Consider the following 144,179-nt stretch of genomic DNA (forward strand, 5'->3'; position numbering starts at 1 on the left):
CGGGGAAAAAACAATTTTATTGAATAGCTTAACCCCGCGCCGTGGGACATTCGAGCCTCAATTACTCGCGGGAGAAGTCCCACGGGTAATTGAATATGCCCCTTGGAGTCGCATCTAGTCAGCATGAATATCAGGGAGAAAGACGCATGGAGACGTCACACATACGCAGTAGCGCATATCAGATGTTAGACCTCTGACTGAGCTCCGGCAGGTCTTAAAGACCGCCTGCTCAGTTTATCTGTCTGCACTGGGGATGGAGTCAGCACCAGAGTGCTCCTTATCCAACAGAAATAAGGTCCTATCTCCTGAAGTAGAATGCTTGCAGCAACTACAGGTCACTCTTCTTCTTTCTCCGACCAGCTTGTCTCGTCCTCTAATTTCCCTTCTCGTTTTCTATAAAAAACCGCTGTCCAGCTCTGTCCCTCTCTCCCCCTGATTACCTGTCCAGGCACTGCATTATAATGCTAGCCGGTCATACATGCAGTGAGATCTGCAGGTCGGATGATCTTAGGGCATGTTGTTAAATGCAGCCAGGAGACAACCACATACTGTACAACCGCTGTTGGCCTGTGTGTACAGGCATCTTAGCAAAATAGCACTAACTGGTTCCAGTGACGTGAGAGGAGATCCAGCTGCTCGGCCCAAGCAGCGAATGGTCAGATCTCATCTGTAGGGACATGTATCAAACCTGTTGGCCTAGAGCAACCAATCAGCCTCTATCTGACCAATTACGTGTGATGCCTCTGAGGAAGGTTCCAAGAGAACCGAAATGCATTAGGCGAGTGACAAAGGATCCCTGGGGACGCTGCTAGGAGGACTACCTAAACTCTCTGTCTATGTGGATTCTGTTTGCCTCTATTCAGAACACGTAACCCTTTACCATCGGTGAAGTGAGATAGCCCAGCAGAGATCCTTGATGGGAGAACAACCACAAAAGTGGTGATGTGCCTGTTTTTTATGTATAAAATGTGAGTGTAATGTGGAAATAAATTGTTACTTTTTCCTTGTGAGATTACACTATTGTGGTGATTTATATCTGCCTGTTTTTTTCAAGTGAGAAATACTACATCAAATGGTTAAAAATAGATCCTAAGACCCCTTGGATATTCAAGCAGGAGTGTATGTGCTGGATTGAATATACATTATAAGACTAAAAACAGACTTCATTGATTAGAAGTGTAATGGTGCATACACACTGGGCGATCAGGAAAGACAGTACGATTACAATATCGTAATCGTACAGTCGTTCCTGATCACCTGTAGTGTCTGCACTGAACGATCAGTCGTTCAGTGCAGGCACACTTCCATCATTCCTCAACATGGCCAATCTGTCGTTATCGGCAGATTGGCCTACATGTTCAGGCGATGGACAATGTCGGAATCGACCAGCGGGAGCGCGCATCGTTGTTCGTTTCCGTCATTATCGTGCATGATTTGTGTACGATTACTGAGCGATTGCAGTGTGTACGCACCATAAGACTTTATTTTATCTATGGTGACTGGCTCACTTTGGACTGGTATATGCAAGTCATATTAGCGCTATTGTGATAGTTTCTTTATATGCAATTACGCATGTATGATGTAGCCAAATTGGATTCTGATCCAGGATTGTATTTGGGCAGCTGGAGCATACAGTCTGTAGCTGCCCTAACAATCCCTGGACCTCATTCAGAGGCGGTCGTTAGTTGCAAGTGGTCGCACTGAATTAGGGCGGCCGCTTGCATCCTGAACGACCGCCTCCTTGTCGATCGCTAAGTTGCGGGTTAACACCCACAGCTCTAGTGACCGACATGGGTGATGGTCGCGATGGTCAAGACCATCGTGACCATCGGGGCTTACGAACAGACCCTAAGGTTGGGTCTGGGCACTCGTAAGCCCCAGGGAGCTTCCTGCTCTGATCGAGCAGGAAGCTCCCCACTGACATCAGCAATGAAGTCAGTGGGGCCGACCCCAAACGGCAAGCGTTCCGGCGGGAAGGACTCAGTTTGGGCAAGCACGCGCCCTGCCCGCCTCCCAAACGGGGCGAGCTGTCACTCACCATCGACAGCTCGCCCCGTTTGCTGTGAGACCCCTAGCGACGGAGTCACCGTCGCTAGCAGGGTCTCGCGCATGCGCACGATGGAGCCGGCTCCGTCGGGCGCATGCCCAGTGGGGCAACGTTGAGTCGGTTGCGAGCGCTCAGCGCTTGCAATCGACTCTGAATGACCCCCACTGTCTCTACCAAAGACCACTTTCGTATCTGCCCCTTCTCCGTGTCTGTTATTTGTCTATAATTCTCCTTCTCAGTCATTCATACAGTAGTGTCTCTCTCTTCTCTCTCCGCGTCCTCTGCAGAGCACATATTCCTCCTTACTTCTCCTCTCCCCAATCTCAGGATTACCTTATTATGTTTCAGCTGCCTCCTCCTTTCTTACAAATAGCCACAAATTGAAGGTTTCGTGGAGCCCTTTGTAAATGTCCTTGAACTTTGGCTGCCATGACAACGCACTGAAGCCACCATCACCTTCCCTCTTATGTGTCGCCTATGTCCCTGCTACCCTTAATGTCAGTTATTTATGGAACAGAGCAGTCCCAATGTGACCCTGCAGATCTCATCTCATACAAATGAGAAAGAGACAGGGTACGGGGCTGGGGGCGGGGTACAGGTAGGCAGAAGGAGAGGTGGAGAGCTCAGATTAGGAAGACAGATGGGGCTATTAGAAAAAGACACCCACAGAGTCAATTTGAAGTGAGGAAACAGACTCATCCTCGGAACAGAGGGGAGAAGGCTGCTGGGGAATGAGGCGAGAGAGCCGTTCTAGACTGAGGGAAATTCAAGATAGACGCATCTATATTATTCATAGGCTTGATGAAGCATAATTACACGTACATTGTATACCAGCTTCTAACTCCCCGTGTTCCCACTCTCTCCCCACGTGGAACCTGCAGCACACTCAACCTACAAGACAATGGGTTTAATTGGGAGGGGTGTAATTAACAAGGTAACCTTTGCAGATGAAAACAAGTTCCTATGCGCCATTACATCTTAATTACAGTTTACAGCAAAACATTATCACACTGTGATAGAACAGGCTGAATGCTTCACCGCGTAACTCCTGGGTGCCTTATTGCTTATTGCCCAAAAGACTCATCACAGAGGAAGACGACTGCTGAGTGCAGATGGCTGGAGGAAGAAAACATAACCAGATGCTCCATGCTGCTTTTACACCCCTCTGTGTATTATTTGCAGCATCCTCCGCACTGGGTGGAAAGTGAACAGAACACACACACACAGACAGCAGAGTGCAGAGAATAGTAACATCTCTAAGGGGAGCCAGCTGTGCATTGTGTGTGTGTTATCTGTAGTGTTCACAAGCCTCCAAGCTTTGTATGGTTTCGGAAGATAAGGCACCTGGGGTCTCTGCTAGCTGCAGGGGGAAGGGTGACTACCCAGGTCTCCCTGGGACATAAACTACCAGGGCATGCTGAGACTTGTAGTTCTACCACAGCTGGACAGACAGCATTTGCCGACTTCAAATGACGTGACCCTATTTATCACAATCTGATGTGGATGTGATGAGATCAGTTTGCCAGGATTCACAATGCCATATTTGAATACATCGCAAGGATCTATCAAATATCGCATGCAAGGGCAGAGGGCCTGATTCAGACCCGGTCGCAAGCGCTGAGCGGAGCCGGCTCCGTCGTACGCATGCGTGAGACCCGGATAGCGACGGGCAATCCGTCGCTCCGGGTCTCATACCAAAGGGGGCGTGCTGTCGATGTTGAGTGACAGCATGCCCCCTTTGGTGGGCGGGCTGTAGGAGTGGCTGCCCAAACGGAGGCGTTCCCATGAGAACGCCTACCGTCTGGGGGCGGCCCCACTGACATCACGAGTGATGTCAGTGGGAGAGATTTCGGCTCTGTTTGAGCCGAAAGATCTCTGGGGCTTGCGGCCACGGGACCCTACCACAAGGGTCTCGTCGCAAGCCCCATGGTCGCGATGGTCTTGACCATCGCAACCATCATCATGGCTGCTCGCTATAGCTGTGGGTGGTCACCCACAGCTATGCGAGAGGCCAGGAGGCCGTTCTGAAAACAAAATGCCCGGCCCTGATTCAGAGCAAGCGCTCTGTCAGAGCGTCCGGCTCTGAATCAGGGCCGGAGCTGGAAAAAATACCCTGACAGTGTGACCTGGCTTGCGCCGCCCCTTGTGATCACCCCCCCCCCCACAACCCCCCTCTCCTCCCCGCTAAGCTGACACTTACCTGTGACCGGCGATCCGGTGAGCTCCTCTGCTCAGCTGATCACCAGGATCCTGCACTGTGATCCAGGCATTTGACTTCTGCTGTAAACTGAGATGCTGGTTTTAACTGGCCGGAGGCACAGAGGAGCTCACTGGATCGCTGGTCCCCTGGGTACAGGTATGTGGGTTTTTTTCATACATTTTTTTTTAAGTGATCAGCTTATGGTTTATTTAGACACACAAAGCTGACCACAGGCGTCGGCTCCCAGCTCTGCCTGTCAGAGCAGAGCAGGAGTCTGTGTAATGGGTGAAAGCCATAATAACGCCATCCCCAGGATGGCGGTATTATCACAGGGCTTCCCCCTGCTATTTTTTTACAATTCAACTTTGGTAAATTTGAAGCAGATCACATTTCCCATTACAAGCATGGGAAATGCAATCTGCTTACTAGAAATAAGTGAATGAAAGGGCTTGGAATAGTTTTGTTTTACTATAACTGCTCCAAAAGCCCTTTAATGCAATCAAGTGAAAGTAAAATATTGTGAAATGGGTGTAAAAACACCCTTTTCACATTTATTTAGTAAAAAAACAGAATGATAAATGAGGCTGATAGTCAGAATATAATATGTATTAATTTAGCACCAGCATATTCTGTTGCACGTTACAATTAGGAACAATACAGTTATAAAACACAGAGGGCATGATTCAGACCCGGTCGCAAGCGCTGAGTGCTATGAGACCTCACTCTGTGTATGGCTTCGCAGTGGATAATTTATGTATGCCCCTGAAAAGGCGTGCGAACACAGTGGCAGGCCTGCATTTCCCAGACCACCCCCCGTCACCACCCACAAACGGCACTTCATGTCAATCACTCTGCGATGGGTCTGCATAGCCTCTGCGATCGCAGTGACTGGTTCGCGCACGCGCACTTAATACACAATGTGCAGGACGCAACAATCGTCCGATTGCGTGCGTATTAGCAACTGCTATCAAAGCTGAATCAGGCTCTGTATCTGCTACTGCACATCTGGCTGCAGCTTCGGTAGACTATGTTCTAGTTGTATTTTTTGTGTTGATTTGTACATTAGAAAAAAAAAAAAAAACATCAGCTGGCTCTGGAATAACCATTGCTTTGTGGTAATAGATCCTGCATTGCATCACACTGTGACTCCTGTAAGTACACGTATTGTGGAGCAATGTGCATTACCACTAAATGATGTTAAGCTAGGACACTTAGTAAATGTCGCACATCTGTCCAGAGGGGAATACGATGCATGACATGTGGATTACAAGGGATTAAACAGAGGGGATTTGTATGTGTAAAATTAACCCTCTAGTGTCTGGGAGGGGCTCTCTAAGCTGCTAAGGGGCATATTTATCAATTATCGGGATTTAGACCCAATAATTGTAATTTGTTATCACTGCTACTTGCGGCAATAAGAAATGATTTACCGCCAGAATGTATTAATATACACACGCAGGAAGTCCCTGCGACGTGTTAGGAGTGAAGTGATGGCGTCAGCAGTCACTTAATTTCTCTCTCGGGATTCCTGTGCACGCGAGGTCTACTGACCACGCGTGTGTGGCGGCCATTGCTGTGGAGAGTTCCGGAGAAACCCTCTACTGGTAAGTTTTGCAAAATGTAGCCCTCAAGCCGCGTACACACTGACCGATATTGTGAACGGCTGACAGATAACGATATCGTAATCGTCCACAATATCATCCAGTGTGTATGCAAGATATCGGTAAAGATGCGCGCTCCCGCGGATCGTTAACGATATCTTTCATCGTCTGAACATGCAGGCCAACCTGACGATATCGTCAGGTTGTGCATGGTCAAGGATGCTGCCGGTGACGTCACAGAACGATATCGTTAACGACACTGAGCCTGACAAACACTTCATATCGCTCATGGAGCAAATCATTAAGTGTGTATGCGCCTTTAGGCTACAGCGGCTAACGCCATCTGAAGATGACATTAGCCGCTGTAGCCATTGGGCTATGGGGGCTGCGGCTGCTGTTGGAAATGGAGGGATCTCCGACATCTGCCGCCGTCCCTCTTTCATATATTCGAGGAATCCCTAATATTTGCAGAAATCCACTGACAATTGGCGTTTTCTGAGATATGCTGCAAATATTTAATGATAAATAAGACGTTTAATGATGTGTCTGGGCTGCAGGCACCAAGGTGTTTACAGCAAGAGCCCCTGTGCCCCCTTCCCCCTCATAGAGCCCCGTTAGCTGTCTGTCAGCTGTAGCAGGAGCCCCTGTACCCTCACAGAGCAGTAAAGGTCACAGGGAGTCCCCTCTGCCTCCATGCAGGGCCCCGCTGAGTGTCTGTCAGGAGCCCCTGCGCCTCCTCAGAGAGCAGGAATAAGTATCATGTTACAGAAGGGCAGAGAGGGTCCCATCTGCTCCCACGCAGGGCCCGTGGGTATCTATCAGCGGTAGCCCCTATGCCCTTATAGAGCAGTAAGTACATTACAGAAGAGTACAGGGGGTCCCCTCTGATATATGCAGGGCCCCGCAGGGTGTCTGTCAGCAGCAGCGTTGTAGAGTGGTGTAGAAGGGGTTACAGCAGCACAGCATCCTCTGCTCCCTCCCTCCTCTCCTAGCAGAGACTCAGAGGCAGCGAGCAGAGGAGGACACGGAGCACAGTCGCTCCAAGCATCCAGGTATGTGATGGGGTCTATGGGTCTGTACAGCACACCAACCTCAGTACAGGGTGCTATGTGTTCTTCATTGCTATAGCCTGAAAAATCCTTTCTCTCCTACACTTTTTGACTGGACTCCTATAACTAACACTTCTCATTGCAACTCCTATATCCTACTTCTATACCTGACCCCTATATTCCATTCTTGTATTTCAACTCCTATATCCTACACTTCTATACCTGACCCCTATATTCCATGCTTGTGTCCCAACTCCTATATCCTACACTTCCTTGTGTCCCAACTCCTATATCCTACTTGTATACCTGACCCCTATATTCCATGCTTGTGTCCCAACTCCTATATCCTACACTTCTATACCTGACCCCTATATTCCATGCTTGTATCCCAACTCCTATATTATACACTTCTGTACCTGACCCCTATATTCCATGCTTGTGTCCCAACTCCTATATCCTACACTTCTATACCTGACCCCTATATTCCATGCTTGTGTCCCAACACCTATATCCTACACTTCTATACCTGACCCCTATATTCCATGCTTGTATCCCAACTCCTATATTCTATAATGTTCCCATTACTGGTACTCTTACATCCATTACTTAATACCTGACTCCTATAATATTCCCGTTACTGGTACTCTTACATCCATCACTTATATAACTGACCCCTATAATATTACCCTGTTACTGGTACTCTTACATCCATTACTTAATACCTGACCCCTATAATGTTCCCGTTACTGGTACTCTTACATTCATCATACCTGACTCCTATAATGTTCCCGTTACTGGTACTCTTACATCCATCACTTATATACCTGACCCCTATAATATTACCCTGTTACTGGTACTCTTACATCCATTACTTAATACCTGACTCCTATAATATTCCCATTACTGGTACTCTTACATTCATCATACCTGACCCCTATAATGTTCCCGTTACTGGTACTCTTACATTCATCATACCTGACTCCTATAATGTTCCCATTACTGGTACTCTTACATTCATCATACCTGACCCCTATAATGTTTCCGTTACTGGTACTCTTACAACCATTACTTTAATACCTGACCCCTATAATATTCCCCTGTTACTGGTAGTCTTACACAGGGCTGTAACTAGGGTGGTGTGACATGTGCCACTGCACTGGGCACCGCAGGGCAGGGGGCGCTGTTCGGGCCTGTCAATATAATTATTGTGCATCATCACTGCGGCCATTTGGAGTCACACTGTATTTTGCAGTAACACCTGGATAACAGTGGTACAACGGGATTGGTAAACCTTCATCTTCGTCAAATCAGATTGGTCATGCCCCTTACCCATGAGGCCACGTCCCTTTTTCAGGCACGCGTCATGTCCCTATTTGAGAAAATTTAGAAATAGGGGCACCAATACTCTTTTTGGCCCAAAGCACCAAAAAGTCTAGTTACAGCTCTGCTCTTGACCCATCACTTCATGGGTGTCTTTATAATGGGTGCAGAGTGTGCAGTGCACACGGGCCTCTGGATCCAGGGGGGTCCACACCGCACACCCTGCACCCATATTTAGTTATTCTTACCTTTCCGCAGATTCCGGTGTCCTGCTCTGCAGTGGTGGACCGGCAGCCATTTTCCCGGTGACTTGCACATGCGCAGATAAGATGTCAGCCGGGGAGAAGGTGCGGATGCCATTTTCCCGGAGACCCACGCATGCACAGTAGATTCTGGCATGATGGCAGATTCTACTCTGCTGACAGAGAGGAAGGGGCCCAAACGGGGGCTGCGCATGATTTGGCTCCTCTCTTAAAATGCCCCTGCATCACTTACATACCTGACCCCTATAATGTTCCCTCTTAATGGTACTCTTACATCCATCACTTATATAGAATACATGAAACTGCGCAAAAGAAACATTAGCTAAAAATTCACAATAAAAAAAACTAGAGGTGAGCGGGTTCGGTTTTACTCGGATTTACTCGGTTCTTATCGCCACTTTACCGCAAATTCGGATTTATTATATTGGCTATCCAAAACACATGATAGGCGATAGCCAATAAAATGCCGTTTAAAGATCCGAGTAAATCCGAGTAAAACCGAACCCGCTCACCCCTAAAAAAAACATATTTATAAAAAATGTATCATCCAAACATTGCAACTTAATGTATCTTTATGTAACCAAACAAATTACATATAACATGTAAAAAAAACACATGCAAAGCCTCAGTAATCCCTTGATGTTTTTTCCTATCGGAATGAGGGCCTGATTCAGAGCCGGACGCTCTGACCAGAGCGCTCGCTCTGAATCAGGGCCCTCCTACCTAACATTGGAGCGGCCTCTTGGACGCTCACATAGTTGTGGGTTACCACCCACAGCTTATGCAAGCGTCCATGATGATGGTCGCGATGGTCTTGACCATCGGGCTTGCGACGAGACCCTGCGGTAGGGTCTCGCTGCCGCAAGCCCTGGAGTGATTTTGTCTCTATCAGAGCCAAAATCACTCCCACTGACATCACTAGTGATGTCAGTGGGGCCGGACCCAGACGGTAGGCGTTCCCATGGGAACGCCTCCGTCTGGTAGCCATGCCCCCGGCACGCCCACCAAAGGGGGCGTGCTGTCACTCACCATCGACAGCACGCCCCCTTTGGTGCGAGACCCCGAGCGACGGCTACCCCGTCGCTCGCCGGGTCTCGCGCATACGCACGACAGAGCTCCCTCCGTCGTGTGCATGCGCATTTGGGTACCATCGACCCGCTTGCAAGCGTCCTGCGCTTGCGAGCGGGTCTGAATGAGACCCTGAGCAAATTAGAAAATGGTTATCAGAAATGTTAGAGTCCCAAATTCCAGATGATAATACGATATTGTACGTTGAGTGCAAACCTGAGAGCTAGGTACATTTACACCAAATTCCAAGGTGATTTGGCTAGAAGGCTATTCACCACCCTGCAAATGATGTGAATATTATGCAGGTTTTATAGTTCTGTTTGTCCCGATGATAATAAGTACCTTTTGAAGGGTTCTAGCTGTAGTAGAAGAGGCAGGTGATCAATGCCTAGTGATATTATTCACACATAGTCTCCGTGTATTAATGCTGCCGCTGAAAATCAGCGTATACACACTGGAATGTCCCGTCCGTCTTGATGGATACTTTTTTTAGTGGGTTATAAAAGAATCGGGGTCAGCAAGGGAAAAGAGAAACAAAGTAATTAGTCACAGTCTCTATATATTAGATAGCGCTGTAGCTGTATGTGAGCATACTGTTTCGTCCGAGCGTCCTCTGAACCTGTTACCTCTGCTGCTACCTCCGCTAAACTCCGGGCATAGACGCTGGTGGTGGTGTAAAGCCCGCTTAACATCCCAGGTGGTCAGAAATACAGCTCACACAGACATACAGCTCACACAGTGTGTGTGATCAAGAGGTGGAATCCTTAATGCATTTCGTCACGGTTCACGTGACTTTTTCCATCACTTATATACCTGACACATTTAACCATGTGTACCCAGCCGACCTGTCGTGTGACAGGACCCGGCGGGGGTCCCGGCATCGGCAAGTGCATACACCCTCGCTGACGATGTCGCCCGTCGGAGCTGCATGCAGTAGCGTACATAGTCAACGACATTGAGTGTACACACTAGACGATGTTGCGAACATGTCGTCCAATCGGCCGGATCGGATGACATATAGTCTAGTGTGTACTGGCCATTACATCCATCACTTATATACCTGACCCCTATAATATTCTCCTGTTACAAGTATTCTTACATCCATCACTTATATACCTAACTCCTAAAATATTCCCCTGTTACTGGTACTCTTACATCCATCACTTATATGCCTAACCCCTATAATATTCTCCTGTTACTGGTAATCTTACATCCATCACTTATATACCTGACCCCTATAATATTCTCCTGTTAGTGGTACTCTTACATCCATCACTTATACACCTGACTCCTATAATATTCTCCTGTTACTGGTACTCTTACATCCATCACTTATATACCTAACTCCTATAATATTCTCCTGTTACTGGTACTCTTACATCCATCACTTATACACCTGACTCCTATAATATCCTCCTGTTACTGGTACTCTTACATCCATCACTTATATACCTGACCCCTATAATATCCTCCTGTTACTGGTACTCTTACATCCATCACTTATATACCTGACCCCTATAATATTCTCCTGTTACTGGTACTCTTACAATATACCTGACCCCTATAATATTCTCCTGTTACTGGTACTCTTACATCCATCACTTATATACATAACCCCTATAATATTCCCCTGTTACTGGTACTCTTACATCCATCACTTATATACCTGACTCCTATAATATTCTCCTGTTACTGGTACTCTTACATCCATCACTTATATACCTGACCCATATAATGTTACCCTGTTACTGGTACTCTTACATCCATCACTTATATACCTAACTCCTATAATATTCCCTTGTTACTGGTACTCTTACATCCATCACTTATATACATAACCCCTATAATATTCTCCTGTTACTGGTACTCTTACATCCATCACTTATATACATAAACCCTATAACATTCTCCTGTTACTGGTACTCTTACATCCATCACTTATATACATAACCCCTATAATATTCCCGTTACTGGTACTCTTACATCCATCACTTATATACATAACCCCTATAATATTCCCGTTACTGGTACTCTTACATCCATCACTTATATACATAAACCCTATAATATTCTCCTGTTACTGGTACTCTTACATCCATCACTTATATACATAAACCCTATAATATTCTCCTGTTACTAGTACTCTTACATCCATCACTTATATACCTGACCCCTATAATATTCCCCTGTTACTGGTACTCTTACATCCATCACTTATATACCTGACCCCTATAATATTCTCCTGTTACTGGTACTCTTACATCCATCACTTATATACATAACCCCTATAATATTCCCCTGTTACTGGTACTCTTACATCCATCACTTATATACCTGACCCCTATAATGTTACCCTTTTACTGGTACTCTTACATCCATCACTTATATATCTAACCCCTATAATATTCTCCTGTTACTGGTACTCTTACATCCATCACTTATATACCTAAGCCATATAATACTCTCCTGTTACTGGTACTTTTACATCCATCACTTATATACCTGACCCTATAATATTCTCCTGTTACTGGTACTCTTACATCCATCACTTATATACCTGACTCCTATAATATTCTCCTGTTACTGGTACTCTTACATCCATCACTTCTATACCTAACTCCTATAATATTCCCCTGTTACTGGTACTCTTACATCCATCACTTATATACCTGACCCCTATAATATTCTCCTGTTACTGGTACTCTTACATCCATCACTTATATACCTGACCCATATAATGTTACCCTGTTACTGGTACTCTTACATCCATCACTTATATACCTGACTCCTATAATATTCCCCTGTTACTGGTACTCTTACATCCATCACTTATATACCTGACCCCTATAATATTCTCCTGTTACTGGTACTCTTACATCCATCACTTATATACCTGACCCCTATAATATTCTCCTGTTACTGGTACTCTTACAATATACCTGACCCCTATAATATTCTCCTGTTACTGGTACTCTTACATCCATCACTTATATACCTGACCCCTATAATATTCTCCTGTTACTGGTACTCTTACATCCATCACTTATATACCTGACCCCTATAATATTCTCCTGTTACTGGTACTCTTACATCCATCACTTATATAACTGACCCCTATAATATTCTCCTGTTACTGGTAGTCTTACATCCATCACTTATATACATGACCCCTATAATATTACCCTGTTACTGGTACTCTTACATCCATCACTTATACACCTGACTCCTATAATATTCCCCTGTTACTGGTACTCTTACATCCATCACTTATATACCTGACCCCTATAATATTACCCTGTTACTGGTACTCTTACATCCATCACTTATATACCTGACCCCTATAATGTTACCCTGTTACTAGTACTCTTACATCCATCACTTATATACCTGACCCCTATAATATTCTCCTGTTACTGGTACTCTTACATCCATCACTTATATACCTGACCCCTATAATATTCTCCTGTTACTGGTACTCTTACATCCATCACTTATATACCTGACCCCTATAATATTCTCCTGTTACTGGTACTCTTACATCCATCACTTATATACCTGACCCCTATAATATTCTCCTGTTTCTGGTAATCTTACATCCATCACTTATATACCTGACCCCTATAATATCCTCCTGTTACTGGTACTCTTACATCCATCACTTATACACCTGACTCCTATAATATTCTCCTGTTACTGGTACTCTTACATCCATCACTTCTATACCTAACTCCTATAATATTCCCCTGTTACTGGTACTCTTACATCCATCACTTATATACCTGACCCCTATAATATTCTCCTGTTACTGGTACTCTTACAATATACCTGACCCCTATAATATTCTCCTGTTACTGGTAGTCTTACATCCATCACTTATATACATGACCCCTATAATATTCCTGTTACTGGTACTCTTACATCCATCACTTATATATCTAACCCCTATAATATTCTCCTGTTACTGGTACTCTTACATCCATCACTTATATACCTGACCCCTATAATATTACCCTGTTACTGGTACTCTTACATCCATCACTTATATACCTGACCCCTATAATATTCCTGTTACTGGTACTCTTACATCCATCACTTATATACCTAACTCCTATAATATTCCCCTGTTACTGGTACTCTTACATCCATCACTTATATACCTGACCCCCTATAATATTCCCCTGTTACTGGTACTCTTACATCCATCACTTATATACCTGACCCCTATAATATTAATCTTTAACTCCCACTCCTAGATCCTACGCTTATATACCTGACCCCTTTAATATTCATCTCTTACATCCTACGCTTATATCCCTGACCCCTATAATATTAATCTCTTACATCCTACGCTTATATACCTGACCCCTATAATATTCATCTCTTACATCCTACGCTTATATACCTGACCCCTATAATATTCATCTCTTAAGGGGGGTATCCACTTAGCGATTTAACCATGCATGAATTGGGCATGTTTTGGTCGGAAGCGACCAGCAATGCGCGTAGCAGCTGGTCGTTTCCGACATCCGACATCGCCCGTACATGCTGGTCAACTTGACGATCCCATCAGGTTCAGCATGTGCGGGGATGAGGGATGTGCCTGGACTGAACGAGTGAACGTTCAGTCTAGGCACATCACTAGATATACAAACGAGAGCACGAGAGCAATGTTGTAATCGTGCTCTCGTTGGTATATCTATAAGTGGATACCCGCCTTTACTCCCACTCACACATCCTACGCTTATATACTTGACCCCTATAATATTCATCTCTTACTCCCACTCGTACATCCTACGCTTATATTCTAGATCCCTACAATAATAATAATAACTTCTTAAAGTAAAATAATAACTCTTATGTTTTAATTTTATGCTGAAATTCTGTCATTTTCATTTCTTTATCCAACTTGTACATCGTTCATTTGTAATTCATCTAATATTGATTTCTTAATCACATTGATACATCCGATATTTCATAAACACACCATTTTCCTGGGACCCCCAAAACAAGTTGTTTACAAACACTACAAAACAGATTCTGGTACTCCCCCTGGAATCCCAGCTCTGCGCCTCTGTCCTGCACGTCTATAGCTGACCCCTAAATCCAATACTTCTAAACTTTGTCCTATAACCAATTATTCAGAACCAGCTAATAAAACACGATTTTAATGTCATTACTGTTTGTTATCTCTATGTCCTACATATCTCAAAATCCTCCTTATAAACCTAACTAGTATATTGTGTACATCTATACCTGGCTCCTGTATCCAGCATTTATATACCTGAACCCTGTCTCCTACACCCCTACAACCAGGGGCGTATCTATAATGGGTGCGGGGAACACGGGCCCCTGGGTCCAGGGGGGCTCCGCACTGCACACCCTGCACCTCTCTGGAGTCCCACGTTGGCGCGGTGTCCAGCGCTGTAAAATGACTAGAAAATGGACGTGGTGGCCATTTTCCCGTCGTTTGCGCATGCGCAATACAGGGAAAATGGCCGCCGCGGCCATTTTCCCGGTGACCTGTGCATACACTATAGACTCTGGGCACACTCTAGTGCCCAGAGTCTAAAGCTCCGGCGCTGGCTGCGCACAACTCAGTGCGCTGCTGGCCGCCGGGCGGAGAGGAGGGGGCCCATGTCGGAGACTGCACACGGGCCCCCTCCTCTCTAGAAACGCCCCTGCCTACAACTGATTCCTATGTCCTACACTTGTATACAGGACGCCTATAATATTCACTTATGTGCTGGAAGCTTATTATTATTATCCTTTATTTATATGGCGCTTAGGTTGTGCAATTACGTACTGTGCCATATTATCACAGACTTTCATCCCTGACTAGAATGTATTCATCAGTTGGTGTGTCGGCTCCATAGAGCTTACACTGATTTCTGTCACCTGGGATATATAATAAGAAATAATTGTCTTGTCCGAGGTCACAAGAAACAGGCAGTAAAATATGAATTGTGGTCCTCTGTAAGGCTGTCACAGCCATTGTGTTACAGCAGCGTTCTTGACCACTGAGTCACAAATATTTTATTTACTACTATGTAATGCTATAGAGCCATATGGAAATCACTCTCATATCCGCCTGAATTATACAGATTTACAGATGTACAGTGTTATTACGGGGCCTATTTATTGAAGCTATTTCTCGCAAAATAGCTTTAATTGTAACAAGGAGAGACTGCGGCAGATCCCTCTCCATTGTCCCCGCGGTCACGTGCGCCTGGGCAATAATACCGATCCAGGAGACAAAGTGATGGCGCTAAATTCCAGCAGCATAAAAACAGCAGCCCAAATAGCGTAATGCACATGTATGTTATTAGCATAGGTGCAACATCCATTCCTAAAACTTAACCTTTATTGGGTATTATTAATATTAGAGATGTGCGCTGACCCACGTGTTTTGGATCTGGATCTGGATTGGTTTTGCCAAAACCTCACCTCCGTGTTTTGTTTTCGTGTTTTGGTTTTGGATCTGGATTTTTTCTTAAAAAAATCATAAAAACAGCTAAAATCACATAATGGGCCTGTTTTTGTTCCTACAGTATAATTAACCTCAATAACATATATTTCCAGTAATGTCCAATCAGTTTTGACCACCTCACAATATTATTTGCTTCATCTAGTTTAGGCCAAAAGGTTGCATCCAGCTAGCTAAGTGACACAGTGGGCGGCACTAACATGTGGCAGTTCAGTTTCTAATTTCCAACACGGATACAGTGGGTTATACAGTGTGGGTTGGATACACATATAGTGCACTTACTGTGACAGCAGTGTCGGCAGAGTGGAGTTGCTGACGGTGTCCACCTCAGTACATGGAATGGCAGTGCTGCGGTGCTGGTAGAGTCCTCAGTGAAGGGTACCGGTGATGTCGGCGGTGTCTTTAGTGCAGGTTTGCTGGCTGTGTCGGCAGTGTGGGGGTGCCAGCGGTGTCCTCATTGCAGGTTTGCTGACTGTCGGCAGTGCAGAGGTGTTCTCAATGCAGGGTGCCGGTGGTATCGGCAGAGCAGGGGTGCCAGCGGTGTCTTTAGTGCAGGTTTGCTGGCTGTGTCGGCAGTGCGGGGGTGCCAGCGGTGTCCTCATTGCCGGTTTGCTGACTGTCGGCAGTGCAGAGGTGTTCTCAATGTGGGTGCCGGCGGTATCGGCAGAGCGGAGATGCCAGCGGTGTCCTCAGTGAAGGTTTGCTGACTGTATCGGCAGTGCAGGGGTGCTGGTGGTGTCCTCAGTGTGGGAGTGTCGGCAGTGTGGGGGTCGCTGACGGTGTCCTCGGTACGTTGGGCAGCAGTGCAGGGGTGCCGGCAGTGGTGGTGTCGGCAGCGGGGGATGCTGCCAGTGGGAGTGCCGGCAGCGGGGGGGTGCCAGCGGCAGGGGATGATAGGCGCCATCTTCTTTTTCTTTTGTGTCGTTTTCAATGGGCTTAACGCTGATTGGCTGAGAGCCGTGACAGATGGCTCTCTCAGCCAATCAGCGTTAAGCCCGCTTGCGACTCGACAGAGGGGTCGCGAGGTTTTGCCTCAGGTCAGGGATCCGCTCGGATCGCCCCGGATCCCCCAAATTCGGGTGGGTTTGGAGCTCTTAGATCCTAATCCGCTCATCTGTAATTAATATACAGTATTATTAAAATCAGCGAAGTCAAATTATATAGAATAGTGCTGAAAATTAAAATAAAGGCTGTAAATGATCTCTGTGCACCATTTATTATTGCTTAAAGCTGTATTAATTCGGTATCCATTAACAAATGTATTGTTATTACAATTATCAGCAGATACCAGCTATGGGATATTGTACACAAATAATGTTATTCTCGCATGGTCTAATTGAGGCAGTAATGTGAATTAGATCTCAATTAGATCATGCGAGAATAAAATTTTTGTACAATATCTTCATAGCGAGCGACTTTGAATCAGACGCTATAGGGTATATTTACTAAAGTGCAGGTTTTTAGAAGTGGAGATGTTGCCCATAGCAACCAATCAGTTTCTAGCTATTATCTTCTAGAAGGTGCTAGATAAATGAGAAGTAGAATCTGATTGGTTGCTATGGGCAACACTCCACTTGTAAAAAAACAGCACTTTAGTAAATATACCCGTATGTGTCTCACCATGCCTGCACCTTACCGAGTGTCCTCATACATTACATAGCCAAAAGTATTTAGACACATCTTCTAATTAGTATGTTTGGCCATTTCGTCCACACCCATTGCTAACAGAATATCAGCAAACAGCCATGCAGTCTCCATAAAGATCCCTGATCACAGAAATCCAACAAAATATAACCCTGGAGCAGATCGGTGATACTGAGCTGCCGAGGGATGCTTGCCTAAGGAAGTACGTTACCGCTTTGCCGATCGTTGCATATGTGTGCGTGTGTAGGACGTTAAGCCGGTGAGTTGTACCATTGTAAGGCTTTCTTGTATAGGGCACTGCAAAAGAAATCCCTATAGTTTGGCAAAAACACCCGTTTTTTGTCAGCTGTTAAAAAATCAGCTCCTCAATCCAAAACGTCAAAATGTAATTTCTGATTTGACTTTACGAGCTCCAGTTATATACATACAGTATGGAGTGAAGCGTTTCTGTTATATGGTATTTACAACCTGCAGAGCCTGGGAAATACATCACATTCTTGCTATTAGACAAGACATATCCTGGTAACACAAAACTACCATCTGCCGATACATCTGTCCCCTATCCATAGCACCTGTCACCCTTCACTCAGGTGTGACATCACATTGAGGAACAGAGGCTCCAATTGTCTTGTTACAGGGTGTCAGTTGTCACATTCCCCTCTGTCTCCATAGTTCTATCTGTCTTCTACAAATATAATTTTATAAGCACGGATACCCTACCCCTTAATTTAGCCCAATTATTCTTGCATGTTCCGCATCCACCCACATGCCACTCACTCTCTCCGATCATCACTCACTAACCCCTTCTCCCACCGGTGTGCCTATCTTCTAGAAAGCTATTTATTTGGACCAGTGGTCATGTGGTCTGCTGAAGACATCAGAACCCCCCCTCACACACGCACACACACCTATATATGTCATTTTGTTTATTTGCAGCAAAGTTTTGGTTACATAAACCCTTTTGCAGACTTTGAGAAAGGAAATGTACACATTTATTAGTTCATGTCCCCAGGGGCACAATTAGGTATTTGAAGGCTCCATAGCAAAAGTTTGTAAGGGCCCCTATGTACCACCTCATGGTGAAAAATGTATATAACACATGTAACTTTGACTGGCTCCCCCAAGCTCTTCGCCCATAGCAGTTGCACCCCTTGCACTTATGGTAGTTACACCCATGCATGTCTCTATAATGTTTGGTAGGGTACTAATTTGTAATGTGTTTTTTTTTTACTTGAATGTTGTTGCTGCACATCTGCGGGAGAGTCCAGACAACCTTTATTAAATGAGATTACAAAGCAGCAGTTAGATCGTGTAACACTTTACTCTGGATGCTTAGTGCTGCAGGGACGCTGAGTTATTTACCTGCTGTATTTTATCCATTAGATAGAAGACATTTTTATTAGTTGCAATGTCTGGCAAATTATCTCTTTATTGATTTAGGAATTTGAATTAAGCAAAATACAGTTTGGATAGCTATCCACCTGTAATTGCACAACCAAATGCTGCATTAAGAATGGCTGCTGTAATTGTGATTAGAATGTATAGATGTATTGTGGTTATCTGTCATTTTGGAATAGAAATATGGAGGGGGTAAATATACTGCTTTTGTGCATGAACGACATTACAGGCACTGTGTGCTCCATTGAAGGAGTTGCACAAAACAGTACTCCAGTCACCCAGAAATACTTAGGGGTATATTTGCTTAATTGATTAAAAATCGATCAAAATCGAGTAAAATCGATATTGTGTTTCTGGGGCTAAATCACACATTTACTAACAGTCAACTTTTGAATTTGTTTTTAAGTAAATATGTGATGTAGGGGTTTATTTACTAAGCAGTGTTAGGAGACAGAGTGAAAGTGATAAGAAAGTGATAAGGTGCCAGCCAATCAGCTTTCAACTGTCATTTTTCAAACAGCCTGTGAGATGACAGTTGGGAGCTGATTGGCTGGCACCTTATCACTTTTCACTCTGTCTCCTAACACTGCTTAGTAAATAGACCCCTTAGCCCCAGAAATAAAACATCGATGTTGATCGATTTAAAATCGACATTTAGTAAATACACCATACATGCCTACCTTTTAATATCTCTTCCTGGGAGAAGCCCGGGTAAGAGAAGCAGGAGGGTGGTGGCAGGGGCGGGGCCTGACGATTTGTGGAATTAAGCCCCGCCCCCTCATGGTAAAATTGCTGTGATTGGCTATAATTTACATAGGGGCGGGCCAAATGATATGATTCATGTAGAATCACGTCTCAAGCCCTTCCCCCTACACGGAGACCCGCGATCGCAGTGCCTACCCTTCCGGGGGTTGCCGATGGTTACCCGAAAAATTGCAAGCCTCCCGCAAAAACAGGGAGGGTAGGCATGTATGAAATACACCCCTTAGTAATGTGTTGTAGCCAGGGCCAGGCATAACTAGGTATTTGAAGGCCCCATAGCAAAAGGTTAGTAAGGGCCCCTATGTACCACCCAATAGTGAAAAATGTATATAACACATGTAACTTTGACAAGTAAGATGGGGGCCCCTCAGCTCTGGGCCCCATAGCAGCTGCACCCCTTGCACCTAGCTGCTAGTGTATTCACAGATAAATGAGTACCTGAGCATTATGGGCCTCAGAGCTAAGGGGCAGGGGTGGGCTGGGCAGGGTGCCATGTGCCCCCGGGCTGCTCTATCGCCGAGCGTCGCGGGCCGCCTCCTCAGACAGCAAAGGGGCCCTGGTGGTTCAGTGTGTTATGCTGCTTCAGCCGCGTCTGCATTCCGACTTTGACTATCGGTGGCAGCCACGGTCACATGATTCCCCACCAGGCTCTTACTGTGTGTACTACAGGGCTACGGAAGCCGTGTAGGTCCACAATTAACAACAAGGCAATCTGTGATACGGCCGTCCTGCCACGCATAGGCGGCCGTAACCCACTGGGAATGGGGGCCAGACCAGGGCTCCGTAGCCTGGATGAGGTGGAGCCTATTGTGTTTAAGGGGCAGGGCTTACAGTGACAGACTTTGATTGTACTGGCCTCTCTCTCTGGGTGTGATATGTATTACCGCCGGGCACATGGCTGGCGGCTCAATTCCCGACAGCGGCTGGAGGAGGAAATCCCGATCGTCCTAAAGGTAAGTATCAACTAACCTAACCCCCCTAACCCTAACCCTCCTTAGGGGTGCCTAACCCTAACCTCCCCCCCCTGTGCCTAACCCTAACCTCCCCTCTAAGTGCCTATACCTAAACCCCCCTTCCCTGCTGCCTAAACTTAAGTCCCCCAGGGGGGTGCCTAACCCTAACCTCCCCCCGGGGGTGCCTAACCCTAACCCTCCCTCCCCCTAGCCTAACCCTAACCTCCCTGGGGGGTGCCTAACCCTAAGTCCCCCCCGTGAGCCCTAAACCTAACCCTCCCCCCCACGGCTGTCCGCTGCGCCGCCCGGCATCCGCTCGATCGGGATGCCAAGTGCCGGTCCCCCGACGTCGGGCAAATTACAAGCGTCCACATTTAGACTAGGGGTGAGCGGGTTCGGTTTTCCTCGGATCTTTTTATTGGCTATCGCCGAACACGTGTTTTGGATAGCGAATGAAATTGACCCGAAATTGCGGTAAAGTGGCGATAAGAACCGAGTAAAACCGAGTAAAACCGAACCCGCTCACCCCTAATTTAGACGCCTGTCATTCGTCCCTAGTCGGGATAAAGCAGTCTGGAAGCCGGCGGTCAGCATTTAGACCGTTGGGTTCCAGACTACATCCCCTCTCTCTGGCTAGTGATCAGGCAGCAGGACATGGGGGTGGGGGTGCATACTTGCAGCTGAGAACCCATGTTGTGGCACCAGGGGTGCAGATACTTTTTTATATTATTATTTTTGGCATGCGGGAAAGGCTTTTGCATACAGCTGATACATACTGAGCTGCATTATCTTGACGGGTTCTTTCCGACTCCTGGGAGAATAGACCGACCTCTGAGGGTGTGAAGTGGGCATTCCGGGGGATGGATGACACTGTTCCCTGTGAAATACTTCATTAAGCTCTGTCCTTGTGTGGGGACAGGAATGGCAAATATCGCATCACCTCTCCTTCCCGAACATCCTACTTGCAACTCCCCCTCCAGGAATCTCCCAGATGGGGGGCATACTGTACAATGTCAGTAAGTATGATTTTAAATTTGCCCCATTCTGTAGAACAATACGGTTTTGTCATAGTACAAAATTGCACCTTCTAATTGGAATTATTCCACATAGATATTTCATCTCCCCCACAGCTGTCCTGGGCCTCCGCCGGGCCCCTCAGACAAGCCCAGGCCAGGGAAATTAGTATTAGCAGTGTAATCTGTGACAACACTCTGGCCCCATAACCTATTGGCGGAGTATAGAATTAACGTGATCATGGAGATCTGGGCACTGAGCCTATGACCGAGTTTGAAGTGCGTGTGGGTGTGCTGGGTACAGTAGTCCTACAGACAAATTGCTATGCCAGGATACAATATACTTGGCCAAGGTACATGTGGCGTGGCATATGTAACGCAGTTTGTGCTGGTGGCGGATAGTTCACACGTGGTACAGGTTAACTATTTCTTAGATTTAGTGAATCAGGTAGAACAATAAATAGCATAAGACACAGGGATGTCACAGATATATAGAAGAGCAGCCTGTAGCTCAGGGTGTTGCTGGGCATTGTAGTGCCCCGGGAAAGTGATAGTGGTAAATACTTTGGCGGATGGTAGCACTATTGCCCCTCACTTTAGCAGTGGTGATACAGTGTACTTGTAGTGTGCAGTATGGGCTCTGTATGGCTGTGCGACTGGCGAGTCTCCTGGGTCTGTCCATTCTCTTGGAACGCCAGGAAGGAAAGACGCGCCAAGATGCCGAGCATGTCAGAGGTCATGCCTGTCTGGCTGAGCTCCGGCAGGTCCTAGTGACCGCCGAGTCAGATTATCTTGTAGGGTACTGTATAGGAGGCAGCACAGGTGCCCACTCCTCTCAGCAATTAGTACATGCCCCTCTCTTGAGGTTCCTGACTACACTGATGAAATGTTGAAATATCGCCCCTGGTGGCCCAGCGGTGACTTACATGCTTCAGACGGCTCAATCGCAGCTTCCGGTTCCCGGCGATCATGTGACTGTCAGTTCCAATGGAGTCATCAGACAGAGCAGCATTCCGCTAACTACGCTATCCCTTTTCCTAACCCAAATCCCTAATACTCTTAATATTCCACAGTCTGGGCCTTATTCAGAGTGAGTCTGAAACTTAACTGCAATTTGCGACTCTACAATTTGTTCTGAGTCAGCCGCGTCTGCAAATCCTGAGCAGCGACTCTCTCCCCTGGTCATACCTGGCTGAGATGAGACTGGGTTGTGCCTGGAGGTGTGGCTTCAATGACCGTACAGAAAATGCTAAATATCGCAGCACACAATGAAAATACTATTAATGGCCGGACTGTGCAGCTTATGGGTACAGAAGTGGTTGGGAGCATCTGAATTGCTCCGCAAAGCAGGCGCAAATATAACATGTTTGCTCTTTTCATTTCAACACTTAGAAATATATGTGCAGGCTTCACCGATTGTGCCTGAATCATTCTTTATTTATGATAAACGAGGGATCCTTGCAGTGTAAAGTAACTCATTGAACACTGCTCGCTCCTGCTGTTTTCATGTAATTGAATAATACTTGCCAACTTTTTTTTTTTTTTTACAAAAGGTTATAATTTTTATTAATAAGCTGAAGGAAAAGTACAGAAAAAAAAGGGGGATCCGGGATCAGGGCAACAAAGTATATTGATGAATACTTGCCAGATTTCAATAAACCCACTCCGGTAGAGTCCCAGAGCGGGCAACCCTATCCGATGGGTTATCACGGCCTGCCGGCTACTGTTTGAAGCCGCAGTTCATTGCAATTTAAAGGCAAAATACATGATTTGCAGTATTTTAAAGTTTAAAGGGGGTGAGGTTAGGCTGATGCAGTTCATCGTGAATCACATAATCCAACTGCTCACTGCAGTCCAGAACTGCACGGGGAGATTGGCTAGCTCTGTTGGGAGGCCTAACTAGGGAGCTTCTCCATATTCTGGACTCTCTCGATCTTTCTGGGAGAGTTGGCAAATATGATTTGAATAAACTGTATGGTTTCACATTTACAACCAGACGCAATAATCATTAGCAGTCACCACGATCAACTTTACATCTTACACCAAGGTCAGCTGACTCAATTAAACCGGCTTCAGGAAGCTGCATTTGAAACTTTTTGGCAGCCATATTTGTTTCAACTGGAGACTACACACCTAGAACACACCCTTACTGTGCTTTGGTCAGGGCCGCAACTAGGGGGGGGGGGTTAGAGGTGCACGTGCACCGGGTGCCGGATTGCGGGGGGTGAAAAAAGCTGACTCGCAGTGGCTTGTGGGCTGCAGATTCAGAAAACAGACGTCCAAAAATGGCTGCCGCCAAAGAGGAGACAAATGCTGTGTGCATTGCGCTCTGCTAACAGACACTAGAGGTCCAGTAGGACCGTGCCCATTCCATGCGGACTAGCGTACGCATGGACTCTGCTAAAAAACGGCCATCCAAAAATGGCCGCCACCAAGGAGGAGACAGATGCTAGAGGTCCTACTGGACCTCTAGTGTCTGTTAGCAGAGCACAATGCACACAGCGTTCCCGGAAGTGCCGGAAACGCTGGCGCTGCCGGGATAAGGTGCTGAAAGCTACATCTTCTCCCGTGAAATCCCCTGGCAATGAGCATAAACCCCATGGCAACGAGCATGAACCCCTCTGGAAACGAACATGAACATGGCAACGAGCATGAAACCCCATGGCAACGAGCATGTAACCTCTGGCAACGAGCATAAACCTCCTGGCAATGAGCAGGTAATTTTAAAGTAATTAGAATCCTTACTGTGGGGCATAAAAAGGTGTCAGGCAAATATGTAAGTGGCACTTTGGTTATAGGCATTACAGTGCGTGGCATAATGTGTAATGGACATTATGGTGTGTGGAATAATGTAAGTCACTATACCAGGGATGTCTGACTAGTGCACTGCCTTATGGAGGCGCAAGGACAAAATCCAGGTACGGAAAGGGAGGGGGCGCAAAATTGCTGCCTTGCACCGGGTGACAGATATCCTAGTTTCGGCCCTGCTTTGGTGGTTACTGCACGCCCAGTGTAGTTGCATTCGCGCCCACTACCCGTGATCAAACACCCTTGCCCAATAGAAGCCTTTGCGCTTCTTATCGCAGTTCTTCTTGGAGGGATCTAATCGGATCCTGGCTGGATGTTCCGCACCGCGGATGCGATGCTTAGTACATCCCACCCTTAATGTCTTCTTTTTTATGAGTGCCATGTTTTCTGGAAAAAAAATACCAGCCTTTCTATTATGTTTCTGCTCTACTTATAACAGGAGGCAGTCAAAGTGTTGACAGCGTAATGTTGACAGGGGAATGCCGACGAGCATTTTAATCTTGTCCATTCAGTGCCCCCCCCACACACTGTCTGCAGCCAGCGCCATATTTCCAGTGATATTTGGGAAGTTGGCACATGCTCAGAAGACATAGCCTTTGCTTTCACCACACGGTGCCATCTTTCCGAAGATATCAAGATGGGGCTGCCGACTCTTCATAGAAGAGGGGGCGCGCTTGCCGGCATCACCACACCAGGGAGGTGGGCTGCTCTGAGTTCAGGGTGTGTGGCGCAGGGTCCATGAGCACGGCACACTCTGTACCCATTATAAATGCGCCTATAGTCGCGTCAACATAACTTTTAACGTGCTGGTAAAGGTTCATTTTTGAATTGTAATGTCAATGGTTAAAATGTTTCAAATAACATTACTATCGCGTCGGAGGTCTCCCATTGACATTACGCTGTCAACATTTTCACTGTTAACAGCATAAGTGTCAACCAATCATACCAAACCGATTTAGAACACTGGCACTAAGGACCTCATTCAGAGTTGGTCGCGAGCGCCGATGCACTCGTAACCGACTCGATGGTTTGGCCTGCGCACGCGCAGCAGCCGCACTGCGCATGCGCAAGCCCCAGAGTGACAGAGAAACTTGTTACCAAAGGGGCGGCTGTATCGACAGCTGCCCCCGTTTGGTAGGCGGGCCGGGGGGTGGTTTTCAAAACGGAAGCGTTCCTTTGCGAACGCCTACCATTTTGTGGGCGGCCGCACTGACATCATCAGTGATGTCAGAGGGGAGCTTCCTGCTCCATCACACCAGAAAGCTCCCTAGGGCTTACAAGTGCCCAGACCCTACCCTAGGGTCTGGTCGTAAGCCCCGATGGTCGCGATAGTGATCACCATCGCGACCATCAACCTGGTCAGTCGTTAAGCTGTGGGTGGTAACCCACAGCTTAACGATCGACAAGGAGGCGGCCGTTCATGGTGCAAGCGGCCGTCCTGATTCTGTGCAACCGCTTGCATCTAACGACCGCCTCTGAATGAGGTCCTAAGTCCAAAAGCTACAGGTGGTAACCCTATCCTGTCTATCTGTTCTTCTCTTCTCTGTCTATCCACTTACACTACAAACTAGCTGGGATACCCGGCGTTGCCCGGGTTGAAAACTGGACCCTGAAGTACACCTGCAGCCTTTATTTGTTTATATTGTCCCCGCCTATAACCCCATTCCAGTGTTCCCAAAAAGGACCCCACTGTTTGCTATCATACATGCAAACAGTGGCGTAACTACCGTGGGTGCATGGGGTTCAGCTGCTATGGTGCCCGAGCTGCCTGTGTGGCCCGACACTCCCCCTGCACCCAGTCACGCACACAAGGGGGGCTGGTCCAGTCAGGGCCACCAAGGGGGGCCAGGGTATCAGCGGTGTTAATTTGGTGTTGGCCCGCCAGCTGTAAGCACTGTAATCACCGACACGGCAGACATGGAGAGACAGTGCCGCCAGTCGTGAGGCAGAGTTCGCAGACTGGCAGTGGCGACTCCATATTGGTTGCTGATCCACAAGCTCTGATTGACTCGCGACCGGTGCCAGATTCGCTGTCTGTCCATGTCTGCCGGTGCACCAGCTGTAATTAGCTGGTACCCAGCACCAAATCCATACCTGCTGGGTGCTAATGGCACACAGGGGAAGGTGAGAGACTGCAGGAGGGACACAAGGATGTGAATTGCTGGGGGGGAGTGCATAATGTGTAAGGACATTACTGTGTAGCATAATGTTATAAAGGGCATTACTGTGTGGCATAATGTGTAAGGAGCACTACTATTGTGTGGAATAATGTGTTATATGGGGCACTACTACTATGTGGCATAATCTGAAAGGGCATTACTGTGTGGTATAATGTATAAGGGGCATTACTGCATGGCATAATGTGTATAAGGGGTACTATTGTGTGGCATAACCGGAATGGGCTCTGTGTGGCATAATATGAATGGGCTCTGTGTGGTTGCAAATGTACAGTCAGGTCCATAAATATTGGGACATTGACAGAATTTTCATATTTTGGCCTCTATGCACCACCACAATGGCTTTGAAAAGAAACAAACAAGCTGTGCTTTAACTGCAGACTTTCAGATTTAATTTGCAGGTAATTACATCCAAATCAGGTGAACGGTGTAAGAATTACAACGGTTTCTATATGTGCCTCCCACTTTTTAAGGGGCCAAAAGTAGTGGGACAAACTAAACAATTCTAACTTTCACTTTTTAATACTTTGTTGCAAATCCTTTGCAGGCAATTACAGCCTGAAGTCTGGAACACATAGACATCACCAGACGCTGGGTTCAATCCCTGGTGATGCTCTGCCAGGCCTCTACTGCAAATGTCTTCAGTTCCTGCTTGTTCTTGGGGCATTTTCCCTTCAGTTTTGTCTTCATCAAGTGAAATGCATGCTCAATCGGATTCTGGTCAGGGGATTGACTTGGCCATTGCATAACATTCCACTTTTTAGCCTTAAAAAACTCTTTGGTTGGTTTTGCAGTATGCTTCGGGTCATTGTCCATCTGCACTGTGAAGCGCCGCCCAATGAGTTCTGAAGCATTTGACTGAATATGAGCATATAATATTGCCCAAAACACTTCAGAATTCATTCTGCTGCTTTTGTCAGCAGTCACATCATCAATAAATACAAGGGAACCAGTTCCATTGGCAGCCATACATGCCCACGCTATGACACTACCACCACCATGCTTCACCGATGAGGTGGTATGTTTTGGATCATGAGCAGTTCCTTTCTTTCTCCATACTCTTCTCTTCCCATCACTCTGGTACAAGTTGATCTTTGTCTCATCTGTCCATAGTATGTTCTTAAAGAACTGTAATGGCTTTTTTACATGTTGTTTGGCAATATCTAATCTGGTCTTCCTGTTTTTGTGGCTCACCAATGGTTTACATCTTGTGGTGAACCCTCTATATTCACTCTTATGAAGTCTTCTCTTGATTGTTGACTTTGACACATATACACCTACCTCCTGGAGAGTGTCCTTAATTTGGCAAACTGTTGTGAAGGGGTTTTTCTTCACCAGGGAAATAATTCTTCTGTCATCCACCACAGTGGTTTTCCGTGGTCTTCCGGGTCTTTTGGTGTTGCTGAGCTCTCCGGTGCGTTCTTTCTTTTTAAGAATGTTCCAAACAGTTGATTTGTCCACACCTAATGTTTTTGCTATCTCTCTGATGGGTTTGTTTTGATTTTTCAGCCTAATGATGGCTTGCTTCACTGATAGTGACAGCTCTTTGGATCTCATATTGGGCTCTGTTTATTAACATTATTTTTACTAAAATAAAGTGAAAAGGGGTGTTTTCACACCCTTTTCACATTATTTTAGTTTCACCTGTAGTTATTACAGGGCAATTGGAGTAGAATTAGTAAAATTCTACTCCAACCCCTAGTATCACTTATTTTTAGTAAAGCAGATAGCATTTCCCACAATTGTAATGGGAAATGTGATCCGACCATAGTTACTAAAAATAAATTGTAAAAAAATACCGGGGGAAGCCCTGTGATAATAACGCCACCTGGAGGTGGCGTTATCCAGGGTCTCCCCCGGTTACCGGGCTCCCACTCTGCTCTAACGGGGAGAGCAGAGGCGGGAGCCGGTACCAGTAATCAGCTATGTGGTCTAAACAGACCGCAAGCTGATTGCTGTAAAAAAAAAGAAAAAAAAAAATGGAAACATTTTTTTTTTTTACCTTACCTGAATCCAGGGACCGGTGATCGGGCCTCCGGTGATGGCTCCTCTCCGGTCAGCTGGTCTCCCACAGTGCACTGCTGCCCGGTCATCAGGTGATCGGGTCCCAGTGCAGTATGGGAGATCACCTGACCGGGAAGCCCGGAGAAGATCACCGGAGGCCAGGAGGATGCAGGTAATGAAGGGAGGGGGTGTCGCAGGGGGGGAAGGGGGGTCCGTAATCGCGGGGGGCGGGGCTTAGCGTCGGTGGGGGGGTAGCAGCGACGGTGGGTCGGCGCATGCGTGGGCTCTTAGTCGCGGTATTTTTTCCAAAAATACCGCGACTAGAGTGCGGATGGGATCCGCAGGGACAGAGCTTTATCGCAAGCTCTGTCCCTGCAAGGGATTTATAGTAAATCCCTGTGATATTGCCTGAATTCGCAATGCGAATTCACTCGGTAATATCACACTACAATCCGCATTCAATATGCGGATTGTAGTAAATAGAGCCCATTGAGAGTCAACAGCAACTGATTCCAAATGCAAATGTCACACCTAGAATCAACTCCAGACCTTTTACCTGCTTAATTGATAATGAAATAACGAGGGAATAGCCCACACCTGTCCATGAAATAGCTTTTGAGTTGATAGTTCCATTACTTTTGGCCCCTTAAAAAGTGGGAGGCACATATAGAAACCGCTGTAATTCCTACACCGTTCACCTGATTTGGATGTAATTATCTCAAATTAAATCTGAAAGTCTGCAGGTAAAGCACATCTTGTTTGTTTCATTTCAAAGCTATTGTGGTGGTGAATAGAGGCCAAAATATGAAATTTCTGTCAATGTCCCAATATTTATGGACCTGACTGTATATGTTTTTTTTACCTCGGCGAGGGGCATAACATTTAAGATCTTGCTGTGGCCCAAAAAGTTGTAGTTATACCTTTGCATGCAAACATAGAGGGCTGACTAATATATATGGTCACTTTAAAAAGGAGATTTAATAAAGCTTGGAGATAAAATTGGAGATAAATAGCACCAACCAATCAGCTCCTAACTGTCACTTTACAGGCTGTGGGCCGAATTCAGTTAGAAGCGAAAAGCCGAGATCCGCAAAAAGATATCGCCGGTTGCGTCTTTTCGCCTGTCGGAAACTTCTCTCCGTATTCAATTCCACCCGTTTTTCGCGTACGCGGAAAGTCAATGCAGTGCAATAGACGAAAACGATTCGCCTCTGAATATGCAGGAGAAAACAAGTGCAAAATTTTTATTTTGGGGTGCAAAGGTGGGGAAACCTCTCAGAACCTTTGGGACAGCCCCTAAGGACAACTGTGTCAAAAAGTTCCAGAAAAAAAATTAAGAACACCCCAAAAAAGTACTTTCAATTTGGGGGCGAAAAAGCACAAAGTGGGGGGACAAATTTAAAAACTAGTGAAATAAGGTTCTGGGGTTGCAGGTACTTTTATGACGGAGGAATTTCACTTTATTTAAAACTTCACTTTAGAGACATTAAAAGATGCTAGCACCCATTTTCAGGTACCCCAAATTTGCCAGGAATACTTATTTTCTCCAAAAAATACAGCTTTATACCATTCTTCACCACTTGTGCAAAGACGCTAATTAGAGACAATTGTACCAAACAGTTTTATTAGGATTAATTGGGCACTGCTACATTGATCCCCAAGGTTTCTGCATTTTTGGGGGGAGGGGGGGGTTTCAGGCTGATTTCCCGATTCTGTTACCACTTTCCGCCTGATCGCACTTCGCGTGTCGCCATTTTCGCATCTTTAGGAATTAAATACGGCAAATAGCGGGGCGCACTCGATAAGATTCCATAGCCAAAAGACGCGATGTAGGCGAAAAGTCCGGCAGGCGGAACTTTATTGCGAGTGCGAAACTAATTGAATACAGCCCTGTGTTTGAAAAATTACAGTTAGGAGCTGATTGGTTGGTGCTATTTATCTCCAATTTTATCTCCCTCCCTGCTTTATTAAATCTCCCCCTTAGGGTGGTATTCAATGAGTTTCGCACTACCCTAGTTACGGCCCTGCATAGCAGAAATGTAGATGTGAGGCACTGCAGTCCTGCTCACATCTGTATTCCCGCGCACAGAAACTCCACTAATGGATTATCTGTAATGAAGCAGAAAGCCGAGAGGTCAGCTTTCTATACATCCTTCCTCCGCGCCTCCCTGCCTGCATCGTTCACAGATCTCCCGCAGATGCACAGTTAAGAATAGTAACAATAAATTGGATTTTTCTTTCTACAAGAAGCAGCTGCAGCCAGTGCTGGGGACCCCATGGAGGTATATAAGAGCAGTGGGAGTGTATAGGGTGCAGTGGTGTAGAGGGATGCTATATAAGAGTATGGAGCTGTTGGCTGGTGCAGGAGGAGGTCATACTGAGGTGTGCATTAGAGAACAGGTGGAATATGTAGTGCGTAAAGTCCTGTGTATGAATATTTCATAGCGGGTTGCATGGTAAATGATTTCCTGTGCAGCGTGTAGACAGTGACCTATATCTCAGCATCAGGGCACACAGAAGTGTATCGACAGGTTATCTATATTAATGGGATCCCCCAGGGCTCCTGGCTGGTGCCTGCATGGATTTTTCCGCCTCACTGGAATTTATGTTTCACCCCTCATATGGGTGGCTCATCTGGAACAATATCATTTATAAAAACGTGGATATAAAATATGTGGCCATTACGGTGCCTTTAGAGTGCTAGCTCTGTGTAACACTCCTGTTTATATAAATACCGTTTTATGTTGTGTCTACCTCTCTCTTTTCCTGTCTTTTGCCTCATACTTTAACTTTCGGGCAATATGCACTGAAGCAGACTTTAGTTCCTGTATGTACCAATAAGTAGTGTATAGTGGTATATGAAATCCCAGGCAGCATATAGTATCACAGAGCAGTATACAAGGGCCTGCAGCATTACACATCTGCCCCTATAGTTTTATATTGTATATTCAGCTAGATCCCCAGGTGATGCAATTTACCTTTACTCCCATTTGTTTCTCTGAGCTAATGGAGCTATGCAGTCCAGCCTCATCTAAGAGATTTGCCTTTAATAATTACCCTCATTATCACAGACTGCCCCCCCCCCCCTCTCTCCATTAATCACATCACACTGTGCCACTTTCCCTTTAATATCACACCATCTACATGTGTCCACCACCGAGACCCCCCTCTCTCCAGCTAGTGTTAATTAACCCCAAATCTACTGAAGCCGGTGATTTGATTCATTTATAACGTCAACCCCTTATTATTGTATCAGTGACTAGAGGTTCTCGCCTCCCAGACAGGAACAGCTTAGGAGCACCCAGGTCCCCCTGAGTCACGCAGTGGGGAACCTGTGAGAATTTGAGCCCATGCAGAGAAGATAGATTTAGATGGTTTGAAATCCTGTGACGACTAAGCTGAGATGTATGAGGTGTAATAATTGTTACTGACACTACAAAAAGAATATATAGTGAGGTTGTGAAAGCGGAATTATCACATGCATTAGAGACGGAGGGCACTGCCAGCCAGCATGCCCCCCTCCCGTGTGCCTCTGTCATGTTCTTGCAGTGAGATAGATGTGATATGCCCACTTGCAGTTCCACGCACTGAGGGAGCGAAGCAGCCGGGGCTTCCATCACTCAGACAGCTGCCTTAAAAGCCTATTAATATTTTATTACATGGTTTGCTTGCTCTTTCTGCTCCTCTGCTCTGCCTGTGACTGACACATTATCATGTACGCTCATGCCCCTAACAGGGGCTGCCCCGGGGACCACCATTGTTCCTGTATAGGTTATTTTCCTGCTCTAGAACATAATTCATTCCTGGTCTTTATTTGAAACCCCTTGGGAAAGTTAATATCATGTTTTATTTTTATATTATATGTCTTCTGCACAGCGTACTTGGGGTCCGATTCAGACCCGCTCGGTAGCCTGCGTTCGCACGTAGCCTGCCGATGTTTGCAATGTGCGCAGGCGTATGCATCGCAGTGTGCATGCGTGAACTAGCCCATGCGATCGGGAAACGTTCGCTCGCTGCACATAGACAACTCGCTAGATTGAGTGACAGGACGAGCCGTTTGTGGGTGGTGACAGGGGATGGTGATGGAAACGGGGGTGTGGTGGTGCGAACGCAGGCGTGTCTGAGCATCTTAAGGCCGTTTCAGAGGCATGCACGTCACATGGCTAAATTACACACAGCAGCACTCGCAGTGCTTGCGGTAGGGTACGGTCAGCCACAAGTGCTGCGTACGCTTCCGATGGTACTCGATGTTACCGATTGTGGCATACACTTCCTGGAGATGACGTGGGAACGTGGGCGTCTTAAGACAGGCTGGTGGGTGTCTAAATACACACCGCGATCGCACGGCAAGACAGTGGGCGTGCTAATGCCTTGCCGTGCATACTTTGGCTGCGTACGAACGCATCTAGCGAGCGGGTCTGAATCGGGCCCTTGGTTTCTACAATGTGATTTAGATAAATACATACAGTGAATATTTCCTGTAACTACAAGGAAGCACCCTAGTAACAGGAATAACAATTAGGGAGAGCGCATTGCAGTTTAAATGGAAATTTTAAACTCACACATTTTGCATCCCTCCACTGTTTCTATCACCCTGTAGGGAGAAGGGACAGACGTCACATAACATATGTATATGAAGGCGATTTCCATCGCACTGTGTGCTAAATATAGCATCTCTGTTCCTGGCTATATAATAAAACAGCCAGGGGGACCGACAGAACAAAACAAGCTGTGATACTCTTTATAAGGGCAACAAAATTGATTGTTTCTGTCTGTTACCCTGAAGTGGGAGGGGCAGTCTTAGGGGCCAATTGATCAAAGCCACTAAGAAACCTATGTATCAAGCTGTTTTTTTCACATAAAATTATGTAGAAACGTCAGTTTCTGCATCATTTTCTGCATCATTTTCTGCATCATTTTCTGCATTGTAGCTATGTACTAATGGCACACTTCACAGAAATCTCCGGCATAGGGCTAATTAGCGCTGCAGATCGCAGTCCCCATTATTATCAATGAGGACTACAAGCTGACCCCTATGTACCAAACTCAGAAAAGCAAAGCTTTGTGGAATTTGGCCCCAGTAGTTTAAACCATCTTCATAAACTGCTGTAAGTCTATGGAGGCTCCAGGAGCAGGAGAGAGATCTTTTGATCTCCCTCTTGCAGCCACCGGACGCTTCCGGAAGTTGACACTGTGCGCATGAAAGACTTCTACGATTTGCTGGGGATATAGCCGGCAGGGACTGTGGTTACCGCAACCGTTGTCCCTGTGAGTTCCCCTTTGTACACAGCAGGGATATTTTCATGTAAAATCTAAATATTCCCAGCGATGTGGATATAAAATAATTGCGGCAGTTCCGTGATTATTAGTACATAGACCCCCCCAGCCCTGAGATGCTGCAAATCTAATGTTTAGTACCACAGACCTATAGCAATACTGTCTGTAATACAGGAGAATACTGAGAATACTCACTAGAGCAGCCCCAAACATAGTTCTGGGGCAATTTAACAAATGTTTCCATCTTGTCTCTGATAGCTAATGCCATCTGCAGATGGTGTTAGCAAGTCTTACCTATGGGTAAAGCACCACCGGAGAGGGATCTTCTGATCCCTCCTGAATGCTGCACATTCCTCCACTCTTTCACAGTCGTAATTGCTTTTGGCTCATGCCTGATGACGTGTACATGCTCTGCACAGTAAGTAGGATGGGGCAGAACAAGAAAGTAAAGTAATATTGAATATTATCACTTTACTATTTCTCTACTCCAGTCCACAGAGACCATTACAAGGGCATGTTTTACAGATTTCCTAGTTGGAGCCCAGGTCTATTTATTACTGGCTGACACATTTACTGAGGAGATCTGTAAAACATGCACCATCATGAGTCCCTGAGGACTGGAGTTGGGAAACACTGCTATAGACCAGAGGTTCCCTAATGCAGTGCTTAAGGCACCCCAGAAGTTCAGGTTTTAGAGATATCCATGGTTGAGCACAGGTAGTTAAATCAATTTGACTGAGGTACTAATTAAGTCACCTATAGTCAACATGGATATCCTTAAAACCTGGATTGTTAGGGTGCCTTGAGGACCGAGTTTGGGAACCTCTGCTAAAGACTCTTCCCTGGGACAGTCTCTTTTTGGAGCCACTGCCAAGTAGTGGCGTAACTAGGGGGCTATGAGGACATATCGGGTGTCGCCATACGAGAGGGTACTGGCTACTCAGTGACCGGGAGCCGCACCGTGACGGCAGTGCAGGCAGAGATTCTGGGGGCATCCCAGCATCTCTGGGAGTGCTGGGCACACCCCCAGAGTGATGACAATGGGAATGTACTACGAGGCCACAACCCCTCTCATGAAAACACGCTCCCATTTCAAACACGTGCCTCCGGCATGACCAGGAATCTATTTGGTACACTGGGTGCAGGGGCATATTTATAATGGGTGCAGGGTGTCTGGGGTACATGGGCCCCTGGGTCACACCTTGCACCCAAATTATACTTACCTTTCCTTCGTCGGCACTGGTGTCAGCGCTGTAAAAACGCCTGGAAAATGTCTGCCGCGGCCATGTTCCCGTCGTTTTGCACATGCGCAGTACAGGGAAAATGGCCGCCGCGGTGACCTGCACATGCACTATAGACTCTGGGCACACTCTAGTGCCCAGAGTGTATCAGTGCGGCGCTGCCGGACTGAGAGGAGGGGGCCCATGATGGAGACTGCACACAGGCCCCCACCTCTCTTGAAACGCCCGATTGGGTGACACGAGTGGCGTCACAAGGTGGGTGCGGGGGGTGCGGTCCGCACCCGGGTGTCACTTGTGAGGGGTGATACCAAGGTGCAGACTTCCCAAGGTGCACTGTAGCATTAAATGCAACACTCGGCTCCTGCCGCTGAGGGAACCGGCTGGCACTCCGCACAGGGATCTCCTGCACCCCCCCCTTCCACACAGGGATCTCCTGCACCCCCCCTTCCACACAGGGTTCTCCTGCACCCCCCCTTCCACACAGGGATCTCCTGCACCCCCCTTCCACACAGGGATCTCCTGCACCCCCCCTTCCACACAGAGATCTCCTGCACCCCCCCTTCCACACAGGGATCTCCTGCACCCCCCCTTCCACACAGGGATCTCCTGCACCCCCCCTTCCACACAGAGATCTCCTGCACCCCCCCCTTCCACACAGGGATCTCCTGCACGCCCCCTTCCACACAGAGATCCCCTGCACCCTCCCTTCCACACAGGGATCTCCTGCACCCCCCCTTCCACACATGGATCTCCTGCACTCCCCCTTCCACACAGGGATCTCCTGCACCCCCCCTTCCACACAGGGATCTCCTGCACCCCCCCTTCCACACAGAGATCTCCTGCACCCCCCCTTCCACACAGGGATCTCCTGCACCCCCCCTTCCACACAGGGATCTCCTGCACCCCCCCTTCCACACAGAGATCTCCTTCACCCCCTTAGGCGCTGGGGTTCGGGGCATGTGGCCACGCCCCCTACCCAAGTGACCATGCCCCCTTTTTGGCGGCGGCCAGTGCCGTGTGAACATCGTCCGTCCCCGCACCGGGTGACACCGCGGGGAGGGGCGCCACTGCTGCCCAGGCATGAGTTTATTGATAAATGTATCTATTAAATCATCTGTGAACAATGCATATAGCAGCAATTATAGATGATACTTAATGGGCAGAAACAGCAAACTGCAAACGATCATAAATAGGCCTCATAATGGGCCTGATTCGGAGTCGGATGCAGCGGTGATGTTGGACGCAGTGAAGCTATTTTTTTTTTTCCTCTGCGCATGCGTCCAGATAGCGAGCAGAGAGTCGCAGTTGTGACTGATGGGGGAAGCAGGGGCGTAACTAGAACTTTGTGGGTCCCACAGCAAAACTTTTATGGGACCCCCCAACTCAGCTCTTCACCAGAGTGGGTATGGCTAGTGCCACACAAGGGGCGTGGTTATTGTTGCCTATCATTTTAATGCATTAACATGCTCAGTCTATCGTTTCCACATCCCCTCATCATCTTCCAACAAATAAATGCTATGAGCCTACTATCTTTATTTCTATACGGTACAATGGAATTACTGTGCAATTGCAATTAACAGTTTATTCTAAGATCTTTGTATAAAACTGCCAATATCTTTATAGTGGGGCAGATAGTATTCAGCAAATTGTATTTCCTTATTGTAATATACAGTTATTAATTAAGGCCCTCATTCAGAGCCGCTCGTAAGCGGCAGTACGCTCGTTCTGAGCGATGTTCGCACATCTGCGCATGCGTACGGTTTTTAGTACGCATGCGCGAACCGGTCAGTGCGGCCGAAAATCGTTTGTTCGCTATATAGCGAGGGCCAGCAAATTTGAGTGACAGAATGAGGCGTATGTGGGTGGTAACAGGGGAAGGTGCTTGGAAACGGGTGGAGATCAGAACGCAGGCGTGCTTAAAGGTCAAAGGGGGAGTTTTATGGGTGTGCATAATTAAAACAGCAGCGTCATTGACCACGTCACTTGGTTGATTTATAGTCAGAACTGCTCGCAAAACTGAGTTAGGAAAAACCAGCCACAAGACTAGCGAGCAGTTCATACGCTGTTCGATGTACTCGATTAATCTAATAAATAGCGGACATGACGTATGATGCGAGCGGCCAGGGGGCGTTTTTATCAAAATTTCGACCGCAAGTTTTGCTCGCTCGTTCAGACTTATAGGCGTGAACAGACCGCAAAGAGCGAACGGTTCATTTGAATAGCCACCCCTTTTTTTAAACGAACGACCGCAAATAGCGAGCGGCTCTGAATGAGGGCCTAAGATTGTTATAACCAATTCTGGTCCTGGTGCACCCCAAGCTCAAGAAGGATAAACTGTTGTGTACCATTTATTGTGGGAGCTGGGACTTAGAGGACAATGGCTGAGGCTGAGCCAGAGGAATATATTTCAATTTGCAAGCCAGCGGCGTTTCCACTGGCCTGTTGTACGGCTCTGCCTCAGCTGCCTCTCCAGTTATGGCGCCTAGTCACTCCTCTATTAGTCTCTGCAAAGAAGCTGATGTCATCACGTCAGCCTCTGGATGATGTCAACGTCTCTGCAGAGAATGATAGAGGAGCTGGCGCCGGCTGATCAGCGTTGTGGAGTCTGTCTCCGCAGTGCTGCTATAGAGGGTAACGGTGGATGGACAGTATAGTTGTGTTGTGGTGCAGTGGGTTGGTTGCTGGCCCGCGGCCCCATTGCAATCGCACCCCTTGCACCCACGATAGTTACGCCAGTGCAGTGGCAAACACAGGATTTCTACAGGGGTGTTTCCAAATGCTTGATTTTAGAGTGAGGGGCCTATTCATCATCGATAAGTGGCCCGGTAACCATGTGGAAATGCCAGTTAACTATTTTAGTTACCAGGCCATTCATCATTAAGGGTTCCAAATGGACCGCCTGATATTCAGCAAACTCCGAAAACTGAAAGTTTGCGGGAACAAGCGCCATCTTCAGACGGCACTTGTTCTCGGATCCGGGGATGCGAAGAGGGATACGAGCGGATCCCTCTGCCGCCTTCTCACTACCTCCCCGGCGGCTTTGCGCATGCGTGACCCCGGAAACGCATGCATAGCCGTGCCGATGGGGAGGAGGTAAGTAACGCAGCTACCTCTGTAGCTGCGATGCTAACCGAGGTGACAGCTGCTTTTCGGAGCAGCTTTCCCCGCACCGGAGCAATGATGAATTGCTCCGGTGCAAAGTTTCCCACACTGCGAGTTGGATACTTAAGTATTCCTCGTAGCAAGATCAATACTTCATCATAGATTCTGGTTGCAGGGTGCCATTCTAGGCACTATAAAAAAATTGTTGAAAGAAAAAAAAAATATGTACAGGTGGTGCTAATTATTTCATTTGTGACACTGAGAAGAGCATGCAGCACTAATAAAAATCTATTATGTTACTATTTCTATTGTGGTTATGGTATGGGCTGGGGAAGGGAGTTTCCAGGCACCCGGAAACCCCCCCTGTGTATGGGTGCACGGGAGATTTACGTCTCATAAATGTTTTAAAAATGTATTGGGTGCTCCTGGCTGGTGACAGGGAGGTGGCTTAGCGGATGCACAGAGATGGTCCGCCTTATGGGTGTGTTATGGGAGTGCTGCAGGCGTGTGGCTCAGTGCCGTGTCTGGGCGGTAGTGCGCCCTGTGCAGCACTGCTACCCCTCTCGCTCCCCCCCGCCCCCCTCCTCCCCATGAGTGCTTACCTTACCATCCAGGATGTGGAGGGTGGGCAGGATTTTCCGCCGTTATTCTTCTGTGCCGTGCACCACTGCCCAAGGTCTCTTCCTGCAGAACTCTGGCGCCGGGAAGTGTGTGTGGCCGGTGACCCTGGAGGCTTCCGCCCTGTGCGGAGGCACCAGCCGCACCACCCTCCCTACGGCCCTGGTGTGGCTGATAGTGGTACAGAGATGCACAGCTGCTCACATAGGAGGCCATATACAGAAGGAGAATCTGCACCTGCCATACAGCAAGTGCGAGTTTCGATGGTGCGATCGATGGTGACATCTAAAGACACACCAATCGGTATTTCAGCATATACGGACGCTGACAGTGGGCGCTGCCGCCTCAGTCCTTGCACATTTGGACGCACGGCTGTACACCAGCGAAGAGGCTTTGTAGCGGCATTAGCAGAAAGTCAGAGACGTGCGACTTTGAAAAGACACAGACACGGGCGCTAAAATCAACCAAAATATCTCGTAGCTCCTTTCTGTGTCACCGTTCATTGAATCATGGAAAATATCACAATCGTAGTGGTCTATGTACTAAGCCATGGAGAGGGATAAAGTGGATGAAGATTAAGGGCGGGATGTACTACTAACACTGCGCGGTACATCCCGTCAGACATCGCATTGTTACTGATCGCATATGGACTAATATATGTGATCAGTACAGCAAAGGACAGCTCTTCCGATAAGAGTTGTCCTTTGCACCGTGGACTTCCAGGTTTATGACCCGGGAGTCCATCTGCGCATGCGCAGATTGATGCGGCGGCCGTGGGGCATGCTGGGAGGGATCCGATCGGATCCCTCATACCAGCGCGATGCGGTAGACGCCCATAGGCAAAAGCTGGCATTACCATCCACATCGGAGCCCCAGCGGCCAGCCAATGAAACATATGGAAAATGCAGTAAAGCCCCCAAAAACAGAGTTTTTACAGCATTTTCCATTTAGCACATCCCTGTCAAAGTACCAACCAATCAGCTCCTAGCTGTCATTTTTCAAACATAGGGCCTGATTCAGCTTTCGGAATAGAGGGTCTCATTCAGAGCCGCTCGTAAGCGGCCACTCGTTCGTTCCGAGCGATGTTCGCACATCTGCGCATGCCTATGGGTCTCAGTACGCATGCGCGAACCAGTCAGTGCGGTCAGAAATCGTGTGCTCACAATATAGCGAATGCCTGCTAATTTGAGTGACAGGATGAGGCGTTTGTGGGTGGTAACAGGGGAAGGTGCTTAAAAACGGGGAGTGGAGATCCGAACGCAGGCGTGCCAAACGGTCAAAATGGGCGTTTAATGGGAGTGCATAATTAACAAAGCAGCGTCATCGACCACATCAGTTGGGTGTCTTTTAGCCAGAACTGCTCGCATGATTGCGGTAGGAAAAACCAACCACAAGAATAGCGAGCAGTTCATACGCCGTTCGATGTACTCGATTAATCTAATAAATAGCGGACATGACGTATGATGCGAGCGGCCAGGGGGCGTTTTTTACAAAGAAACGTCCGCATGTTTTGTTCGCTCGTTCAGACCTAGAGGCGTCAACAGACCGCAAAGAGCGAACGGTTAATTTAAATAGCCACCCCCTTTTTCAGAACGTCCGTCCGCAAATAGCGTTCGTCTCTGAATCAGACCCAGAGTGAGAGATAGCACTTAACTGTGAACCTAGACAAACCATATTGCAATGCAAGGGGTGTAAATACATAAATATTTTTGCATGTGGTAAATACTGGCTGCTGTGGAATGTAGCCCACAAATACTGCACAGCTTTATTATTACCATACCTCCCAACTGTGCCGAATTTAGCGTGACAGTCCCGTTTTTATGGGATTGTCCCGCTGTCCCACCCGCGGGCCGCAGTGTCCCGCGGTGGGGGGGAAGTTGGGGGAAGCATACACCGCTGCTCTGCGTAGCAGAGCAGTGTGTATGCAGAGCGAGAATAGATGCTGTGCGCATTCACAGTAGGGGGGAAGCCCGGGGGCAGCCCAGCATCTCGGAGATGTTAGGCCACACCCCTTTGCCTGTAGGCCACACCCCCTTTTCGGGAGCGCTGCGGAGGCACGTGGATGTCCCGACTGGTTATAATCAAATGTTGGGAAGTATGTATTACTCTACAATTTAGATGTCAGTTTGCACACCTCCCTCCCAAATCTAAATATCTCTGCACATTTTAAATCTGCCCCACCTGCAGTGCAGCATGGTCTCACCAAGATGATCAGTTGAGAGAGATATCTTACTCTATTTCCAAAGCTGAATCAGGCCCACAGCCTGTAAAGCAGTGTTTTCCCAACCTCGGTTCTCAAGGCACACTTTCAGTCCAGGTTTTAGTGATATCCATGCTTGAGCACAGATGGTTAAATCAAAATAACTGATGTACTGATTAAGACACCTGTGATCAGGTATGGCTAGCCTTAAAACCAGGACTGTTAAGCTGGCCACACACTAGACCAACTTACATCCAACCATCTAACTAGTTGATTGGTTGGAATGAAAATCTGGTAAGGTATGACAGCAAATGACAATCAGCAATTTGCTCCCAAACGCCGGAGAATTAACAAAAACTGTTGTTTGAACAAATTGTTTAGATCAAACATTTAACAAACTTGTCTGACGACCATTTTCATCTGTTTTCTGGCATTTAGGAGCAAATTGCTGATCATCATTTACTCCCATACGTTACCAGATTTCCATTTCAACTAGCCAACTAGTGAATGGTTGGATGAAAGTTGGTCTAATGTGTGGCCAGCTTTAGTGTGCCTTGAGTACTGATGTTGGGAAACACTGCTGTAAAGTGACATGAGCTGATTGGTTGGTACTTTATCTCTCTCCACGGATTAGTACATAGATCCCATATGTACTAAGCAAGTATGCAATGGTACTGGGGATTGTTTATTTTATTTATTTGCACTTTTTACATTGGAGTATTCCGGCATTTTGCTTTTTTTATGTTTTTCCTCACAGGCAATCTTTTTGTTGGCTGACTGCATGCTGAAACTTCATTATTGTGTTCGATAATTCATGATAGTAGGGGACTTTATGGTTTCCTTTTTTTTTTATTAAGTGTTAATTTTGATGTTTTATTTGCATTGGTTTTCATGTGCCTGTTCCGGTATTTCCACTGCGGCCCATTCCCAAAGGCCTGTTCACCATCAGTGGCCTCCCATCGATGGTGGAAGCACTCACCATTGTAATCAGATCATCGATGGTTGATGGCCAATCCTATCCACCTTCTCCAGTTTGTAAACAACCGCTTTTGTTTTTTGTTATCATGATCAAGAATGAATTATTAATACTATTTTCCTTTTTCTCCCACAGTAAACAAGTCATATATTATTCATTGTACTACAAAATAATGTACTATTCCATCAGAGGCCTCCGGCCACATGTAGGGCATCTCTGCTTATCTGACCCCAAGAGCGTACAAAAAAGCCTATAATAACCAGAAGCCATGAAACCTTTATCCCCGGAATCTTGCACATTATTATAGCAAGATAGCAAGATAAAGAGAAATAAAGAGAAGTCACAGAGACGGAATATACACGCTTAGTGCACTTCAAGGACAAGGCAACGACAAATCGCTTTGCTTAGTGGATAATGGCTTTCACCAGAATCCCCTGGAGACCACAGTAATACAGATAAGTAATGGAGTGTCTTCATGAATTACAGCATCCCCTCCTGGAGAGGTCTATGGGAACGGGCATGCTTACCCCTCTCCTCTCCAAAGACAGTGGAGGAGGAGGATTTATTTGGAAATGTCTTCCGCACCGATCCCATCAGGGTGCAGAACTTACCCAGCAGTTTCTGGATCCAGGAAGCCTGCGCAGGACTGTGGATTCTGGGGTTGGAAGGGTAGCGGATGTCTCTTTCTGGAGGTCAGCAGATCCCCGTGTGTGGAAAGGAAAAGTCTATTCAGAGACCACTTTTGTGGATCCTCAGGGGAGCCCAGATATGTGCAAGAAGTTACTGTACTCTCCAGAAAAGGACATTCATACTGTCTCTTGTGACATAAAGGAAGACGACGTTCTGGATCTGGAGGTAAGTGTATCATCATAGAGAAAATTCATTGTGTGTTTTGCAAAGTAATTGGTGGATGGTAAATTCAGTGGGACCTAACATCAGCCCAAGTACTGAATCTAAACCCAGCCCAAAGCGACTAAACCTCAATCTGGAGCTCTAAAACTACAGAATCACAGAAGACTTTGCTTCACATATTCTAGTACTGTAACAATTCCTCCTATAGGTTAACTTGTACTTGTTGAAATATATTTTTCTTTTTGATGCTTGATGCATTCTATTTTTGGGGTACAACCTCCAATTTCCCCTCAAGTTTGCTGATATAAAATGTTTGCACTGGGCCATTTATGTCTTAAGGAGCGTTGCTTGAGGGCAGGATGGAGGTGTAGTGACAGAGCTGTGTGTGGTCAGTGTAGAGAAGCGAGCAGTAGGGTGAACTGTAGCTGCTGTTATATGGCTGTGCGAGGTCAGTTTAGGGAAGTGAGCAGTAGGGTGAGCTGTAGCTGTTATAGGGCTGTGTGGTCACTATAGGAAAGCGAGCAGCAGTGGCATAACTAGGGTATTTGGAGCCCAGGGCAGATTTCAAAATGGTCCCCCCACCCCCACCCCCCCAAAAAAAAATTGTATGCATGCACCGAAGGCGAAAAATGGGCGTGGTGACTTAAAAATGGGGGTGTCAACATGACACACTCCCTTTATCGTCACTCAGAACATTCCTATCCATATGCACCTTAGACCCAGTAGTGCCCCTTATACAGTACCCCCAGTATGCAATATCCCCAGTAGTGGTCCCTCTTATGCAGGCCCATAGTAGTGCCCCTTATGCAGTACCCCCAGTAGTGGTCCCCCTTATACAGCCCCCACATTAGTTCCTCTTATTCAGTGCCCCAGTAGTGGTCCCCCCAAATGCAGTGCCCCATGTAGTGGTCCCCACAATGCAGTGCCCCCAGTAGTGGTATCCCCCTTATGCAGTGCCCTTTATATAGTGCCCCCAGTAGTAGCCCTCCCCCTATGCAGTGTCCTCAGTAGTGGTCCCCCTTATGCAGGCCCCCAGTAGTGATCCCCCCTATTCAGTGGTCCCCCCAGTGCAGTGCCCCTAGCAGTAAGCCCCTTACATAGTTGTGCCCCCAGCAGTAGTCCCCCTCCCCCATGCAGTGCCCCCAGCAGTAGTCACCTCCCATGCAGTGCACCCAGCAGTAGTCCCCCCCAGACAGTGCCCCCAGCAGTAGTCCCCCCCCCAGGCAGTGCCCCCAGTAGTGATCCCCTCTATCCAGTACCCCCTGTAGTGGTCCTCCCTATTTAGTGCCCCCTGTGAAGTTCCCCCTTATATAGTCCCCCCTATGAATTGCCCCCAGCAGTAGTCCTCCCCAGGCAGTGCCCCCAGTAGTGATCCCCCCTATCCAGTGCCCCTTATACAGTGCCCCTTGTAGTGGTCCTTCCTATTATTGCCCCCAGTAGTGGTCCCCCAGTGACGTGCCCCTAGTAGGAAGCACCTTATATAGTGCCCCCAGTAGTAGTTTCCCCCCCATTAGTATCCCCCCCCAGTAGTAGACACCAGAAGTGCCCCACCCCCAGTAGAGATCACCACCCAGTAATGTTGCCGCCAGTAGTAGTAGTAGCCACCCCCTCCCCCGTTGTGCCCCCAGTAGTGCAGACACGTTTAAAAAAAAAAAAAATACACTTACCTGAATCCACGCTCCGGCTCCAGACACCGCTCCCGCCGCACGTCAGTCCTCCCGGGCTGGCGCACTCAGCATTATGGGAGAGATGTCATGACATCTCCCCATTACCCACTGCATGAGCCGGAACGCGGAGCTCATGAGTGAGCTCCAGCCCACCTCTTGCAGTGGGTGCTGCAGCCAATGAGAGTCTGTCTGACTCTCATTGGCTGCTGATTCACACACACATCGCTGCCGCTCGGCGGTGATGTGTGTGCAGCGGCAGCAGTCAATGAGAGTCGTCTGACTCTCATTGGCTGCTGATTAACACACACATCGCTGCCAGCGTTGGCGGCGATGTGTGTGTTATGCACAGCATGAGCCCACCTGCCACCCTCCTCCTGGCGCTATTGGGCAAGCGCTCAGGGGGAGGGAAGGGGCTCGGCTGTGCAGCACAGGACCGGCACTGGAAAGCCTAGCGCCGGTTCTCTGTAAATGTGTAGCGCTGGCCGCACACACTGCGGTCGGCGCTACACTGCCTAACTGTTGGCGGGCCATTACCGTGGCCGGCGGTGCACCCCCGCACCGCCAGTCTTACGGCGCCCAGGGCACACGCCCTGCTCGACCCCCCTTAGTTACGCCACTGGCGAGCAGTAGGGTGAGCTGTAGCTGTTGTTATAGGGCTGGTCAGTATAGGCAGGGTCGGTGCAAGGTTTCTTGGCACCCCAGGCATTTCTTCAGCCTTACGCCCCCCTCCCTGCCCCCACCCTTGATAGCTACACAAGCCCTTATACAGTGCCCCCAGTAGTGCCCCCCCTATGCAGTGCCCCCAGTAGTGGTAACCCCTATGCAGTTCCCCCAGTAGTGGTCCCTCCATGCAGTGCCCCCAATATAGTGCCCCTCATACAGTGCCCTCAGTAGTGCCCCTTATACAGTAGTAGTCCCCCACCTATGCAGTGCCCCTTATATAGTGACCCCAGTAGTAACCCTCCCTATGCAGTGCCCCCAGTAGTGGTCCCCCCAATGCAGTGCTCCCAGTAGTAGTCTCCCCCTCAGCAGTGCCCCAGTAGTAATCCTCCCAGTAGCAGCCCTCCCTATGCAGTGCCCCCAGTAGTGGTCCCACCAGTGCAGTGCCTACAGTAGCAGTGCCCATAGTAGTAGCCACCCCCCAGCAGTGCCCCCAGCAGGAATCCCCTCCCTATGTAGAGCCCCCAGTCAGGCCTGCTGAGAGCCGCAGCTGGCCCGGGTAATAGGAGGCGTGGCCTATTTGCAGGAGGTGTGACCACGCCCCCTTTCCGAAAAAAAAAAGTTTTGCAGCGGCACTGCGCGCTGGGGAGGGGGGCGTTCTTGGCCCCCTCAGCCCTGCTCAAAGCCAGGGGGGCGCGATCAGTGTGATCGCTCCCCCCCACAGGCATAGGAGACTGCTGTGGCTGCTGCTCAGCAGCCACGAGCAGTCTCCACTGCAGCTCAGCACACACTGTCTGCTGGGCTGCTGTGAGGGAGAGGGAGCGGCGCCGGACCCGGGCCCCCGCTGGGCCCCTCAGGAAGCCTGGGCCCCGGTAATCTGTACCCGCTCCCCCCCCTCTCGGCGCCCCTGCCCCCAGTAGTAGTCCCCCCAGCAGTACCCCTAGTAGCAGTCTGCCCCAATAGTACCCCTAGTAGTAAACCCCCTCTATGCAGTGCCACTAGTAGTCCCCCCAGCAGTGCCCCTAGTAGTACCCCCACCAGTGGACCTAGTAGTACCCCCAGCAGTGCCCCTAGTAGTACCCCCAACAGTGCCCCTAGTAGTACCCCCATCAGTGCCCCTAGTAGTACCCCCATTAGAGCCCCCAACAGTGCCCTTAGTAATACCCCCATCAGTGCCCCTAGTAGTACCCCCAGTAGTACCCTCATTAGTGCCCTTAGTAGTACCCCATCAGTGCCCCTAGTAGTACCCCCATGAGTGCCCCTAGTAGTATCCCAGCAGTGCCCCCAACAGTGCCCCTAGTTACCCCCCGCAGTACCCCCATTAGTGCCCCTAGTAGTATCCCAGCAGTGCCCCTAGTAGTATCCCAGCAGTGCCCCTAGTAGTACCCCGCAGTGCCCCTAGTATTGCCCCTAGTAGTATCCCCCACAGTGCTCCTAGTAGTGCCCCCAACAGTGCCCCTAGTAGCACCCCCGCAGTGCCCCTAGTAGTACCCCCATTAGTGCCCCCCAACAGTGCCCCTAGTAGTATCCCAGCAGTAGTCCGCCCCCCCCCCCCCGCCAGACAAACACACACACACATGAAAAAAAAAAAACTCCACTTACCTTAATCCCCGCTCCGGCATGCTCCTCCGTCCGGCGTCCTCCCGGGCCGGCCCGCTCTGCATGATGGGAGGGACGTGATGACATCTTTCCCATCTCCCACTGCAGGAGCCGGAAGCCGGCTCCGGCAGTGGGCGCAGCAGCCGATGACAGTCTGTCTGACTCTCATCGGATGCTAAAACAAACACACAGCTGCCGGCGCCGGCGGCTGTGTGTTTGTTCCTAGGGCTGCACTTTTGTGCCGTCCACACTACCGCCCTGCAGTGGCCGGCGCTCTTAGGCAAATGCCTAAGTTTGCCTAGTGGTAGCGCCGGCCCTGAGTATAGGAAAGTGAGCAGTAAGGGAAGCTGTAGCTGTTGTTATAGGGCTGTGTGTGGTCACTATAGGAAAAAGAGCAGTAGGGTGAGCTGTAGCTGTTGTTATAGGGCTGTGTGTGGTCACTATAGGAAAGCGAGCAGTAGGGTGAGCTGTAGCTGTTGTTATAGGGCTGTGTGTGGTCAGTATAGGAAAGCGAGCAGTAGGGTGAGCTGTAGCTGTTGTTATAGGGCTGTGTGTGGTCAGTATAGGAAAGTGAGCAGTAAGGGGAGCTGTAGCTGTTGTTATAGGGCTGTGTGTGGTCAGTATAGGAAAGCGAGTAGTAGGGTGAGCTGTAGCTGTTGTTATAGGGCTGTGTGTGGTCAGTATAGGAAAGTGAGCAGTAGGGTGAGCTGTAACTGTTATAGGACTGTGGACCTCATTCAGAGTCGGTCGTTACGGCCGCACGGTCGTAGGGGAAAGGGGCCGGATATGCAAATGAAGCGATCACAAGTTGCGGTCCTAAGATGAGATCGTTAGCTGAACGACCGAGGGTAAGAAGCGGTCGTAAGACTAAATCATGCCCCTTCTCGATCACAACATACGTCATCTCCTGGGATATAAGGATTAATCGCGACCATCGGGATCCATCGGAGCTGGTCGTAGAGCTTAAGGTTGACCATACCCTCTCTTAAGCACTACGATCAAGTCAGTGTACAAACCTCCCATGTCACATGTGCCATGACACTACTTTGTTAATTATGCACTCCCATTAAATGCCGTTCGCATAATTAGGCACGCCTGCGTTCGGATCTCCACTCCCCCGTTTTCAAGCACCTTCCCCTGTTACCACCCACAAACGGTTCATTCTGTCACTCAAACTAACGACCTGGCTGTGTTCAAGGAGAGAGAAATTTCTGATTGTAACAGCTAGTTTGCGCACGCGCATTGCGAACTTTACGCATGCGCAGTTCAGCGAACATCGGCTGCGTACGACCGTGCGGCCGCAACGACCGACTCTGAATGAGGTCCTGTGTGTGGTCACTATAGGAAAGCGAGTAGTAGGGTGAGCTGTAGCTGTTGTTATAGGGCTGTGTGTGGTCAGTATAGGAAAGTGAGCAGTAGGGTGAGCTGTAACTGTTATAGGGCTGTGTGTGGTCAGTATAGGAAAGCGAGCAGTAGAGTGAGCTGTAACTGTTGTTATAGGGCTGTGTGTGGTCACTATAGGAAGCGAGCAGTAGGGTGAGCTGTAGCTGTTGTTATAGGGCTGTGTGTGGTCAGTATAGGAAAGCGAGCAGTAGGGTGAGCTGTAGCTGTTGTTATAGGGCTGTGTGTGGTCAGTATAGGAAAGTGAGCAGTAGGGGGAACTGTAGCTGTTGTTATAGGGCTGTGTGTGGTCAGTATAGGAAAGCGAGTAGTAGGGTGAGCTGTGGCTGTTGTTATAGGGCTGTGTGTGGTCACTATAGGAAAGCGAGCAGTAGGGTGAGCTGTAACTGTTGTTATAGGGCTGTGTGTGGTCACTATAGGAAAGCGAGCAGTAGGGTGAGCTGTAGCTGTTGTTATAGGGCTGTGTGTGGTCAGTATAGGAAAGCAAGCAGTAGGGTGAGCTGTAGCTGTTGTTATAGGTCTGTGTGTGGTCAGTATAGGAAGGAGAGGTAAGGGTGCAGTTGTAGTTACAGAGATGTGTGTGTATATATAATAAGAATCAACGAGATAAAGGTATAGCGGCTTAGCTCTACATGTATTAGTATAGGAATAGTAGGGTATCACGCCTCTTTGTGTACACTTAGCATCAAGGTCACCTGTCTTTGACCCTGACTCTTTCCTACATGGTTCATATAAATGCTCCCTCAAGGACGGATAATAAGTGGAGGCACATTGTTGAGATATATTTCTGTTATGTAGTTCCATGTTTATGACTATCTGTGTGCTAGCGGTGTGTAACGCCTGGTAATGTCATGAACATTTGCTGTATGTTGAGGCGGCATTGTCTGACAGACTGAATTTGCGCGCTCGGCTGCTCTACAATTGTCATCTGGTTTACAGACTGATTCCCAGCGAGCTGGGGACGGAGGAGACACAGATGGAGGGAGGTGCTCGGGACTTTCCTTTTATCTTAAATATTTTTGTTGACATTTGCAAATAAATTACCTGGAGTCGTCAGCGGGTAAGGGAGAATCTGACTGCAAGCATCACCTTTGTGGTCAGAGGTTTCTTTCTATCTAACCAGCCCTCATACGACAATTTTTCAATGCGTTGGGTAAGAAGCCAGGAATTATAATAATTATTTTTTTACGTTGTGTCCCCCTTGTAGTGCGTTTCACGATGCGTTTTCTGGACAGCACACCCTTTTCTTGGTACAGCAGTATCTTATAATAATACTACAGTAGCTGGGATACCCGGGTTAAAGACTGGAACTTGAAGTACACCTGCAGCCTTTATTGGTTTACATTGTCCTCGCCTATATCCCCATTCCATTGATCTTGAAAAGGACCCCGCTCTTTGCTAACATGCATGCAAACAGTGACGTAACTACCGTGGGTGCAAGGAGTACGGCTTCTATGGTGCCCGAGCTGCCTCTATGGCCCGCCGCTCCCCCCTGCACCCAGTCACGCACACAAGGTGGGCCGGTCCAGGCAGGGCTGTCGAAGGGTGCCCGGGTGTCAGTGGTATTGATTTGCTGTTGACCCACCAGCTGATTACAGCTGGCACACCGGCAGTCAGACATGGAGAGACAGCGCTGCCAGTCACAAGGCAACGAGAGCTTACGGATTGTGTGACATAATGTGTTTGTGTGGCATTAATGTGTTATATGGGGCACTACTACTATGTGGCATAATCTGTAAATGGCATTTCTGTGTGGTATGTGACGTAGTTATAATCCCGACAGACGAGATGTCGGTGCTGGAATCCCGAGATCTGTCAGAATCCTGATGCTGGCATCCTGGCGGTAAGTACTGGGATTATGGGGAGGGTTAGGGTTTAGGGTTAGGCACTTGGGGGAGGGTTAGACACTAAGGGGGAGGGCTAGGTTTAGAGTGTGGTGGGGAGAGGTTAGGATTAGGCACTGGGGGGAAGTTAGGTTTAGGCAGCTGGGAGGAAGGGTTGGGATATTCAGCGACAGGTGTCTGTATCCTAACCCTGTCGGAATTCTGACCGTCGGGACCCTGAGCGCCAGCATACCATACCCAGCCTGTGTGGTATAATGTGTAAGGGGCATTACTGCATGGAATAATGTGTATAAGGGGTACTCCTGTGTGGCATAACATGAATGGGTGCAATGTGGGGTCAAATTTATGTTTTTATTTACCTCTGGGGGAGGGCCTTTTAAGATCTTGCTATGTGGCCCACAAAGTTCTCCTTACGCCCTTGCATGCAAAAACAGAATGTTGACTAATCTATATGGTCACTTTAAAAAGGACTAACTCTGGATTTAATATGGACTTTCGTGAGTCATAAAATGTGACACTTGCTCAGACTGTGAAGTTAAAAGGATACCTTTGTAGCTTTCACACAGGTTTTTGTCACACTGCTAGGGATGGCCATCAATGGGTTTCCATCGATGGTCACCATTGATGATAACAGTTGATGGTGCAATAATCATATATCGTGAACCATCGATGGTTTGCACCACTTGATGGTCACCGCTGAGGGGTGCCTAGCAAGCCGCAGGCCAATCAAAAATGGGGGTGAGGCTTAGCGGGCCACCAGGGGGCAAGGCTAAGCTCTGTGTCGGGAGCAAAAAAAACCCCATTGGGTTCCACTTTGCCATCCATGGCAGAAAACCATCGGCTCTCTGCCATCAATGGCAAAACAATTGAACATCGGTAGTAACACATCAATATTTGTAAACTATCGATGGTCGATGGCCATCCCTAAGCACTGCCAATTTCCACGAAGCCAGCCCAGGAACCTGTGTAATTTAAGAGTATCCCCACTTTTACGGATTGTGTGACAGTGTGTGGCCCTGACGTAGTTCAAACCTAGGCAAAAACCTAATCACGGTCAAACTACACCACCCTGCCAAATTTGGTGGAGCTAGGTCCAATTCTCTGGCCGTGCATAAAGGACAGACAGACATGCTTCCTCGCGTATTATATAGATATATAATATATATATAATGCAATCAGATATCAGGCCTGATTCTGAGTGGCGTGCATCATGCCCAGTGTCGTCACATTTAACTTCTGGCTCAAGTCAAATAAAGACAAATATTGAGTCCCTTAAGTCAGCGTTGGGCAACAAATACACTTGAGATGTGGCTACTTCATAGCACTGATTCCTAAGCTGTGCATGCACCCTGTTGTGGTGTGATCAGGAGACTCCACATGTAGCTTTGGTAAAATCTAGCCCTGCGTGGGAGTGTGACTGCATGGAAAAATCAAGACACTTTCTGCTCACACGTCCATGGGTCATACTGTAGAATAGATTTTGCATTAACAGATAAGTGGCCTGTGCAGACTGGGTAATTACTTCCTGACACTTTTAGAATATAGACAAACAATCCAGGATTCTCTGGAATGGTATCTGCTGATTAACACACCCGAGGATACCCCAGTCTTCATGCACTGGTGTATACTCAAGGCGGATGTCAGGGGTATAGCTATTGAAACCCTTTGGATATTGCCACTTCTTTGCTAACTTGTTATAGTCACCTGTACATCCCAAGGTTAGATTGGATCACCAGCCAAGCTCTGAGCAGTGCATGGAGAAAGGGAGAGGGACGTTGAGTCGTAGCCTCCCTTCCCGGAGATAAGGCTCCTGGCCAGGACGGCTATATCCCTATCCCTATTTTGTTATATTTAGAGTGTGTTTAATGAATGCTCTGAGAAGGATGTGTTTCCGAAGGAAATGTTGGAGGTTCAAATTATAGCCAATGTTAACCTCAGGAAATATTCTTACGTGTTCCCAAATTACTCTGTTTTATTTTTTTTATTTTGCAGTGACTACAGGCACTGCATCATGAAAGCCTATTATAAGGGAATCACTCTGGTATTATTTCACATTCTTGTTGCTAGTGGTCTTCATTTGAGTGAGCTGAACTAATACAGTAAATTCACACACACATACAACAGAGAACTAGAAAGGGTTAACCAGATCAGAAAGGTACTAAATCTGCCTAGCATCAGCTAAGACTCCACAAACTCCTCCCCTAACAATCCTATAGAACAGGAGAAAACCATTACTAACATTCTCAATCTTAAAGGGTAAACAACTCCAACACATTAAAGAGGCAATACACAGAGAAACACTTCATAGTTTAATCTCATTCATGATTATTTAGTCTTACTGAGATGAGTGAAAGGAAGATGAGCTAAAAAATATTAATAACTTTGGATTGTTAATGTTAGAAATCATTCGGGGCTGTGTTCATTATGTTAATTATCAGGGTTCGAATGGACCCCGATAATTAACATACTAACTCGATGCGAGCGCAAGAGCAATTCATCATTGCTCCGGCGTGGAGACATCTGATCCGGTCAGAGCAGTGACACTAGTGCGCATTGCGTGACCTACAGGGAGAGAAAGGTTAGCAGGAGGTATCTGTGATATCTCCTGCATTACCTTCTTGATGAATGGCCCGAATACTTCATTTCTACAATTGCAGGTGAGAAGATTAATTTTCACCTGCTTTTGTAGAAATTAAGTGATGATGAATAGAGCCCTAAAACATGGTTGATCAAGGTTTCTAATACATAGCAATGTTTCACATTATTATTAATATACTTTACTATGCAGGCTTCAATTTTTTTTCATTAAAACATTGATGGAAAAAAAATGGTTTAAAAAAAAAACTGTTTCCAATCCTGGTGAGAATAGTAATTAAAGGCTTTCTATTGTCTTTATTTCCTCTTGCTAATGGTAAAGGCTTAAAGAGGGTTCAAGAGAGGGAATCAGTATGATTTACGGCCGGCACTTCAAATACCGACAGCGGTTGCCCGGCAGTGAAGATCCTGACACGTACGTATTTTTTCTATTTACTAACCTCCCCCCCCTAACCCTATCCCTCCCTTAGGGGTGCATAACCACCCTCTGTGCCTAAACCTAACCCCTCCTTCCCCACAGCCTAACCCTAAGTCTCCCGGGGGGGGGAGTGCCTAACCCTAACCCCCCCCAAGTGCTTAACCCTAACCCCCCTCTGTGCCGGAACCTAACGCCTCCTTCCCCTCAGCCGAACCCTAAGTCTCCCAGAGGGGGAGGGGGGTGTCTAACCCTAACCTTCCCCCGGTCGTGCCTAACCCTAAGTCCCCCCCGGGAGCCCCTAACATAACCCTCCCCCCCCCGCAGCTGTCCGTGCCTGGCTTACCTTCGATCGGTAAGCCGGGCGTCAGGCTCCCTGCGTAGGTCTAATGACAGGCGTTGGGATTTTGACGCCTGTCATTTGACACTTGCCGGGATTAGACTGTCGGGATCCCGACGGTCGGCATTCAGACCGTTGGCATCCCGACTGCATACCCAAGAGAGGTGGTGGAACTCATCCCATCCGCCCTCGTTAGGTGGAGATACTCTGATAGGGTGCCAAAGGCACAACCAGGGTTATGGAACCCTGCAGGGCAAATTATTACACCACTTCAAAACTGTTCTTTAAAATCCTAGCTGTATACTTCTATTGGTACATAATATAACATGACAAATACCCCTCTGTCCCTATACACACTGTTGTGTATAGGAAAATGTAAAGTGAATGACAGAGTGCCAGAAGCTTTGAGGACTAGGATTGTGTGAAATACATTTTAGATCATACTTGCCGACTTCTAAGTTTTTCTCCCCAGGAGAAGCCCAGGGAGGAGAAGCAGGTGGGCGGTGTTGAGGTCGGAGCCAGATGGTTAGTGTAATTAAGCCCCGCCCCTTTGTGGTAATTTGCCACGAATATCACATATTTAAATAGGGGACGTGCCAATGAGGCGATTCTCATAGAATTGCGTCATTAGGCCCCGCCCCCTACTCAAGGACCCGCCGATCCCCGGGAGTATTCTCTCCATTCTGCCCACTTTACTAGGGTGTGGGAGAAGTGCCTACTCTTCTGGTGGTATGGGGGGCGTTACCCGAAAAATCGGGAGCGTCCCGCAGATCCCGGGAGTGTAGACAAGTATGTTTTAGATGCTATTTTAACACTTTAGGACACTAAAAATAAAAATGTTCAATGCCATCAGTGTCACTCTTATTTTCTTTCTGCCATCCCACTGACTTTTTTTTGGCACTTGGGTGTCATGGCTGCAGTTCCGCCCCTGTTCCAACCCTCTTTAAGCCCTGCTAATGGTACACGTCAGGGTTTTTTCCTTTCACACCTAGCTTCTAGCTTTTGTCCATAGAACCACTAGCAGAAAAGACCAGTCTCACCAAGAACGTCAGGGTCCTTATTACTTACGGTGGGCTACATGCATTCTGTCTATGCGCAGACAATGTAATGCTCTGTACCACTGACCCTGAGACCACGCTTCATGTTCTTTTGGGAGAATATTCTACTCTTTCTATAGGTTAAAAACCATCAAATCGAACGCTTAACCAGTTAATGTTCACCAAGATGTATTGCTGTCCCTTCGTGGATCCTACATATATGCATTCCAGTCATGTCAGCGCAGACACATCAGGTGGATGGTTGGTAAGCGTGTGTGCCTCCCTGAGACGCCCATGGGCCGTGGTGCTAACCCGTCGCTGTGCGTATTAAGACGGACCACTGGAGATTGCACCTACCCTATGACAGGTGCAATTTCTCCATCGGAACATGGCCGCCAGGGTCAGTGAAACTGCTTCTTGTTACCGCGATACGTCTGCATCTGGCTAGCCACCCCTCGTTACTTTCCTGAAACGTCTGCCGAAATTGCATCTATCTGCGGGCAATTTCGATCTGGGTCTTAGAGCGGTAACTATCGGGATGCGCGCGCAGACTGAAAACATCATCCGCTTGCGTTCGGGATCAACAGTACATGGAACGTTGAATCAGGTCCCTAGTCTTACCCATAATAATGAGAAATTGATCTATAGAAAAGATCAGCCATGTGGCTAGTGAAATAAATACTTCTGAACTAATAAAATATTTATAAAAGCACAAAATGCCGTATTTTAAATCATAAATGAAATAAATAAATAAAAATAAACATACAAAAAATTTTAAAAGATTTTTCACATAAAAGAAAGTGCTTGTTTGTCTGCAACGCGTTTCTCGGTGGAACGGACTGCTTCCTCAGGCAGTGTGCGATAGTGGGCGTCTCAGTCCTTGCACATTCGGATACACAGATGTACCACAGTAAAAGGGCTTTGCATAAAGTCTCATCTGTCGCCGTGCCTGCAGTGACTGAATGTGGCTCTTTGTTATACAGGGGAGAGAGGGGGAGGGGGGCACTTTCGCTCATCTTCTCAAGGGTCCTACTGCGGGTTGTAACAGAAGAGTCTGTCCTTTCCATCCTTGCTAGATTTGGGTTAATCTGAGGTTGTATCTCAGTCTGAGATATCTGTCTGTAGCTGACAGGGAGGATTGTGCGGTGGGAATTCCAGCCTGTCTGGTCTCTATGCATAGAGGAGCGGATTCTTTGCAGCGTTGCAGACGCCGTGCTATCTATGAGCTGCGAGGAGCAGAGAATATGAAATCGCTGGAGAAATTGTCTCCAGGTGAACTGGCTGCTATTGGTTTATTTGTTTTATTATCCCACTCAGATCTTGCTTTTTCATTTTCTATCTGTACTGCTCAATCCTCCCACACTGGTCACAGGGACTGATTAATCATGATACGGCAGCTGTTATTACATGTCTCTGAAGCAGACTGTGTCACTGGCTTCAGAAGTAATGAAGTGGGTGAGGACTGTGACTGAGAGAAACAAGTTTTTGAGGCTACTGATCCCGTCAGATTTCTCCTAACTCTGGAAAAGCTGGCGAGACTTTGTACAGAACTGCCTTTCTCACCCTCCATGTACTTGTTAAACGTACTTGTAGGACACTTCCCATTGCTGTTCCAGAAACATCAGTGTTTGCTCATGATGGTTGCCTGCCACCGATGGCAGGTGTTGATGGTGGCATTGATGGGTAACATTGATGCCGACCCTTCAATTGTGAAACTCTAAGCTACGGTGTAGGATTGAACACCGAAGATTGATTTTTTGAACATATTGATCTTTGGATATAATAACAAACACTGCTAAACCCCCTTCTGGTCAGCAGTATCACTATTCCTGGCCGATTATATAATAACATACACTCCTAAACCCCCTTCTGGTCAGCAGTATCACTATTCCCGGCTGATCATATAATAACATACACTGCTAAACCCCCTTCTAATCAGCAGTATCACTATTCCCAGCTGACCATATAATAACATACACTGCTAAACCCCCTTCCGGTCAGCAGTGTCACTATTCCTGGCTGATTATATAACATACACTGCTAAACCCCCTTCCGGTCAGCAGTATCACTATTCCTGGCTGATTATATAATAACATACACTGCTAAACCCCTTTCTGGTCAGCAGTATCACTATTCCTGGCTGATTATATAACATACACTGCTAAACCCCCTTCCGGTCAGCAGTATCACTATTCCTGGCTGATTATATAATAACATACACTGCTAAACCCCTTTCTGGTCAGCAGTATCACTATTCCTGGCTGATTATATAATAACATACACTGCTAAACCCCCTTCTGGTCAGCAGTATCACTATTCCCGGCTGATCATATAATAACATACAACACTGCTAAACCCCCTTCCGGTCAGCAGTATCACTATTCCTGGCTGATTATATAATAACATACACTGCTAAACCCCCTTCTGGTCAGCAGTATCACTATTCCCGGCTGATCATATAATAACATAAACTGCTAAACCCCCTTCTGGTCAGCAGTATCACTATTCCTGGCTGATTATATAATAACATACACTGCTAAACCCCCTTCTGGTCAGCAGTATCACTATTCCTGGCTGATTATATAATAACATACACTGCTAAACCCCCTTCCGGTCAGCAGTATCACTATTCCTGGGTACTTTATAGGGGTCTGTTTATATATTATTTCCTAAGTATATACAGGAAACTGTAACTACTATACACATACTGTACAGCAAATGTAATATAATAATTCTCCACAACCTCAAATGGGTGTATGTAGAAGTTCTTATTAATTATACCAAAATAATCACATATTTGGTTATAGTAGCTCAGGACTTGTAACAGAAGTTATTGTGGGGTAGTAATATGTATAAATATATTAGAGTGTAATGAAAGATCTCCGTTTAATTGGACAGTCTCTGTAGGTAACACTTTGCTTCTGGATATCTCAACAATAAACAGATCTGAGCACAGACACCCGTCCCCTCCACGTTTTGGTGTGATTGGCAGCTTTGTCTAAAGTCCGCTCCGCATCATCCCACCCTCTGCCCCCTCTGTATCCGTCACTGGCTGTTGGGCGCAGTAGCGGCTTTCACAGAACCTGTGGTGATGTCAGAGACCAGAAATACCGAGGCTGCACCTCTAATGTTTCATAATTAGAACCACACACTTTTATCAGACTAATGAAAAACTAACGTTAAATTGCTACTGGTAATTTGTCGCTTTGGTCACATAGAACATGATTAATACCAATAACACACTTGGGGGTCTATTTACTAAGCAGTGTTAGGAGACAGAGTGAAAAGTGATAAGTCAGTGATAAGGTGCCAGCCAATCAGCTCCCAACTGTCATTTTTCAAACACAGCCTGTGAGATGACAGTTGGGAGCTGATTGGCTGGCACCTTATCACTTTTCACTCTGTCTCCTAACACTGCTTAGTAAATAGACCCCTGAATATAAATTATATGGCGATAAATAGTAGGGGGCATTAGTTCATTTTGCTGCATCACGGCCCAGCGCCCGCCGTGACTCATCCACAGCACATGTGACATCCTGATGTCACAGAAGAGGCGGCATGGAGCAGGAAGCTGGGTGCTAGGCATGTCCTAAGGATACGCCCGGCAGCCGGAGAGAGGTGCCACCCCTCAGGCTGGTGCCCAGTACAACAGCACTGGTCACATACTCCTTGTTACCTCCCTGTATATACTGCTCTGTGATACCATCTGTTGTCCTGTGTCATTGTATTAACAGGATTTTAGAGAAAGCCCAGAAAGACTGTGCTGTCCATTCATAAGTGTGTGGATGTTTGTGTAGGTAATGTTATTGTATACTATGGAGTGTATACTGAGTGTATGTCCTGCATTCTGCTCCTGTTGTCTCCGCTGACCTGTGCTGCCTCTGTCTCGCCCACAGAATGACTCTTCCAGTGACAGCGACACAGACAGCGAGAGCCACTTCTCTCTCCTCCTGCCCCAAGATTACCTCGGGCTGGCTGTGTTCTCCATGCTCTGCTGCTTCTGGCCCCTGGGTATCGCTGCGTTCTTCCTGTCACAAAAGGTGAGACGTGGGGGATAATGCCCGCAAGCACTGCCTGTTCCATTGGCTGCTGGTATAAGGTGACATAACGACAGATACAGGGCCATGCGTGAGGAGTACAGAAAGAAATTGTCCAGAAACGTGTACAGATAGGTGATTGCAGACCTCCCGCTGATGTAGATTTCTTAATTCTTTTTAAACAACATTTATTATTACAACGTAACACTAACCTAGGTGACTATACAACACAACGTACAGTAAAATAAAATAAATGACAGTAGTACAAACTACACTTTAAAGTGAAGCGGTCACTTGCACACAGCAAAGGCAGACAATATTCAGCCTACAGTTCAGCCCTAAAACATTCTACTAAATCCCATATATTACACAGAGACCCCGATACTTACACCAAAACCTTCATACACATCTCTCACAGACTGTGGCAGCCATTTTCTGCGGAACACAGATATAATAGACATTGCCATGTCATCACCCGCTGCCTGTTCTTATTTTTCTTTAAATCATGTTTTATTTTTAAAAGTTTAAATTATACACCCAAAATAACATAGTAAGCACAGGACAAATCAAATGCATGCATATATATATATGTATATATGGCAAAATACAACACGGCACTGCAGTATCCTAGGTTCTTAGGTAAGAAAATACTTTTTACTTCAACGTTTCTGGGCTATCAAGCTTCCTGACGACGGGGCCTGATAGCCCAGAAAGGTTGAAGTAAAAAGTATTTTCTTACCTAAGATACTGCAGTGCCGTGTTGTGTTTCGCCGGTCAGGCATTACATATTCTGTGTATACTATATATATGTGTGTGTGTGTGTGTGTATATATATATATATATATACACACATATATATATATATATTAGGGGTGAGCGGGTTCGGATTTCTGAAATCCGAGCCCCCCCGATCCGAGTCCGATCCGAGTCAGGCTCGACTTTTCCCGCCTGACTCGGATCTGAAATCGAGGCAAAACGTCATCATCCCGCCTTCCGAGTCTCGCGGGTTTTGGATCCTATATAAGGTACCCGCGTCGGCGCCATTTTCTCACTCGGCTGTGGACAGTGAAGAGGGAGGGTGGGAGTTAGGGCTGTGTAGTGTAGTGTAGTGTAGTGCTGCTGTTGTCCACTACTTCAAAGTCCATAGGGGCTGGCTGTGTTGTGCTGTGCTGCTGTTGTTAATAGGGGCTGTGTCCACTACTTCAAAGTCCATAGGGGCTGGCTGGACTGTGTTGTGCAGTCAGTTCTCCATAGGGGCTGTGTCCACTCCAAAGTCCTGTGCAGTGTCCCAGTCCTAAAGGAGTGCTGTAGTGTTGTCCAGGGGGTGCTCTGTCCATCAGGGGTGCTCCCCCCAAGTGCTAAAAAAATAATATATTTTCTGTGTTTGTGAATTGTGTGCGCAGTAGCCGCACGTGCATCAACAAAGTAGTGCCAAGCGTGCGCCTGTGTCATAAGTAAAGGGCCGGCTGGCTTGACCGTTAAAGGGTGCTGTAACCCCCGAAAGTACACTCCAGTCCAAACCAAAAAAAAAATATTTTCTGTGTTTGTGAATTGTGTGCGCAGTAGCCGCACGTGCATCAACAAAGTAGTGCCAAGCGTGCGCCTGTGTCATAAGTAAAGGGCCGGCTGGCTTGACCGTTAAGGGTGCTGTAACCCCCGAAAGTACACTCCAGTCCAAACCAAAAAAAAAATTATTTTCTGTGTTTGTGAATTGTGTGCGCAGTAGCCGCACGTGCATCAACAAAGTAGTGCCAAGCGTGCGCCTGTGTCATAAGTAAAGGGCCGGCTGGCTTGACCGTTAAGGGTGCTGTAACCCCCGAAAGTACACTCCAGTCCAAACCAAAAAAAAAATTATTTTCTGTGTTTGTGAATTGTGTGCGCAGTAGCCGCACGTGCATCAACAAAGTAGTGCCAAGCGTGCGCCTGTGTCATAAGTAAAGGGCCGGCTGGCTTGACCGTTAAGGGTGCTGTAACCCCCGAAAGTACACTCCAGTCCAAACCCCAAAAAAAATTATTTTCTGTGTTTGTGAATTGTGTGCGCAGTAGCCGCACGTGCATCAACAAAGTAGTGCCAAGCGTGCGCCTGTGTCATAAGTAAAGGGCCGGCTGGCTTGACCGTTAAAGGGTGCTGTAACCCCCAAAGTACACTCCAGTCCAAACCAAAAAAAAAATTATTTTCTGTGTTTGTGAATTGTGTGCGCAGTAGCCGCACGTGCATCAACAAAGTAGTGCCAAGCGTGCGCCTGTGTCATAAGTAAAGGGCCGGCTGGCTTGACCGTTAAAGGGTGCTGTAACCCCCAAAGTACACTCCAGTCCAAACCAAAAAAAAAATTATTTTCTGTGTTTGTGAATTGTGTGCGCAGTAGCCGCATGTGCATCAACAAAGTAGTGCCAAGCGTGCGCCTGTGTCATAAGTAAAGGGCCGGCTGGCTTGACCGTTAAAGGGTGCTGTAACCCCCAAAGTACACTCCAGTCCAAACCAAAAAAAAAATTATTTTCTGTGTTTGTGAATTGTGTGCGCAGTAGCCGCACGTGCATCAACAAAGTAGTGCCAAGCGTGCGCCTGTGTCATAAGTAAAGGGCCGGCTGGCTTGACCGTTAAAGGGTGCTGTAACCCCCAAAGTACACTCCAGTCCAAACCAAAAAAAAAATTATTTTCTGTGTTTGTGAATTGTGTGGGCTGTAGCCGCACTTGCATCCTCAAAGCAGCAGCGACAAGCGTGCGTCTGTCTGTTAAAGGGTGGTGACACCCTCAAAGTGTGCTACACAAACAATAAAAATATTCTTCTTCTTTTTTCTGTCTTTGTGAATTGTGTGGGCTGTAGCCGCACCTGCATCCTTAAAGCAGCAGCGACAAGCGTGCGTCTGTCTGTTAAAGGGTGGTGACACCCTCAAAGTGTGCTACACAAACAATTAAAATATTCTTTTTTTTTTCTGTCTTTGTAAATTGTGTGGGCTGTAGCCGCACTTGCATCCTCAAAGCAGCAGCGACAAGCGTGCGTCTGTCTGTTAAAGGATTACATCGGTGACAGCATCCAAGTAGGCATGTCAGACAGTCCGTACCTGTACTGGCAGGAAAAAGAAGCAATTTGGAGGTCCCTGTACAAACTGGCTCTATTTTACCTGAGTTGCCCCCCCTCCAGTGTGTACTCCGAAAGAGTGTTTGGTGCAGCCGGGAATCTTGTCAGCGAAAGGCGTAGGAGGTTGCTTCCACAAAATGTGGAGAAGATGATGTTCATAAAATGAATTATCAACTCTTTCAGGGAGACCAGCCTCCAGAACGTACAGAGGGACCTGTGGTTCCAGCGGGGATGAATTAATACTCTGTGAGGATGAGGATGTACACACTGAAGAGGGTGAGGAATCGGTGGATGAGGAGGATGAGGATGACATCTTGCCTCCGTAGAGCCAGTTTGTGCAGGGACAGATTAATTGCCAGCTTGTTTTGTGGGGGCCCAAACGAACCAATCATTTCAGCCACAGTTGTGTGGCAGACCCTGGCGCTGAAATGATTGGTTTGTTAAAGTGTGCATGTCCTGTTTATACAACATAAGGGTGGGTGGGAGGGCCCAAGGACAATTCCATCTTGCACCTCTTTTTTTTCTTTGCATTATGTACTGTTTGGGGCCTAGTTTTTCAAACTGCCATCCTGTCTGCCACTGCAGTTTCACGCCTAGATGGGTCACGTGTTTGTGCCGCCCACTCGTGTCGCTTAGCATAGTCATCCAGCTACCTCGGTGCAACCTTTTGGACATAAAAACACTATTGTGAGGTGTGAGGTGTTCAGAATAGACTGGAAATGAGTGGAAATTAAGGTTATTGAGGTTAATAATAGCATAGGAGCAGAAAAACCTACAAATTCTGTGATTTTAGCTGTTTTTATGCTTTTTTTCAAAAAAATACAGATCCAAAACACAAAACCCAGAACCCAAAACACGGAAGGGTGGTTTTGGCAAAACCAATCCAGATCCAAAACACGAAGAAAGATCCAGATCCCAAACCAAAACACAAAACACGAAAAGTGGCCGGTGCACACCCCTAATATATATATATATATATATAATGCAAAACAGTACAGTATGGGAGTTTGGCATAAATGGAGACTGGGATAAACAGGAAAAGACTTAAATACATACAATGGGAAATGAAATATACATATAAATGAGACTGCAGTAATCGTAACCCGTTTTAACGCAGGGCATCAAGCAGTAATAGATTTCAAGCATTCATACCCAAACCCATATAACAGGATATTAACTGGATGGGTGTCTGAAGGCGCCACCCAGACCCCACCACCTCTGAAATACAAAGAAACAATAGAGGAACTGAACTAGCTAAGGAAAAGAAAACTCTGACCTTAGATAAAGACATCAAATCTTCAATTCAACATTTGAAAAGTATCGAAATAACAGACCATCGTAATGAGGAAAGAAATTAAATAAATACATTTGAAAAACACGCATCTAAGAATGTTCCAGAAGTTTGGACTACAACACACAGCCACCCCCCAAGACCCCCCACCCTGTATTACCACCTCCCCCAGCTTATGGCAGGGGTGTATCTATAATGGGTGCAGGGTGTGCGGGGCACATGGGGTCCAGGGGGGCCCCGCACTGCACACATAGTATTACTTACCTCTCCAGAGTCCTACGTCAACGTGGGGGTCCGGCGCTGTAAAAACGACTGGATAATGGCCACCGCGGCCATTTTACCATCGTTTGCGCATGCGCAGTTCAGGGTATATTGCCGCCGCGGCCTGCGCATACTCTATAGACTCTGGGCGCTCTCTAGTACCCAGAGTCTATAACTCCGGCGCTTGCCGCGCACAGCTCAGTGCGCTGTCGGCCGCCAGACAGAGAGGAGGGGGCCCGTGTCGGAGACTGCACACAGGCCCCCTCCTCTCTAGAAACACCCCTGTCTCCACCCCCGAACTAAACTAAACTATAAAAAATTAGGGCAATTATACTCATGAAACATAAAGGAATGGTACTCCCAGCCCAGGAGTAAGGACTTCCACAAATAGTATACAGAAATAATATCAAATTATAGGAACAAAATATAGACACATCAAATTTGGGGACACAGAGAATAGACTTCCTAGTAGGCTAATAATACATACACCAAAGGTAAATACACCATTGCAACAGAAACAATCAAGGTGGATCAGACTGTCTCGAGGACTGCAGGACCAGCAAGTTTAAAGCGTCCCAGGCAAAGTCAAGCAGGGAAAAATGGATCATAAGGCATAAATCCGGAAAGGCTGCATTGCCTTGACCACCGATGACAAATGAGCTTTTAATTCCAGGAGGACGAAGCGCAACAACAGGAGCATCACAATATAAAGTTATCATAGGAAATGTTTTCCAGGAAGAGCTCAGGGAAAGGAGGGTTGCTCCAGGAAGAGCTCAGGGAAAGGAGGGTTGCTCCAGGAAGAGCTCAGGGAAAGGAGGGTTGCTCCAGGAAGAGCTCAGGGAAAGGAGAAGTAACAAACAGAAAAGAAAATGGCGCAGGAACAAGAACAGGCACCGAGCATTAATCCAGGATCTGTACAGGGGCATTTTTCTTTTCCACATCCTCGGGCAAATCCTCCAAGTGGACCACAGAGAAACACAGATCTGAGCAGCCAAAGGATAAATCATTGTGGAGCTCTGCCACACGTGCTGCCACCCGGTTCCCTGATTCCGAGATGGCTTGAAGGAGAAGCTCCATGGACCCCTGGAGTCAAGATGGCGGCTAGTAGAGGATTCTGGCTTATAAGATGGCGGCAAGCAGGTGTTAGGAATCGGAGGTTTGTCAAGGAGGGTTATGCTTTTACAGCCGTGGGGCAGGTGTCCTTGGCTGACTGTGGCCTGTGGGCTGTAAGCAAGATGCGGCCTTTGGGCCGTGTAGCAGCCTTGAGGGCTGAAAACCTTGGCTGGTTGCGGCCCATGTGCCATGAGCAAGATGCGGCCTTTGGGCCGTGTAACAGCCTTGAGGGCTGAAAACCTTGGCTGGTTGCGGCCTGTGGGCCATTTAGCATCCTTGAGGGCTGGTATGCCTTGGCAGGTTGGGGGCCTGTGGTTGTGAGCAGGATGCAGCCTTTGGGCCGAGGAGCAGCCTTGAGGGCTGGCAGGGCCGGATTTACCGCTACCCATCCCAGGCGGCCGCCTAGGGCCCGGTGGGTCCCAAGGTGCCCGTGGCTGGGCTCCCCTGAAATCCGGCCCTGGAGAAGTACTTGCTGGCTGTGCTGTTTGTTTTCAGCGCACCATCCGGTGAGAGGACACCGACGCACACAGCAGCACGGGAAAGGAGGAGGCGGAGTTGGGTAGTGCGCCGGTGAGTTACATATCTAACCACCCTCCCTGCGCTACCCTATCAGGAGGCACTGCCCCGTAATGCGATGTGACGTCAACACGTCACATCGCAATTTACGCTGACAGAGGCAGAGGAAGATCCACTTGAGGAGCCATGGTGATCAGCAGCGCTAATACCAACATCCATGGCAGGTAAGTTTGGTGTGGAGGGGAGAAAGGTGCTGGCTGAGAGGGGTTTCCGCAGTGGGGGTCTGTGCTGGCTAAGAGGGGTCTCTACAATGGGGGTCTGTGCTGGCTGAGAGGGGTCTCTGCAGTGGGGGTCTGTGCCGGCTGAGAGGGGTCTCTGCAGTGGGGGTCTGTGCTGGCTGAGAGGGGTCTATGCAGTGGGGGATTGTGCTGGCTGAGAGGGGTCTCTGCAGTGAAGGTCTGTGCTGGCTAAGAGGGGTCTCTACAGTGGGGGTCTGTGCTGACTGAGAGGGGTCTCCGCAGTGGGGGTCTGTGCTGGCTGAGAGGGGTCTCTGCAGTGGGGGTCTGTGCTGGCTGAGAGGGGTCTCTGCAGTGGGGGTCTGTGCTGGCTGAGAGGGGTCTATGCAGTGGGGGTCTGTGCTGGCTGAGAGGGGTCTATGCAGTGGGGGTCTGTGCTGGCTGAGAGGGGTCTCTGCAGTGAAGGTCTGTGCTGGCTGAGAGGGTAGTGGGGGTCTGTGCTGGCTGAGCAGGTAGGGTGGGGCCTGGGCTGGCTGAGAGGGTAGGGGGGGTCTGGGCTAGCTGAGAGGGTAGTGGGGGTCTGTGCTGGCTGGGAGGGAAGTGGGGGTCTGTGCTGGCTGAGAGGGTGGGGGGGGTCTGTGCTGGTTGAGAGGGTGGAGGGGGTCTGTGCTGGCTGAGAGGGTAGGAAGGCGGTCTGTGCTGAGAGGGAAAAGGGGGTATGCTGTGATGAGAGAGGGGTACTGTGCTGAGAATGGGTCTGTGTTGTAAGTGGAGAAGGGTTCTGTGAGGGGAGGATGGTGTGTGTTGTGAGGGGAGAGGGTCTGTGCTGTAAGGGGGAGAGGGATCTGTGCTGTAAGGGGGAGAGTTGTCTGTGCTGTGAGGGGGAAGGGTTCTGTGATGTGTTACAGTGAAGGGGGCAGTAAGTGGTGCTGTAGTAAAAGATGGTAATGTCTAGATGCCCTTTGCGGAAAGGACCCTGACGTCATCAGATACTGTCCAACGTCATTCATTCCCTACCATCCATGTGGGCATAGAGGGGGAACATAACCTTGTGGCGAGCGTAGCAAGCCACTGAGGCCGAAGCGTGGTGAGTGGACAAGTTTGTTCTTTAGGTGGCCTTTATGGGCTGGAAACTGCACTTCCGCCCTCACTCACGTCACTTCCAGGTCCCCAGCACGAAGAATAAATAAGCTCTATCATAGTAAGATGGGCAGTAACTGGGTCCGTGTGTGTGTGCTATGGGGGCAATGAGTGAGCTTGGATGGATGTCAGTGTGCTGAGAGAGTGATTGCTGTGAGAGGGCAGTGTGTCAGTGTGATATGGAATGGGCTGGCAGGGAGAGCTAATAGAGGGGGCAATCATCGGGGCCAAACTTGGAAAAGCTTAGCAATAGCTAGCGAAGATCAAGTGTATTGTAAATACATAGAGGTATATTTACTAAAGGGAGAGTTTTTAGAAGTGAGTTTTAAAAGTGATGTTGCCCATAGCAACCAGATTCTATCTATTATCTTCTATCAGGTGCTAGTTAAATGTTAATTAGAAAATGATTGGTTGCTATGGGCAATATCTCCACTTCTAAAAACTCTTACTTTAGTAAATTTACCCCATAGCCGACGTTTCACGGCCGCGGTGGACCTTTCCTTCAGGGTGCTGTACACCGCCATGAATTAAGAATGAAAATATAGTGCTATGGATTGTTTGAGGGAGGGGAGGGCCAAACCGGTATCTTGCCTAGGGCCCAATGAGGTCTAAATCCGGCTCTGAGGGCTGGTATGTCTTGGCTGGCTGAAGTTGTAGATCAGGGGTCAGTGAACTTTTTTACCTTTTACCCCAAAATGTATTTAGATATGCCGACGTTACCCCCTTGATTTGAAAGGAAGGAAATCATATAATAGTGCCCCCATAGTTATGCCCCTGTAGTAGTGCCCCCATAGTTATGCCCCTGTAGTAGTGCCCCCATAGTTATGCCCCTGTAGTAGTGCCCCCATAGTTATACCCCTGTAGTAGTGCCCCCATAGTTATGCCCCTGTAGTGCCACTTGGACAAAAAAAAAAAAAAACACCTTAAATCCCGCTCCTGCATCCGCCACCGTCCTGTCCGCCCGGCTGCACCTCGGAACTATGGGACAGACGTCATGACGTCTCTCCCATAGTACACATGGAGAGAGGCAGAAGCTGGAGTTCATAAGAGAACTCCAGCCTCCGGCGAATGCGGCGCTGCAGGGAAGGAGCTGGGTGCCTGCTGGTAATAACATCTCAGCGTGCGTCCGGCTTAGAGCCTCCCTGCGGCACAGCTGGGCATGCATATGAATCATTCTATATTATAGAATGATTCATATGCATGCCCAGCTGTCCATCCATTACCCCCAGGAATTTCATTTTTACCCCATGTGGGATAATTTACCCCTGTTCCCCGACCACTGTTGTAGATAACCTAGTGTCGCCGGGTTGACACTAATGATGGTACACTGGAGGCGTATTTGAGATGCTGTGGTGCGGCCTGTGTCGCCAGTTTCACACAAGCGAGGTACGCTGGGTTGCGTACTTGGAACGCTGAGGAGCGGCCTGTGTCGCCGGGCTGATGGTACGCTGGGTTGCCTACTTAGGACACTGAGATGCAGCCTGTGTCACTGGGTTGACACAAGCGATGGTGCGCTGAGTTGCGTACTTAGGACGCTGAGGTGCAGCCTGTGTCGCCGGGCTGATGGTACGCTGGGTTGCGTACTTAGGACACTGAGATGCAGCCTGTGTCGCTGGGTTGACACAAGCGATGGTGCGCTGGGTTGCGTACATAGAATTACGAGTGCACTCAGTGCCGCCTGGATGACACCAGCGGCAGGGATCTGGAATGCACATCGTGTCGCCTAGATGACACAAGCGGCAGGTGGCAAATCTTATGCGGATAGTGCCACCTCGATGGTACAAACGGCAGGCAAAAAATAAAGCTGACAGAATCACTGGAACTCGACTGGAAACAACAGGAGACTGACCACAACCAGAAACACGTGAAACGCTATCACCGGCATCGGAGCAGCGTTCACACCAGGGGGAAAGAAGCAGGGGCCAATCCAGAGCAATCCCGGCTTGATGGACAGGAGGCAGGAGGAGTTTCGGCGAACGCTCGCCTGTCAGCAGGAGATTCTGGCACATTCACCCACACAGCAGCTGGAGGAAAGCAGAGGCCAGGCAGCAGCAACCAGCAGAGAACTCACCCAGTCATACCGCAGCCGTCCAAGAGATCGCTCAAAGGCTGCACCCACAAGCAGGCTTCCGGATCACAGAGGGAAGGCAACACAGCGCCGAGAGACCAGAGGACGCGGCACCAGAAACGACAACGCGATGAGGAGAGGAGACAGCCCTGCGACTTCAAACGCGGCACCGGACCCTCAGGTAAGTATCAGTAATATGGCTGGCCATGTGAGGAGTCTAAACAGGCTGCAGGAACAGTAAACAGGATCGTAAAGGCTGGAGAGCTCAGGGCAGACGTCCTACTCCATTACCCACCAGGCCACTTTCCCCCACCCGCTGCCTGTTTATTACACCTTCTAAACCAGTGTTTCCCAAACTCCATCCTCAAGTCACCGTAACAATCCAGGTTTTAAAAATATACATACTTAAGCACAGGTGACTTAATTAGTACCTCAGTCACTTTGATCAACTATCTGTGCTCAAGCATGGCTATCCTTAAAACCTGGACTGTTAGGCTGCTTTGTGGACTGAGTTTGTGGAACCCTGCCCTAAACAATGCGTTCATTCCACACATCCCACTAGCTGTAAATATTGGTACTCCACAGAACTCAGTTGGATCCCCAAGGCACTAAGGGCCTGATTCAGAGCCGGACGCAATTAGCGCTCGCTCGTCCAGAAAATAGGGGTGGCTATTCAAATCAACCGTTCGCTCTTTGCGGTCTGTTCACGTCTCTAGGTCTGAACGAGCGAACAAAACTTGCGGTCGTTTTTTGAAAAAATACGCCCCCTGGCCGCTCGCATCCTACGTCATGTCCGCTATTTATTAGATTAATCGAGTACATCGACCAGGGTATGAACTGCTCGCTATTCTTGGGGTTGGTTTTTGCTACCACAATTTTGCGAGCAGTTCTGGCTATAAAATAACCCAGTGACGTGGTCAATGACGCTGCTGTTTTAATTATGCACACCCATAAAACGCCCGTTTTGACCTTTAAGCACTCCTGCGTTCGGATCTCCACTCCCCGTTTTCAAGCACCTTCCCCCGTTACCACCCACATACGCCTACTCCTGTCACTCAAATTATCAGGCATTCGCTATTTTGCGAGCACATGAATTTCGGCCGCACTGACTGGTTCGCGCATGCGTATAACGATCCGTACGCATGCGCAGTTGGACAAACATCGCTTGGAGCGAACGAGCGGCCGCTTACGAGCGGCTCTGAATCAGGCCCTAAGATCATTAGGGATAAGATTATGGATCTTGTTGAATTGTGCAAGGAACTGTCTGCTTGATTCAGCGAGCACTGCTGAACTCTGATTCTTGATTATCGGAAATCTGTCCGCCCCGTTTTCTGGGAGTGGCAGTCTTCTGGGCTCGCAAGCCGGCCAGCCCAAGTAAGCTGAGGCTTACTCAGCTGGCCGGAGGGCTGGCGCCGTCCAATAGCGTGACCACCGACCACCAATGGTCGCGATGGTGATCCCAGCCTGCGACCTCCCTGCGATCTCAGACTACACCTCCTGCTGCACTTGCATTATTACATGGATCGCAATTGCAAAGCTGCCTGCGTGTAGCTTTGCAATTGCGATCCTTGCTGAATCACCCCCTGTGTGTGTGAAGACACTTTGTGGGTTTCAGGAATCTCATCTAACACAACATTAATGTATTATCTGCATATGGGTTTAAATAAAGAAATCTGGAAGGTGAAAAAAAGCCATTAAGGAAGGTTAGAAACTGGATAACAACAATAGGGTATAGCAAGGACCATCATATCATACAGGTAAAGTAAGTAATTGGCTAGTCCTGGGGCAACATTAGTAATGATCAGAGATGGGTAAGCATTCATTACACTTCCATCTGTGGAAGATAAAGCTGCTGCGATGTGATGATGACATAGGAGGAACTAGGTTAGGAATCAGAAGAGAAGGTCAGACTGAGATGATAGAGCAGAAGTCATTGTATAGTCTGGTAACTGGGATTTTCTTTTCTCTACAGACCAACAAGGCTTCAGCCCAAGGTGACTACCATGGGGCAAGCGTGGCTTCAAGGCAGACTTTCCTGCTGGCTGTTCTCTCAATCTTCCTGGGCATTTGCACCTATGTGGGTGCTGTGGTAGCACTAATTGCATATCTCTCCAACAGAGCCCCAACCTAGGGGACTGAGCACTTACCTGGAGAACTGTACACCTCCGAATGGGACCACTGATCACACATCCATTCCTGGGGGAGAACACACCTGGGAACCGATGGACTTACCTGGTGGGTCTCATGTAGATGTCACCAGGGTTATTCCCACCAGGGAGCCTCACTTTATAAACTCATGATGTCCAATTTCCTTATCAGACCAAACTTATTTTATTTATATTGAACTTTATTTTAATTTTGCTGGATTCATTGCAAATTTACTACACTTTAATGAGACGTGGCCTGTGGGCAGCCATTTGCCACTGAGGGAGGGGTGGTGCTGTATATAAATTTAATATCTTTGTTTCTTTTTCAAGTATTAAAAGGGGTTGGGTATGAGATCCCGGTGGTTGGAATGCCCCTGGTCAGAATCCCGACAGCGGCATCCCGACAGTTAGAATGCCGACACCCATAAGGAAAGCAGGGTAAGACTAACCCTTACCCCTAACCCTCCCTCCCCGGTGCCTAACCTCCCCCTAGTGCCTAAACTTAACCTCTCCCTCCCCGCACCCTAGACCTAACACTCCCTCCCCGGTGCCTAAACCTAACCTCTCCCTCCCGCACCCTAAACCTAACACTCCCTCCCCGGTGCCTAAACCTAACCTCTCCCTTCCTGCACCCTAAACCTAACACTCCCTCCCCGGTGCCTAACCTCCCTCCATAGTGCCTAAACCTAACCTCTCCCTCCCCGCACCCTAGACCTAACACTCCCTCCCTGGTGCCTAAACCTAACCTCCCCCCTAGTACCTAAACCTAACCACCCCCTCCCCGCACCCTAAACCTAAGCCTCCCCCTTAGTGTCTAGCTGTCCCCCTAATGCCGAACCCTAACTTTTGGTGCCGGGATCACAACGCTGTTGGGTTTTCGGCGCCGGCATTTCGCCCATCAGCATCCCACCCGCCGGGATGCTGACTACATCCCATTAAAAGTTTTGATTGATATTTAAAGGATAATTCAACAAAGAGTGAAAATTCTGAAAACTTGGTGCCAATAGTCTAATTACTAGAGATGTGCGCGGACCCCCGTGTTTTGGTTTTGGGATCTGGATTAATTTTCGTGTTCGGTTTTGCAAAACCACCCTCAAGTGTTTTGGTTTTGGATTTGGACAAACATTTATTAAAAAAATAATAAAAAGTCGAAAAAAGCAGCAAAAATTTCCGAATCCAAAACCTGAGTTCGGTTGTTATATCCGAGTTCCGAACCGGCAACAGATCTGAACCGGGATTCAGTTCGAACCGGGACACAAAAGTAAATCCAAACTTTGACATGGTTCTACTCAGAGCCCCTAACTTCGGGTGTGTTCGGATTTCAGAAATCTGGACCAGCACATCTCTACTAAATACCTGGGATCCAGCATTTAGGCTATTTGGCGAATGCCCCGATGTTTTGAGGGCACTTGGAACTCTGAATTCCCTACCACTGGCAGAGTGTTGCCTGTGGACAGTATGCCGACTGAACAAAGACCAGGTCGGCAGCAGCGAGGAGTCCTGGACTGACCACCACACTCTCCTCACTGCCACTGGCCTGTTCTATTCTCAGACACTGGCGGGAGTGAGTGGAGCTCACAAGAAATCCAGGATCAGGGGCGCACAGAAGAAATCTGGTGAATTAGAGTGACTGCTGAATCCCATATAAGTATCATTTTGGGACCTGAGTTCATTTAGGATATTTCACTCAAATGTAAAGTTTCAATTTGGCAGAATTCTCCTATAAAGATATTACTGTCTATCTGATGGGTCTTTTTCTAATTAAAATGTGTAAATAAAGAGAATGTTCATGGGATGGACCGATGCACTGAGCGTCTCTTGCTGAGAATTCATTTCAATCCTTTGTGCTAATTACTGAGCCTGTACTAATATTACATTATGGCTGGATTTGCATAACATTGATATGATTGTTGGTTTCTGAATATAAACTGGTGTCGCAGCAGCTATGTCTGGCATTAATGTTCCTGGTCTTTAGTTAAGGTGTCCTGATATGACACTATCACAGATAATGGACTACCACATAAACATCTCACACTTCCTGCCTGTGCCCTTGAGTAGTTATAATTGAGTAGTTATAATAACAAGCCGTGGTTTATCCCTGATTATCTGGATGACAGGATACTGACATGGATTAGTGCAGTGAGCACACAGCAATGACACACAGCTCCTCTCTGAGGGGCCCATTTATCAACAATCACATTTGCAATGAGATCTGGGCGCGTAACTAGTGCCCATTATCGCATTGCAAGATGCAATCTTAGCGCTGCATGTATAAAATAGCCCCTGCAGAGACAGGGTCTCTGTGAGGTGCTCAGAGTGAAGAGACCATCTCTCCATCACAAATGTGTCGGGCTTCTGCGCTTGCGTGGTCTACAGACCAGACAGGGTCTCTGTGAGGTGCTCAGAGTGAAGAGACCGTCTGCTCTTCACTCCTGTGTCGGGCTTCTGTGCATGCGTGGTCTACAGACCAGACAGGGTCTATGCGAGGTGCTCAGAGTGAAGAGATTGTCTCCTCATCACTCCTGTGCTGGGCTTCTGCACATAAGTGGTCTACAGACCAGCTTGCGCGGTGGCCATTGCAGTGGAGGGTTCCTCTCTCACAGTTAGTTTTGCGATGTGTAGCCCATAGGCTACAGCAGCACAACGCCATCTTTAGATGGCGTTAGCTGCGGGGGCCAAGCTCCCATATACTTTTGTATTCTGGAGCTTGGTAAATCTAACAGCATCACATCCCCCATAGAAACCAATGGGGGTTGCGGCTTCTGTCTGATATAAGATGTCCTTCTATAATAAATTGCAGGCAATCTAATTATTTGTGGCTATCCCCCAAAAACGGGTGTTTTGGGTGGAATATGCCGCAAATAGTTAATGCCATATCGGCCCCTAAGTAATAAAGTAGAGTGATAGCTCCATGTACAGTACTATTATTTTAGTCCTGTAATTATTATTTGTAACATCTTATCTCTAGAACAACACTGCTTGTGTGGACTCTTTACCCAGGTATATGTAATGTGGGTGATCGTCAAATGTGCAATTACCTCCTGCTCAGAGTTCCTCCATGCTCCCACATTCTTTTTACATCCCCCTGGGACATTGAGGTTCCAGTGTGGAAATGAAGGTAACACATACAAGTTTGAAACACTAAAGGTGTAACAATACATTTCACATCATAACTGAAATAACTGGAAGGTTATTAATGTATGGGTGCCATATTAGATGTAGTCAAAATTTAGACAATCACTAGGTTGACACCAAAATGTTGACTGTTAAATTCGACAAGGTGAACAAGTCGACACAACAACAAAAAACCCCGACATAATTTCTACAGTCAAAATGATCAAAAAGTCGATAGTGAAAAAATGTCGACGGTCAATATAAACACAGATAAAATACAGACAAATCATAAGATCGACAACCAAAATGTAGACACACGGTTAAAATGCATACGGTCATAATGTCAACAGTCAAAGGACTTGGGCCGACATATCGAGCACATCGTCTAGTGTGTACGGACTATTGCGCGCTCCCACGGGTCATTCATCGCATCTTTTGCAGGCCGATCAGAAGATATCTTGAACGATACCATGCTCCTGGATGTGGCCACGGAATGATACATCGTGTGGATGCATAATGTATCGATTAGTGTGTACAGCTGACCAACATATCGTACCGTCGGCCACGATCCAGGATCATGTAGTGTGTTCCCAGCATAAGTATTGTACTTGTCAACATTATGGTCTCTATGTTTTGAATGTCTGAATTGTGACTGTCTAAGAAATGTACCTAAGCCCTTTTGATAAAGTTCACTCCATTATTAAACACCGTCAGGACATAATTAGTCACTGCAAATAAATAATGGACAGTGTGTCCCAGATGCTGCACAAGAGCTGACACTCCATGCCGTGTGTTCTACAGCAGCTCTTGTGATATCTCAGCATCAGGTTGTTCCCACATCGCTTGAGTTTCTCTTCTCACTCTCTCTCTAGGCATGGGTGTCACACAGGTTACAGGTACCCGGCTATATTAATGTGTTTAGGCTCTGTGGCTTCAAAGTCTACTCTGAATGGGTTAACTCAGCAGTTTTGGGTTTGGTGCCAACGTGCCTATGAATGCACACAATGGTGCCCTAGTATCTGGTCTCCCAGACACGTGTATGTGGCGTATTTCTGGACTGCAGCTTCCTCTGTATCTCTACAGTCCATTCACAGGTCGGCATACGACTGGCCAGCTGCCAAACAAGGTCAAGGCTATCTTTTTCTGAACTTGTATTTATTGAAAGGATCAGAAAAGTAGTATTGAAAAAACATACAAGTACATAATCACAGTTGTGCGAACTACAATAACAACCAACCAGACATCCGATATATAATAATTGAAAATATGGAGTAAAGGAACATTAAAAGAAGCACATGAAGATTTTCAGTAGAATTTAGAAAAATACACCTAGTATGTAGCATATCGAAAGTAGGGGGTTCGTATCCCCAAAAATAGGTATAGGATCATTATTAGTCACCATTCTCAGCGGAATCAGTATGAATGACCGCCGGACTCCAGCCCGGCAGTTCAAATCCCGACTGCCGCAGCCCGATGGTTTGAAATCCCGACAGCGAAGGTAAGTCCACTATCCCTACCCCTCTCCCCCCTATACCCTCCTTTAGTGGTGCCTAACCCTAACCTTCCCCCCTAGTGCCTCACCCTAACTTCCCTTCGTTAGTGCCTAAACCTAACCCCCTCTCCCTGCACCCTAAACCTAACAATCCCCGGGGGGTGCCTAACCTGCCCCCCTAGTGCCTAAACCTAACCCCCTCCCTTCCCCTAGCCTAACCCTAACCTTCCCAGGGTGGGTGCCTAACCCTAAATCCCTCTGGGGGTCCCTAAACCTAACCCCCCCATTCCCGACTAAGTGTATACTTACCTCGGCTGAGGACGATCGTTCCAGTGTCCTCTCGGGGTTCCGGCGTCGGGATTAGCATAGGCGTCGGTATTTCCACGCCTATGTTAAATCCCTTGCCAGGTTTTCGGGATTACATCCCATTCCCAGCATCTCACAAGGGAGGGACACATTTAACAAACATCTCCAGATTGTACCAAAATGTCAAACTGACAGTTTTCCTAACAGATATCTTTACAATGGGAGGGAGGGGGGGGGGGAATGTATTGATATAGGGCAGCTAGATAGAGAAAATCTTTTCTGCCCTGCCTTCTATAGCAACAGGGAACTCTGGGCCTGATTCGTCAAGGATCACAACTGCGATTATGCACGCAATCGGGCGATTGTTGCATTCTGCGCTAGTGCATGCATCGCAGTGCGCGTGCGCGAATCAGCCACTGCAATTGGGACTGCGATCACAGAGACTATGCAGATCCATCACAGAGTGATTGACAGGAAGTACCTTTGGGGGGGCTGGTCGGCAAAAAGCAGGCGTGCCACTGCGTTTGAAGAACGCCGTTGCAGGGGCATTGCGATGCCATACGCAGCTTGGGCTTTCACTGCGTGCGATGAGGTTAGCAATTCCTGAGTAAGGTCAGAGCTTGTGCAAGTGTTTGTGAAGCTGCGATGGTACTCGATGTTACCGATGGTTTCGCAGTCTTGCTAAGCATTACGGATGTGTGTAAGGTAAGGTGGGCGTCCTTATGTTGTGCTGCGGCGGCATATCGATCGCAGGGGATTAGCATATCATCGCAGCGAGACCGGGTGTTTAATCGCTTTTGCAATCGCAGTACTGAATCAGGCCTTCTGTCCATTACATTTGATATATAGTAGGTATGCTGGTCTAGGTAGGGCAGAGGTCACAGCCAAATTTATTGAACAAATTAGAAATGGTAATTTACGGGTGGTGACAAAAAGCAGTGCTTACCCTCGGGCTACAGCCCCCTACTGCAATTCCACTTATTAACCTTATTATTTGGGGCGGGACATAGATCCTGCCCCTGCTCAATTCAGCTGGGCGGTACCACTTCCCCTCCCTTGGCTTAGCACTGGCCCATCCTTTAGATGACAACCAGGTCGACCCTTGAACTCACGACAAACGCACCGCTAATCCGGGGGAAGGGCCAGTCAACTGTTATTGTGCTACTAGAGGCCGCCGAGGAGCACTGCTTGCCGCCAACGACTGGTTCATGAAAACAACCCAGCCTGCCACTCTTTGCAACCCGGCCTAGCCCTACCACATGCCGTAACATATGTCCTCTATAAACATACCTAACCCTGTGTCAGACAGGTGCACCCTATCTAGCCTAAAGAGGCCTTCCTCACCAAACTTTAATCTAGGGTGCCTAACTACCTTCCCCTCATTCGCAATTACACAACGGGATATGGCCTTATTTACTTTCCCTCTGACTCTTCCTAATCCGGCCCCACCGCTGGCCCAGTAAATATGAGTAGCCTGCTATCCACACCTGACATGCTTTTTCAACCAAACCTGTAATGAAGAATTTGCCTGTTATTACTGGTTGCATCCCACAACATCGAATGTATATCACAGCTCCTTGGTATGCCTGCTTTTAAGCAAGCCCCATGAAGGTGAAACCACAAAACCTCTTTTTGGAGGGCAAAATTGGAAAGCCATTCATTCCCCCAAAGCGGCGAGCAGCATAAGGCCTTGGGTTTCAGAAAAGACACGCATGGAGCATAGCTGTACATTTAACAATTCAACTTTTCCCTCCCGCAGGTACACTTTATAAGCCCCAGACTTCCAACGACCAAGCTTTTTTATGGCGCTGATAGATGACCCAGCCACTGCCGCGCAGGTTGCTGACCCTATTCTAAATAAATGAGTTGCGGGGGCCAATATTTGGATTGCATCGCATTCCGGATATTGGTAAATTTGGCAGCATCGCTTCCCCCATAGAAACCTATGGGGGAGGCGGCTGCCAGCCGTAATGGAGGGATCACAGCAGGTATCAGCTGTGGTCCCTCCTTCGTACATACGGGGGATACTTAGTATTTGAGTTAAACCACCGAAAACGGGTGTTTTCGGGGATTTTACCTCAAATACACTTTGATAAATGAGCCCCTAGCAGTCTAACAATAGGAGTTGAGGTCAGGGTCATTCTTCAGTGCGGAATTTTGGGGCAATGAATGGGTCTTATTTTTTTCCTGTGGGGGCAATGAATGTATTTTGTTTTTTTTCTGTGGGGCCAATGTGTGTGCTTATTTTTTTTTCCTGTGGGGGCCAATGTGTGTGCTTTGTTTTTAAGTTTGCCTTTAATATTTGGGGTTTCAAAATGTTAATAAAAGCAAGTCAGTTTCACACTTTTATTTGTACTAGTCACTCCGGAAATCCAAGGATTGATGATTTTTCAATCCTGAATTCAGGGATTACAAAAATGGGGCGGGATTGGTTTCCCTATTGGGAAGTTTCTACCTCTAAATAGTGCTGTGAATCTGTGGTCACATAGGTGATACTTTATGTATTTTGGAGTTGAGCAAATTTCAACCTAAGGACTGGGACTTCAGCACTGAACACGTGTGTAATGGGTGTTGTTTTAACCTTAACCCTTGAAATAGCACTTCATTTATATCTCCTCTTATGATAAATATGTCATAGGCTATGTACTTGACCCCAAGGTGTCCATACCTAAACACTAGGGGGTATATTTACTAAAGGTCGATTTTAATCTATATTGAACAATTTTCAATTATTTTAAATCAACCTTTAGCAAATATACCCCTAGCACTCTCACCTTTTCCACCTATGATGCCCTGCAAATGCACGGGTTTCACTTTAACTGGTGCCTCATTGTGGCCTGCTATTTGCCGCACAGGACCGCAGTGAAGACTATATCCCCCAGAATGTTGTGATGACGTCAAAGGTTTGGGCTCATGCTTAGTGCATTACAGGAGGGGAGACATCAGACATCTGAAAACGGAGTTCAGGATACAGAAACCCCACCAAATTGAGCAAGCAGGGGCTTAATATAGCCCGGGAAGACAATGGGCCTGATTCAGACCCACTCGCGAGCGGCTGCCCGCTCGCAAGTGGGTCGATGGTGTGCACTGCGCATGCATACGATGGAGGGAGCTCCGTCGTGCGCATGCGCGAGACGCGACGAGCGAAGGACTTTCCTTCGCTCGTTGTGTCTGATCAAAGGGGGCGTGCTGTCGATGTTGATTGACAGCATGCCCTTTGGTGGGCGTGCCTCCCAGACGGGGGCGTTCCCAAGGGAATGCCTACCGTCAGAAGCCGGCCCCACTGACATCACTAGTGATGTCAGTGGGAGTGATTTTGGCTCTGATAGAGCCAAAATCACTCCGGGCCTTGCGGTTGAGAAACTCAACCGCAGGCTTCAGCTCGCAGTGGCGATGGTCAAGACCATCTCGACCATCAACCTGCATGCTCGTATATGCTGTGGGTGGTGACCCACAGCTATACGAGAGTCCAGGAGGACGCTCCATAATTATGGAAGTGGGCCCTGATTCAGAGCGAGCGCTGTGGTCAGAGCGTCCGGCTCTGAATCAGGGCCAATGTGAGTATGATGTGGTGGGTGTGCTTATGAAGGAAGGAGCTGAGAAGGAGAGGAGCAAAAGACCACTGGGGAATTGAGAGGTTTATGCTGCACGGCAGAGCACCCTTTGCTGGACAAGTATGGAGATGCTCTTCCAGGAGGAGACAAAACCACTATGCAGAGCAGTTACCCTCCGTTCAGCAGTTTGGTTGTGCAGGGGAAAAATTTGTTGTGAGAAAGAACCAGGATTATAACTGTGAACCCCTGTGACCTGTGTAGGCCAGTTAACGACCAGTTTGGAAGTAGCAGTCTAGCTAAAGAATTACAAAGACCAGCAAATATCCTTACTAAAGACAGCAGAGCCTGACAAGAATCCAGCACTAAGCTGAATTCAGCTCCAGTAATAAAAGCAATAAAACAAAGTACAGTTGCTGAGACCTGTAGTGACACAGCCCAGCCTCCATGTTCAATCTAATATAAGCTGTATCCACCTCCAGGAGAGGAAGCTAACCCTCCGCTGAGCCCCTCTCTGGGTGAGAGAAAACCATTGCTTCTTGTTTGTGCATAGCATACACAAGATTCCATTTTGTGTGCGCTGCAAAACACAGTGCAAGTGCCACAACTTGTGCACACAAATACCCAAATGAAACCCGGGTCTGCCTTCCAGGAGAAACTACCTCTTTAATAGAGATGAGCGGTTCAGTTTTGGCTCAGATCTTCCCGCAAAGTTCAGATTTCAGAACAAAGCAAAACATATTTCATGGACATCTATGCCCAGGTGTGTGTGAAAGATGACATTTTGCCTCATTCTGAGATCAAACTTGTCAGGAAGATCCAAGCCATAACCGAACCGCTCATCTCTATTCTTTAATAGTAAATACTGTAGAAATGAATCTCCCTAGGTTGCATTTATAAATGTAGTGAATAAACTTCCCATCGCCTGATGAGTGTTCCCTCCTAACAGTGCAGAGTAAACCTTCAACCATAATCATAATTAAATAACGACACAGAGACTTGTGTAAGGGGAACCTAAGTAGGGTCAGCATTATTCTTTTTTTTTTTTTTTTTATTGAATATTTTGTTAGATTTTTTTTCCAAATAAAAAAAAAAGGGGTACAGAAAATAAAAAAAAAGGAAAAAAAGAGATAAGGGGGTGGGGGGGTACAGGCAATAAGTTAACACAATAAAAAGAAAAAAAATACAGATAAAACATTACATAATATTATACCAAATATAGAATATCAATCAAAGATAAAAGATAATATATACTAATAACAAAGACCACTCCACAACTGCAACAGTCAAATCAAAATAGAGAACATAACAGAACCTTGGAGTATCAATTTGTGTTTACTGGGAGGAATGGACCCCCCATATTGAACTCATGCCAACTGAACCACTTTATCATTGGTGAATTAGTAGAGGGAGAATATGGACAATTCAGCGTTTCTATCAAAAAACTAATTTAATTTAGTCTTTATCAAAGAAAGGGGGGGGTTTATCTTGCTTCCAGAGTTGAGCGATGGCTGCCCTAGTAGCAATAAGTACATGTCCGATAAAATACCTATGGTTAACTGGAACGTCTTCCTGAAATATATGTAAAAGAGCAGTGGCTGGGGACAAAGACAGCCGCAAACCAGTAACCTCCAAAATCAAGACTTCTACCTCTAGCCAGAGGGGACGTATAGCAGGGCAACTCCAGAAAATATGGAGAATCTCACCCAATTGACCACATGAACGCCAACATAAACTAGATTGGGAAGGCCAAATTTTGTGTAATCTGTCCGGGGTCAGATAAATACGATAGAATAGTTTCATATACATTTCGATATGAGAGATACATCTAGACATTTTGAATATAGAAAAAAATAATTGGGACCATACATGTGGGTCTAAACATATATTTAAGTGTTTTTCCCATTTAATAATAGCTGGTATCTTGACTGGTTCTTCTGCTGTTAGAATTAAAGAATACCAGAAAGATATACCCCCTTTGCGGGAAATTGAGAATATACGTGAACAAACATGAGAAGGGATTGTACCAGTCAACCTTACTAAATGTGGGAAAGATTGAACCCAATGTCTGATTTGGAGAAATTTGTAAAAATCTCTAGAAGGAATAGAAAACGTAGCTTGTAGTTGGGCAAAAGAAAGGAAAGTGTTATTTATAAAAAAAAATCATCAAGGGTACGGATACCTTTGGGGTGCCAAGAGGATAAATTTAAATTTGGAATTAATTGTGAGAGGCCCTGAATAGAGAGATGTAAAGATGGCAGGTTAAATTGTAGAAGGGTAGATAGACTATCCCACGCTTTTAAAGAAGCTAATGTAGCTCTAGACATATTTTTTAAGGACTTTCTAGAGTTGGGTGGGGCCCAAAGTATATCACAGAGGGGGAATTTGCCTAACATATCACTTTCCAACTTAACCCAAGGTTTAGGATTGAGAACATTTGACTAGTCACTAAGTTGATCGATCAGGCATGCTGTTTGATAAAGTGCTAAATTGGGATAAGCCAAACCCCCTGATGATCTGGACATCATCAGATATGTCTTAGCAATCCTGGCTCTCTTATTATTCCAAATATATTTATTCAGCACTGCATTAAATCTATTTAGCCATGAGAGAGGGAGTGTCCTGGGAATTGATCTAAATAAATACATAAGTTTGGGGAGAACAGTCATCTTGACGGCCGCTATTCTGCCCATCCAGGAAACCTCATGATTCATCCAATCTTTTGTGTAAATAACAAATTGGTTCAATAAGGGGCCATAATTAAATTCAAGGAGAGTGTCTTCTTTAGCTGATAAAGAGATACCAAGATAGCGGAGAGACTGTGTTTGCCAATTGTAATTATAACAAGATTTAAGAGAATACAGAAGCTGGGGTGGGCATTATTAATTTTTAAACTAAATAAACTATTTAATGTATAACTGAACTAACTAACAGAAGAAGAAAGAAAGACAAAGTATCGTGGCCCCACAATGCAAGATCTTCTAAATGGGCGAGCAGCAAGCCCATTACCACGCCCAAGGTATCCACCTCCCACCCCAATGACACGACGTGAGGCCCACCTGGTTAGGTGGTTGCCGCTGACCCCAGGAGGGTAGAATCAGCCTAAGCCATGTATTGGAAGGGAGAGCACCTCAAGCTCCAAAGACAGATGGCGACTACTACCGTTCTTTCTCGCCGCAAGAAAAGCCGACACCAAACAACTCAATGAATAAGGGAAGGAGGGAAACAGTCGACCAGAGAAATTTCTATGAAATGGCTGCCAAGCAGCAACTCTGAAATAGCACTGAAAAACCCACCCCCTGCCCAATCCAATAGGCTAACCAAACCTAACCCCACCCCCTGCCCAATCCTATAGGCTAACCAAACCTAACCCCACCCCCTGCCCAATCCTATAGGCTAACCAAACCTAACCCCACCGCACAATACTACTTCACTAACAACTAGCCCCTTCTTGTCCAGAGGCCGACACCCACAGCCTCTGGTGTTTAATTACCTCCCTGCATATGAAATGCACTCCGTTCTACTATAGACATCAACAGTGTCATGATCAGCCTGTTTCCAGACACATTAATCTGAAACCGCTGTCAGCGATTATGGCGCACATCAGCACTCACGATTAATAACACAGCTTTGCTGCCACCATTTAGGGTTAATTCATGGATCTGTCCCTTCACCAGGCAGCCCTTCAATTCTACCTACACACATTTATTAATATTCAAATGATAATGTTGCACATATATGAAGCATGTACCTTAGCAATCTTACAGGTTTATAGGTTTACTGAAAAAACTTCAGAAATCATGCTAAAATTAAGGATTTTTAATTTGAATACAATTACTGCAATGCTTAAAAGGTTACAAAAATAGTTACAAAATGATACAATTTAATATATACATGCAAATGTGTTTCAGAATAATAAGGAATAAAACCGAGTCACTAACTTACGAAGTATGAGTTATGAAAATAGTTGTGAAAGGAATTCACTTTAGAAATTAGACAGTGTATCTCAGCCTTGTGCTCTCCTCAGAAAGTGGACAATCTCTTAGAGGTCTACCTGTCATTTATCCCTGTGCAGGGCTGTCCATAACTCCCACCTTTCCAGTGAAGACGTTAATTAGGGTTTTTGTGACTCACACACATCCCTTTGTCAAATTTCTCAATCAGTGGGGATTTAGTCAAAGGGTTATTAGAAATGGACATATGGACTAGGGGGAATTTCCATAACCAATTTCATAATCTGTCAGAAAGGTTGCATCTATTTCCTGACCAGCTGCGTCAAAGGGAGATACGAAGGTCTTTTGGTATTTACAATCCAGGACACACTGACTGTTAGGGGTCATGAAATGCAGAGGGATTTCCTGTCAGATGCCTTATACTGTACATCCAACCTTTTACAACTGGCCCTAGGTCGTTATGTGCCCTTTTCAGGCCTGTGCTGGCTTCAAAGAGAGCAGAGGCTGTAAACCTCATTCTATCCATACACACCTCTGCAGCACAGAACCTTGGTCACTTAAAGGACATAGGCACACCCAAATACATGGCAGCCATTTTGGCATATTTACAGGGTAATATTACACATCGGACACACACTCACAGGTTTTGAAATATATCTTGTGGTTGCTTCTGGGCAGAACCATGACAAAAAGGTTTCTCTAACACCTGATACCAAGACAGATGCACAGCAAAAATAGATGAAATGTTATATATGGACTTTCTAACACTATGTTACAAATCGCGGTCACGACTTGTCTCCTTCGAGCAGTTTACCCAGTCAGGACGGGGTTACTTCAGTTTCTCCTGTCACTAGGTGATCGGCACGCCTCAGGAAGTGACGTGTCATCCACAGTGCAGGGTGATTGGTGCTTCCCTCTATTTGTACACACTGAACTTTTGCCACCTCGCCAACTATAGCATATCTCTGAGTTCCTTCGGCTTGGCTGCATGGTCAGTGTTCTGTTCCTCCTCATGGTGCAGATTTTGACCTTCCCGAAGTGGCTTCCATGCCACCTTCGGCTCTCCAGCTTCTTCAACGGGTTCCAAGCCGCACCTACACCACTGTGCTGCCATCGGCTCTCCTAGCCGCAGCACCGACTACTTACTCCAATACTATCGGCTCTTGCGACATCTTAGGCACATTTGCCGTACCAGCAGCTACTGTGCTGTTTCCAGCTCTCCAGCTTCTTCTATGGCTTCCAAGCCGCACCTACACCACCGTGCTGCCATCGGCTCTCTAAGCTGCAGCATTTACTTTGAACTACCTTCCAACGGCTATTGCTGCACCATCGGCACTCAAGGCCACAACATTACCATTTGACTGTCTACTAATGGCTATTGCCACACCATCAGCACATTTGTCGTATCATCGGCTCTCAAAGCCATAACATACCATTTGATTGTCTACTAACGGCTATTGCCACACCATCGGCACACTAGCACATTTGCCGCATCATCAACATCCTTTGCTGCACCATCGGCTCTTGAAGCAACAACATTACCATCTGACTTTCTGCTAATGGCTATTGCCGCACCATCGGCACATTTGCCAAATCATCAGCACATTTGCCAAGCCATCGGCTCTCAAAGCTACAGCTTAACCATTGACTATCTACTAACAGCTATTGCCGCACCATCGGCACAGTAGCCGCACCATTGGCTCCCAAAGCCGCATCTCTCCAACTGTATAAACTCCTTCTTATCACCTCAGGATTCCAGTTGACACTCCTGTAAGCTGCTACTAGCAGTAAATCCAGGCGGCCACCTAAGTACCGGTGAGTGAATTTTCTCTAAGGGAACAACGGGCGGTTGTTAGTGGTGAAAGACCTCATAGCCTGAAGTTCTAGTCCATTTATTAGGAGTGGTCACAGGTAATTATAACACGCTACCCACCATCAAAAGAATGTATTTCTTTATTTTTAATTATTTTTTTCTTGTTTTGCGCCTATATAAGATTTTATCTATTTTTGATGTGTACCTCTTAAGATAATCAAAGTTTCAGGGGCCTATTCATCATCATCATTATTATTATTATCCTTTATTTATATGGCGCCACAAGTGTTCCGCAGCGCCTTACATCACTTATTTGCATGTGAAAATTTAAATTTTCACATAGTTTTGTAAAAAAATAAGTGTATGGGCTATTCATCAAGTTCCGAGAAATAATTTTTTTTCGGAACTTGATGATGTTACTGAACACCACTTTCAGATGGCGCTCAGAGCCCGATAATTTTCACATGCTGCTGTTTACACGGCAGCCTGTGAAGAAATACCTTCCAGCCACAGCAGAGGGATCATCTGTTCAGATCTCTCCCTGCTGTGTATGTACTGTGCAGAGTCCCACATCACAGCTGTATGCAGCCCAGACTGCCTGCTGCTCCTGCTCCTGCTCAGCGGCAGAAGGCTCCTGTCCAGGCTCCAAGTGGCGACGGCAGCTGAGGGAGCGGGGGAGTGAAAGAATGCTCCCGTGCACGCCCCCCACAACGGCAGTGCCGACACCCGGCGGCAGCGGTGGGTGAGAGGGAGCTCCGATGCAAGCTCCCAGCGGCGGCAGGTAAGAGGGGGCGGATCTCCTTTCCAGGCTCTCAGCGGCGGTAGGTAAGAGGGAGCGGATCTCCCTTCCAGGATCCCAGCGGCACCAGGTAAGAGGGGGCGGATCTCCCTTCCAGGATCCCAGCGGCACCAGGTAAGAGGGGGCAAATCTCCCTTCCAGGTTCCCAGCGGCGGCAGGTAAGAGGGAGCGGATCTCCCTTCCAGGATCCCAGCGGCACCAGGTAAGAGGGAGCTGTTCTCCCTTCCAGGCTCCCGGAGACGACAGATGGCGGGGAGAGGTGAGACAGCAGCAGGGGTAGGATAGTGGATACTCGGGGAGACACAACAGCGTGGTTGGGGGGTGGCGGGGGCTCCAGCTGCTGGGAAATCCATGGGCCATGGCAGGTGTAGGGGGGAAAAGGATAACTGTTTCGAAAAGCAGACTCCACAAAAACAGCAGCTTTTTTGGAAGTGATACCTTTATTAAGGAGGAATGATGAATGCTTCGAAAACATCTTTTAAACTCGCAGCGAGTTTAAAACATAATTATCACTAGTAATAATTATGTAATGATCTAAATTAATTTCTAAATTAAAATTATATTTATTTTGTATTCTAAGAACTTTCTCTTTTTATTCTAAATCACCATGTACCAAATACTATTCATTCTTATTTCACTCCGTGGCATCTTCTCTAGGGCTATTGCATCCTTTACTCTCCCTGCAGCTCACCCCTCTGTACACATTGCAGCCTCAATAATCTACTCCCCTCTTGTGAACACACACAAGCTATTTACTTATCTTTATAAATTGACCATAGCATCCACAATCTGTCGCCATAAAATACTTTCATACAAAACCCACAACTATATTTATATCTCTCTCCTTCTACTTCTATTAGCTGATAACATATCACCAAATCCAGGCCCTACACACATGCCCTACTCACAACGGAATATAAATCCAGAAAACCTCAGACACATCGCATGCCTCCCATCACCCTCCAAAACAATGAAATGTGCCCCTGGAATGCACGCTCTGTCTGCAACAAGCTAACATCCGTCCATGACCTCTTTATTTCAAATAACCTTAATCTTCTGGCAATAACAGAAACATGGCTCACACAATCAGACACTTCCGCCCGTGCAGCACTCTCACACGGTGGCCTACACTTCACACACACCTCCAGGCCTGGTAATAGTAAAGGAGGTGGAGTAGGAATACTACTGTCCCAATCTTTTACATACACAGTTATTCCACAGGTACCGTCCCTTACATTTACATCATTTGAAGTACATTCTTTTAGGACATTCACCCCTTTCTCTCTGCGCATTGCTGCTAGCTATCACCCATCTGGACCACCCAATAAATTTCTGGAACATTTTTCTGCCTGGCTCCCTCACTTCCTATCTTCTGACATCTCCACAACATCATGGGTGATTTCAATATCCCCATTGACAGTCCATAATCCCCTCATGCCTCCAAACTTCTCTCTTTAGCATCCTCTACTGGCCTCTCCCAATGGACTGACTCCTATGCTCATCAAGATGGCCACTGCCTTGATATTGTATTTACCAGACTATGCTCAGTTTCTGATTTCACTAATTCTCCTTTCCCTCTCAGATCATAACCTACAAAAACTCTCACATAAAATAGAACATCAGTGGCAAATCTCGTACTCTGAGTGACTTGCTCACATATAAGACTATCTACCACTCTTATTGTAATGCACTGGATAATGCCAAACAAACATACTGTATTTCCAATCTATCATCTCTGCCCAAGCCTCTAACCCCAAGCGACTTTTTAATACATTTAAATCACTTCTTACATCTCCGTCACCCAACCCACCTGCTACTATCAGTGCACAAGATCTTGCTTCCTATTTCAAGAACAAGATTGATAATATCCTAAATGAAATGGTATGCACTTCCTCAGCCAGGGACTTGTTCAATTCCCTACCTGAACTCAGTGGCACATTCTCATAATTTGACTCCACTAATGAAGATGAACTATCTACACTCTTCTCATCCTCCTAAACTACTACCTCTCCTTTTGATCCTATACCTTCACAAATCAGTAAAAACCTGTCTCCTATGCTCACCCCACACTTAACTAAATTCTATAATCTCTCTTTCTCTACTTGTATCTTTCCATTACTGTTCAAGCATGCAGTTATCACTCCCATTTTGAAAAAAAAAATTCTGACCCTAACTCTCTCTCAAATTACAGTCCTATCTCCCAGCTCCCTTGCCCCTCCAATCTACTTTAGAGACTTGCCTACACTTGCCTCACGCACTTTCTTAACACCCACAACTTATTGGACCCACTTCAGTCAGGATTTCGGCCCTAACAGGCCACTGAGACAGCACTGACTAAGGTAGTAAACGATGTGGTCACTGCCAAGGCTAAAGGCCATTATTCACTTCTAATTCTTCTAGATTCTTCTGCTGCCTTTGACACTGTTGACCACTCTCTTCTCATACAAACACTACAATCCCTAGGTCTTCAAGACACAGCCCTTTCTTGGTTCTCATCCTACCTATCTAATCGCTCTTTCACTGTTCGCTTTTCTGATTCTACCTCCACCGCTACCTCTATCAGTTGGAATACCACAAGACTCAGTCTTCGGCCCTCTGCTTTTCTCAACCTATGCCACCTCTCTTGGCAAACTAATCAGCTCTTTAGGTTTTCAGTATCATCTGTACGTGGACGATACTCAAATTTATCTATCCTCCCCAGATTTATCACCATCTGTGCTGGTCCATGTCACTGAATGTCTCTCTGCCATTTCATCTTGGATGTTATCTCGCCACCTCAAACTTAATATATCCACAACAGAATTAATTATATATCCACCGGTCAATAGTAGTTACCAACCTGATATCTCTATTACTGTTGACAACTCGACAATCAACCCCATCACTTAAGCTCACTGCCTAGGTGTCATCCTTGACCCTGAACTGTCTTTTGTTCCCCACATTCAATCTGTCTCTCAATCCTGTTACATACATCTAAAAAACAGCCAAAATTCAACCATATCTTACACAAGACACTGCAAAAACTCTAAGGGCTCTATTTATTATCATTATTTTTACTAAAATAAAGTTAAAAAGGGTGTTTTCACACCCTTTTCACATTATTTTAGTTTCATTTAAAGTTACTACAGGGCAATTGGAGTAGAATTCGTAAAATTCTACTCCAACCCCTAAGTATCACTTATTTTTAGTAATCAGATCGCATTTCCCATAATTGTAATGGGAAATGCGATCTGTGTGCAAATTACTAAAGATAAATTGTGAAAAAATACCTAGGGAGGCCCTGTGATAATAACGCCACCTGGAGGTGGCATTATCCAGGGTCTCCCCCGGTTACCGGACTCCTGCTCCACTCTAGGGCAGAGCAGAGCCCGGAGCCAGCCCCAGTGATCAGCTGTGTGGTCTAAACAGACCAAACGCTGATACACTGCAAAAAAAATTAAAAAATAGTAAAAAAAAATTAACTTACCTGAGTCCAGGGACCGGAGTTCGGGGCTCCGGTGATGTCCTCCCTCCGGTCAGCTGGTCTTCCATCCCACATACATCCTGGCTTGCCTCCACCGACGTTCCCCATCCCAACCAGTGACCGCTGGTGCAGCCCTCCCACATCGCCTGCACGCCCGCTTATCCACACCGTTCACACCATCAGTGTTCGGCTCCACCTCGCACCAGCCTCCCCCAGCGTGCCCTACCAAGTGTCCTGGGCAGACCACCCCCCGGCCCAGGGGTGGACCCAGACCACACGCCTGCATCCAGTCTCCCAGCAGTTCCCCCGCCTGCGCCAGAGGCTCCGCATACACCTGTGTCATCAGGACCAGCCACAGGGGACCCAGTAGTCTACCAATTCCACTAGCTGCACACGCTGGTCGCTTACCACCTCAGGTCCGGTGACCACAAACCAACAACAGAGCCTTGCACCTGCAGATCTACCGGCATTATATTGACTTTGCTCACTGACATTCTGCAGCTACCACCTTTCCTTCAACGGCTGCAATGTCGACATCCCCCTCTCACCCCAAAATCTACCGGTAGGTAAGTAACACTGAGACTCTCACCTACATGCGGGACGCCGCCCAGGTGTTCCGACCCACTCTCTGCATCCCCCCACCTCCCGAGACATCCTAGACTATCGACCATAGGTCCAGCAGGAGTGACGTGCTGGTCACTGAACCACACAGCAGGGAGCACCCTAAAAGGGTCCACCTACCTCCCCAGTCTCATCCCCATCCACCGTCATGCCTCCCCCACTTGACCGGGACCTCATTGGAGCAGCACTGTGACTACTCCAATAAAAGACTTGGCCCCCACATCTGTATCTGGCTGGTTTCATTTTCACTTTCAAGCTCATTGTTCATTTTCACTCACATTCCCATCGTTCCATCCTCATTCCCATTCCCATTGCACCATTATTACCGCAGCACCATCCCCATCCACACTGCTCAGCAGTGCAACACTAGCACCTACCCAGTCACCCCACACCATACCCACCCACTTTAACACAACAGTTTTCACTACCACACCCAGGTAGAGTGCACCTTACCCCCTTTATTCCCATGCTAAGTTAGTGCAGGAACGGTACTCCTGCATAAAGGTGCAGCACTCCATACCACAACACACCACCCCCTGATCAACAAGAGCGCAGTTCTACCCCCCATTTTCACATGGTCTCCCATACTGCACTGCGACCCAGTCATCAGGTGACCGGGTCCCAGTGCAGTATGGGATGTCAGCTGACCGAAGCCATGGAGGACATCACCGGAGCCCGGATCATGCAGGCAAATGCAATTAAGGGAGGGGGTCCTCAATCGCAGGAGCGGGGCTTAGCGCCACGGGGCAGGCTTAGCACCGGGAGGTAGCAGCGGCGGCCGGTCGGCGCATGCACGGGCCCTTGTCATGGTATTTTTTGCGAAAATACCATGATAAGGCTGCGGAGGGGATTCGCAGGGACAGAGCTTTATCGCAAGCTCTGTCCCTGCAAGGGATTTTTAGTAAATCCCTGTAATATTACCTGAATTCACAATGCGAATTCAGTTGGTAATATCACACAACAATCTGCATTCCCAATGCGGATTGTAGTAAATAGAGCCCCTAATACATGCACTCATTATTTCACGCATTGACTATTGCAATAGTCTCCTTATTGGTCTTCCCAAAAACAGGGTCCCCACTACAATCCATTTTTAATGCAGCTGCGAGGCTGACCTTTCTCACCAAATGTTCAGTGTCTGCTGATCCACTCTGTCAGTCCCTGCATTGGCTGAAAGTCTTTTTCCATATTCAATTTAAAATACTTACACTCACACATAAAGTTATTAATCAAACCACACCAACATACACTACTGTTCAAAAGTTTGTGGTCAGCCAGACAATTTCATGTTTTACATGAAAACTGACTTTTATTTATCAAATGAGTTGCAACATGAATAGAACATATAGTCAAGACATTGGCAAGGTTAGAAATAATGATTTTTATTTGAAACAATAATTTTGTCTTGGCATTCTAGCTGCTAATTTGTTGAGGTAATCTGAAAAAATTTCACCCCACACTTCCTGAAGTACCTCCCACAAGTTGGATTGGCTTAATGGGCACTTCTTGCATACCATACGGTCAAGCTGCTTCCAGAACAGCTCGAGATCTGGTGACTGCGCTGGCCATTCCATTACAGACAGAATACCAGCTGCCTGCTTCTTCCCTAAATAGTTCTTTGGAGGTGTGCTTTGGGTCATTGTCCTGTTGGAGGAGGAAATTGGCTCCAATCAAGCTCTATCCACAGGGTATGGCATGGCATTGCAAAATGGAGTGATAGCCTTCATTATTCAAAATCCCTTTTACCTTGTACAAATCTCCCACTTTACCAGCACCAAAGCAGCCCCAGACCATCACATTACCTCCACTATGCTTGACAGATGGCATCAGGCACTCTTCCAGAATCTTTTCACTTGTTCTGCATCTCACAAATGTCCTTCTGTGTGATCCAAACACCTCAAACTTCAATTGGTCTGTCCATAACACTTTTTTCCAATCTTCCTCTGTCCAATGTCTGTATTCTTTTGCCCATATTAATATTTTTGTTTTATTGGCCAGTCTCAGATATGGCTTTTTCTTGGCCACTCTGCCTAGAAGGCCAGCATCCCGGAGTCGCCTCTTCACTGTAGACGTTGACACTGGCGTTTTGCGGGTACCATTTAATGAAGCTGCCAGTTGAGGACTTGTGAGGCATCTATTTCTCAAACTACAGACTCTAATGTACTTGTCTTCTTGCAGAGTTGTGCACCGGGGCCTCCCACTTCTCTTTCTACTCTGGTTAGAGCCTGTTTGTGCTGTTCTCTATAGAGAATAGCACACACCATTGTAGGAAATGTTCAGTTTCTTGGCAATTTCTCGCATGGAATAGCCTTCATTTCTAAGAACAAGAATAGACTGTCGAGTTTCACATGAAAGTACTCTTTTTCTGGCCATTTGTAGAGTATAATCGAACCCACAAATGTGAAGCTCCAGATACTCAACTAGTTAAAAAAGGAAGGCCAGTTTTATAGCTTCACTAAAGAGCAAACCCGTTTTCAGCTGTGCTAACATAATTGCACAAGGGTTTTCAAGGTTTTTCTAATCATCCAGTAGTGTCTAACGCACTTAGCAAACACAATGTACCATTAGAACACTGGAGTGATGGTTGCTGGAAATGGACCTCTATACACCTATGTAGATATTTCTTTAAAAAACAGACGTTTGCAGCTAGTATAGTCATTTACCACAATAACAATGTATATAGTGTATTTTTGATTAATTTAATGTTATCTTCATTGAAAAAAACAGTGCTTTTTTTTCAAAAATAAGGAAATTTCTAAGTGACCCCAAACTTTTGAACGGTAGTGTACATCTCTTCACTTATCTCAAAATATCTTCCAACCCGACATCTCCACTCTGCACAAAATCTGTGTCTCTCATCCCCGCGCATTACTTGTTCCATGCACGGTTACAGGACTTTTTTCGGGCTGCACCCACCCTGTGGAATGCCCTCCCATTCACAATAAGACTTTCCACTACTTTCCAAACATTCAAGCGTTCTCTGAAAACTCACCTCTTCAGACAAGCTTATCAGATTCCAGGACCGACCACATAACCTTTTATAGCTCCTTATCTAACTCTCTTCTTATAGTAAACACCTATCACATCTTCTCTATGTACGTCTTTTACGTATGTCTTTTATGTATGTATGTATGTATGTATGTATGTCTTTTACAACCCAATAAAATGTTAATGTTGATTCAAAGTGTAAAGCGCAACGGAATTTGCTGCATTATATAAGAAACTGTTAATAAATAATAATGATGAATAGGCCCCTCAGTCAGTTAAGTGAGGAACATAGGGCCTAATACAGAGGTGTATGTAAACCTGATGTTTACTTATATCTCCAATGTTTTTAGATCTGTGTATGCAAAGAAGCCGCACTGCGCATGTGCAGATCGGGGGCTGCGATGTTGCTCACAGTGCTCCAAATCTTTCCCTCTCTGCTGTAGTGTGACAGGGGAATGTAACAAGAGTGCTGCTGACGAGAAAAATCAGGACAAGAGATACTCCTTCCAGACACCCATCAGAAAGTAACATCGGGGTCCGTGATGTTATCCTGTTATACCAGGATATTGTAAAACCAATACATTTATTTATTACCAGTTATTTATATAGCACACACATATTCCACAGAGAGTATTTGGCCATTCACATCAGTCCCTGTCCCAGTGGAGCTTACACTCTATATTCTCACATGCTCTCACACACACAAGGGGGTTAATTTTTGTTGGGAGCCAATTAGCCTACCAGTATATTATTGGAGTATGGGAGGAAACCAGAGTACCCGGAGGAAACCCACACAAACACAGGGAGAATATACAAACTCCACACAGTTAGGGCCACGGTGGGAATGCCGTGGTGGATATCGAACCCATGACCTCGGTGCTGTGAGGCAGTAATGCTGACCATTACACTGTCTGTGCAAACCCCCTCCACTACCTGGTTTATACTATAGACTATCTAAAGTGTTAATTATTAATACTATATTACATGCACTATTGAGTGTATAATGAGACCAATATTTAAATATATTTCAAGGGCCGGTGCTAGGATCTTCAGCCACTCCCCAAGACTCCGGGACATGCTCCATTGCTCAAAGACTTGAATTGTGGCCACATCCAGAAAAAAAAAACATTCAGCTCAGGCTGAATGGCATCTAAAGGCTTGCTGTGATCACTGGCCCTGTATATGCCTGAAGTATTACATACACTGCAGTTTGTATGAGGCAGACCATAGCTTTGGCTAACAGGTTTGGCCAGGTATAACAGGGGTTCACAGATGAAGGTTTGGATGGAGGCCTGAGAACCACCATTTGTCCATCACTGCTTTAACGGCATCATAAAGGGAAAATAGCATGAAATATTACAGTTTTGCACTATCATTGCTATATATATAGCTGCTGCTAGGGTCTCAAAGTGTCCAAACTCTGTCACTATTTATAGAAGAAATACAGTAGAGGAGGATCCATAGACATACAGGGGGACCCAGGGCTGTAACTAGGGCTGTTCCAACGGTGGCGCTGCACAGAGCACAGCCTGCACAGGGCCTTCTAGGTGGCACTGTCGCTGCCGCAGGGTCCCTGCACCCTACAGCCAGAATCACTGCTGTGGTGCCGCCCAGAGCTTCCTCTGGATGTTCCAGACATGGACACAGCAGCTTATACAGTCCCCAGGAGCATCCTGAGGATGCTCCAGGCACTGCTGCTTTTTCAGGTGCACATAGACACATGCATACAGGCAGGCAGGGTCATACAGACACATATACATACATAGACACATACAGGCAGGGTCACACATGCATACATACATACAGACATGGAGGGTCACACATAGACACAACCAGACAGACTGAGGTATCTCTCACTATTGATGTGGAGACAGCAGCTGCTTCTTCCATGCTGCCAGGACATGCCACTGTAGTCCCGCCCACTGCTGGGGCCAGAGGAGCATGTGCTGAGCTCCATCAATCAGAGCTCAGCACATGGTCCTCTGACCCTGGAGTCCCACCATAGAGCAACAGGAAGCACAGACTGGAGTTGCTGCTCTTAATCTCCGACCACCACCCGCCCCTTCCCTAATGTGGTTCTCCCAGAATCTGAGAACCGCATGGCCCCAAAATATCTTATAAAAAAATCTTATGCAAAAATGCCCAGGGGCGGGAGGGCCCGATCCTGTACGGCACCCTAGGGTGCTGCTGCACACAGTTTGGCATATGCTGGATTAGACTTTTTCTGTCTCAGCAGTCTCTAATGGGGCCCATACATCTAGACTTTATTGGGGCAGTTCCCCCTTCTGCCTATGCCGGGGGATCAGAGAAATCCAACAAGTTGGACAATTTCGATTCCCATATTCCAATTCAGCGAGTCGGGGATTTTTAACATTTTGAATTTCCCTCATTCTCAGACCGATCGCTGATCATTGATCATCATATTTGATTGGCGGATCGGTGTCGGCAGAATGGATATACAGTATAGCCCTTATAATCTATCAATGAACTGACGCCTGTATGTAAATCTAGGTAATTTTTTTAATTGCTAATATTTATATTAAGAATCATATACTCCTGAGTCTCAGTGAATATTACAACATAACATTAATAAACAAAATAGTATCCATTAAAGCAGATACACGAAGCAATTAAATATTTGCCTCCTCTTAGTTGTTCTTAAAATAAGAAAGATGCATTTTGATGACTTGTTTTAAAAAAGAGACGTATGGGGTGCAGAAAAAAGAAAAATTCGAGAAAGGGTACAAAACAAGGGAAAAAAAAAGTTGCTAATATTTTTATTAAAATGCTACACCAGATCATGCACACATCTGTAACAGTAGCGCGCACAGGGCATGTTCCCATTCGCTAGGTCTTGCCTGACAGCCCAACGTAACCCATACCGCTTCTTCTCTGTAGGGGTCACATAGGAATTTGGTGTCGGGGGGGGTTGTAGTACAGGTTGGAAAGGTGCAGACATCATCTTCTCTCGGATTTCATCGCGTACCTCCCTTTTACCCTGCTCAAGAGCTCCCTGTAAGTTATTCCAGCTTTGCTTATATGCTTGATATCTGCCCACTGGGTCTGATGGCTGTCTGTACTGGTTAAGTAGGGAATCTCTTTCAGGGCAGATAAAGGATTTGTTGCAATTTTTTGAGTGGCCACCAGCTGCCTCTGGGCACAGTTCTCGAGGAGAGACCATCCTGTCTTTGTCTCCAGTTTTCATTTGTCTAGATGGGAAGGACTCGTCATACACTTGGACCTGCCCATCACCTTTCCTGCGCAGCACTTTGCGTGTTAGTGCAGGGGCCCTTAGTTTCCCCAGGTTGTGACCCCGAACACTGACTGTGTGAGTACTGTAGGAGTCTTGGTCATCTCGCCGCCTTAGAGCCTGGGATGCACAGTGACACGTCTGACTAGATGTTAAGGCGCAAGTTGGCAATGGCGAGAACATGTTCCAAGATGGACTGACCTCCAAAAGTGGTGTGGTTGGATTGCTCTCCTTTTCATCCTCAGCTCTGTCTTGTGAAGATCCCGGGGATAAATTTGATAGCCTGGGAACAGAGGGAGACCTCTCATTGTGCTGGTCTACCTCCAAGACAGACAGACAGGAGTACATTTCACTGCAGAAATGTGAATGCACCGATGCTAACAGAAGCTCAGGAGATCGGTGTCCATACTGCAGTGTTGCCGACTCTGAAACAGAAAAGAAGCAACTGTGCATTAGGAATCATAGCCCAACCCATTACCAGGAAGCCTAAAACCAAGCCTGACCTATGATTTGAAGGGGGAGAGGGAATAGCATGGCATTTTAGGCTGCTCTTCTTGGTAATGAAAATCACAAATAGTCAAAAATAGAAAATATAATTCAGTGTTATTTGCAATATTAATGCAACATTTGACCAGGGCGTAATGTGGGGGGGTCGAGCAGGGCACGTGCCCTGGGCGTCGTCGGACCCGACGGTGCTGCCGGCTACCGATTGCAGTCCAGGGCACGTGCGGTCCGTGGCACTACAGATTAAAACAAACACGCCGGCGGCGGTGTGTTTGTTTTACCACTGCAGCCAATAAGAGTCAGACAGACTCTTATTGGCGCCTGCACCCAGGGCCAGAGCCGGGCTGGAGCTCACTCATGAACTCTGCCTTCTGGCTCCTGCACTGGGTGAAGGGAGAGACGTCATGACGTCCATCCCACAGTGCCAAATGGAACGGGAGCAGCGGACAGCGGCTGCGGGCACAAGAGCGTAGATTCTGGTAAGTAAATTATGTGTTGTGCCGGGGGCACTGTATATTGGGCACTACTGGGGGCACTGTATATTGGGCACTACTGGGGGCACTATATATTGGGCACTACTGTAGGCACTATATAAGGGGCACTATATATTGGGCACTACTGGGCTCACTATATAAGGGGCACTTTATATTGGGCACTACTGGGGGCACTATATATTGGGCACTACTGGTGCACTGCATAAGGGGTACTACTGGGGGCAATGCATAAGAGGCACTACTTGGGGCACTGTATTTTGGGGTACTAATGAGGGCACTATATTTTGGGCACTACTGGGGGCACTGTATATTGGCACTATTTATTTATTGCCAGTTATTTATATAACGCACACATATTCCGCAACGCTTTACAGAGAATATTTGGCCATGCACATCAGTCCCTGCCCCAATGGAGCTTACAATCTATATTCCCTACCACATGTACACACACATACACACTGGGGTTAATTTTTGTTGGGAGCCAATTAACCTAGCAGTATATTTTTGGAGTGTGGGAGGAAGCCGGAGTACCCGGAGGAAACCCACGCAAGCACAGGGAGAATATACAAACTCTGCACAGGTAGGGCCGTGCCACTTAGCAATGCCACTACTGGTGGCACTGCTAAGGGGTACTGGGGGCACTATATATTGGGCACTACTAGGGCACTGCATAAGGGGTATACTGGGGCACTATATATTGGGCACTGCATAAGGGGCACTGTATACTAGGACACTACTGGGGGCACTGTATAAGGGGCACTATATATTGGGCACTAATGGGGGACTGCATAAGGGGTACTACTGGGGGCACTATATATTGGGCACTACTGATGCACTGCATAAGAGGTACTGTATATTGGGCACTACTGAGCGCACTATATATTGTGGCATATTGGGGGCACTCTATAAGGGGTACTACTGGATCCACTGTATAAGGGGCACTATACATTGGGCACTACATTGCATAAGAGGCACTTCTACTGGGGCACTGCATAAGTGCCACTACTACTGGGGCACTGCATAAGGGGCACTACTACTGTGGGCACTGTATGAGGGGCACTACTACTGGGGGCATTAAGATGCATATGTAATGGAAAGGAATGTTCCCAGAGTGACGAGAAACGGTGGTGTGTCATGTTGACATGCCCCCCATCTCTCAGTGGCCCCCTTGTGGCATGTGGTAATGCCCAATTTTTCAACGTGCGCACATGGGAGGCGTAGATGCTCCATTTTTCATCTTGCCCTGGGCTCCAAATACCCTAGTTACGCCACTGCCTTTGACTATATAAAACATTTCACTTTATAATTTCAAATAAAGATAAAATACCCAGTTGTCACAAACCGCTGCTGCGGCTTGCATCCTGCTCATGTTCTGGTTGTCTCTAGTCAACCAGGATATCGCTCCTTCCGACCGCAGGCTCCAACAGTTCTGCTGAATGCTGGGCAACAAGGATACCAGAACAGGACGGTGCCTGCGGTTGCGACCGGGACATCGGATAGTCGCAGGAATTTCTGGGACTCACTATCATTGATTGGAGCTTCTGCTTGAACATGCAGCATCACATCTGCTTTCAATCCTTAGAAATCCCGCCTTTTCAACCTGCATTGATTAGTGGATCGCCTTGTTATAAGGCAGTCAGGCTAGCTACTCCTTGCCGGTTATAGCTTATGCCTAGGGTGTAAGACCCTGGTCCTTGCTCGTGATTGTGAGGAATCTCTGCCAGCCAGAACTTCTGCCGTGATCCTGTGAACCTTGTCCTGTGTTCCAACTTTAGCCTTCACTACAGTCACACCTGCTGCACAGTTATTCTGGAAACATTGTCATCAGCCTATGGCCTTGCCGCTTATTACACCCAAGTGCAGCGACTTCAGCCTGCGGCCTTGCCGATCATACCACCTCAGTATTGCAACATCTACCCGCAGCCTTGCTGCTCATACCACCTCAGGGCTGCGACATCTACCCTCGTCCTTGCCACTTATTCCACCCAGGTGCAACAACATTACCTTTCGGCCTAGCCGGTCATTTCACCAAAGAGCCGTACCATCAGCCCGCAACATAGTCGCTCAGTTTGCCACAGTTCAGTGACTTCTATCCGCGGACCTGCCCCTCTGACCACCTCAGCGTAGCAGTCAGCCAGCTACCCGGCCACTTTTCTCTGCACCCAACTAGTGACTCAGTCACTCCTGTTGTTATTGTAGTTCACTACATCTGTCTGTAGTCAGATCCCTAGCCGCACACATCTCCAGCAATACCTGAACTACTGTATAAGCCTCTACTGTTCTTAGCATAAGTCCAGACGGCAACCTAAGTACCGGTGAGCGTGCTCAACTCTGAAGGAACGACCGGGGGCTGTTATTGACATGAAGACCTCACCGGTGTGACTCTAGAGGGCTTACACAAAATAGTTCAGGTTATCATAACATTGGTGTAACAAAAACAAAGTACCTCTGAAAAGGGGGCAACCAACTCAGACTAGCAGCCTGGGTTAAAGATGACCATGGCCGAGCACACAGGCTGTGTGGGGTGATTGCCCGCCACCCACACAACCCTTAGGTAGCCCCAACTTCTCCCTACAGTGTCTCCACCCTGCACCTCAGCCGGCTCGCAGGGAAGAAGCAGCCTTTTTTTTTTTTAAATCGATATGAAAGCGCTGTATTCAAATAGAGCACTTTCACACTGACGATCTCAGATGCAAAACAAGCAGGGCCGGCTCGAGGCATGTTCAACCAGTGCAGTCGAACGGGGCACCCCCAATAGAGGGCGCACCCCTCCCATCCATTTGCTATTTCAGTGGGACAGTCCCGTTTTTCAGGCACTGACCCGCTGTTCCAGTGTCCCGCGGGCGGTCGGGAGGCAGGGCACCTCCACCGCCGCGCCTGTGCTATAACTATTATATTACTAGCAATATGGACACCGCATCCCCACCCCCTCCTCTCTGTACTTACCCTGTTACCGGTGCAACAGCCCTACTTTCCCCGCCTGGTGGTCTGATCACTCTCAATTATTATATAGTCTAATAACATGGACCCTGCATGTGCCAGACTCCACCCCCATCCTGTCCTGCCGCCCTGTACTACTTACCTGTGCTGGTGCAGGGTTCTCCTCTATTGGTTTGTCTCCTCTGTTGCAGCCACGAGGACCCTTGGCGGCGAGTAGGAAGGAGGGGAGGGGGGGCGCATGTCTGTCCCAAGACATGCCATTTTTTATTCTTAGATAGTAGGGGGTACAATGTTGAAATCTAGTTATTTCCTTTAGTGTGTGAGAACACTGGGTGAACGGAACGATTACTTTCGGCTCAGTTGCTATGTAGGCCATTAGGTAGCCGTATAGTATAACAAAGCATTTCTGATAAATGTCTCCATATTACCGCTAGCTCTGCAGATTGGTGCTAATAAAAATAGGGGGAGATGTACCAAGCCTTGGAAAGAGATAAAGTGGAGAGAGATAAAGTACCAATCAATCAGCTTCTGTCTGTCATTTTACAGACTCTGGGCCTGATTCAGATGATGAACGCACATTTCCGATGTTTTCGAGTCTGCGTGTTTGCAGAACAGGTCCTGCAATCTTGCTCGCAGAGCCCCCCAAGCCATAGCATGATTGACATGCTGCGGCGTTTGGGGGCGTGGCTGGTCACCGTGTCTCACCCCGTTTTCCGGGAGGGATGAGGCCATGGTCTGCGTCAGCGGCCTCTTATGTGACCAGCATCCGGTCAGGCTGCGGGAAGCTTCAGCTCCCGCAACCTGACCAAAGGAGCAACCATGGTGACCATCGGTCGTGATGGTGATCCCAGCCTGCGACGTCGCAGTGCTGGGATCGCAAACGCAGCAAGGACAGCTCCTTCTGTTTTTGCATCTGAGATGGACGGATTTGCACAGCCGCCTGTGTGCGGCTCTGCAAATCCGTCCATCGCTGGATCAGGCCCTGTGCTTGAAAAATGACAGTTAGGAGCTGATTAGTTGGTACTTTATCTCGCACCACTTTATCTCTCTCCAAGGCTTGATAAATCTCCCCCATAGTGACCAAAAAACACCTTTTCTAAGTAACAGCCAGATTACAGTTACTAACAGTTGTACTGACCTCTGAGCCAGTGGCATAAGTTCATCCCAGATGCCCGGAGGCAAGTTATCATTTAGTGCCCCACTATCCCCTATATTTACAGCCCTAAATGGGGTGAATATATTTTGGGTGATGGAGGGGGTGCCCCTTCAGTGCTGGCGCCCGGCGGCAGGCGCCTCCATTGTCTCCCATACTTCTGCCCCTGCTCTGAGCCCTCCCTCCAGTGTCAGTGATGTCCTTACCTGAGAGGTCCAACTTCTACTGAGCATGCCAGAGACAGACTTTAGTAGGATTATATATGAGATCCTCAGTGCAGGGGCGGGACTACTGGCAGTACAGCCGGTGCCCAGCACGGAGGCCCGTGGTGATGAAGAGGCCTGCCAGGGCCGGCCCAACAGATACTATGGCTACGCAGCTGTAGGACGCTGAGCAGATAAGAGTGTTTTACGCAGCTGTCAGCCAGATGAGGCGAGGCAGAGAATTTAGCCAGGCAGCCTCCACAGAACCACTGACTGCAGACTAGCCATAGCCAATCACGAGGTGATGCTGTGTAACGAACAGGGCTGAGGAGTCAGACCATTGGCTGGCTGTGATGGGCGAAGAGGCAAGAGCAGAACAGTGATTGGTTCACTGGGGCAGTGGCTAAGTTGTCGGAAAGGAACGTATGTGGATTCTGGGTGATGTGTCTGCTGAAGAGGGAGATAAGGGAGTGTGATGTTAACAGGGGATAGGTAAGTGGAAGAGCTGCTACCTTTATCATCTGTCCTCCAGCTGTACTACAAGTTTCAGCATGACTGACTGGCATGCAGGGATTCCTAAGGGTAAATTTACTAAAGTGAGAGTTTTTAGAAGTGAGTTTTAAAAGTGATGTTGTCCATAGCAACCAGATTCTAGCTATTACCTTCTAGAAGGTGCTAGTTAAATATTAAGTAGAATCTAATTGGTTGCTATGGGCAACATCACTTTTAATACTCACTTCTAAAAACTCTCACTTTAGTAAATTTACCCCTTAGTCTCACAAAACACAGCTGTAGAGTAGAGTCATAAGCTGTCTAATAATAAGAATGATCATAGCTCCAGTGTAAGGTAGTGAATGACCCGGTTCCTGGCGCTCTCCGCAGATTTAGACTTCTTTGGTATTATCAGGATAGCTTCTATTAGTTATTGTACTTTTTTCATCCATGTCAGGAGATGAGCTGAACAACCAGCAACAAAATAATGAATAACGTATTCTACAATCCATTTTATTCTCTACATGTAAACTTCAAATATCTATCAGTGGGGGTGAAGCATATTTTTGCACCTGAGCCCATAACTCACTAATCCCACCACTGCCTCAGTGGTCACCATGGCCAGTTTGTACAGCTGGGTTCATTATACAATCATGTGTGAGAGACAAACACATTTCTTATACCCATAGGCCTGTGTGCTCACCAGTGCAGAGTTTCACACGTAGAACAATAAATCAGAATAATATAGGGAACAATACACATCACAAGGCACAAAACGTATGTTAGTATATACTAGGCACGCCTGGCTCAAAGGCAAAGCAATGGTCATAGGCCCGTATTCAATTAGAGCGGACCCACGATACTTTTTCGCCTCCCCGGAGTTTCTGCCTACTTCGCCTGTTTTGCAGGCGGAAAAGTATCGCCCACGTATCGCTGTATTCAATTTGAAAGTAGGCGAAAACGGGACCCAGTGAAATTTGAACAGGCAGAAAGTACTGTCAGATTTGGGGAAATCAGCCTGACACCCCCCAAATAATGCTCTGACATGGGGGTTCCCTATGGTACCCCCCGATTTGGCTTGCTAAAGGTATTTGGTATTTTTAAATGGGCTCAATAGCTGCTAAATAGCGTTTTTTAATAAGTGGTGCAGAATAGTATTTAGTAGTTTTTTTTGTTGAAAATAACTTATCCCAGCAAATTTGGGGTACTTGAAAATGGGGGTCAGCATATTTAAAAGTTGCTAAAGTAAAGTTGAAAAAAATGTAAAAAAATCCACGTGCCCCAAGCCCCTGCAATCACAAAAATACCTGGGCCATACTTGGGGACCCCCCTAGAGTCAAGTTTGCTAGTTTTTAACTTTGTACCCCAACATTTTTTTTCTACGCCCCCAAATTCAAAGTCATTTTTTTGGTTGTTCTTAAGTCTTTTTGCTATTTTTTTAACACAGATTACCTTTGGGGGACTGTCTTAAGGCTGCACAGGAGGTTCCCGCAACATTGCACCCCAAAACCCCAATTCTGCACTTTTTTCCACCTCCCATTCATAGGCAAAACTTTTCCGCCTATTACATTGCATTGACTTTCCGCCTAGGCGAAAAGTCTTCCAAATTGAATACGGGGTAAAAGCAAAACAGGCGAAAATTACATCATCGGCGAAAAGTTTCCATCAAAAACACGCGAAAACTGCTTTTCGCTCCAAATTGAATGCGGCCCATAGTCTCCAATGTTAACATTCTGAGCGTTTATTACACATTGGGCGCAACAGAGATGAACAAAATGTCATATGAATTGAATTTGGCTTTGGAGTAGACTATTTTACTATTGCAGAATTTATAGCCTATCACGGGCACACAGCCCAGATGATGGTCCATTCCTTCTGCTGCGTTGTGGGGTTGCGGTAGAATTAATGCCAAATTCCACCAGAAAAATGGGTAATAATTTGTAGCAATAAACAGTTTTTAAATTTTCACTCCTCTCTAGTGAATGTCCGTTGTCTTGTTGCCATGACAAACAAAGCTGTGTATTTCTAAACCTTTAGGAATGAATGCCTGGGATCATTAGTATAGTAGGGAATACCTGACTTTGCTCAGCCACCTCCGCCCATACATATAGCAGGTTTGGGTTCTATGGGAGGCGTCTACAAACACGGGGACATATTCACACCTGCTCTGATAAAAAATGACTATGAAAGCTACTGTATGCAATAGGGGGAAGGAGGTATTCCTCTGCGTCCGTGGTATGCCTGGGCACCGCGCCAGGCACTCTAGCTGGGCACAGGTAATCAGTGTCCACTCCCTCTCGGCACCCTTGATAAAGGTTTGGGGAGCTTATAGCACTCACAGGTCTTTACATAACAATTAAATAGGAACCATTATAAATGGGAATGACAGGAAGTTGGTCTCCTGACAATAGGTAACTGGGAAGTATGTTCTGGTGGTTGGATAGATCATTGACTGTGGGTCACATTTGTGGCATAAGAATACTTAAATGAAAAATGACAATTAATAATGATGTTAAAGCATACACAGGCCAGCATAGATAAACTTCAAAAATAGGAATCAGATGTGTTACATGGTAATTTAATGTTACACTTGCTCAGAAGTGAAACTAATTAAATTAATTCAATTAGAGGGAGGTTGGCGGATCTAGACAGCTGTATATATTGTTTCATGCAGGAGGGTGTCTCTGCTATCTGAAATTCAAGACTTCAAGGTGCTGGTTTCTGTATCCTTCTTCAGACAGAAGGTGTATGTAACAAAAAATATATCATTATATTCTTACTCCATTTCTCACGTATCTGCAGTTAAAGCAGCAATCCCACATAGATGGTTTTGTTTTTCTTTAAATAGCAAATAACGCCTTTTTTTTGCCTGCATATTTGTTTTCGTCATCTTGCATGTCCTTCCACAATTCGTTATCTCCTTTCAAAATCTCTCTGGAGAGCAGACAAGTATGGCTGCCAGTAACGCACACAGACTCAAAGCTCTTAGTATGTCATGTAGAAGCTGAGGGGAGAAGTAGGGGAATCATTACAGTGCAGACAGAGCTCAGAAGGAACATTCCGAAGTATGTCTGCTCACTACTTTACATCACATGCCATGCAACTGTGGTTACCATGGTAGTCACATGACACTGTGGAAATTGTGCAGAATTATAAATTATTAATAGCAGCCTCAAGAAACAAACCAATACATAATATAAATTGCCAAACTTCTTCCTTTAGCTGCTAAAATGTTCATAAATATACTTGTGAATGTTACATGAAGTCATTTGATTTTTAGTACATAACACAACTTATATTTTAGTTCTGGTTTTCCTTTAAATAATTATCCTGTATATTGTCTTTCTACTAGCTTTACTTATCTGCCAGAACTCCTGTCTGATTTTACTGCAGAGTAGCTGTGGGTGACTGCCGATAGCCCTGGATGCGGCATCCCTTCGATCTGGATGCCGGGCGCCAGTCTCCCGGCATCGGTAAAATGACAGGCGTCTAGATTTAGACGCCTGTCATTTAACCCTCGCCGGAATTAAGAAGTCTGGAAGCCGGCAGTCGGCATTGCGTCCGCCGGCTTCCTAAACGTATGCCGCCCTGGATACCATGGACTGGAAACAGACATCTATTAAAAAAAAAAGTGACTCCAAGCTAAAGTAGGACATAAACAATTCAGGTTAAAAAAAATGGGTCTTGTATTATATTTTAATACATTTATCACTGTGAAGGGAAACAGCACGGGAACTGAATTACTAAAAAAATAATGGATTAATCGCCCCATTTACAAAAGATCTAAACACCAGTGGCTGATTTCTTTTAGTATCGTTTAGTATTTGTTAGGATACTAACAAATAAGCCACTGGTATGCAGCATTACTGACCTCTCCGGCGAGGTCCAGCGACGATCCCCCTCCTTCATCTCTGTTGCTGGCAGCCTATCGCTGCTAGCGACAGGTCACATGACTCTTTCACCTGGTGGAGACTCGACAGTGCCTGCTACCAGTTCCCCATTGACGATATGGCGAGAGCGATACTGTGACAAACAGCGGTAATCTTAGATTACTGCTGTTTGTTAAATACTGAAAAAAGGACATAACCCTTGCAAGCAGCACTAAATTTATAAAATTACAAAAGGTAAAGTATTCTTCTGATATAAACCGGCAATTAACAGATATAGGAGAAGATGACGACTAAGGGGTAGAGTTACTAAAGGTCGATTTTAATCGGTTTTAATTGATTTTAAAACGATCTAAATCAGAGTTATGTTTCTGTATCTAAATCACATTTACTAACAGTTAAAAAAGTAAATCAAAAATTGTCATTTAGGAAATGTGTGATTTAGCCTAAGAAACACAACATAGATTTAGAACGATATAAATCCATTTGAAATCGATTAAAATTGACCTTAGTAAATATACCCCTAAGTGTTTGCCCTGGTCCATTCTTCCCCTTTATAATTTTTTTTAGGACATTTAGGGGTCTATTAATCATCAATTAATTTCTACAAAAGTAGGTGAAAATCTTATAGAAATTAAGTGCCAGGGTTATTCATCATTCATGTAACGCAGGAGATATCACAGATAACTCCTGGTTACAATTCTCCCCTGATGGAAATAATGTAATTCATCAATTTCCGAAAAAGCATTTTTTTCGGAACTTGACAGAGATACTGTACCTGTACGCCGTCCTAAGATGGTGTACAGCACCTGATACAGCAGAGGGATCTGAAAAGATCCCTCCCTGCTGTGTCCCCTCACCTTCATGCAACTCCCTCCTGGCTCCCCGAGCTCTCCTCCTGTGAGCCGGGAGTAAGGGAGAGAGCACAGACTCCCGCGGTGGCTGCAGTCCTGCATCGGCGGGGGGCCGGAGGGTCACGGCACATGCAGTGGCCAGGGGGGGGGAGCAGACGAGTGGGCGAGCGGCGAGGGGGGGGCTGGACTCATCCATCTTTTCTCCTGCAGCTTCACTATCTTTTTGCGTATGCACAGCTTCAAGACAGGCTGCGAGGAGTCAAGTTAGCAGGTGAAAAGTTCCCTTATTCCGAAAAGCTGTCTCTGCAGCGGGTTCAATCCTTAATGATCACAAAGAATACTTTTATTTTAATGAATAGACCCCTGAATGACAACAGACAGTTTACTGGTACAAGTAGTAGACTCTTGTTTTTCTTCTCAAACTATGGGGTCTATTTATTCATAATCAACCTTAACTAACCATTATTGCAGTGATTCAGATTGCAGTTGCGCTGGTATGTAACCTGCAAAGGGACCCCGGCGAAATGCCATCCATCTCAAGATGACGTTAGCTAGCAGCCAATAGATTTGCTTTTCATCGCTTCATAAATCGCAAGATTCCACCATCCCCATAGAAGTCTATGAGGACGGCGGTAAGCACTGAAGAAACCTGATTTCTTCTGTGTTAAGCTTTTGAAAAATTGAGAGTAGTTGATAAAACCCCATTCTCCGGTGAAACGACAGAGAAAGGGTATTTTTTAGCTTTAGAAATAGACCCCTATGTCCTTTAGTACATCCCGCCCCCATTGTTGTAGTATGACTATTGCTCACAGTATTTAACTAAGGCCTAAAGGACTTTCCTTACTCTGGTTTTGGCATTGATTCATGGTCTGATGCAAGCTCTGCTGTAAAAGGTAACAAAGGTGGAAGACACAGATTAGGTGGGTATCCACTGGACGATATGCCCCATGAGCGATATTGTCTAGTGTGTCGTTAACCTGAGGAAAGCCATCGGGGAGGCAGTGAGGAGGCAGTGGAGGGATCAGCTCAGATCCCTCTTCACATTCTTGGAACTCCTTCCCATAGGAAGGAGCGGGGCTCTGAAAACAAGCTCTATCTGTTTCTTCTCGCAGGCCAGTGTTATACTAGCCAGTGTTATACCCACTAATCTAGAGGCTAGAGTGAAGAAGGCTTCCCAATTCGTGTTGTGCAGACATCTAAACCCTGCAGCCTAAACCGAAGTCTCCCAGGGGGGGTGCCTAACCCTAACCTCCCCCCGGGGATGCCTAACCCTAACCCTCCCTTCCCCTAGCCTAACCCTAACCCTCCCGGGGTGGTGCCTAACCCTGTCCCCTCCAGGAGCTCCTAACCTAACCCTCCCCCCTCACGGCTATCCGCGCCCGCCGCCCGGCTTACCTTCGTTCGGGATGCCGGGCGTCGGGCTCTCGGCATAGGGATATGATAGGCGTCTGGATTTCGACGCCTATCATTAGACCCCTGCCAGGATCTGACAGTCGGGAAGCCAGCGGTCGGCATTTCAACCATCGGCTTCCTGACTGCATCCCGTTTCAGTTCCCGTGGCCCATTCTAAGTAGCCATAGGATGCCTCAGAACTGCGATAATTGAATGATCAGCGAACCGTGCTGCGTCTTTGTATGCAAGTGCTTGGATTTGTAAAGCCGCCGGTGGGCGTCTTAACACAATCCCGTGTCTGCAAATTTACGCACAGCAGCTGCTTACGGATTCGCAGCGGTGACGGCAATAGCATACATATCTAAATCAGGCCCATTATGGGGTTGTGCTTTCAGTCAGCAAACTGTACACAGGCACCACTTGGCCCGACAGTCATTCACGGACTGCAAGGGTCAACTGTGCACCAATATGGTGCCCACAGTTGCGAAAGAGTATCACTGCCACCTCCAGGCTTCTACACTATATAAGGATCAGCTAAAGCATCTGGGCAGTGTATATAACTGCTGCAGCACCTCTTGTCTGGCTACTGTGGGCAATTATTCCTGACTTTTTACTTTAGGTCAGGGCAGCTGGGTAGCTACAGGTGAACTAAGGCAGGATGCTGGGTTCACCCAGCCGCGGGATGGATTATAGATTCTTAGCTCCTATCTATTGGTCACAGGAACACAGCAGATGTGGGTGTCATTGCAGGAACAATCGATAGGTTTGTTGATGGTAAAACAGTACTTAAAAGAGGTGTTTCTATGTACAACACCGCTACCCCCCACTAAATTGGTACTGTGTATATTACAAACGTACATGTGGATGAGAAACATACCTTATATATTAATATAATATACTGCACTTTTAAATTATTATACAGAAAGTGCCCTGAGCTGTTAATATAAATAAAAGACTTCCCATACTCTGTTGGGGACGTGCGAGTCAGCCAGCCACAAATGTGCACCACCAAGAAACACGCCCTTGATTCACAAATTCTTGATCCAGCAGAGAACTGGTACCGGAAAATGAATAGAAAATAAATAGTGTTTTCTGTAGATCCCAGGGCCAATGTGTATCAATGTGTAATATGACAGTTTTGCATCACATCGCAGACCCAATCTGGATTCATTAACAAAGACACAATAGCTTGCAAAGCGCATCTGTCTTGAATATGTGTACCATTCGGCATCAGTAGCATATGTGCCTGGTTTACACCAGGGAAACGTCACATACACTTATGTCCCATCTGCTTCTATGTTTTTAACCATTTATTTAATTTGCAACAAACATTTGCGCTTAGGTGTCAAAAAGGCTGCTAAAACCTCTCTAGTGCAGAAGAGACAGCTGCCCAGCGCACGTGCAGGACACAAAGATAACACCAATCAGCGTAAGCTGAGAATTCACACACAGCCAATCACAAGTGGTTCACTAGTGCTGGCGACCATCAGGAACGTTATCATCATCTTGATACTTGCACCCGCCCCTGACCAACCGCAAAAAATACAACTTTCCTAGGCATACGGTATAGGCATCATTGTCTCAATCTGCATTTGTTTAAAATTCCCCTAATTAGCCTACGTTCCAGTGCCTCAGTCCCACCTGTCCTGATGCAAGCATCACGCAAACCTACACTGATGTGTGGCTACTTTTCTGGGCATATGTAACTGCACAGGCCCCATATTACATTAGCAGATTATAAATGAGTGCAAAGTGCAGCATTGGGTGGCTTACTTATCAATAGCGCCCCCATCTGGGCAAACGGACTGATTTTCATATTGGACTGATTGAAAAAAAATCCTTATTGCCACAATTATCTCAAAATGAACACAGGAGGAGCTGAGCAGCACTCTGTGATACTGGCCTGGAGCAGTAAGAGTTAATAGGCCAGTTTTTGAAAATGTGCCAATGCGTGACATAGCTTGGAAACGGGTTGGGTACAGGATGTCGGCGCACACATGACCGGCGGTCAGTATGCTGATGCCGGAATACTGAATGGTTTGCAAAACTGACACCTGGAGGTAAATTGTCAAACCCTTCTCCTGACCCTCCCCTACCGCAGCCTAACCCTAACCCTCCCGCAGCCTAACCCTAACCTTCCCCCCCTGCAGCCTAACCTCAACCCTCCTCCCCACAGCCTAACCTTCCCTCTAGTGCTTAACCCTAACCCCTGGCCCTAACCCTCCCCCTTACACCTAATACTTGCCGTCGGACTGTCAGTGGTCGGGGAGGCTGGTGCAGTGATTCTGACCCCTGTCCCGACCACCAGGATACCAACTACACCCACTTTGAAAAGTATGGAAATTTTATATATCAAAAAAAAAGTTTAAAAAGAAATGCAAAATATTTATTCATCTAATAATCCAATTTTTATTTAGACTTTGACCTGTTCTCGCCATCCTGATAACAGAACAAGAATTGCAGTGGTGAAGTACTTGTTAAACAGGCTTCCTTTGCAGCAGTGCCAGGGTAGCAATGTATGAATGACATTTGTAACCCTTTGATGCATTAGGGCTTTCGCCTTTGGACAAGTCTGCCTAATAAACTGAATGACGTAGAACTGCTGAATGTTCCCTGTGAATGCAGTTGGAAGAGAATGCAGTATATACTTCCTGCTCGGCCTCTCGTTACCGCTTCTGATTTCCCACAAAGCACCTATGGATCTAAAACATCAGGTGCATTGTGAGAGATGATACATTTTTATTTTTAGGTTATCCGTCTTCGCTGGCTTAAGCTTTTGAATCTGCAATGCAGGACAAACTGAGCAACATTTTAATTATCCATCGCGGATCTGCTCTTGACTCTATAATATCATAGTAGAGTGTTGATAATCACGTATTTACATGTTTACAATTTGGCATCTAGGTCGCGGTGGAGAGCCACTTTTGTGCTGTGCTGTGCTAGTGTTATCAGGGCCGGCGTGATACGACTAGCTAGTCCTACGATGGGCTGGAGAGGCGCTACTGCCTTCTTCATTTGCCGGGCGCCCGCAGAGAATTTATGACCAGTGGGCACCTGGTGGCTCCTTCCCTGCAGCCGGAAGCTGGAGCTCTGCCTTCCGGCTCCCGCAGTGGGTGTAGGGTGAGATGTCCTCGTGCCGAGCGCGAGGAGCTGTCTGAAGGCAGTAGGAACAGTGCTTCAGGTAAGTACAGTGTTCTCTGTGTGTGTCATTAGGTGTAAGGGGCACTACTAGTGTGGGCATGGTATAAGGGGCACTACTAGTGTGGGCATTGTATAAGGGGCACTACTACTGTGGGCATTGCATATGGGGCACTACTAGTGGGCATTGTATAAGGGGTACTACTAGTGTGGGCATTCTGTGTAAGGGCAACTACTACTGTGAGCAATATGTGTAAGGGGCACTACTACTGTGGGCATTGTATAAGGGGCACTACTAGTGTGGGCATTGAACATTGAATAATGGGCACTACTAGTGTGGGCATTGAATAAGAGGTACTACTATACTACTGCGGGCATTGCATAAGGGACACTACTACTGTGGGCATGGCATAAGGGACACTACTACTGGGGGCATTGTCTGTAAGGGGCACTACTACTGTGGGCATTGTATAAGGGGCACTACTACTGTGGGCATTATATGTATAAGGGGCAGTACTGTGGGTATTGTGCAGGGTTGCTGACATTCTAGCTGCCCTTTCTGGGAGGGAGCAGCCAGATCGGCATAGCAGGGGGGCGTGGCCGGACAGCTTACCCAACATTTGTGGGAGGAGCGGTGGGCGTGGCCAAGTTATCACATCAATTTGGCCCCGACCCTGCTACACAATGCTGAGATTATCGTGTCACCGCCCCCCCCCCCTGCTGCGGGGGTTTCTCTTGTTACCGCGGGGGGGCCAGAGGGGTAGGTGGCCATAGGGAGGCTTGCCTGCCTTTCCGGGGGGTCGGGTGCGGCACCCGATTTTTGGGAGGCTCCCGGCCGAATCGGGAGGGTAGGCAAGTAAGGCATAGAGTATAAGTGGCACTACTGTGTGTCATAACGTGAATAAGGGGCACTGTGTGTGATGTAATGTGAATAAGATAGTGCTACTGTGGCATAATTTGAATTGGATGTACTATTGTGACCACGCCCCTATTTTGCGGCACACGCTGTCCTTTTATAGAAAATGTCAGGGAGGGCACAAATTTATAGTTTGCAGGGGTGAAAGGGGGAGGGGGGGCACTGAACACCCGAGCACCGGCCGTGATTGGGTTCCGTCCAAACAAGTTTAAAAAGAGGTGTGACCACGCCTATCTGCTGCCAGAGGATACAGCCCAGATGGGGCTCTGGCAGCAAAGCCAGACCTGCGGATGCTAAAGGGCCAGAAGGCCAGTGGGTCATTCCCGCAAGATGCAGGCAGGACTCCATGAGTTTGTGTGACGTTGTGCCCAGACTAGCTGTCCTAGATAGTTAGGGTTGACGATGGTAAAGCATCATTTTGTTTGTTTTAACCTAGACAAGCTGTATGGTGACTCTTATTTGAGCACCGAAATACTGCACCACTGACCAATCTACTAAGCAAAATGTTGAATATGTGTGTAATATTTGGTGACGGTACAAGCAGAGTAATAGGATCCTCAAAGTCAACAAACAGCCCAGGACTTAACCAGTAGTGAGGTTTAATGAGAGGTAGTACATGAGAGGAACTGGAGCGGAACATACAGAGCACCAGCCGGTGATGCATATGGGTGGTGATAGCAGGTATACTGTATAACTGTATATATGTGTATATATATATATATATATATATATATATAGCAGGGTCTCAGTGTGGCACTCTAACACAGGCCCTGATTCAGAGCCGGACGCTGTGACAGAGCACTCTCTCTGAATCAGGGCCATCCCTCTGAATTTAAGAGCGGCCTCCTGGCCGCTCGCATAGCTGTGGGTGAGCTATAGCGAGCGGCCAAAATGATGGTCGCGACTATCGGGCCCTTGCGGTAGGGTCTCGTTGCCGCAAGCCCTGGAGTGCTTTTGGCTCTATCAGAGTGGGGCCGGCCCCAGGCGGTAGGCGTTCCCATGGGAACGCCTCCGTCTCGCCAGCCACGCCCCCGGTACGCCCACCAAAGGGGGCGTGCTGTCAATCACCATCGACAGCACGCCCTCTTTGGTGCGAGACCCATAACGACGGCTTGGCATGCGCACTTGGCCAACATCGACCCGCTTGCGAGCACTCAGCGCTCGCGAGCGGGTCTGAATTATGCCAGAGTGACAAGAGAGAGAATTACATTGGTTCACAGAGAAAGGGACAATTACTAGCAATGCTTCAAGAAGCACATCTGCACTAAAACTAATGTAACTGATCAGACACTTGCTGTCACTGCCTAACTTGTACTAGATAGACTAAAGTTAATTGCTGATTAGTTCGTTGCAGATTTGCACCTTTAAACAGTGTTAGTAAATAACCCCCAGAGAGTACTGGAGTCAGGACATACCTTCAGTATCTCAGTTTGTTTCTATTTTCTTTATAACCTTATTTGAAATGTAGCAAGTGAGGACCTGTTGAGTGCAAGCAAAATGGAACTAGATGCAATTATATATACGTAGAAAGCAATAACTATATGAGATCAGCATAGGATTGATTGGGTCACTCACTGTTTATCCAGTCAGAGAGAACCTGCTCTGCAGTCAGCAGTAACTTCACACCTGGTAAGTGCTCCTTCTATGGGGCTGTTATCACCCAGATCAATAGAGAGTTCATTAAGTTATTGATCCATGCACTGGCCTGCCTTGTGTTATCCAAGATGGATTATAAGATGGCTGAGTCCCATGGATGAATGGATAGTTGAGATGGAGACATGACTTACCCATATTAACGTTTGCCGTTCCTGGGCCCCCAAGGCAAGCCGGGCTCAGGTACTCTGCACCCCCCCTTCTCTAGGTGCCCAATTACACTGCACTAACAGTTCATAGCACATGACAGTTACTCACCTATGCTTCCCAGTACACCCCCGCACCTGCTCTCCTGCTGTTTTACTTATATTCTCAGCTACTCCCACCTGCCAGTACGCTACATCATCACCCTATTCACTAGGCCCTGCCACCTGCTAAGCTACAGTCTTCCAGTGTGGTGCCCTAAGCAAGGCCTTTGTGGGTACCACAGTAAACCCCACTGGTATATCTACCATGGCCACAGTGTGCTCAGTGGGAATTTTGATTGGCAGCCATGGACCTTCAGCACAGGGTATTTAGTCTAATTTGGCTGGGGTAAGCAGGAATAATGTAAAGGTGATGGACAGTGTTTTATCAGAGAGTTTGTACATATTTGGTAACATTGTATGCTTTAGCTCCAGGAGATTCCCGGAGGGAGCTCTAAATGGGATGTTTTGGGGTGAGATGGCAAAGTGCTTCACAGCATTATGGCTGGGGGCCTAAAGAGGTGATACAGGATGAACCACATCACCCAGCCTTCACTGAGGAAGGGGCACAATCCAGGAGATTGTTCCAAACACACAAAATTCAGAAATTGCTGGAGAGTTGGAAACTATGGTTTGGATGCTACTTGCCCCTCTCAAGGTCAGGAATCCTTGGTTTATCCTGCTCCTGTGGCAGCAGACATCCCAGCACAGACAGATTATATGGAGGGGCATGCTGTGACTATGGGGGGCATGCTGTGACTATTAGACCACAAATGTGTTGGAATATGTAATGCGCTACGGCGCTTCCATCCATGATGCTCCATAACTGAAGCATCTTCCTTTACCAAGATGGCCACCGATACTTAGTCTGTGCATGCACGACGCCATCTTGTCACTGTGAGTAACCACAGTGGTTCATGGCTGTGTACCACTTAACGCCGAGGGGGACCCTGCGACATCCTGCTGCTGTACATACATGACCGGATGGTCCACTGTATGCTTCACTCCATCTCCGCTATGCATCTGTGTATCTGTGAGTATGGTTGTACTATATCTGTGCACTAGAAATAAACCAAAGTTCCTGGTCAGGGTTGCCATTGGAAATCGTGGGGCCTGGAACTGACAAAATAGGCAGGGCCCCCCATCCCCGGTGTCTCTGTGACTCCAGCCCTGCAGTGTATCTCTAGTTCCAGCCAGTCACCCTTCGGTGTCCCCAATCAGCACCCTTCTGTATCTACAGCCCAGCCCCCTTGTGTATCTTTAGCCCAGCCCCCGTCTGTGTCCCCATCCGCCACACACCTTCTTGTTGCTCTGTCCAGATCCAAGTCCTCTTCCTCATGTTACGCAGCTCCTCAGCGGAGCTCTGCTGTATTACGCAGCGGTAGGCAGTGCCAGTGGGCTGGTGGGCAGTGGGTCAGGAATTCGGGTGGGCCCCCCTCTCTGTCTGGGCCTGGGACTCTAGTCCCCGCCTGATGGCAGCTCTGCTCTTGGTTAAGTCTATCCGGCTGGTGTGCTCCAACAGTTCTTTCTGCTGGTGTCTACTATTCGTCGTTTGCGTACACCACAGAATTGTACACACATATCAATAAAATGTACAATCCACACTAAGCTGCTTGGTATTTAAATGTCAGGTAAGCTTAGAAAAAGGAAGAGAGAGATCCGTAGAGGGAACAGACACTGGGAATGTGCCAGTGAATGATTTATAGGGGTGATTTACCAGGTCACACATGAATCAGTCATTACTTGTGAAGCAGAATTTATTTATGTAAAAGATAGTAACATTTTAAGGTCATCCACAAGATGCATTCTACGCAATGTACTTTTATTAAAAATAACTACATAATATAACTGCATGTATGTATTAAAGCTTCTGGGCCTGATTCAGAGCCGCTCGCTCTGACAGAGCGCTCGCTATGAATCAGGGCCGGGCTTTTCTATTTTTGGAGCGGCCTCTCGCATAGCTGTGGGTGACCACCCACAGCTATAGCGAGCGGCCATGATGTCAGTGGGGCCGCCCCCAAACGACAGGCGTTCTCATGGGAACGCCTCCGTATGGGCAGCCACCCCCCCGGCCCGGCCATCAAAGGGGGCGAGCTGTCACTCAACATCAACGGCTCGTCGCTAGCCAGGTCTCGCGCATCGACCTGGTTGCGAGCGCTCAGCGCTTGCGACCGGGTCTGAATCAGGCCCTCTGTTTTGTGCTTGTATTTGTAAAAATTGTAGTAGATAATTCAAATATCACCTTATTTTTGTAATAACCAGTCGTAACCTCTTTAGCGCTCGTTTCTGTGGCTTAAAGGAGTATACATTCACTATATAGCTTACCGCTGATTATGAGTATACAGCTTACGTCACCTACAGATGGCATAAGCTGTACGGCCCCCATTGAAAGCAAAGGGGACTGCACCGCTTATGCCAACTTTAGTCTCCGATTGCATAAATACTCCCTTGGACGCAACTTAGCTGGATCTTCTGTTAAATAAATTTTTTGGGGGATGTGAACTGGCCGGTAGCAAAGCTAACCCAATCCACTACCCTGACTTATGCGAGTGCCGCAAGGGTGTATCAAAAGCTGTGCTCTATTCTGAGATGTGCATATGGGCAGGGGCAACGGGCTTGTTGGAGGGGCTCGAGTCCGACGCTGCCCCCCTCCTTCTTACTCGTCAGCAGCCCAGCACATGCAGCTGTGTGGTGGGCTGCAGTGGGAGACCAGGGAGCAGCAGCAGTCTCCTCTCCTCTGCCTGTGATTGCGCCCCCCCCCCCCAAACTAAAAAGAAAAAGACGTGTCTGGTCATTTACATGCTATTTCATGGGCGTGCATAGATTAGCCATCGCAGCATGAGAGCTCTCTGCGTATCAGGAGAGCCGCAGTGTTTGAGGCAGATCTGACATCGTCAGACGGATATAAGAAGGCAGCGGTGGGCGTGCCTATGCTCGGCTGTGCTTTGGAAGGCATTAGCATATTTTAGCATCTGTGATCCGCAAAAGAATGCATCTGCGATTGCATTAGCGTAAGTCTAGTAATCAAGCCCTAAAGACTATTAGGGACAAGACTATGGAACTTGTTGAATTGTGCAAGTACCTGTGTGTGTGGAGAATCCTTATGGTTTTCAAAAAGGTCATCATTAGCTTCATATGGGTTTCAAAGAGAAATCTGGAAGGCAGAAAAGCCATTTTAGAAGTTTAGAAACTGGGTGACATCAATAGAGTCAGGTACACATAAGAGGAAGAAAGAATACACCTTTTTGGGGCACTCTTAATTCTGTCGAAATATTAACTAGCTGAAGTACCCAGCGTTGCCCGGGTTTAAATCTTCAAGTTATTGTTTCATTATGTGATGTTGTCCAAATCCATCCAGTGGAAGGCGCAGAACAGGCTCCCTGGGTCAAAGTTCTGCCCGACGCACTTCACTGTGAGGTCTGACCGGGTCCCAAACCACTCCATTAAGCATTCCAGACCAATTGCCACCCCTCTGTGAAGTTTTCATTCAAATCCATCCAGTGTAAGGCCCAGAACAGGCTCCCCGGGTCAAAGTTCTGGCCAGCGTACCACAATGGGAGGACCGACCAGGACCTCAACCCCCTTGTATGTCTACTGGGATCCAATGTTACCACTCTGAAGTTTTCGTCCCAATCCATCCAGTGGAAGGCTCAGAACAGGCTCCCCGGGTCAAAGTTCTGCCTAGCATACACCAACGGAAGGTCCGACTGGGACCCTAACCCCCATGAAACCTGGCCAGGATCCAACTGGACCACCTCACGTTAGTTTAATAACAATCAGTGCAGGGGAGTCCAAATGCATAACTGGACAAACAAAAAGACAAATTAATTTTATATATGATGTATTATATATTGAAAGTTGTATTAAAATATAGTTATGAGAACCTGTGTAGACAAAGACAAGACAAATAGACATATATAAACATATAGGGGTATATTTACTACAGTGCGTGTTTCTAGAAGGTGATATGTTGCCCACAGCAACCAATCAGATTCTAGATATTATCTTCTAGAAGATGCTAGATAAATATTATCTAGAATCTGATTGGTTGTTATGAGCAACATCTCCACTTCTAAAAACCTGCACTTTAGAAAATATACCCCATAGATTAGTATAATCATGTGTGGGCGTACTGTGGTCACAGAACTATCCTATGGTTTTGCCCACAAATATTCTAAAAAAAATAACGATCTAATATGGTCGAGGTATTGGCCTGTGATAACTCATTTGCCAGTCTGATCAAAGAACAAGTTGGCAGTAAGGTGTCCTGGACTGGCCACCATACTCGCCTCACTGCCGCTGGCCTGTTCTATTCTGGAGTGGAGCTTAAAAGAAATTCAGGGTCAGGGAAGCACATTAGAAATCTGGGGACCAACAACTAATTATAAAGGTGCATACACAGACAACGATTTTTTGAATAATTATCGATATCAATATCGTTTATCGTTCAATCGTTGAAAAAATCGTTCATTTTCTGAGTTAAAACGATGAACGATAATTGTTCATGCGCCTCAGCTTTGTAGTTTATAGTTCAGTCAGACTGACCAACTCAACGATTTTCAGTAAGGAAATATGCAAAAATCGTTTGTAGTTCAAAAAAATCATTCATTTTTCCCTTGAAAAAATTAATGAAAATCGTTTACTAAAATCGTTCATTTATTAAATCATTGTGTGTGTATGCACCTTTAGTCTGACTACTGAATCCCAGGTAAGTAACATTTTGTGACCGGTATTTCACCCAAATCTGAAGTCTCATTTTGGCACAATTCTCCTATATAGATATCGCTGCCTATCTGATTTTTGTTTTTACTAATGAAAATGTGTAAATAAAGTTGAATATTCTTGGGAAGGACCGATGCACTGAGCGTCTCTTGCTGAAATATCATTTCAATCTTTTGTGCTAATTACTGAGCCTGTACTAATATTACATTATGGGTGGATTTGCGTAACATTTAATTGCTAATTATTGAACCATGAGTGGATAAACTGATGTCACAGCAGCTATGTCTGGCATTAATGTTCCTGGTCTTTACTGACTGACTGTGTCCTAATATGACGCTATCTGGGGTAATGGGCTACAATATAAACATCTCACACTTTCCTTCCTCCCTGTGCCCTTGAGTAGTTATAATTAACAAGCCGTGGTTTATCCCCGATTATCTAGATGACAGGATACTGACCTGGATTAGAGCAGTGAGAACACAGCAATGACACACAGCTCCCTGTACATCTCTGCATAAATATAGCAGAGGAAACATTTCACATCAGAATTTAAATAATGCATAAGTGCCATTACATCTCATCTTTAAACACCTCCAGGACATACTTACTAGCTGAGGCATCACAACGTGTGGTCACCCCGCTGATGTGCCTCTTTCGGGGCGTAAGCACTTCCTAGTCATGCTGGGGGACTTGCACAGCGCTCCAGGAGCTGCTGGGTAGCCCAAAGCCTTTGTCAGTACAGTGTGGATGCGCGTCATCCATCAACGCTGCTGCACTGTTTGGTGACACCATCCGAGAGGGGGGACACCAAAATAGCAGAGAAGCTATGCTATTTTGATGTCACCGCCTTAAATGGCGTCATTGAGCCCAAACCCCCCCCCCCCCGAGACACCACTGCTAGCTGTTATAGATAATGGACTGTGAGTCTCATTCAGCTGAGCGCTCGCAAGCCGGTCAATGTTTCCCAAATGCGCATGACAGAGGCGCCTCTGTCGTGCGCATGCGCGAGACCCGAATAACGGCGGGGTAGCCGTCGTTATGGGTCTCGCACCAAAGGGGGCGTGCTGTCGATGGTGATTGACAGCATGCCCCCCCCTTTGGTGGGTGTGCCGGGGGCGTGGCTGCCCAGACGGAGGCGTTCCCATGGGAATGCCTACGGTCTGGGTCCAGCCCCACTGACATCACTAGTGATGTCAGTGGGAGTGATTTTGGCTCTGATAGAGCCAAAATCACTCCAGGGCTTGCAGCAGATGAGACCCTACCGCAAGGGTCTCGTCGCAAGCCCGATGGTCGCGATGGTCTTGACCATCGCGACCATCGTCATGGACGCTTGCTATAGCTGTGGGTGGTAACCCACAGCTATGTGAGCGTCCAAGAGGCCGCCTCGCAAAAAAAAAAAACGCCCTGATTCAGAGCGGGCGCTCGTTCAGAGCGTCCGGCTCTGAATCAGGCCCTGTGTGCCCTATATCCAGGGAGAGATTATAGAAGGCCGACTACTGGACCCATCATCTTCTGAGTCTCCTTCTTCGACTGGAACCTGCTCTCTTTCCACATATATAATATATATATATATATATATATATATATATATCTGACAAAATGGACCCTAGAGTGCGTGCATGTTATTTAATGTATATGAAGATATATATAAATTATTAGTGTATATAATATGTATATATACAGTATAATTAATATAGTGGGGCTGTGTACTTACTGCAGAATGCTGTGGTTCGCAGGTGCATGGGAAGGGGGTGGAGTCAAAATTAAATGATTAAAAGAATTTCAGTGAATTAGCCCCACCTCTTCACCATATACCTGCAAATCATGGCATTATGCCGTAAGAGGCTCTGATAACGGTCCATCAGGGGACCGTTTCTGGGTACCCAGAAACCCCCCTCTTGTGTGCACTATTGTTCTGAAGACACACTTTGCAAGTAGGTCAGAAATTAAGATTACTGTCTGTTTCTTTGGTAAGCTCCCTGTGTGTCAGTTAATTAGTAGGAACAATGGGGGTCATTCAGACCCGCTCGCGAGCAAATAACGCTCGCAAGCGGGCCGATGTTTGCCGAATGCGCATGCGCACGACGGAGGGAGCTCCGTCGTGCGCATGCGCAAGACCCGGCAAGCGACGAGAAATACGTCGCTCGGGGTCTCGCACCAAAGGGGGCGTGCTGTCGATGGTGAGTGACAGCACGCCCCCTTTAGTGGGCGTGCCGGGGCGTGGCTGCCAGACGGAGGCGTTCCCATGGGAACGCTTACCATCTGAAGCCGGCCCCACTGACATCAGTAATGATGTCAGTGGGAGTGATTTTGGCTCTGATAGAGCCAAAATCACTCCTGGGCTTGCGGCAGTGAGACCCTACCGCAGGGTCTCATCGCAAGCCCGATGGTCGCGATGGTCAAAGACCATCGCGGCCATCTTTTTGGCCGCTCGCATATGCTGTGGGTGGTCACCCACAGCTATGCGAGCGGCCAGGAGGCCGCTCAATTTTCAGGTAGGAGGGCCCTGATTCAGAGCGAGCGCTCTGGTCAGAGCGTTCAGCTCTGAATCAGGCCCAATGAGCCATACTGCATATACTGTATATAAAATACATTAACAAGAAATATTTTTCAACATATGCTATTACATTAATGACAGTACTTCAAATTAAGTGATTAAAGTGATGGGTTGGGCAATAAATAGCCCTCCAGCTGCTGTGGGACTACACATCCCAGCATGCCCTACCCACCATGACATTATTCCTATTTGAGCTGCTAGTTTTTAACATAGATTGTAGTTATCATGTTACTTTAAACCATAACATTTGTATTAGGTGTCAACTGGTACAAGTTTACAATAATGCCCAATGGTTGCTACTCAACTACATGTTTTATGGGTGATTACTTATGAAGTGACTATTTACCTGTAACCTTCAAATTTGGAATGTATCTAAAGGTGCCTAGGCGATATTTTACACAATTTGCTCGATTTCGATGCATCGGAACGACAAATCGTGTAAAATATGTTAAAACTCATGAGTGTTCACTCACGATGCCGATGCGCGTACCCGCTGGTCGTACATTGCATCTTCAGATCTTGCCTACTGCAGGCAAGATTTGCCAATCTCATACACGCTTTTGTGCAATAGATTGTGCACGATAGAGCTTAAGTCAGATTGGACACTTTTTAGCACCATATTGTGTCCAGGAGTGCCGGGGAGCTGCTGGGGAGAGTTCAAGAGAAATTGGACGCGATATTGTATCGTGAGCACATCACATAGTGTGTAGGCACCTTAAGTCAGTAACTGGTGGGTCATGTCTAGAAAGTAACACCTGTGTAATGTACGATTTGTTATCTAGCGTGGTCTTAGACAGTTTTTTTACTCAACACCATATAAGGGCCTTACTTACAATGAGTACCATGGGTCCAGGGTCGCTGGTCTACCTGTTGTAACATATCGAACTTTGACAACTTGAGACACGAAGTCTGTGATAAATGGACATCTCCATATTCAGCTGAAATAGGTCACTTGTGTACCCAGCACCCAGGGCAATTTCCATCATACTGCCTATTAACCATAGACAATCTAAACAAGCCATGTGAAGGATATAGACCTGCAAGAACCTGTTGGGTCAGTTTGGCGAGACATGATGAGTCCAGGGTTTCGCACCAAATTCTCGCTACATAATGCCCCAACATCATGTTCCCTTCCAGATGTGCCAGGCCAGGTGACAATGAACACTCTCTTGACTATAAAGACCCTGGAGGTGGTACTCTGTAGTAAAGAGGGAACAGGAATGCCAGGGAATTGTGGGTGGCCCCAATACATTGTGTCAGGAGGGCAGGTCTTGCATTGCAAATGCAACAATTTTTCGGAGCGTGACAAAGATCACAGTCATCAGTTAAAAAAACAATGGGGACTGCGGTATCCCGCGCTACTTAGCTAATCGCAGGCGATATCTGAGATAACTGCTGTATGTCATGATTTTTCGGGTGTGGTAGTTTTAATTAATAGGCCTCATAGTTCCAGATCAGAACGCTTGGGATCAATAACTTACTCCTACAAAAACAATGCAAAAAAAGCTTCGATGGATCCTCAGGTTAGTACAAAGGTTCCCCTGGCAAAGCAGCTACTTCCAATTTCCATGGATCGTGCATAATCTTACATTCCCATATCAACAGGCCTGAGTACCTGCGGTCAGCAGATGGGGAGTTGTAGGAGAAAAGCCGGAAACTGCTGATATCCATGACCACAGCTGGCTCTGTGTAACAACAACTGACCCATGGCAGTGGTGGTCTCCACAGGATGTGTAGCCTTCAGGGCTAATCATGCAGCACCCATAACACACTGACAACACTACAGGATGCCTAGCCCCAGGGTATTTATAGGTCATAACATAAGGCCATAATAGGGTTTAGATTAGAGCTCTAATGCAGCTACATCAGTGGCCCGGAGCTGGTTAGGGGGCAATGCATAGATTCTTAATGGTGTTGTGACAATATGGCAAATCTGATTGATTCCTCAATCTTCTGAAAATGGTCCTGTTGAGAAGCCCTCTGTGCAAACTGAAAACCAAGGAACCTGGTGAGGTGCAGATACACAAAAATGTCGCAGCCCTGCCTCATTGGCTTACAAGAACTCTCCAGAACTTGAAGCAGAGCTTTTTCATTTGGAAGGACTTTTATTTTTGCCTGGTGGAAAGAATACATGTGGAGGGGTTGTTATTGGCATCTCTGAGGCATTAGGCACAATGTCACTGGCTCTTTTGAAGAATGGATCACTACCGTAATGACTGCCTCCAAACTCTACATGACTGGTACACTTTTTCCGCAACAATTAGCTGGGAGTTCTCCTTTAATGCATTGTTCTGGGAAAGAATCTATAAATCACAGTGTCTGTGACATTTCCAGCAGCTAATGTGCCTATAAATACTTCACTTCTGCTGGCTAACTAGGTTTTTTTATTACCCCCAAAAGGGCTCCAAATTACAGTGTAGCCACAGAAAGATGTCCAATCCCAATCAGCATGTGATCGGGTTCATTCAAATTTCAACAGGAACAGCTGGTAAATCCGATTCGACGATGACTAGAGCATGTTATCTGCCATCAATCAACCACACGGATGTATACAGCTGCAGTTAAAGTCCTATATTTTAACATGGAGGTTACCCGAGGTTAGACCGTCAGAACTACCCATGTTAAAATGTTAAGCAAAATATTTCTTAATCCCATTGGACTAATTCAGGACCACTGTAATAAGCAGGGCCGTAACTAGGGTGGTGCGTCCAGTGCCATGGCACAGGGCACCGCAGGGCAGGGGGCGCTGTTTGGACCTGTAAATTTTCCTGTTTATTATAATTCTCACTTGTAGCTTCCTCTTCTTTTGTTCCCAGTATCTCCTGGTCTCCCCTATCTCTTCCCTGGCCCTTCCCCATGAGGCCATGGTCCTTTTTTCTTATTTCCCTATTTAAAAAATGGGGGGACGCCAATGCTATCTCAGGCACAGGGCACCAAAAAGTCTAGTTACGGCTCTGGTAATAAGATAAGGTTTTAATAAAAGAAAACTGAAAATAAATGATGCTTGTGTTTATTAACATGTCCCAAGCCAAAGAAAAACATGTGTCCTATCGTTATTTAAAATTAGTTTTTTTTAAGTGCCATCGTACTACAGCAGAGATGTTAGCTAAGCAGGCCATGCTGGGACTTGCAGTTTACCAATGTCAAAGTGTTCTAATTCTATTTTTTTCTCTATTACCCTCATGCACACCGGGCATCGGGTATTTGTAGAGCCCTGCCCTGGTGTTATTGGCACCAGGGTTTGGGTATACCTGAGCCCCTGAAAAATCCAGCCTTGGTGCTCACTGGCCCAGGACTGTCTAGAATCATTGTACGGGGAGGGAGAGGGGAGGGGCAGGCTTCTATGGTTCCGACAGCCTGGGCTGGCAAAGCAGAGATCTGGTTATCCTAAAATCAGGGGGTACCCTATATCCGTGTTTCCACTGATTTGGAGGTAACCAGCACTAGGCCCCAAGCTTAAGCACCAGTTTGGAAAGTTGGACTAGGCAGAAGACTGATGATAACATTGATCATGAAGTTGGCTCTATACACCTAACCATTTAGTTGGTCAGACAAGACCACTTGGCTGGATATGGTAAAATCTAACAGAGATATTGCCATTGTTCCCAGGATGGATGGACGTACGTGCACTTTTAGCAACGGTTCCTTGGCTGTGCAGCTTGTGTCATGCATGAGCCAAGAGGGGAATGAAACTTTCTCAGACACTTCCTTTAGCTCTAATACTGTACACAAGATCTCAGTTGAGAGTGACAATTAGTACAGACAGCTGAAATATAATATGCATACAACTTAATTGAAAATGATGTAGCCACAGCGTACTGCAGTAATTTACTGGCACAGGATGTGACAACTGCCTGAACTGTACTGTACTTGGACTGACAGGCTGTGCTGCGGTCCCAGCAAACTCCGATCTTCAGCATAGACATTACATGAGCAGCAATGAAAAATTAATCACAGTTATGTATGCTAATATTACTGAGACATGAGATAGGACTGCAGCGCCATCAGAGAACTGTCTGTAATGGGAGAGAGGCAGGGCAGGGACGGTCAGCACAGAAATAGCACACAAAACAGCAGGGCAGTAAAGAGTTAGTACAAGAATAGCAAAGCGCAGCAAGACATGATGGAGGTGTAGTGACAGAGCTGTGTGTGGGTGTTGGGGGAGTTAGTGCGGGAATACTAGAGAAGACAGAATGGAGATGTGGTTACAAGACTGTGGGGTGTATTTACTAAAGGTCAATTGTAATCGATTTTGATTGTTTTAAAATAGATGAAAAATTATCAATATCGACCAACATCGATATTGTATTTCTAGGGCTAAATCACACATTTACTAATACTTAAAAAAATAAATCAAACTTTAGTAAATATTCCCCTGTGTGTCTGGAGCCTTTACACAGATGCAGTGTGTGCAGTAGTGAGAGAGCTGTGCATGGGGACATTACAGGAAAAGTAGAATGAAGCATGACTTGCTGAAAATGTAGTGAGAGCTGTGTATGGGGACAGTACAAGGACAGTAGAAAGAAGCATGACTTGCTGAAGATGTAGTGAGAGAGCTGTGCATGGGGACAGTACAGGAACAGTAGAAAGAAGCATGACTTGCTGAAGGTGTAGTGAGAGAGCTGTGTATGGGGACAGTACAGGAACAGTAGAAAGAAGCATGATTTGCTGAAGATGTAGTGAGAGAGCTGTGTATGGGGACAGTACAGGAATAGTAGAAAGAAGCATGAGTTTCTGAGGGTGTAGTGAGAGAGCTGTGTATGGGGACAGTACAGGAACAGTAGAAAGAAGCATGAGTTGCTGAAGATGTAGTGAGAGAGCTTTGTATGGGGACAGTACAGGAACAGTAGAAAGAAGCATGACTTGCTGAAGGTGTAGTGAGAGAGCTGTGTATGGGGACAGTACAGGAACAGTAGAAAGAAGCATGACTTGCTGAAGATGTAGTGAGAGAGCTGTGTATGGGGACAGTACAGGAACAGTAGAAAGAAGCATGAGTTGCTGAAGATGTAGTGAGAGAGCGGTGTATGGGGACAGTACAGAAACAGTAGAAAGAAGCATGACGTGCTGAAGATGTAGTGAGAGAGCTGTGCATGGGGACAGTACAGGAACAGTAGAAAGAAGCATGACTTGCTGAAGGTGTAGTGAGAGAGCTGTGTATGGGGACAGTACAGGAACAGTAGAAAGAAGCATGACTTGCTGAAGATGTAGTGAGAGAGCTGTGTATGGGGACAGTACAGGAATAGTAGAAAGAAGCATGAGTTTCTGAGGGTGTAGTGAGAGAGCTGTGTATGGGGACAGTACAGGAACAGTAGAAAGAAGCATGAGTTGCTGAAGATGTAGTGAGAGAGCTTTGTATGGGGACAGTACAGGAACAGTAGAAAGAAGCATGACTTGCTGAAGGTGTAGTGAGAGAGCTGTGTATGGGGACAGTACAGGAACAGTAGAAAGAAGCATGACTTGCTGAAGATGTAGTGAGAGAGCTGTGTATGGGGACAGTACAGGAACAGTAGAAAGAAGCATGAGTTGCTGAAGATGTAGTGAGAGAGCGGTGTATGGGGACAGTACAAGAACAGTAGAAAGAAGCATGACTTGCTGAAGATGTAGTGAGAGAGCTGTGTATGGGGACAGTAAAGGAACAGTAGAAAGAAGCATGACTTGCTGAAGATGTAGTGAGAGAGCTGTGTATGGGGACAGTACAGGAACAGTAGAAAGAAGCATGACTTGCTGAAGATGTAGTGAGAGAGCTGTGTATGGGGACAGTACAGGAACAGTAGAAAGAAGCATGACTTGCTGAAGATGTAGTGAGAGAGCTGTGTATGGGGACAGTACAGGAACAGTAGAAAGAAGCATGACGTGCTGAAGATGTAGTGAGAGAGCTGTGCATGGGGACAGTACAGGAACAGTAGAAAGAAGCATGACTTGCTGAAGGTGTAGTGAGAGAGCTGTGTATGGGGACAGTACAGGAACAGTAGAAAGAAGCATGACTTGCTGAAGATGTAGTGAGAGAGCTGTGCATGGGGACATTACAGGAAAAGTAGAATGAAGCATGACTTGCTGAAGATGTAGTGAGAGCTGTGTATGGGGACAGTACAAGGACAGTAGAAAGAAGCATGACTTGCTGAAGATGTAGTGAGAGAGCTGTGCATGGGGACAGTACAGGAACAGTAGAAAGAAGAATGACTTGCTGAAGGTGTAGTGAGAGAGCTGTGTATGGGGACAGTACAGGAACAGTAGAAAGAAGCATGATTTGCTGAAGATGTAGTGAGAGAGCTGTGTATGGGGACAGTACAGGAATAGTAGAAAGAAGCATGAGTTTCTGAGGGTGTAGTGAGAGAGCTGTGTATGGGGACAGTACAGGAACAGTAGAAAGAAGCATGACTTGCTGAAGATGTAGTGAGAGAGCTGTGTATGGGGACAGTACAGGAACAGTAGAAAGAAGCATGAGTTGCTGAAGATGTAGTGAGAGAGCGGTGTATGGGGACAGTACAGGAACAGTAGAAAGAAGCATGACGTGCTGAAGATGTAGTGAGAGAGCTGTGCATGGGGACAGTACAGGAACAGTAGAAAGAAGCATGACTTGCTGAAGGTGTAGTGAGAGAGCTGTGTATGGGGACAGTACAGGAACAGTAGAAAGAAGCATGACTTGCTGAAGATGTAGTGAGAGAGCTGTGTATGGGGACAGTACAGGAATAGTAGAAAGAAGCATGAGTTTCTGAGGGTGTAGTGAGAGAGCTGTGTATGGGGACAGTACAAGAACAGTAGAAAGAAGCATGAGTTGCTGAAGATGTAGTGAGAGAGCTTTGTATGGGGACAGTACAGGAACAGTAGAAAGAAGCATGACTTGCTGAAGGTGTAGTGAGAGAGCTGTGTATGGGGACAGTACAGGAACAGTAGAAAGAAGCATGACTTGCTGAAGATGTAATGAGAGAGCTGTGTATGGGGACAGTACAGGAACAGTAGAAAGAAGCATGAGTTGCTGAAGATGTAGTGAGAGAGCGGTGTATGGGGACAGTACAAGAACAGTAGAAAGAAGCATGACTTGCTGAAGATGTAGTGAGAGAGCTGTGTATGGGGACAGTAAAGGAACAGTAGAAAGAAGCATGACGTGCTGAAGATGTAGTGAGAGAGCTGTGCATGGGGACAGTACAGGAACAGTAGAAAGAAGCATGACTTGCTGAAGGTGTAGTGAGAGAGCTGTGTATGGGGACAGTACAGGAACAGTAGAAAGAAGCAGGACTTGCTGAAGATGTAGTGAGAGAGCTGTGTATGGGGACAGTACAGGAATAGTAGAAAGAAGCATGAGTTTCTGAGGGTGTAGTGAGAGAGCTGTGTATGGGGACAGTACAGGAACAGTAGAAAGAAGCATGAGTTGCTGAAGATGTAGTGAGAGAGCTTTGTATGGGGACAGTACAGGAACAGTAGAAAGAAGCATGACTTGCTGAAGGTGTAGTGAGAGAGCTGTGTATGGGGACAGTACAGGAACAGTAGAAAGAAGCATGACTTGCTGAAGATGTAGTGAGAGAGCTGTGTATGGGGACAGTACAGGAACAGTAGAAAGAAGCATGACTTGCTGAAGATGTAGTGAGAGAGCTGTGTATGGGGACAGTACAGGAACAGTAGAAAGAAGCATGAGTTGCTGAAGATGTAGTGAGAGAGCGGTGTATGGGGACAGTACAGGAACAGTAGAAAGAAGCATGACGTGCTGAAGATGTAGTGAGAGAGCTGTGCATGGGGACAGTACAGGAACAGTAGAAAGAAGCATGACTTGCTGAAGGTGTAGTGAGAGAGCTGTGTATGGGGACAGTACAGGAACAGTAGAAAGAAGCATGACTTGCTGAAGATGTAGTGAGAGAGCTGTGTATGGGGACAGTACAGGAATAGTAGAAAGAAGCATGAGTTTCTGAGGGTGTAGTGAGAGAGCTGTGTATGGGGACAGTACAGGAACAGTAGAAAGAAGCATGAGTTGCTGAAGATGTAGTGAGAGAGCTTTGTATGGGGACAGTACAGGAACAGTAGAAAGAAGCATGACTTGCTGAAGGTGTAGTGAGAGAGCTGTGTATGGGGACAGTACAGGAACAGTAGAAAGAAGCATGACTTGCTGAAGATGTAATGAGAGAGCTGTGTATGGGGACAGTACAGGAACAGTAGAAAGAAGCATGAGTTGCTGAAGATGTAGTGAGAGAGCGGTGTATGGGGACAGTACAAGAACAGTAGAAAGAAGCATGACTTGCTGAAGATGTAGTGAGAGAGCTGTGTATGGGGACAGTAAAGGAACAGTAGAAAGAAGCATGACTTGCTGAAGATGTAGTGAGAGAGCTGTGTATGGGGACAGTACAGGAACAGTAGAAAGAAGCATGACTTGCTGAAGATGTAGTGAGAGAGCTGTGTATGGGGACAGTAAAGGAACAGTAGAAAGAAGCATGACTTGCTGAAGATGTAGTGAGAGAGCTGTGTATGGGGACAGTACAGGAACAGTAGAAAGAAGCATGACTTGCTGAAGATGTAGTGAGAGAGCTGTGTATGGGGACAGTACAGGAACAGTAGAAAGAAGCATGACTTGCTGAAGATGTAGTGAGAGAGCTGTGTATGGGGACAGTACAGGAACAGTAGAAAGAAGCATGACTTGCTGAAGGTGTAGTGAGAGAGCTGTGTATGGGGACAGTACAGGAACAGTAGAAAGAAGCAGGACTTGCTGAAGATGTAGTGAGAGAGCTGTGTATGGGGACAGTACAGGAATAGTAGAAAGAAGCATGAGTTTCTGAGGGTGTAGTGAGAGAGCTGTGTATGGGGACAGTACAGGAACAGTAGAAAGAAGCATGAGTTGCTGAAGATGTAGTGAGAGAGCTTTGTATGGGGACAGTACAGGAACAGTAGAAAGAAGCATGACTTGCTGAAGGTGTAGTGAGAGAGCTGTGTATGGGGACAGTACAGGAACAGTAGAAAGAAGCATGACTTGCTGAAGATGTAGTGAGAGAGCTGTGTATGGGGACAGTACAGGAACAGTAGAAAGAAGCATGAGTTGCTGAAGATGTAGTGAGAGAGCGGTGTATGGGGACAGTACAAGAACAGTAGAAAGAAGCATGACTTGTTGAAGATGTAGTGAGAGCTGTGCATGGGGACATTACAGGAAAAGTAGAATGAAGCATGACTTGCTGAAGATGTAGTGAGAGCTGTGTATGGGGACAGTACAAGGACAGTAGAAAGAAGCATGACTTGCTGAAGATGTAGTGAGAGAGCTGTGCATGGGGACAGTACAGGAACAGTAGAAAGAAGCATGACTTGCTGAAGGTGTAGTGAGAGAGCTGTGTATGGGGACAGTACAGGAACAGTAGAAAGAAGCATGATTTGCTGAAGATGTAGTGAGAGAGCTGTGTATGGGGACAGTACAGGAATAGTAGAAAGAAGCATGAGTTTCTGAGGGTGTAGTGAGAGAGCTGTGTATGGGGACAGTACAGGAACAGTAGAAAGAAGCATGAGTTGCTGAAGATGTAGTGAGAGAGCTTTGTATGGGGACAGTACAGGAACAGTAGAAAGAAGCATGACTTGCTGAAGGTGTAGTGAGAGAGCTGTGTATGGGGACAGTACAGGAACAGTAGAAAGAAGCATGACTTGCTGAAGATGTAGTGAGAGAGCTGTGTATGGGGACAGTACAGGAACAGTAGAAAGAAGCATGAGTTGCTGAAGATGTAGTGAGAGAGCGGTGTATGAGGACAGTACAGGAACAGTAGAAAGAAGCATGACGTGCTGAAGATGTAGTGAGAGAGCTGTGCATGGGGACAGTACAGGAACAGTAGAAAGAAGCATGACTTGCTGAAGGTGTAGTGAGAGAGCTGTGTATGGGGACAGTACAGGAACAGTAGAAAGAAGCATGACTTGCTGAAGATGTAGTGAGAGAGCTGTGTATGGGGACAGTACAGGAATAGTAGAAAGAAGCATGAGTTTCTGAGGGTGTAGTGAGAGAGCTGTGTATGGGGACAGTACAGGAACAGTAGAAAGAAGCATGAGTTGCTGAAGATGTAGTGAGAGAGCTTTGTATGGGGACAGTACAGGAACAGTAGAAAGAAGCATGACTTGCTGAAGGTGTAGTGAGAGAGCTGTGTATGGGGACAGTACAGGAACAGTAGAAAGAAGCATGACTTGCTGAAGATGTAGTGAGAGAGCTGTGTATGGGGACAGTACAGGAACAGTAGAAAGAAGCATGAGTTGCTGAAGATGTAGTGAGAGAGCGGTGTATGGGGACAGTACAAGAACAGTAGAAAGAAGCATGACTTGCTGAAGATGTAGTGAGAGAGCTGTGTATGGGGACAGTAAAGGAACAGTAGAAAGAAGCATGACTTGCTGAAGATGTAGTGAGAGAGCTGTGTATGGGGACAGTACAGGAACAGTAGAAAGAAGCATGACTTGCTGAAGATGTAGTGAGAGAGCTGTGTATGGGGACAGTACAGGAACAGTAGAAAGAAGCATGACTTGCTGAAGATGTAGTGAGAGAGCTGTGTATGGGGACAGTACAGGAACAGTAGAAAGAAGCATGACGTGCTGAAGATGTAGTGAGAGAGCTGTGCATGGGGACAGTACAGGAACAGTAGAAAGAAGCATGACTTGCTGAAGGTGTAGTGAGAGAGCTGTGTATGGGGACAGTACAGGAACAGTAGAAAGAAGCATGACTTGCTGAAGATGTAGTGAGAGAGCTGTGCATGGGGACATTACAGGAAAAGTAGAATGAAGCATGACTTGCTGAAGATGTAGTGAGAGCTGTGTATGGGGACAGTACAAGGACAGTAGAAAGAAGCATGACTTGCTGAAGATGTAGTGAGAGAGCTGTGCATGGGGACAGTACAGGAACAGTAGAAAGAAGCATGACTTGCTGAAGGTGTAGTGAGAGAGCTGTGTATGGGGACAGTACAGGAACAGTAGAAAGAAGCATGATTTGCTGAAGATGTAGTGAGAGAGCTGTGTATGGGGACAGTACAGGAATAGTAGAAAGAAGCATGAGTTTCTGAGGGTGTAGTGAGAGAGCTGTGTATGGGGACAGTACAGGAACAGTAGAAAGAAGCATGAGTTGCTGAAGATGTAGTGAGAGAGCTTTGTATGGGGACAGTACAGGAACAGTAGAAAGAAGCATGACTTGCTGAAGGTGTAGTGAGAGAGCTGTGTATGGGGACAGTACAGGAACAGTAGAAAGAAGCATGACTTGCTGAAGATGTAGTGAGAGAGCTGTGTATGGGGACAGTACAGGAACAGTAGAAAGAAGCATTAGTTGCTGAAGATGTAGTGAGAGAGCGGTGTATGGGGACAGTACAGGAACAGTAGAAAGAAGCATGACGTGCTGAAGATGTAGTGAGAGAGCTGTGCATGGGGACAGTACAGGAACAGTAGAAAGAAGCATGACTTGCTGAAGGTGTAGTGAGAGAGCTGTGTATGGGGACAGTACAGGAACAGTAGAAAGAAGCATGACTTGCTGAAGATGTAGTGAGAGAGCTGTGTATGGGGACAGTACAGGAATAGTAGAAAGAAGCATGAGTTTCTGAGGGTGTAGTGAGAGAGCTGTGTATGGGGACAGTACAGGAACAGTAGAAAGAAGCATGAGTTGCTGAAGATGTAGTGAGAGAGCTTTGTATGGGGACAGTACAGGAACAGTAGAAAGAAGCATGACTTGCTGAAGGTGTAGTGAGAGAGCTGTGTATAGGGACAGTACAGGAACAGTAGAAAGAAGCATGACTTGCTGAAGATGTAATGAGAGAGCTGTGTATGGGGACAGTACAGGAACAGTAGAAAGAAGCATGAGTTGCTGAAGATGTAGTGAGAGAGCGGTGTATGGGGACAGTACAAGAACAGTAGAAAGAAGCATGACTTGCTGAAGATGTAGTGAGAGAGCTGTGTATGGGGACAGTAAAGGAACAGTAGAAAGAAGCATGACTTGCTGAAGATGTAGTGAGAGAGCTGTGTATGGGGACAGTACAGGAACAGTAGAAAGAAGCATGACTTGCTGAAGATGTAGTGAGAGAGCTGTGTATGGGGACAGTAAAGGAACAGTAGAAAGAAGCATGACTTGCTGAAGATGTAGTGAGAGAGCTGTGTATGGGGACAGTACAGGAACAGTAGAAAGAAGCATGACTTGCTGAAGATGTAGTGAGAGAGCTGTGTATGGGGACAGTACAGGAACAGTAGAAAGAAGCAGGACTTGCTGAAGATGTAGTGAGAGAGCTGTGTATGGGGACAGTACAGGAATAGTAGAAAGAAGCATGAGTTTCTGAGGGTGTAGTGAGAGAGCTGTGTATGGGGACAGTACAGGAACAGTAGAAAGAAGCATGAGTTGCTGAAGATGTAGTGAGAGAGCTTTGTATGGGGACAGTACAGGAACAGTAGAAAGAAGCATGACTTGCTGAAGGTGTAGTGAGAGAGCTGTGTATGGGGACAGTACAGGAACAGTAGAAAGAAGCATGACTTGCTGAAGATGTAGTGAGAGAGCTGTGTATGGGGACAGTACAGGAACAGTAGAAAGAAGCATGAGTTGCTGAAGATGTAGTGAGAGAGCGGTGTATGGGGACAGTACAAGAACAGTAGAAAGAAGCATGACTTGTTGAAGATGTAGTGAGAGCTGTGCATGGGGACATTACAGGAAAAGTAGAATGAAGCATGACTTGCTGAAGATGTAGTGAGAGCTGTGTATGGGGACAGTACAAGGACAGTAGAAAGAAGCATGACTTGCTGAAGATGTAGTGAGAGAGCTGTGCATGGGGACAGTACAGGAACAGTAGAAAGAAGCATGACTTGCTGAAGGTGTAGTGAGAGAGCTGTGTATGGGGACAGTACAGGAACAGTAGAAAGAAGCATGATTTGCTGAAGATGTAGTGAGAGAGCTGTGTATGGGGACAGTACAGGAATAGTAGAAAGAAGCATGAGTTTCTGAGGGTGTAGTGAGAGAGCTGTGTATGGGGACAGTACAGGAACAGTAGAAAGAAGCATGAGTTGCTGAAGATGTAGTGAGAGAGCTTTGTATGGGGACAGTACAGGAACAGTAGAAAGAAGCATGACTTGCTGAAGGTGTAGTGAGAGAGCTGTGTATGGGGACAGTACAGGAACAGTAGAAAGAAGCATGACTTGCTGAAGATGTAGTGAGAGAGCTGTGTATGGGGACAGTACAGGAACAGTAGAAAGAAGCATGAGTTGCTGAAGATGTAGTGAGAGAGCGGTGTATGAGGACAGTACAGGAACAGTAGAAAGAAGCATGACGTGCTGAAGATGTAGTGAGAGAGCTGTGCATGGGGACAGTACAGGAACAGTAGAAAGAAGCATGACTTGCTGAAGGTGTAGTGAGAGAGCTGTGTATGGGGACAGTACAGGAACAGTAGAAAGAAGCATGACTTGCTGAAGATGTAGTGAGAGAGCTGTGTATGGGGACAGTACAGGAATAGTAGAAAGAAGCATGAGTTTCTGAGGGTGTAGTGAGAGAGCTGTGTATGGGGACAGTACAGGAACAGTAGAAAGAAGCATGAGTTGCTGAAGATGTAGTGAGAGAGCTTTGTATGGGGACAGTACAGGAACAGTAGAAAGAAGCATGACTTGCTGAAGGTGTAGTGAGAGAGCTGTGTATGGGGACAGTACAGGAACAGTAGAAAGAAGCATGACTTGCTGAAGATGTAGTGAGAGAGCTGTGTATGGGGACAGTACAGGAACAGTAGAAAGAAGCATGAGTTGCTGAAGATGTAGTGAGAGAGCGGTGTATGGGGACAGTACAAGAACAGTAGAAAGAAGCATGACTTGCTGAAGATGTAGTGAGAGAGCTGTGTATGGGGACAGTAAAGGAACAGTAGAAAGAAGCATGACTTGCTGAAGATGTAGTGAGAGAGCTGTGTATGGGGACAGTACAGGAACAGTAGAAAGAAGCATGACTTGCTGAAGATGTAGTGAGAGAGCTGTGTATGGGGACAGTACAGGAACAGTAGAAAGAAGCATGACTTGCTGAAGATGTAGTGAGAGAGCTGTGTATGGGGACAGTACAGGAACAGTAGAAAGAAGCATGACGTGCTGAAGATGTAGTGAGAGAGCTGTGCATGGGGACAGTACAGGAACAGTAGAAAGAAGCATGACTTGCTGAAGGTGTAGTGAGAGAGCTGTGTATGGGGACAGTACAGGAACAGTAGAAAGAAGCATGACTTGCTGAAGATGTAGTGAGAGAGCTGTGCATGGGGACATTACAGGAAAAGTAGAATGAAGCATGACTTGCTGAAGATGTAGTGAGAGCTGTGTATGGGGACAGTACAAGGACAGTAGAAAGAAGCATGACTTGCTGAAGATGTAGTGAGAGAGCTGTGCATGGGGACAGTACAGGAACAGTAGAAAGAAGCATGACTTGCTGAAGGTGTAGTGAGAGAGCTGTGTATGGGGACAGTACAGGAACAGTAGAAAGAAGCATGATTTGCTGAAGATGTAGTGAGAGAGCTGTGTATGGGGACAGTACAGGAATAGTAGAAAGAAGCATGAGTTTCTGAGGGTGTAGTGAGAGAGCTGTGTATGGGGACAGTACAGGAACAGTAGAAAGAAGCATGAGTTGCTGAAGATGTAGTGAGAGAGCTTTGTATGGGGACAGTACAGGAACAGTAGAAAGAAGCATGACTTGCTGAAGGTGTAGTGAGAGAGCTGTGTATGGGGACAGTACAGGAACAGTAGAAAGAAGCATGACTTGCTGAAGATGTAGTGAGAGAGCTGTGTATGGGGACAGTACAGGAACAGTAGAAAGAAGCATTAGTTGCTGAAGATGTAGTGAGAGAGCGGTGTATGGGGACAGTACAGGAACAGTAGAAAGAAGCATGACGTGCTGAAGATGTAGTGAGAGAGCTGTGCATGGGGACAGTACAGGAATAGTAGAAAGAAGCATGACTTGCTGAAGGTGTAGTGAGAGAGCTGTGTATGGGGACAGTACAGGAACAGTAGAAAGAAGCATGACTTGCTGAAGATGTAGTGAGAGAGCTGTGTATGGGGACAGTACAGGAATAGTAGAAAGAAGCATGAGTTTCTGAGGGTGTAGTGAGAGAGCTGTGTATGGGGACAGTACAGGAACAGTAGAAAGAAGCATGAGTTGCTGAAGATGTAGTGAGAGAGCTTTGTATGGGGACAGTACAGGAACAGTAGAAAGAAGCATGACTTGCTGAAGGTGTAGTGAGAGAGCTGTGTATGGGGACAGTACAGGAACAGTAGAAAGAAGCATGACTTGCTGAAGATGTAATGAGAGAGCTGTGTATGGGGACAGTACAGGAACAGTAGAAAGAAGCATGAGTTGCTGAAGATGTAGTGAGAGAGCGGTGTATGGGGACAGTACAAGAACAGTAGAAAGAAGCATGACTTGCTGAAGATGTAGTGAGAGAGCTGTGTATGGGGACAGTAAAGGAACAGTAGAAAGAAGCATGACTTGCTGAAGATGTAGTGAGAGAGCTGTGTATGGGGACAGTACAGGAACAGTAGAAAGAAGCATGACTTGCTGAAGATGTAGTGAGAGAGCTGTGTATGGGGACAGTAAAGGAACAGTAGAAAGAAGCATGACTTGCTGAAGATGTAGTGAGAGAGCTGTGTATGGGGACAGTACAGGAACAGTAGAAAGAAGCATGACTTGCTGAAGATGTAGTGAGAGAGCTGTGTATGGGGACAGTACAGGAACAGTAGAAAGAAGCATGACTTGCTGAAGATGTAGTGAGAGAGCTGTGTATGGGGACAGTACAGGAACAGTAGAAAGAAGCATGACGTGCTGAAGATGTAGTGAGAGAGCTGTGCATGGGGACAGTACAGGAACAGTAGAAAGAAGCATGACTTGCTGAAGGTGTAGTGAGAGAGCTGTGTATGGGGACAGTACAGGAACAGTAGAAAGAAGCAGGACTTGCTGAAGATGTAGTGAGAGAGCTGTGTATGGGGACAGTACAGGAATAGTAGAAAGAAGCATGAGTTTCTGAGGGTGTAGTGAGAGAGCTGTGTATGGGGACAGTACAGGAACAGTAGAAAGAAGCATGAGTTGCTGAAGATGTAGTGAGAGAGCTTTGTATGGGGACAGTACAGGAACAGTAGAAAGAAGCATGACTTGCTGAAGGTGTAGTGAGAGAGCTGTGTATGGGGACAGTACAGGAACAGTAGAAAGAAGCATGACTTGCTGAAGATGTAGTGAGAGAGCTGTGTATGGGGACAGTACAGGAACAGTAGAAAGAAGCATGAGTTGCTGAAGATGTAGTGAGAGAGCGGTGTATGGGGACAGTACAAGAACAGTAGAAAGAAGCATGACTTGTTGAAGATGTAGTGAGAGCTGTGCATGGGGACATTACAGGAAAAGTAGAATGAAGCATGACTTGCTGAAGATGTAGTGAGAGCTGTGTATGGGGACAGTACAAGGACAGTAGAAAGAAGCATGACTTGCTGAAGATGTAGTGAGAGAGCTGTGCATGGGGACAGTACAGGAACAGTAGAAAGAAGCATGACTTGCTGAAGGTGTAGTGAGAGAGCTGTGTATGGGGACAGTACAGGAACAGTAGAAAGAAGCATGATTTGCTGAAGATGTAGTGAGAGAGCTGTGTATGGGGACAGTACAGGAATAGTAGAAAGAAGCATGAGTTTCTGAGGGTGTAGTGAGAGAGCTGTGTATGGGGACAGTACAGGAACAGTAGAAAGAAGCATGAGTTGCTGAAGATGTAGTGAGAGAGCTTTGTATGGGGACAGTACAGGAACAGTAGAAAGAAGCATGACTTGCTGAAGGTGTAGTGAGAGAGCTGTGTATGGGGACAGTACAGGAACAGTAGAAAGAAGCATGACTTGCTGAAGATGTAGTGAGAGAGCTGTGTATGGGGACAGTACAGGAACAGTAGAAAGAAGCATGAGTTGCTGAAGATGTAGTGAGAGAGCGGTGTATGAGGACAGTACAGGAACAGTAGAAAGAAGCATGACGTGCTGAAGATGTAGTGAGAGAGCTGTGCATGGGGACAGTACAGGAACAGTAGAAAGAAGCATGACTTGCTGAAGGTGTAGTGAGAGAGCTGTGTATGGGGACAGTACAGGAACAGTAGAAAGAAGCATGACTTGCTGAAGATGTAGTGAGAGAGCTGTGTATGGGGACAGTACAGGAATAGTAGAAAGAAGCATGAGTTTCTGAGGGTGTAGTGAGAGAGCTGTGTATGGGGACAGTACAGGAACAGTAGAAAGAAGAATGAGTTGCTGAAGATGTAGTGAGAGAGCTTTGTATGGGGACAGTACAGGAACAGTAGAAAGAAGCATGACTTGCTGAAGGTGTAGTGAGAGAGCTGTGTATGGGGACAGTACAGGAACAGTAGAAAGAAGCATGACTTGCTGAAGATGTAGTGAGAGAGCTGTGTATGGGGACAGTACAGGAACAGTAGAAAGAAGCATGAGTTGCTGAAGATGTAGTGAGAGAGCGGTGTATGGGGACAGTACAAGAACAGTAGAAAGAAGCATGACTTGCTGAAGATGTAGTGAGAGAGCTGTGTATGGGGACAGTAAAGGAACAGTAGAAAGAAGCATGACTTGCTGAAGATGTAGTGAGAGAGCTGTGTATGGGGACAGTACAGGAACAGTAGAAAGAAGCATGACTTGCTGAAGATGTAGTGAGAGAGCTGTGTATGGGGACAGTACAGGAACAGTAGAAAGAAGCATGACTTGCTGAAGATGTAGTGAGAGAGCTGTGTATGGGGACAGTACAGGAACAGTAGAAAGAAGCATGACGTGCTGAAGATGTAGTGAGAGAGCTGTGCATGGGGACAGTACAGGAACAGTAGAAAGAAGCATGACTTGCTGAAGGTGTAGTGAGAGAGCTGTGTATGGGGACAGTACAGGAACAGTAGAAAGAAGCATGACTTGCTGAAGATGTAGTGAGAGAGCTGTGTATGGGAACAGTACAGGAATAGTAGAAAGAAGCATGAGTTTCTGAGGGTGTAGCGAGAGAGCTGTGTATGGGGACAGTACAGGAACAGTAGAAAGAAGCATGAGTTGCTGAAGATGTAGTGAGAGAGCTTTGTATGGGGACAGTACAGGAACAGTAGAAAGAAGCATAACTTGCTGAAGGTGTAGTGAGAGAGCTGTGTATGGGGACAGTACAGGAACAGTAGAAAGAAGCATGACTTGCTGAAGATGTAGTGAGAGAGCTGTGTATGGGGACAGTACAGGAACAGTAGAAAGAAGCATGAGTTGCTGAAGATGTAGTGAGAGAGCGGTGTATGGGGACAGTACAAGAACAGTAGAAAGAAGCATGACTTGCTGAAGATGTAGTGAGAGAGCTGTGTATGGGGACAGTAAAGGAACAGTAGAAAGAAGCATGACTTGCTGAAGATGTAGTGAGAGAGCTGTGTATGGGGACAGTACAGGAACAGTAGAAAGAAGCATGACTTGCTGAAGATGTAGTGAGAGAGCTGTGTATGGGGACAGTACAGGAACAGTAGAAAGAAGCATGACTTGCTGAAGATGTAGTGAGAGAGCTGTGCATGGGGACAGTACAGGAACAGTAGAAAGAAGCATGACTTGCTGAAGGTGTAGTGAGAGAGCTGTGTATGGGGACAGTACAGGAACAGTAGAAAGAAGCATGACGTGCTGAAGATGTAATGAGAGAGCTGTGTATAGCGACAGTACAGGAACATTAGAAAGAAGCATGACTTGCTGAAAGTGTAGTGAGAGGGCTGTGTATGGGGACAGTACAGGAACAGTAGAAAGAAGCATGACTTGCTGAGGACATAGTGACAGAGCAGTGTATGGGGACAGTACAGGAACAGTAGAAAGAAGCATGACGTGCTGAAGATGTAGTGAGAGAGCTGTGTATGGGGACAGTACAGGAACAGTAGAAAGAAGCATGAGTTGCTGAAGATGTAGTGAGAGAGCTGTGTATGGGGACAGTACAGGAACAGTAGAAAGAAGCATGACTTGCTGAGGACATAGTGACAGAGCAATGTATGGGGACAGTACAGGAACAGTAGAAAGAAGCATGACGTGCTGAAGATGTAGTGAGAGAGCTGTGTATGGGGACAGTACAGGAACAGTAGAAAGAAGCATGAGTTGCTGAAGATGTAGTGAGAGAGCGGTGTATGGGGACAGTACAAGAACAGTAGAAAGAAGCATGACTTGCTGAAGGTGTAGTGAGAGAGCTGTGTATGGGGACAGTACAGGAACAGTAGAAAGAAGCATGAGTTGCTGAGGATGTAGTGAGAGAGCTGTGTATGGGGACAGTACAAGAACAGTAGAAAGAAGCAAGACTTGTTGAAGATGTAGTGAGAGCTGTGTATGGGGACAGTACAGGAACAGTAGAAAGAAGCATGACGTGCTGAAGATGTAGTGAGAGCTGTGTATGGGGACAGTACAGGAACAGTAGAAAGAAGCATGACTTGCTGAAAGTGTAGTGAGAGGGCTGTGTATGGGGACAGTACAGGAACAGTAGAAAGAAGCATGACTTGCTGAGGACATAGTGACAGAGCAGTGTATGGGGACAGTACAGGAACAGTAGAAAGAAGCATGACGTGCTGAAGATGTAGTGAGAGAGCTGTGTATGGGGACAGTACAGGAACAGTAGAAAGAAGCATGACTTGCTGAAGATGTAGTGAGAGAGCTGTGTATGGGGACAGTACAGGAACAGTAGAAAGAAGCATGAGTTGCTGAAGATGTAGTGAGAGAGCGGTGTATGGGGACAGTACAGGAACAGTAGAAAGAAGCATGACTTGATGAAGACGTAGTGAGAGAGCTGTGTATGGGGACAGTACAGGAACAGTAGAAAGAAGCATGACTTGCTGAAGATGTAGTGAGAGAGCTGTGTATGGGGAGAGTACAGGAACAGTAGAAAGAAGCATGACTTGCTGAAGATGTAGTGAGAGAGCTGTGTATGGGGACAGTACAGGAACAGTAGAAAGAAGCATGACTTGCTGAAGATGTAGTGAGAGAGCTGTGTATGGGGACAGTACAGGAACAGTAGAAAGAAGCATGAGTTGCTGAAGATGTAGTGAGAGAGCGGTGTATGGGGACAGTACAAGAACAGTAGAAAGAAGCATGACGTGCTGAAGATGTAGTGAGAGAGCTATGTATGGGGACTGTACAGGAACAGTAGAAAGAAGCATGACGTGCTGAAGATGTAGTGAGAGAGCTGTGTATGGGGACAGTACAAGAACAGTAGAAAGAAGCATGACTTGCTGAAGATGTAGTGAGAGAGCTGTGTATGGGGACAGTACAAGAACAGTAGAAAGAAGCATGACTTGCTGAAGATGTAGTGAGAGCTGTGTATGGGGACAGTACAGGAGCTGAAGAAAGAAGCATGACTTGCTGAAGATGTAGTGAGAGAGCTGTATATGGGGACAGTACAGGAACAGTAGAAAGAAGCATGACTTGCTGAAGGTGTAGTGAGAGAGCTGTGTATGGGGACAGTACAGGAACAGTAGAAAGAAGCATGAGTTGCTGAGGATGTAGTGAGAGAGCTGTGTATGGGGACAGTACAAGAACAGTAGAAAGAAGCAAGACTTGTTGAAGATGTAGTGAGAGCTGTGTATGGGGACAGTACAGGAACAGTAGAAAGAAGCATGACGTGCTGAAGATGTAGTGAGAGCTGTGTATGGGGACAGTACAGGAACAGTAGAAAGAAGCATGACTTGCTGAAAGTGTAGTGAGAGGGCTGTGTATGGGGACAGTACAGGAACAGTAGAAAGAAGCATGACTTGCTGAGGACATAGTGACAGAGCAGTGTATGGGGACAGTACAGGAACAGTAGAAAGAAGCATGACGTGCTGAAGATGTAGTGAGAGAGCTGTGCATGGGGACAGTACAGGAACAGTAGAAAGAAGCATGACTTGCTGAAGATGTAGTGAGAGAGCTGTGTATGGGGACAGTACAAGAACAGTAGAAAGAAGCATGACTTGCTGAATATATAATGAGAGAGCTGTGTATGGGGACAGTACAAGAACAGTAGAAAGAAGCATGACTTGCTGAAGATGCAGTGAGAGAACGGTGTATGGGGACAGTACAGGAACAGTAGAAAGAAGCATGACTTGCTGAAGACGTAGTGAGAGCTGTGTATGGGGACAGTACAGGAACAGTAGAAAGAAGCATGACGTGCTGAAGATGTAGTGAGAAAGAAGGGAATGGGGACAGTACAGAGATAGAAGAAAGAAGCATGACTTGCTGAAGATGTAGTGAGAGAGCTGTGTATGGGGACAGTACAGGAACAGTAGAAAGAAGCATGACTTGCTGAAGATGTAGTGAGAGAGCTGTGTATGGGGACAGTACAGGAACAGTAGAAAGAAGCATGACTTGCTGAAGATGTAGTGAGAGAGCTGTGTATGGGGACAGTACAGGAACAGTAGAAAGAAGCATGACGTGCTGAAGATGTAGTGAGAGAGCTGTGCATGGGGACAGTACAGGAACAGTAGAAAGAAGCATGACTTGCTGAAGGTGTAGTGAGAGAGCTGTGTATAGGGACAGTACAGGAACAGTAGAAAGAAGCATGACTTGCTGAAGATGTAGTGAGAGAGCTGTGTATGGGGACAGTACAGGAATAGTAGAAAGAAGCATGAGTTTCTGAGGGTGTAGTGAGAGAGCTGTGTATGGGGACAGTACAGGAACAGTAGAAAGAAGCATGAGTTGCTGAAGATGTAGTGAGAGAGCTTTGTATGGGGACAGTACAGGAACAGTAGAAAGAAGCATGACTTGCTGAAGGTGTAGTGAGAGAGCTGTGTATGGGGACAGTACAGGAACAGTAGAAAGAAGCATGACTTGCTGAAGATGTAGTGAGAGAGCTGTGTATGGGGACAGTACAGGAACAGTAGAAAGAAGCATGAGTTGCTGAAGATGTAGTGAGAGAGCGGTGTATGGGGACAGTACAAGAACAGTAGAAAGAAGCATGACTTGTTGAAGATGTAGTGAGAGCTGTGCATGGGGACATTACAGGAAAAGTAGAATGAAGCATGACTTGCTGAAGATGTAGTGAGAGCTGTGTATGGGGACAGTACAAGGACAGTAGAAAGAAGCATGACTTGCTGAAGATGTAGTGAGAGAGCTGTGCATGGGGACAGTACAGGAACAGTAGAAAGAAGCATGACTTGCTGAAGGTGTAGTGAGAGAGCTGTGTATGGGGACAGTACAGGAACAGTAGAAAGAAGCATGATTTGCTGAAGTTGTAGTGAGAGAGCTGTGTATGGGGACAGTACAGGAATAGTAGAAAGAAGCATGAGTTTCTGAGGGTGTAGTGAGAGAGCTGTGTATGGGGACAGTACAGGAATAGTAGAAAGAAGCATGAGTTTCTGAGGGTGTAGTGAGAGAGCTGTGTATGGGGACAGTACAGGAACAGTAGAAAGAAGCATGAGTTGCTGAAGATGTAGTGAGAGAGCTTTGTATGGGGACAGTACAGGAACAGTAGAAAGAAGCATGACTTGCTGAAGGTGTAGTGAGAGAGCTGTGTATGGGGACAGTACAGGAACAGTAGAAAGAAGCATGACTTGCTGAAGATGTAGTGAGAGAGCTGTGTATGGGGACAGTACAGGAACAGTAGAAAGAAGCATGAGTTGCTGAAGATGTAGTGAGAGAGCGGTGTATGGGGACAGTACAAGAACAGTAGAAAGAAGCATGACTTGCTGAAGATGTAGTGAGAGAGCTGTGTATGGGGACAGTAAAGGAACAGTAGAAAGAAGCATGACTTGCTGAAGATGTAGTGAGAGAGCTGTGTATGGGGACAGTACAGGAACAGTAGAAAGAAGCATGACTTGCTGAAGATGTAGTGAGAGAGCTGTGTATGGGGACAGTACAGGAACAGTAGAAAGAAGCATGACTTGCTGAAGATGTAGTGAGAGAGCTGTGTATGGGGACAGTACAGGAACAGTAGAAAGAAGCATGACGTGCTGAAGATGTAGTGAGAGAGCTGTGCATGGGGACAGTACAGGAACAATAGAAAGAAGCATGACTTGCTGAAGGTGTAGTGAGAGAGCTGTGTATGGGGACAGTACAGGAACAGTAGAAAGAAGCATGACTTGCTGAAGATGTAGTGAGAGAGCTGTGTATGGGGACAGTACAGGAATAGTAGAAAGAAGCATGAGTTTCTGAGGGTGTAGCGAGAGAGCTGTGTATGGGGACAGTACAGGAACAGTACAAAGAAGCATGAGTTGCTGAAGATGTAGTGAGAGAGCTTTGTATGGGGACAGTACAGGAACAGTAGAAAGAAGCATGACTTGCTGAAGGTGTAGTGAGAGAGCTGTGTATGGGGACAGTACAGGAACAGTAGAAAGA

At 46.8% G+C, this 144,179-nt stretch overlaps 1 protein-coding gene and 1 pseudogene across 4 annotated transcripts; one reads left to right on the plus strand and one right to left on the minus strand.

Annotated features, from left to right (window-relative positions):
- The first annotated feature begins 6,848 nt into the window (after nucleotides 1–6,848).
- On the plus strand, nucleotides 6,849–72,311 carry TMEM91 (transmembrane protein 91). 4 transcript variants are annotated; one of them, XM_088477057.1, is made up of 4 exons: nucleotides 6,849–6,900; nucleotides 42,341–43,060; nucleotides 58,512–58,655; nucleotides 70,330–72,311. In XM_088477057.1, exons 2-4 carry the CDS (start codon nucleotides 42,668–42,670, stop codon nucleotides 70,486–70,488), a joined length of 696 nt encoding a protein of 231 aa, XP_088333183.1. In that variant the 5' UTR covers nucleotides 6,849–6,900; nucleotides 42,341–42,667; the 3' UTR covers nucleotides 70,489–72,311. The 4 variants fall into 4 exon arrangements, with proteins under 4 accessions (XP_088333183.1, XP_088333181.1, XP_088333184.1 ...); XM_088477055.1 differs by lacking the exon at nucleotides 6,849–6,900 and adding an exon at nucleotides 41,748–41,900; XM_088477058.1 differs by lacking the exon at nucleotides 6,849–6,900 and adding an exon at nucleotides 41,748–41,890.
- Nucleotides 72,312–95,392: 23,081 nt separating this feature from the next.
- Nucleotides 95,393–98,910, minus strand: LOC148518733 (centriolar and ciliogenesis-associated protein HYLS1 pseudogene; annotated as a pseudogene).
- Nucleotides 98,911–144,179: the final 45,269 nt, after the last annotated feature.

The sequence above is a fragment of the Taudactylus pleione genome, unplaced genomic scaffold, assembly GCF_031769625.1.
Source record: "Taudactylus pleione unplaced genomic scaffold, aTauple2 ptg000199l, whole genome shotgun sequence".
Lineage (NCBI taxonomy): Eukaryota > Metazoa > Chordata > Amphibia > Anura > Myobatrachidae > Taudactylus > Taudactylus pleione.

Excerpts from the sequence above, each read along its gene's own strand:
- TMEM91 (XM_088477057.1), top strand. The coding sequence starts at position 42,668 with ATGGAGTGTCTTCATGAATTACAGCATCCCCTCCTGGAGAGGTCTATG. Across the intron at positions 43,061-58,511 it reads ACGACGTTCTGGATCTGGAG|AATGACTCTTCCAGTGACAG; the intron begins GTAAGTGTATCA and ends TCTCGCCCACAG. Across the intron at positions 58,656-70,329 it reads CGTTCTTCCTGTCACAAAAG|ACCAACAAGGCTTCAGCCCA; the intron begins GTGAGACGTGGG and ends TTTTCTCTACAG.